This window comes from Anopheles ziemanni, chromosome 2 (assembly GCF_943734765.1).
Source record: "Anopheles ziemanni chromosome 2, idAnoZiCoDA_A2_x.2, whole genome shotgun sequence".
NCBI classification, from domain to species: Eukaryota; Metazoa; Arthropoda; class Insecta; order Diptera; family Culicidae; genus Anopheles; species Anopheles ziemanni.
This window is the reverse complement of record NC_080705.1, coordinates 46619284-46763462: the sequence shown is the minus strand read 5'-3', so window position 1 is coordinate 46763462 and position 144179 is coordinate 46619284. Positions and strand designations below refer to the sequence as shown.

The 144179-nt window shown below is 40.4% G+C and overlaps 12 protein-coding genes across 13 annotated transcripts; 5 read left to right on the top strand and 7 right to left on the bottom strand.

Moving 5' to 3' along the window:
* Positions 1 to 9332: 9332 nt before the first annotated feature.
* On the bottom strand, positions 9333 to 16592 carry LOC131285349 (condensin-2 complex subunit D3). Its single transcript, XM_058314206.1, has 7 exons — positions 14479 to 16592; positions 14254 to 14404; positions 11406 to 11817; positions 11153 to 11339; positions 10797 to 11085; positions 10303 to 10704; positions 9333 to 9777 (listed from the first exon to the last, which is right to left on the bottom strand). The coding sequence occupies exons 1-7, from the start codon at positions 16590 to 16592 to the stop codon at positions 9424 to 9426; spliced, it is 3909 nt and encodes a 1302-aa protein (XP_058170189.1). The 3' UTR covers positions 9333 to 9423.
* Positions 16593 to 20596: 4004 nt separating this feature from the next.
* Positions 20597 to 21999, top strand: LOC131282319 (F-box/WD repeat-containing protein 4). The gene is made up of 2 exons (XM_058311745.1): positions 20597 to 21471; positions 21533 to 21999. Exons 1-2 carry the CDS (start codon positions 20654 to 20656, stop codon positions 21951 to 21953), a joined length of 1239 nt encoding a protein of 412 aa, XP_058167728.1. The 5' UTR covers positions 20597 to 20653; the 3' UTR covers positions 21954 to 21999.
* Positions 22000 to 22011: 12 nt separating this feature from the next.
* Positions 22012 to 23419, bottom strand: LOC131293667 (vacuolar protein-sorting-associated protein 36). Its single transcript, XM_058321742.1, has 2 exons — positions 23285 to 23419; positions 22012 to 23088 (listed from the first exon to the last, which is right to left on the bottom strand). Exons 1-2 carry the CDS (start codon positions 23378 to 23380, stop codon positions 22012 to 22014), a joined length of 1173 nt encoding a protein of 390 aa, XP_058177725.1. The 5' UTR covers positions 23381 to 23419.
* A 3526-nt stretch (positions 23420 to 26945) lies between these two features.
* Positions 26946 to 27637, top strand: LOC131281599 (vacuolar ATPase assembly integral membrane protein VMA21 homolog). Its single transcript, XM_058310941.1, has 2 exons — positions 26946 to 27001; positions 27079 to 27637. The coding sequence occupies exons 1-2, from the start codon at positions 26960 to 26962 to the stop codon at positions 27355 to 27357; spliced, it is 321 nt and encodes a 106-aa protein (XP_058166924.1). The 5' UTR covers positions 26946 to 26959; the 3' UTR covers positions 27358 to 27637.
* Positions 27638 to 28620: 983 nt separating this feature from the next.
* LOC131285706 (proteasomal ubiquitin receptor ADRM1 homolog) lies at positions 28621 to 30355 on the bottom strand. Its single transcript, XM_058314564.1, has 3 exons — positions 30237 to 30355; positions 29520 to 30102; positions 28621 to 29428 (listed from the first exon to the last, which is right to left on the bottom strand). The coding sequence occupies exons 2-3, from the start codon at positions 30065 to 30067 to the stop codon at positions 28636 to 28638; spliced, it is 1341 nt and encodes a 446-aa protein (XP_058170547.1). The 5' UTR covers positions 30068 to 30102; positions 30237 to 30355; the 3' UTR covers positions 28621 to 28635.
* Positions 30356 to 49313: 18958 nt separating this feature from the next.
* LOC131281515 (oligoribonuclease, mitochondrial) lies at positions 49314 to 49906 on the top strand. The gene has a single exon (XM_058310849.1). It carries the CDS (start codon positions 49331 to 49333, stop codon positions 49886 to 49888), a length of 558 nt encoding a protein of 185 aa, XP_058166832.1. The 5' UTR covers positions 49314 to 49330; the 3' UTR covers positions 49889 to 49906.
* A 33607-nt stretch (positions 49907 to 83513) lies between these two features.
* Positions 83514 to 87912, bottom strand: LOC131293665 (uncharacterized). Its single transcript, XM_058321741.1, has 5 exons — positions 87810 to 87912; positions 84819 to 84821; positions 84595 to 84744; positions 84263 to 84535; positions 83514 to 84199 (listed from the first exon to the last, which is right to left on the bottom strand). The coding sequence occupies exons 1-5, from the start codon at positions 87910 to 87912 to the stop codon at positions 83514 to 83516; spliced, it is 1215 nt and encodes a 404-aa protein (XP_058177724.1).
* A 5363-nt stretch (positions 87913 to 93275) lies between these two features.
* Positions 93276 to 113196, top strand: LOC131281219 (uncharacterized). 2 transcript variants are annotated; one of them, XM_058310484.1, is made up of 6 exons: positions 93276 to 93417; positions 109731 to 109848; positions 109945 to 110135; positions 110221 to 110334; positions 110771 to 110950; positions 111036 to 113196. In XM_058310484.1, the coding sequence occupies exons 1-6, from the start codon at positions 93395 to 93397 to the stop codon at positions 113032 to 113034; spliced, it is 2625 nt and encodes an 874-aa protein (XP_058166467.1). In that variant the 5' UTR covers positions 93276 to 93394; the 3' UTR covers positions 113035 to 113196. The 2 variants fall into 2 exon arrangements, with proteins under 2 accessions (XP_058166467.1, XP_058166466.1); XM_058310483.1 differs by having other exon boundaries at positions 109942 to 110135.
* A 1891-nt stretch (positions 113197 to 115087) lies between these two features.
* Positions 115088 to 116404, top strand: LOC131281222 (alpha-tocopherol transfer protein-like). The gene is made up of 3 exons (XM_058310488.1): positions 115088 to 115389; positions 115468 to 115707; positions 115960 to 116404. Exons 1-3 carry the CDS (start codon positions 115088 to 115090, stop codon positions 116342 to 116344), a joined length of 927 nt encoding a protein of 308 aa, XP_058166471.1. The 3' UTR covers positions 116345 to 116404.
* An 871-nt stretch (positions 116405 to 117275) lies between these two features.
* Positions 117276 to 118359, bottom strand: LOC131281221 (alpha-tocopherol transfer protein-like). Its single transcript, XM_058310487.1, has 3 exons — positions 118058 to 118359; positions 117617 to 117992; positions 117276 to 117545 (listed from the first exon to the last, which is right to left on the bottom strand). The coding sequence occupies exons 1-3, from the start codon at positions 118357 to 118359 to the stop codon at positions 117276 to 117278; spliced, it is 948 nt and encodes a 315-aa protein (XP_058166470.1).
* A 770-nt stretch (positions 118360 to 119129) lies between these two features.
* Positions 119130 to 120620, bottom strand: LOC131281220 (zinc finger protein 551-like). Its single transcript, XM_058310485.1, has one exon. The coding sequence runs from the start codon at positions 120584 to 120586 to the stop codon at positions 119411 to 119413; it is 1176 nt and encodes a 391-aa protein (XP_058166468.1). The 5' UTR covers positions 120587 to 120620; the 3' UTR covers positions 119130 to 119410.
* A 6604-nt stretch (positions 120621 to 127224) lies between these two features.
* On the bottom strand, positions 127225 to 129626 carry LOC131282973 (ATP-dependent RNA helicase Ddx1). Its single transcript, XM_058312528.1, is given in 3 exon segments — positions 127225 to 127397; positions 127400 to 129439; positions 129497 to 129626. Coding segments are annotated over 3 exon segments (2181 nt in total). The 5' UTR covers positions 129513 to 129626; the 3' UTR covers positions 127225 to 127272.
* Between the last annotated feature and the right edge of the window lie 14553 nt (positions 129627 to 144179).

Here is a 144179-nt window from a genome sequence, read left to right as displayed (position 1 = left end):
ATTGACTCAACTCTTAGCTTCATACCACACACTCAATATCTCCAATCTTCCACCAAAAACAAACTACAGCTGTTCAAGTATCTAGGCTGCGGTAAAAAGCGAGCTTCTCGCGAAACCCTGCTGAAGATCATGAACGGCTGGCTTGTTCCGAAAATACTATTTGGCGCCGAACTCTACTCTAGAGGCGGCCCCAACATCCAAAACAAAGTAGAGAAAATATACAACCAGGCCCTGAGACAAATCTCAGGAGCTTTCCGCACCAGTCCCATACCTTCGTTAATCTGCGAATCCGGACAGCTCCCTTTCAGTCACATTTTACTCAATAGACTAGTATCAGCACAAGCACGACTCAACGAGAAAAATTTCCCAGCTCAGCCCCTCACCAACAGAACCAAAACCCTCTTCAAACAAATTACCACCAAAGAACTCTTAGAAATAGAAAAACTAAACAGACTCAAAGACAGACCCTGGAACGCAACAAAACCCAACATAGACTGGACAATGAAAGACATTAAAAAGGACAACTACAACCCCACCATTGCTCAACAACTCTTCCAGCAGCTCATCAATGGCAAGTACAAAACACATCACCACATCTACACAGACGGTTCCGTTCAAGCGAATGAAACCGAATGTGGAATATACTCGGAAACTACATCTAGCAGTCTTAAACTCAATAATAATTTATCGATCTTTTCCGCAGAAGCTTTAGCCCTCCTAATAGCAGCCGATGAGGCCACAATAGACAACAAAGCTAACGTTATATTTACAGATTCCGCAAGCGCACTTCAAGCAATAGAAAAAGGAACATCAAGACATCCCTACATACAATCCATAGACGAACACCTAGCCACTCGGAACATCACCCTTTGCTGGATACCGAGTCACATGGGAATCGCTGGAAACGAAGCCGCCGACCGATTGGCGAACGAAGGTCGAGCGAAACCGGACACCATCGAGACACCCTTCCCGAAGAGAGACCTCCTCCGCTGGGCCCAAGACGAAGTACGCTCATCTTGGGAACGCAAATGGAGATCGCTCATCGACGCCAAACTTCACAGCATCAAACCAACCACACTACCATGGAATGACACACCCAAACCACGCGACCAACGGATCCTCACCCGCATCAGAATAGGACACACCCGACTGACTCATAGCTACCTTTTCACGAAGAACAGCCCACCACCAATGTGCATCACCTGTGGATGCCAGCTCACCGTCAATCATATCATAGTTGAATGCAGAGCCCATACTACAGCCAGACAGCAATTCAACATCCCACTTAACATAGAATCCGCCCTCAGCAACGACCCCACAAGCGAAGACAACATCATACAATTTTTGAAAGAAATTAAAATATATAAAGAAATTTAACAGAAAGGAAAGAATAAATAAAAATGAAAAACAAACCTAATCTTAAATTTAAATTAAGGCAATATTGTTCCCCTCCCCACCCAATCCTTTCCTTAAACTATCCCATGATTCCAAACATTTCCCTAATATGAAACTTTAATTTAAGATAGAGATGAATGTCGCCGTTAAGGCGCAAAATCTCTTTAATAAAAAAAAAAAAAAAAAAATAATAATATTTTCACCAGGACACCTACGAGTAAAGTACCCGAAATTCTTTACTCCAAGCACCGAAAATCCGAAATACCCCGAAACCCTTCCAAGCTTACGCTAGATTCTGCTCTGTTCAGCGGCACGTCACGCTGCAGACCGGCTTCTCGTAAGAACCTTCCTAAAAAACTTAGAGAAAATTCCGAAGGCTTCTCTCCGATGTCGGCACGTCACGGCTCGGACGGAACTTTAGAAAATTCGACAAGTTTCCCGCTTTCTGCGTGGTCCTCTCCGTTGTCGGCACGTCACGACTCGGACCGGTCATACTAAGGCATCCCAATTCCTCGTCCAAAAAGAGTTAGGATAACTCGCGAAACACCTCTCCGTTCAGCGGCACGTCACGCTGCGGACCGGGTTCTCGATTTGCCCTAACTTCAGATCTCCGTATCACACGCTGTTTGCACCGTTGTTGGCACGTCACAACACGGGCCGAACACGTTGATACCGAAATCGAAGGACTTCCAAATCCGGCGAAAATTCTCGCGTGAGAAACGACGACGCACTCGGTCGGGTTCACCTTCGCGCCCGCTCGGACAACCGCCTCGTTACAACTTCTGTTACGGACGGACGATATGTTTCGTTCGTGATACCAACGGATAGGAAATTTCACCCCCGACCGCGAGTAAAGAAAAAAAACAATGTATAAGAAAGTAGAGAAAATGGGAAAAGACATAGGTCAACATTCTCCCGTCACAAGCCAAGAAAGGTTAGGACAAGAAGGTCATAACAAAGAAAGAAGATGCGAGAATGACGTAAGTAGGAAAACCCGAAATATTTGATGTTTTCCAGATGGAAAACTATGCGTACATAGCAAGTAGGAATACAATCGTGAGCATTGAAGCCGCGTGGGATCTTTTAGGAATAAGCGACAATGCATGATGTCGCAAGAGAACGAGCATGCATGAGCTCGAGAGACCAAAAAAGGTCAATTAGAAACCACAATGTTTCACACGATTGATAAACTTACGAACCCCAGCATAGCCACGTCAACGTGACGATAACCAGACGCCCCACGCGATGAAGGGTTAAAATCTTAGCGCGATCAACGTGATCGAGCAACGAAGCGTCACATGGGTTGATATCGATCGACGCTGCAACCCCTCGCTTTCTCATTAGGAGAAAGTGAGACGTTTAGGAAAAAAGGACGCGTGACAGGAGCAGAATACCGCGTAACTTTCTCACGATACGCAGGGGGCAATCTGGAATTACAGCGAGATCTTCTATCTTCTTTACACTTATTGATCAAATGTAACCGAAATAGTTTATAAGCGCTCGAAAATTTGAATAAACTAGTTATTTTCACCAGGACACCTACGAGTAAAGTACCGAAATTCTTGCTCAAGTTCTAAATCCGAAATACCCCGAAACCCTTCCAATCTTACGCTCGATTCTGCTCTGTTCAGCGGCACGTCACGCTGCAGACCGGCTTCTCGTAAGAACCTTCCTAAAAAACTTAGAGAAAATCCTGAAGGCTTCTCTCCGACGTCGGCAAGTCACGGCTCGGACGGAACTTTAGAAGATTCAATAAGTTTCCCGCTTCTGCGAGGTCCTCTCCGCTGCCGGCAAGTCACGGCTCGGACCGGTCACGCTGACAAGCATTCCCAACTCCTTGTCCGAAAAGAGTTAAGGACAATTCGCGGAACACCTCTCCGTTCAGCGGCACGTCACGCTGCGGACCGGGTTCTCGGTTTCCCTTAACTTTAGATCAAGGTATCACTCGCTGTTTGCACCGTTGTTGGCACGTCACAACACGGGCCGAACACGTTGATACCGAAATCGACGGACCTCCAAATCCGGTGAAGATTCTCGCGTTAGGAACGACGACGCACTCAGTTGAGTTTACCTTCGCGCTCGGCTGGACAATCCGCTTCGTTACAACTTCAATAGGGAAATTAGCAAGCATCAGGGTAATAGTAGGGAACTTTGGAAACTTCTTAAAAGCATGTTAAAACCCGACGAGAATACAGCTTCATGTGTGAAATTCGATAATTTCGAGTCCGATGAGGCGGTGATCGCAGCAGGGTTCAACAACTTTTTTGTGAATAGCGTCACACTTGTTAACAGCAACATTCCGACGGTAGACGAACCAGTCGAGCTGAGACAAGTTGATGCTCCCAGGCATAGATTTTCTTTTCAACCAATAGACATGAGCAAGCTTAGGCAGATATGTTTTGACCTGACCAAAACGGCAGGAATAGGGAATGTAAATGCAAAAACTTTGCAGGATTGCTTTCATGTAGCGGGGGAGACGCCCCTGGATTTGATTAACCAATCGATGGAGAGGGGTGTTTTTCCGGAGACATGGAAGGAGTCATTGGTTGTACCTATTCCAAAGCTGACTGGAGCTATCAAAGCGGAAGAGTTCCGCCCCATCAACATGCTTCACACTGTCGAAAAGGTCCTGGAGGTTGTTATCAAAGACCAATTGGTGCAATACCTGGACCAGACCGGCCTGCTGGCCCGGGAGCAGTCGGGATATCGGGAAGGACATTCCTGTGAAACTGCGCTGAACCTGGTGCGTGCGAAGTGGAAGGGGTTGATGGACAGTGGACAGCCGGTGCTTGCAGTTTTCTTGGATCTAAAGCGGGCATTTGAAACAATATCGAGACCCTTGTTGCTCACAACACTTCCACGATTCGGTATTGAGGGGAAGGAACTCAGTTGGTTCAGCGATTATCTGACAGGTAGAACCCAGAGGACAATTTTCAAAAAATCTGTTTCAGATCCCATTGAAAACACCCTTGAGGTTCCACAAGGAAGTGTTCTTGGACCAATTTTGTTTATCATGTATATAAATGACATGAAGCAGGTCTTACGTTCCTGCGAGATAAATCTTTTTGCTGATGACACAGTAATATTTATATCGCGAAAGGACGTGAAACAGGCAGAGTCCCTTTTAAATGCAGACTTGGTGGCTCTGGATGGCTGGTTGAAATACAAGAAACTCACATTAAACATTAGTAAAACACACTACATGGTGATATCGAGGAGGGAGTGGATCGGATCCATTGCCATCAACACGGAACCAATTGACCGAGTCTCCCAGGTGAAATATTTGGGAGTCATTCTTGACGACGGACTTACATTCAGTGCACATATTGATGGGGTCATCGCTAAGGTGGCAAAGAAGTGTGGGGTGATAAGTAGACTGGGGAACAACCTAAATTTTTTTGGGAAAGTTCACCTCTACAAATCAATTATCTCACCACGTTTTGATTTTTGTCCATCAATATTGTTCCTCGGCAATCGGACACAGCTCAAAAGGTTGCAAAAAGTGCAAAATAGGGTAATGAGGTTAGTGTTGTGTTGTAGTCGGTACACGCCGTCTGCTGTTATGCTGGATGTCCTGCAATGGATGTCGGTAGAGCAGCGGATAGTGTATCACACTATGATACTAATATTCAAACTCCTGAGGGGCTTGTTACCGGGGTACCTTGGAGAAAGAGTAGTTAGGGGTTCTGACGTTCACCGGTACAACACTCGAAGGGCTCATGATCCTAGAACGTCGAACTTTTCAACAGTATTTGCTAGAAATTCTTTGTTTTGTAAAGGTATACAATGGTATAACAGCATGCCTAGAGAGATTGCCGAGGCTGCAAACGTTCGCGAGTTCAAGCGCTTGTGTGCCGTATACGTTAAGCAGGTTGTTAAGTAGCACCCAGTAGAATGTGTAATGTCTCGTAGTTGTCTATTGTGAAAATTTAATGTTTGTAAGCATCGCACTTGTCATCACGATCTCACAGATGATGATGATGAGATTTTTGTTTTGCAAATTTAAATGTAAATAAAAAAAAAATGGAACAACATATCTTTGAGACACGCGCGCGTAAAAGTGGAAATTTGAAGTTGATCTTTCTGTAGGAACTGCATCAGTCGCTCTTGTGCAATCACGTGGCAGGCGCCTCGAATTCATCCATTGATGATATTTTCGACGTGACCAACTGTTTCACGGATAAGGTTTGCTTAATTTGCCAATCCTGGAAAGTGGTAACTCCCCTCCATATGTTGGATAAGGGAGATACCGGCTACACGAATAGGAGAGAGCATTTTTTGGGCGTGCACTCCGGAGAGCGGTTCCACGACTCCTGTCTTATGGAAGTTGTGCTAACCGCTGTACGCAAGGAAAAGAGAGCTGACTGGTCTTTTTCGTGAAGGGTCACTTTGATCCCACCACTTCGTGACTTGCCTTGGATATTGCTTACAAATATCTTATGATAACTCCGCCATTCTCAAACCTGTGTTGGGGTAAGAGGTGGGACTCATCATCATCATCATCATCATCATGGACAAACGGGAATACCCATGAAGAGAAAAATAGTCAAACGGCCGACTTAAAAATGGAAGGTACAAACGGAATGGTGTTCGATATCAAGGGGTTGCGAAGCGTGGACGAACTCGACCTCCCGCTTCAAACTGTAGACGCGAATATGTTAGCAAAGAGATATGCACATTTAACACTAGAATCCAAATTGGGGTCATTTCACTAGAATCCAAATTGGAATTCAATTTTGGGGTTAGAATCCAAATTGGGGGCAATGTATTCTAGTGTTAAGAGGGATAAAGCTCGAGAGCTACAAGAATGCACTACCTACGGTGCTTCTTGGACTGCCGCACTCCCATCTCATACGCGGAACTAGCCACCGAGAGGGAAAGCCTTACGAGCCGATTGCACAAGAAACCCGACTAGGATGGGTAGTGTTTGGGGGAGATCAGAGTTTTAAATCAAAGACCAACTTGTTTATGGTCCAAGAAAAGGAGAAACTAAAAGAAAATTATTTAAATCAGCTTACGTGGGGACACTTTTCGACAGAAGAGTTCAGAATGAACCCTACTCCGAACAAATCCCCGAAACAGAAAGAAAGAGCTCGCGCCACAGTGAACTACCTCAAGGATCAAGAAATCTCTTTCAAGCACATTTTTTCAAGCGTTTCATTTGAAGACGTAAAATCGACTAAAAAGGACGAAGTTGTCACGTCAAAAGAGACCAAGCCAGTGCACACTACGAAGACACTAGAAAAAACTGACTGGAGTGTCATCAACACCGACTGGTGTTCAAATTGGAATCGACTGAAACGATCACTAGCCATAGGACTAAAATACATCGAATGGCTAAAGGCAAAAGCCACAGGTACCGCATTTTCTACAGTAATCCGTATCAGAGCTGGACAGGGCCGAAATGCTTCTCCTAAAGAAGGCCCAGTGGGAAAAGTATACAACCGAAATGACTCAGCTTTCCTTAGGAAACGCGATCAATAGCCGCAGTTCCATTCGCAGGCTCAATCCCATAATAGACGAAAAAGGGGTACTTAGATCCAAACGCAGACAGGAACGCATAGAGTTTCTGAAGTACGATGCAAAAATGCCGATCATACTTCCAAAAATGCACCATGTAACTAACCTTATTTTGGCGAGAAAACCGTGGAAACGGTGGGTAACTGAATATCTACCGAAACTCTCCGAACGAGAGAAACGGGGCAGCCCATCAAAACCACTAACAGTAGGTAAAGATGTTACCTTCCCGGACGAACAGAAAAAGGGGAAGTGGGTCAAGGGAATAGTCTGCGAAGTATTCCCTGGGAAAGACAGACAGATTAGATCCGCACGCATTAGAGTTGGAGACCTAGAGGTTACGAAGCCTACAGTAAAATTAGCCATCCTAGACGTTCAAAGGGGTGAAGAAGAAAACAAAACAACGCAAGAAAACAATAATACTAAAGATAGGGAAAACAAGACATTTCCACATTGGGGAAGAAAACGTCGTATAGACATACAAGCCATTAAAGATAGAGCTGCCGAACTTGAAGCTATCGTCCCCAAAAAGAAACCCAGAAAATCAATTCGGGCAGCAAAATGGAAAAATTATTGTTACTTGTCTCCTCCGGATAAATAGAGTAGAAATCAGCCTAACGTATAGCATCAAAAGCGAAGTCTTCAGAACGAATTTCAAATCTCAGGCCTACCTGTCTAATCTAATACAAAAGCAAACCGAAAACACTAAAGGCATTTCGAAGATAGTAATAATATCAGTGACCTCGGCTATGATCGGCGCTGTACTTATAACGACAATGATAATAATTAAATTAAAAGCACGAGCCAAGCGCACCTTAAAACCACCACCCTTTAGAGCCCCCGAAGAATACGAATTGTAACTCCTCTACGCGGATTTACGGGGGTGGGGATGTCGCCAACGGAAGCAAAACCATCGACGAGGCGCATCGCCAGTAGGTCAGCCAGTAGGGTCTGAAAAGGCGGTTTCGCCGACGGACGCGAAACCGCCGACGAGGCGCATCGCCAGTAGGACGGTCGATAGGAGCCGGACAAAATGCCGACCAAGTAAATCAGTAAACCGGGCAAAAAACCAACTGTAACTAGGTTATGAATGACTATATAAGCTTAAACAGATGACCAATAAAGTGAGTATTCGATAAACGACAACTCGCCTATTAGCTCCTTCGTCGGTAAAAGTGCCACCCGTCGAGGGAAACGCGTCAAGCGTAACACCGAACCTTTAACACGTTGACTGCCACGCTTATTTTGGTCGTGTTTACCTGCAGGTCAAACTTTTTCTTCATGCAATATCGCTCACTATCATTTTTGATAGCCATGGCCTGCTGGGAAGTGCACAGGTGCTCGAAGCGCACACACACAGCTCGGCAATTGATATTTTTCTGGTGTTTTGCCTTTAAAACCATATTGTTTATTTCTATTAACGTTATTATTAAATATATAGCGCCTCAAGATTTCTCCAATAACCGGCTTACGTTTTAGCAGCGCGACTGCATCCGTCTCATTCACCCAATAGACACGCAATGACATTTAGCTAAAGAGACAAAGCGATTCACATGTGATTCAATAAACAAAAACCTTCCACTAAAACAGCTTGTAACTTTTTTGATACCACAGTTATTTTAAAATCAACCACAAATTAAGCTAGACAGGAGATGAAACTATGTAACTACCAAAGGATTTGTAGGTAAGAGTTGTCATTTCAAAGATATAGTACTTCAAAAATCATGGTAGGTGGCTATCAAAACTGATAGCCATGGCCCCCAGGAAACATCATTGGCTATCAAAAATGATAGCCATGGCAGTCAACGTGTTAAACCACCAAACCTCCACAACCTTGTTTGGTCATGCCTGCCCCGTTAAGGGCTTACGAAACTTTTTACCCTATGTGTACGTGGATAGTCAGTCCTCTCGTACAGGGGAGGGTCCGGTCTCGGTTGGGATTCGAAACCACGCCGTCGAGGTGGTGAGCCCCGGCGCTACCGCTCGGCTGTCGCGGACCCCCATTCCCGAAAGATCCCGCGGGTACATTACGCGTAATGTATCGTGAATTGAAACGTGAGCTTTTCAAATATTGAAAAATTGACTACATATATGCGAGTGTTCCTGCAAATCTGTTCAGAGCCGTAAACGTTTTTTCTACAGGATAGCTAGGATTTAGAAAAGGACAAATTTCTCCTGCTATTTGCCAGATTTACAATTTTGGCTGCCTAATGCTAATGACTCCAGCTGGACCATTGTGCTCATACAAATTAATTGAGCATGTTGAAAATGAAAACGAAGCCGTGAAATTCAGTGGAATTTCAAAACATTCTTTGGACTTGCTTGATATACCGAGATTTACCTGATCTGCTTAAAGATGGTATTGTTATGTGTCGACATCATCATGCACCTATGAATCTATTGGGCTTCCTTGAGTTCCAATATTTTATTATTCCATTATTAGCGTATTATTAAAATGAGACGAAGCGAAGTTCGTTGGGTCAGCTTGTATGAAATAAATTTCCTGCCAATTTAAATGTCGTGTAGAATTTCAATACCGATATCATTTGCATCTTGCATATACTCTTCTTCATCGGAACCGAGGTTGTTTATTTCTGTGTTTAAACCTCTTTTTAAATCTTTTCTTTTACTCGAATTTTGTTTGAGATCTTGTTTATCATCCGTTGCTTTCATCAGTGCCCTCCAGAAATTCATTGGTTTGGCAAATTCTACCAAAGAACGAAAGTTTCTAGCAATTGCAGTAGCAAATTCATTTAATCGATGATTTGCAGCTTCTGTTTTGTCTGGTTCAACTTTTTGAATATAGTTAAGCACCTCTTGTTGGAAACTGTAATAAATGGCAATCATTTTCTCCGTAGTTGTCGCCTAGAAAATTAAAACAAAAAGCATTAGTAAATATTTCCAAACTAACTCATTTGAGATTATTTAAATATATAGAATTAGGTTTTATCATGTTTTATCACGTTTTATTAGGTTGCATGCACTTGAGACATAAATATTAGTTTGATAACTATTAGTGATCGGAATCGATCGAACTCCGTGCTGAGGCTTTCAGAGTATAAAATTTACATACATCCCAGATCATATACTAAAGTTATGCTCTGTCTTTGCTCTTGATTGAACACATAAAATCGTGTCTATGATAGTAATTTGTGCAGTAACACAACTTGCGGTAACATACATTTATATACAGAACTGTTTCTACGACATTCCCACACATAATTAATTAAACGATGATAAATTTGTGTTAAAATCTACATAAACATTATTTAGGTAGTACGATCGCTCTTCATTTAATAATGAATGAACGATTGTTACTTATGCCATTCTTTAGCAATACCACATCATTAAAACATAGTAGAAGCAGTGATGACTATCCGCCATACTTACAATTTCTTTATCAATTTGAGCCTGGGCAGTTTTTAACTTTTTTGAAGCAGATGGTCCATCTTCTTGGTGTTCTATTGTATCTTCTTCGTTCCTCGTGTTTCCGATCTTTGACATTTTTAATTTGTCACGTTCATAGGCTTTACACATCATTGTGAATACATAAAGTAAATCAAGGAGCGTTGCAACACCTTGTGAACATTCAACATATTTTCCTTTTGATAGCTGGTGATGAATTTTATTCACATTCTTTAAAAGTTTAAGCAAACTGCTGTCATCTATATTTTCTGCGAAAAAATCGTAGATCGCACATCGTTTTCGTAATGAATCCTCCGAGCTGCCTGCTAAATCGCATGTTTCGCATGAGAATTCAGAAGCCGGAAACATGTCTCTTTCTGCATATTGCTTCAGAAACGGCAGTTAGAAGAAAGATATATAGAAAGTTTTTTTACTGTAAAACAAAATACTTTGCAGCAACATCTCAAAACAATACTTACCAAATAGTTATTGAAGGCGTATACACATTCCAGCAAGGAAACTTTCAACATATTTTCATTTTTTGAATGGACGTACTGCTGAATGACGTAGAGTGCTTGAGCGGCAATCTGTTCATCTTCATCAATAATTAATTTAAGTATGTTCAGTAACACACCACCACGCATTTTAACATAATCCTGTAGAATTAATTCATTTAGATTATTTAAGGCCACACTCCGCACGGTCAAATAACTAGAGCTTAACTGCCCAATGACCGTTTTAATTGACGAATCCACCAAAGATGTGTGCCTACAACGAATAAAAGTTGAATTATGAAAAGCGACATCCTTTGTCTCTTCGGAAACCGCAGTATTACCGCTTGCAAAGATCTGAGAAAGCTGTGATCAATGTGCATATAATGCTTTCATTTATATTTTTGAACAACAGTATCTTGTTGAAATCTGCAACAACTGTTGAAGCCACCGCTCCATCGCGTAAACCAAATCTAGCCAGCACGATTATTGTTACATTGATTTTCCTATTTTGATCAGTCTGCATGGACACTGCAACGCAGAACGAAACAAATGTATCAAAAATAATGCAAACTATGGTTTAATATGTTTACTTACACAACTTTTCATTTGATGCAATTAGTGATAGATATTTCTGCAATATGTTTAATATGTTTTGATCTGGTTTATCATTAAGGTCTGTTGATGATTCCGTGTAAACAAGTAAACTAATAAGATAACGCTCATTTGTCATGTGCATACTGGCGTAATGCGAATGATAGTGTAGAAGATATTCTGCGCTACTGTCACGTATGCTAGTAATCCAATTTTCGCTGACAGTACCATCTGATTTCTCTTTGATCATGCAACACAAGCTGTATATGTCACTAACTAAAGAAATGTTGGTGCTTCCAGTTCGCAGTAAATCACTTAAAATTTTAAATAAATGGTTTAACCCAGCACGAGTAAAATCAGTCAGCCAAGATTTTATAACAGAAAGTATGTATTGTAGGCATATTGGAGAATTGTACTGAAAGGAAAAGAGAATATTAACGTAAGAGCACTAGAAAGGTGAACGGGCTAATTCTGTGATCCAATCTAGCGATACAGTGTAGGGGAAAAATCTACAAGCATTTGCATTACTCGGGGTCCACACTGCAGCGCGACGTCCCGTTTCAAAAGTAGCCCAGTTTCGGCAGAACAATCGCGCAAGCCAAGCGCGACAGAGGTAGGGGAGTATGTGGAAATATGTATCAAATTGGGGCGCAAACTCGGCTAAAATATTTTGTTGAATTTTGAGATAGTAATGAATGATATTTCTTTAGCTACGTATTTTATGCACCCTGAGTGAGTTTGGCACTTCTACATATGAAATTCACTGAGAAAACCACCTAAAACAACCATCGACGATATTTTGCCCCGCCGTAGGAGGTATATATTTCTCCGGCATCTCCTACTTATTGAGAGCAGTTTTTTTACGTTTCGGCACCTGAAAACACTTTGGTAAAATTATCAATAAAACCTGAGTTTCATAACTGAATTACATTTGTGAAGCCTAGAAATAAGTAGTACAACGAAAAATCCGATGTTTCGTGGAGAATATTGCTTCTTCTTCTTCTTTCGCTATGCGAGTCGGGGTATATCCTCCTACGCTAAGTCGAACGTTTGTTCCCTTACTCGTAATCAGAGGCGTACCGACTCTGTCCGAACTCCTATGAAGGGGCTCGTCCTTTAGGACCGGCTAATAATAGCCATATGTCCACCCGCCGGCCACGGGAGGGATAATTCCTTCCGTTGTCAGGACACAAGAACTCGTGGTCCGCTTGATTGACTCAAACAGAACGAGATGTGCGGCAGCTAGGATTTTTCTGACCTGAGCTCCAGCTCGGCGTGACCACGCGGTCGTGCCGTAACCTTACTTTTCCGCTAACCCTTTCAGGAACTGCACTGCTAACCTCCGCTCTGATTCACTGCCGAACTGAAACTGGAGAATATTGCTCGTTTTGTTCGCGTTTGTGATTCGGTTTGTTTACGTTTTGTCCAGCTGTCGGCTTGTTTTCGTTTCGAATTGACATTTGACAAGGGCTAGCGCGACGTCGCGTTTTTCGCTGTTTCTACACTAGCGTGAATTGTGCGACTTTTTTTTGTATGGAGTTCTACCGCCTGTCAGGTGACGTCGCGTTTTGTGACGGGACGTCGCGCTGTAGTGTGGACCCCGAGTTACACGGTTTTGCATGGAGTTCAGCGCCTGTCAGGCGACGTCGCGTTACGCGACGGTGCAGTCTGGAAAGCGTGATACTCGGGGTCCACACTACAGCGCGACGTCCCGTCACGAACCGTGACGTCGCCTGACAGGCGCCCGAACTCCATACAAAAAAAATGTCGCACAAATCGCGCTAGTGTAGAAACAGCGAAAAACGCGGCGTCGCGCTAGCTCTTGTCAAATGTCAATTCGAAACGTAAACAAACCGACAGCTGGACAAAACGTAAACAAACCGAATCACAAACGCCAGTTCCAGTTCGGTAGTGAATCAGAGCGGGGGTTAGCAGTGTACAAGTTTCCTGAAAGGGTTAGCGGAAAAGTAAGGTTACGGCACGACCGCGTGGTCACGCCGAGCTGGAGCTCAGGTCAGACAAATCCTAGCTGCCGCACATCTCGTGCTGTTTGAGTAAATCAAGCGGACCACGAGTTCTTGTGTCCTGACAACGGAAGGAATTATCCCTCCCGTGGACGGCGGGTAGACATATGGCTTTTACAGCCGGTCCTAAAGGACAAGCCCCTTCATAGGAGTTCGGACAGAGTCGGTACGCCTCTGATTACGAGTAAGGGAACAAACGTTCGACTTAGCGTAGGAGGATATACCCCGACTCGCATAGCGAAAGAAGAAGAAGAAGAATCACAAACGCGTACAAAACGAGCAATATTCTTCACGAAACATCGGAGTTTTCGTTGTACTACTTATTTTTATCCTTCACAAATGTAATTCAGTTATCAAACACCGTTTTAATTGATATTTTTACCAAAGTTTTTTCGGGTGCCGAAACGTAAACAAACTGCTCTTCAACAAGTAGGAGATGATGTAGAAATATATACTTCCTACGGCGGGCCAAAATATCGTCGTTGTTTTTTTAATTTTGTTTTCTCAATGAATTTTAAATATAGAAGCGCCAAACTCACTCAGGGTGCATAAAATACGTAGCTAAGCAAATATCATGCATTACTACCTCAAAATTCAATACAAAATTTTAGCCGAGTTTGCGCCCCAATGTGATACATATTTCCACATACTCTCCTACCTCTGTCGCGCTTGGCTTGCGCGATTGTTCTGCCGAAATTGGGCTACTTTTGAAACGGGACGTCACGGTGCAGTGTGGACCCCGAGTTAGACTCGTTGTATACTGAGGGCACGGTCGCACTGATATCTATTTTAAGCTCTTAACATAGCGATAAATTGTGAACGTTTACCGTATCTTGCTGCAGAATATCGCACATTGTTTTTATAACCACGTCTGGATTGCGAGATTTCATTTTGCAAGCAATAATGGATAGTATTATCCATGCTTCGCTGCAGTTTACCGTGAAGATGTGTGATTCTATGATGCTTAAATTTGTTGGCCTAAAATGGCAAAAATTAAATATTTGAGATTATAATCTATTCCCAGTATCAATTTATTTGACGACGACACTTACGTGAGTATTGATTTCTGTATCCAGGATTCGACAGCAGCTTTGAGCACATTTATCTTTCCAAGAACAAGTATTGCTCTCACAATCATCCATGGCGTAAAAATTTTCCCAGTGGATGAGTCTTCGAAACGGCACATGTTGTCAAACACATTTGTTTTCAAACTTTCCATAGCGGATTCCTTGAGTTTTTGATCTACGTCGTCCATAAAAAACAACAGGCATTTGGACCACAATTTGATAAGAGGAAGGTAATTTGGATACAGGCCTATCAATTTATTCAATACATTTAAAGTTGTGCGTCGCATCAGCATGACGGGATCTTTCGCCAGCTTTATAATGATGCTCTCGAACACGGGATCATCTATTCTATTTCGATCTAGCTCCAAAATGCACTCCAAACAAGACAGAGCTACTCGTCGGATGGCAGACATGGGAGAAAGTGTTGCTTCATGTATTATGTTAGGCAATAATTTAAGAATGTCATTAATAATTTCTAAACCTTCAATATGCGAAGCGGCTGCTATAGGAACTTGCAAAGTTCTGCTTGTATTAGCCACTTTATTAGATGTAGTGTTGTTAGTGGACTGTTTTTTAAATTTTAGTACATTTCTCGATATCCCTAATTCAAGTTCTGCTGTTTGATACAATTCTTCCACGTCATTTAATATTAGATAGTTTATTTCGTCTTCATCCGCATTTGGTCGATAGAAAGCACTGTGAAAAATTTCCTTGATGATTTTGTTGCCATTTTGTAACATTCGTAGCAGACATTGAAAGGCTTTTTGCTTTACCGTGTTTGACTTTTCAAGAAGTTTGTTATACAAAATTCGAATCATCTCAATTTCACGCGGCACTTTTGATATCTCTGACTGAAATAGTTCCCAGTCAACAATGCAATCCACCGTAGCTAGCCTGCTGACCAGTTCTATAATATTTATTCGAGTACTGCTCTCGACATTTGTCTCAATCGCTTTCAAATAATCCACTATCGAAACATTGCATTTACTAAATATTGCCAATTCATATTTTACCGCGATATCCAAAAGGTAAGCAAAACTATCAGGACGCTGAAACACTTTGGGCGTGTTTGTTAGGACGGATTTAATAAAGTTGGTCAACACCTCAGCCGTATCTTTGGGGTATTGTTCAAGCAATCGTATGAAGAAATTGTACACCTGAAATGCTTCAGGGGCGCATTTAAACTCTACTGTGTACAATACAGCTGTTTTATTCAGAATCATGCTTATGTTGGTGGAACAATTGTCATGAGCATCATGCTCTGGAAGACACATTACACTCATCGTTGAATAAATTTTATCTACCAACTGCTCAGCCTCTACACGATTCCACGCATGTTTAGCACAGAAAGTAATTAGACTTGTCATTGACTTAATCATTTGAATTTTGGTGGATTCACAATTTTTTAGAGTCATGCAACGAAGTAGCAATTGTACATCGTCTAACAGCGGTATGTAATCCAAAAGCAACCGATTTTCCTCAGCTGTGGAAAATGCGCGTACATTGAATTTTTCCGAATATTTTGGATCGCGAAGCTGTCTGATCACTTGAAAAACATCGAAGGTTTTCGACAGCACGTATTCATTAAATGCTATTGTTTGTTTTTGACCTGGTGTACTCAGAAGCACAATATAAAGTCTTGCAGCACTTAAAGCTAGCCTACGATGGGTAACTTTGGTAGGATCATATTCTGCAAGGCTTACTAATCCGTAGATAAACGCAAGGAACTGATCCATGTCTAGTTTTTTTGTTAGGTACTGCCAATTGTCGTACTGATCAAAAATGCCAGCTCTGATGCGCAAATTTTCCACTTCTCGAATAATATCGTGCATTAAGTCAAGTAAATCAGGTGCTTGTGTGGATTTTTGAATCATAGGCATATCCATAAAATTCCGTCCGGATACAGTTTGTTGGTGGCTTTCGTTGCTATTTTCTTCATCATCACTTTCATTGTTGCTCCGGACTAAAGCGCTTACACCTTGAGCTTTTCCCGATTCCTTCAGTTTGTTACAAAGATGATCAACGAGTTCAATCGATGTTGACGAATCAAAATAAGTCGGTAATTGATCCAACAGCATGTGCACGTGCGGTGGTGCCATTGTGATTTCACGAGTAAATATGACTGAACATCAAAACACTAAATGCACATCAAGGTTAAAGGTTTGTCGAAATAAACTATGTTAACACCTAGCCATCTTGAAAGTATATTGAGCACAAGGCTAGGTTACTCTCAAGGTTGGTTCATATGGAGCAATTTGACAGCTCAGCACAGCGCCATCTTGGAATCAAGATAAATACACACTATATAAGGTAGCGGAATGTAGAGCATTTTGACGTCTACACTGCAAAAACTCGAAAAATAGCTTTTGACAGTATGCTGATACTCAAATTTGGCGGGAATCGTCCTTAGAAGATAAACAAACAACAACGCTCGAGGACCAATCAAACCGATTCTTCAATTGCTTTCGTTTTGTTCGCATGGAAAATATTTAAGAAGCCGTCGGCCGTAGTGGGTCACCGTTGTTTCGACGAAATGTATCGAAGTTTCAACTCACGTACCTTCTCTTTACTCGCATAGTTGTTTACATTTTATGCTGTTTATCACCATGCTGTCAAAAGCCACGGTCGCCATTTTCTAAAAATATACCTCCTAAAAAGTCACCTATTCAGTATTTAATCATCTTGCTTGGAATTTACAGAGAAGGGTCAACCCCTGGTCACAGCTTTGCGCCACCGCATGCGGTTGCGTTTTTTTCCCATGGGAGAGATAGGAGCTGTCATGGGCTGTCACCGCAGACGCAAGACCTTGCGGTTTCTGTACTTAAAAATCAAACGAGTTTGATTCTTGCCACAGACTCTCGCGTTTTTATATGTCAACAGTAAATATTGTTCCTAGTAGACTTTAATGAGATTGTATGCTCATATAAGTGGTACAGTTGGTCCCCGCAGTACGCGAATGTTTGGGACCGAACGCAATCGCGTATATCGAATTTTCACGTATTGCGGATTTCCTCTGTCATATCGTTTATACTTCATAATAAAGAGTTAAAACATAAACATGGTAGAAGAAATTATGTAAACAGCTCAAGCTAGGTGTTCTTTTCACACGTATAGTGCCCAATCGTAATTATAAATCAAAATACGTACATACAATAAAAAATGTAAACTAAATATGCATTGAAATAATAATTCATACCTAATCTATTATATTTGCTTCACAAATGTTGCATGATGTGTTGAAAACTTACAATTTTTTTATAAAACTATCCATTGATAATTGTTTTTTGATGGTTTTCTTCTCATTAAAACTTTTCCTAACTTCTAAATTTGGTATGGGCGAAATCGAGGTGACACCAAATTAGGAGTTTGCATGCAAGTTTTTGCCTAGTGGGAGATATTCGTCATGGGACAGTCAAAGATAAACAAAATGGCGGCTAGCAATAGCCCTTTATCGAACCAAACTAAACTGTTCTTGGTCTACATGGTGTCTGACAATCATCTGTCAGAATAATGAGTCACAACCGGTTGACAGAAATTGACATTGTTGCTGGTACTATGTAGTTCGAGCAAGAGTCCCAGCAATCTGCCATGGAAAAACTTGCTGGTACTACATGACAGCTGCAAAAAATTTGAATTTTTGTCAACCGGGCAGCAATTTCTTGTCAGTTCCAAACCAGATTTCCTTGCATTTTTTTTGGCCCACTTTTGCATAGAAATTAAAATTATTTCTCGTACTCCAAAAATTCAAGTAACGTTTTGATGATTCCTAAAAACACTCTTCTTCTTCTTCTTCTTCTTCGTCGAGGATTTACACCAGTAGGGCTATTGAATCCAGCTTCCTGGGCGTTCGCAAGCTAATCTGGTGACATAGACCTCTATTAATGTTAAAGGACCGGCTGCTAAGGCCATATATCTTTTTTTTCTGTGTGGTAACTTATTATGTTTGTGCTCATCCATAGAATGTCACTTGTGGCTTATCATTTTGTTAACTTCACCTTCTAATTTATACACCTTGATATTCATCACTGTTTGTGTTTTCTGTTTATACTATCTGTCTGTAGGGTCGACTACCTTTTCTGTTGGTTGTTGGCTTACCAGCTTTTTCATTCTGGTAACGGGGTTTATCACCCAACCCGGTTGACGACAAATGTCAGTTCACCCTGATTTTGGGTCCCCGCATCCAAAAATCTGTACTTCTCCCCCCCTCAACTCTATGATTAGAAATGAGAATGTGTGCGTTGGTTGTTTTCTTGGGGAGAGAAAAGGTGCGAATGCGTCCTATGTATATTCTATCCTTTGCAACCATGCAACACCAAACTATCGCCAAATGCTTACTGTGTCATATACCGTGTGTCCTTCTTCTTAAAACTTGCTTCAAATTTATCTTCACTTATGCCATCTTTTTGTCGGTCAATTTTAAATTTTTTGCAATGAAATACCATATGTCGAGCTGTCTTTGGAGTTTCACATATATCACAGTTTCCGTCTTCCACTATTTTCATTATGTTGAGCCAAAAGTTGCTATGTTCATGGCCTGCTAATAGTCTATTTAAAACTCTGATCTCGCTTGCTTTTAGGAATGTGTTATGGTGCCACATTTTCTTTTCTAGTACTTGTTGAAATATATAAAATTCCTAAAAACACTTAAAGCTTTAAAAAAACAATACTTCAGAATTTTTTACGCAGAGGTTCCTTATATCTCAAGGTGGGCGAACTATCTGCTGACAGCATGATTTTTTGAAAAAGCGACAGCTTCGTAGTTTTAAGCGATTTTCTCGAAAAATATTGATGCTTCGCCTCCAAATTTGGTATTTAACAAGAATAAATTGACCTCACCACTAAAAAAAATGTTAGGGGGCATTTTTATTTGAAATCATGGAAATAATTGATCTACTTTCTAGTGGGCCAAAATTACATACGTGGGCCAAAATACCCTCACTCAGCCTAATTGAGCTCTTTTCTAGTGGGCGAAAATTACATACATCCCTCTTCTTCTTCTTCTTCACTTCGTCGAGGATTTACTCCAGTACGGCTATTGAATCCAGCTTCCTGGGCCTTCGCAAGCTAACCTGGAGACATAGACCTCTTTAGGTTAAGGACTGGCAACTAAAGGCCATATGTCCTGATTTTCTGTGGTTTTCGATTTTCTGTAGGCGTCGCCTTTTGACTGCCACCATGCGGCCAGGAGCACTGCTAGCCAACCACGCTAGTGAGCAGTCAAAATGCGGCTGTTCACCCGCCGTAACGAAAGGAATATTTCCTTCCGTTTGTCAGATCGCACGAAACTCGTGATCCGCTTGATTACTCAAACAGCACGAGATGTGCGTCGGCTAGGATTTCTCTGACTTGAGCTCCAGCTCGGCGACACCACGCGGCCGTGCCTAAGATAACCTTACTTTTCAGCTAACCCTTTCAGGAACCTCGTGCACTGCTAACCATCCGCTCTGATGTGACGCCGAACTGGAACTGTTACATACATCCCAGTCTAAAATTTTCAGCCAGTGCCCGAATCTCTCGCTCTAATCTCGCATTCGCTCTTGCTTCCACCATTTTTTATCTTTTTTCAAAGTGTTGTTTACCTTTTGTATGGGACCGCGGCGAGGAATCTGACAGTTCGTGTCGTTTCGGTCCTCCCAATTGAAATACCCTCAATAGTTAATGAAAAGTAAGGTTATCTCCGCCGCATGGTGACGCCGAGCTGGAGCTCAAGTCAGCCCGGTTCTAAAGGTAGAGCCCCTTCATAGGAGTTCGGACAGAACGCCTCTGATTACGAGCAAGGGATCAAATTGTTCGAATTAGCGTAGGAAGATATACCCCGACTCGTATAACGAAAGAAGCCGAAGAAGAAGGAATGAACCCACCTATTACCTATTTCGCTTGAGAGTTTTTTGCTCCCATATACTACCAGAATATTTGTAAACACTTTTTCAACCAACTGTCACAACAATGGCGGAGCGGAAAATAGATTTGACCCGACCTCTCTTTTTACTGATCTTCCTATTACCACAGCCTCCGATTTGCCGGTCTTGATGGTCTTGAAACTTATGTCAAAATTTAAGAAAAGTAAACAAAGCGTTTTCTACACAGTTTTTTCTCACGTACGTATCGCTCGTAATAAACGGCTAACGAAGTATAGCAACATATCATTATTGGAACGATAATGTGTGTTGTCACTGAAGCCATCCCTGTGTTTCTAAGTACCACGCTCTGCGATTTAGATGAATATTCCTTGGGACACGTGTTTTTATATCTTGCCGTTCCTGATCTTGATAACTGTATGCTGGTGTGCCGGAAATTTAAGCGGATTATTCAGCAATTTGTTCTCCCTAAAAAATGCATTCATGCGCTTGTAGCTGGCAATGGCAATGGAATAAATTTAAGTCCTAATAGATACACACCTCGAAAGCGTGTGAAAATAGACGAAAATTGGTGCAATGGACGTTATGAAGAGCGCACATACTTTCATCACAATATCATGTATATATCCCAGATGACAATTGATAAGGATTGGCTCTACATGACCCATGGGGGCCGTCTACAGGCTCATCGAAGAACTAAAGACCGATATTTGATAGATACCAGAAGCAGCTGGGTGATTGGTGATATCCGCGATTCGGATATTTCCAGTTTGGCAAGAGAAAATAGTTCTTTTTTCGCTGGCCGTATGGATGGCAACGTTGTGGTTTATGATCGTTCAACCCAGCATCATGTGATTCAACGAATATCGAATGATATCATAACGGCGGTAGACTTACATGGAAATGTCTACGCTGTTACCACGAAAAACCAATCTACCTACATACTACGTTGTTCCAATGAAAAGCTGGATATACTCGATGATGGTGAAGGCCCCTTGCTACAACTCAACTACTCTTACGCGGAACCGTATGAAACAATTAAACTAAACAGTGACCGGTTAGCGGCTGGAAAATTTCACAGTAGTAAACATGAAGCACTACAGTTAATAGATCTATGCAGGTAATCGGAAAATTTTAAGCATTAAACTTGTATACATGGTTGTTTTTATTCTTTATTATAGCTGCACGATTACAAAGTTGAACTCAAAAACGATGGCAGTTTATGATGTGCTATGGAAGGACGACAATTGTATTCTCTCTGGAAACTTCGACACTACTTTACGCCTCATTGATACGCGAACAGGGAATGATGAAGCCTGCTGGTCAGATCCATATAATGCATCGATTTACTGTTTAAATTATAATGGATCGTATGCAGTTCACTGTGGTTTGAAATATCACTACCGTACAAATCTTTATGATTTGCGCGTTCCAAAACGCTGCATTCAAATGTATTTTCCTTCAAAGAAAAATAGGAATTACTCACCAGTTTATAGCATTGCTGCTGATTGCAGTCTGCTGTTCATCGTCACCGATCATAATTTGCGGATACTCAATTTTGATGCAGACTGGGCGATTGCAAAAGACTATGCTGCTATTTAGCAGCAACGTTAAGTGTTTCGAGATGTAATCTTTGAAATAAAGGTGCAAAGAAGAGTGATTAATAAAAAAATTTATTAGAGTAAAAACGTAATCCAGCAATCGAGTCATCACGACATAATTTTCCTAATGCCTCCGCAGTTAGTAAACGCTCCCGCGCTAGAATTAGTGATATACTTTCCAAACGAGCTAATTCATCGGCACTAAGAGAAATTTGCATTTCAACCAATTGTAATGTTCGTTGCGCTATCAATTCGTCATCATGGGACTCAAGTTGCAAAACTATCGCACCGCTAGGAAAACATCGAAGAGTTATGGGTGCTGAGAGCAGTTTGCAAGCTTCCAATAAATCTTCTGGGGAAAGCAGCTCCAACCCACGTGCCCGATTTACGCGGCAGTAAACATCAGCCAGAGACATCATTCCGCCGGCTTCCGTAATAGGATCTAAAAGCATCTCACATAGCTGCTGTGAAAGCTTTAGGAAGTATTCCGAGTTGCTTCTTGTGCTATCTCTCGTTACAGGGTCGTTTATTCCTAGACTCATCAAATATGTCTTAAACCGCACTGTTTCATCTTCCGAAATTTCGCCATTTCGCTCACGAATCTTGATACTGACCATCTTCGTGACAGCGACTATATCTTTGGCCATTATCATCAGTTTGCTGAGGTCTTGAAAGGCAAGGGAGATGCTTTCATCGGTTTGCTTTTGCTTTTCGGCCAAATTTCGTTCGATTCCCATTATTCCAGTGCGTAATTTACGACGAGTCGGATCTGTACTAGGAGCTTCCGATGTTCCTGCTTGGTTAGATTGTATCCCAGCTTCCCAAATTCGAGTGTTGATGGTCGCGTGAAGTGCTTGAACGAAAGCAGGGCTTACACCATTACGTCCAGAAATTTTGACAAAAGATGCACTACTATGATCCATTGGACCTGGTTTCTTATCGGGCGCATTCGGGCTCAACCGTAAGATCGTTCTCTTTTTCTTTCCGAACAACATCGAACTAGCTTCTTCTTCATTCACAGAGCTCACATAGCTCAGTTTTAGCGCTAAAGCATTTCCCCCGCGGGCAATATCTCCATTGCGACCCCAAAGCATTCTGTGGCTGGTTAAAACAATCTCTCCATCCTCGAAGTTTGTCTGAAAAAAGAAACGCAAGAGTTGTAAACAGAATTTTGCCCTTTTCACTTCCATTAAGTTCTACGTTAAAGATTTTATGTACTTTTTAACCATACCAGGCCAAGTTCAATCATACATCCAAATATTGTATACATGGATTATTAGGTTTAACTTATCATTCACATAGATATTTCAAGGATAATTTTAAGGTGCTTACTTTTTCGTCGCCATCATATAATTTTATATTGCGATCTTTTGCAACGAAAGTTTCATCTTCGGTTAGTCGAGCCTGGCAATATTCAAAACGATTCATTTTCGAAGGATTATGGGTCAGACTAGAAATCAATGAAAATCTAATTGTAAAGAACACTAGGTCAATGGCGTCTTTTGGTTTTGACCAAGATAAATACACACTATATAAGGTAGCGGAATGTAGAGCTTTTTGACGTCTACACTGCCAAAAATCGAAAAATAGCTTTTGACAGTATGCTGATACTCAAATTTGGCGGGAATCGTCCTTAGAAGATAAACAAACAACAACGCTCGAGGACCAAACAAACCGATTCTTCAATTGCTTTCGTTTTGTTCGCATGGAAAATATTTAAGAAGCCGTCGGCCGTAGTGGGTCACCGTTGTTTCGACGAAATGTATCGAAGTTTCAACTCACGTACCTTCTCTTTACTCGCATAGTTGTTTACATTTTATGCTGTTTATCACCATGCTGTCAAAAGCCACGGTCGCCCAAGGTGGGTCCTAAGGGAGGTGAGCTCAAAGACCGTGGCAGCCATTTTGAAATTAATTTTTGACAATCGTTCCTGGTTTTGTTTTGTTTCCAGTTGATACGGTTACCGGAAGACTCTGCCCTCATTAGCCACAACTTTACTGAGGAAACAGTTCCATCTACGATATATTGCAAAGTCATCTTGTAAATGAGGTTGGACGAGATGGGTAATGCGGTTAGGTCGTCCAAAGGCACATATGTTAACACTTTGTTGTTACAATGCTACACGAAACGTGTTTGTTAAAACGACAATATCTTCATTATATCGCATTTTTTCCCATTCCATGAGTTATTTTTGCAAAAAACAGCTGAACAGGATAAATACGGTATTCTTACGCTATCGGAAAGAACTTTGGAAACAACACCTGACAAATTGGAAACATAAACAAAACCCGGAACGATTGTCAAATTTTTCCTTTATTTTTCTAAAAAAATCAATGCGATTTGTTCGGGATGAACCCACCTGGATAGCAATCACTTTGCGGTCGCCAATTTCTAAAAGAATGCCTCCTAAAAAGTCACCTATTCAGTATTTAATGATCTTGGTTTTGACAGTCAAGATTACCCAGCGAACGGAAGAAGATACCCGGTTGACGACAAATGTCAGTTCACCCTGATTTTGGGTCCCCGCATCCAAAAATCTGTGTTTCTCCCCCCCTTAGCTCTATGATTAGAAATGAGAATGTGTGCGTTGGTCGTTTTCTTAGGGTGACCCCGCGTCCACACGGCATCGTAGCGTAGCGATTTTGACACTCCGTCGTAGTCTCAACTATTTTTTATGGCCGTGGCTAAAGCCTCTCGACCAACATTTTCACTACGACGGAGTGTCAAAATCGCTACGCTACTATGCCGTGTGGACGCGGGGTGAGAAAAGGTGCGAATGCGTCCTATGCATATTCTATCCTTTGCAACCATGCAACACCAAACTATCGCCAAATGCTTACTGTGTCGTTATACGCGTATACGCACGTACTTACGTACGAATAGTATTTGAGATATGTGAGTGTGTTTCTTGTTGGAGTGACCAGAGCATCATGTATTTGCGCATTCTGGCCATAGCAATCTCAGAGTGCAGGCGCAAGACCATTGAGCATCAAGTGTTATGATCGTGCCATTAATACTGTTGAGGTAAGAACAAACTAATAAACTTATGAAAATGATGGAAATCTAGGTAATTTAAATCAGTAACATTCTAACTTTTTTTACTTTTAGGAATGAAAAGCAAAGCTAAAGAATGCGTCGAATGGTGCATGAGCTGGATCGCATATGCAGTTAAGAATTGGATCTTTCTGGGACGGCAAGTCCACTGCAGAAGCCGGAAGTCTACACTGGTAAGTCAGAAAACAGTGTGATCGCAAATATCCGAAAAATAAACATCCGATGACTCAATTCTCAAAAAACAAATGTTTTGATTTCACCGCAGCATTCTGCGGGTAGCAGAAAATATCACATTCGTAGAATATACCATATACACACACACACCTACACGCGAGCTAGTCTCACCCACACCACCAAGCAAACCAATGCAAATGTGTGCGGCAATACATGGGCGATCCATCAAATTTTGACTTGCTGGGAGGTTGCTGGGACTCTTGCTGGAAGTACATGACAGCAGCAGAAAATTTGAATTTCCGTCAACCGGGACGTAGAACGCGTTGATGTTCACTTGAAGCCGCTTCTTCCTCCTTGTCGAGACACTGAAATGTGTGAAAAGCGCGGAAAAATCATCATCAGTAAGAACTCTGCTGTGGGTTCTTATACACGTACTTACTGTCTGGTGCGAGTTAACCCGGCCCCGGTTAACCACCCCGAGTCGGTCGATCCAAGCGATCCATCGAACACTGGCCAGCGATACTATGTTACACCCGATAACAACGGCTATAAGAAAAATCTAACAACTAATGAAACAACGAATACGCTGGTAAAAACACGGTCGAATGCTTGCTAGTTGGCCAGACTTGCAAAGTAAACAGTAAACAAACAAAGATTTGACAGCCAGTACCTCTTTCCACTGCGGTGCCTCCCAAAAAAAATTATTGGTAGGTTATGAGGAGTCCATGCCTACCAAAAATACATTTGGCAAGGTTCTTTTTGGTAGGCATGTATACCTTTGGTAGGAAAGTGCAGCAAGGTTCTCCTTGGGTTGTCCATTCGTTTTCTTCAGCAATATTTATGCAAAGTACTCATTGTATACCTACAAATAAATGTGTATTTTTTGAAAAAAAATATATGCTCGGTATTCGCCCTGCATAGAAAAAAAACTAGGTGAGGCTATCATTTTGGGCGCAGTGTAGTGGAGTTTAAAAATGCAACATAACTACAATTACTTTGTTTAATCCCTAGTTTTTGACTTGAGACAAACCCAAATGCTTTAGAGACATAGCCAGATGAGTTAGAGACGCAATGAAATGAGTTAGAGACAACAGTCGATGAGCTATTTCAATACCACACCCGGTTGACAAAAATTCTAATTTTTTGCAGCTGTCATGTAGTACCAGCAAGTTTTTCCATGGCAGATTGCTGGGACTCTTGCTGGAACTACATAGTACCAGCAACAATGTCAATTTCTGTCAACCGGGCATGCTTTAGAGACAACACTTGAAGAGCTATTTTAAAATAACGTGCGTTAGAGACAAAATCACCCGCTTTCGAGACAAAGTTGGCTGGCAACGTCTGTAATGAGATTGTATACTCAGATAAGTGGTATTTTCAAAACTTAAAGTATTTTTTGGAGAAGAAAACTGTGTTCGTTTGTCATTTCAAAAACGCAAACGCAAGACCTGGCGTAAAGCTGTGACCAGGGGTTAACAAGGTTAGTTCAAGTTATCTTGGGTACACCTCAAAAAAGAACTCTTTTGACAACGTGACTGTGCGTTTATAACACATGCGTGGCAAAAAATGTTCGCTCATCCGCTGTAGGTGGGATTCGAGTCTTTTGAATCCGTCTAGGGAATCTTCGAATCTTCCGAACCCGATTTGACCAACACTACTTGCCATGGCCATTGCAGTACCGACGGTCACGAGTACAGTTTAGATTATAACATTTATCACAAGTTTTTGTGAACTATCTCTATTTTCTGCTAAAACACAGTTTTGGTACAGTTTATAACTATGTCTAAATCAAAACAGAATAAACACACAATTTCAAAGGAGGTAAAGCATTAAATCAGCTACTAATCCAAGTGTTACCAGTGCAGTAAATTATTAAATATACTTTATCTTTGTATCAGGAACAACGAGCTGAGTATCGCACCTTCAAGACTGTATTCTTTTATTGCATTCTAATAATCGTGGTCCCAGTGTTAACATTTTTCGCCTCCAAACAATGGCTCTTTGATGGATTACTACAACTTTCAAACGTGACCAGCAACATTTACTCCGCAGTGAGCGCTGTGGTTGCCCTGCATGTCGCGTTATTTCTGTTTATTTATAAAGCTTATTTCACTGTTAGCGTTGAAAGCGTTGTAAGCAGTAGTAGAGGTGTAAAAATTGCATTAAAAGAAGACTAGCGTCCTCAATGTAGCTTTAAGGATTGCCTAAACATCATACATTTCCGTAAATTTATGCTGTCATCATGATAATAAACCTGTGTGAATTTGAAAAAGTATGTATGAACTTAAATTTGGGCAGACATTGTTATTATGAAAGGAAGATCGTTAGATTTTAATATTTCTAGGTACGAGCCATACGCATACTGATCAGGTCGTCGATTAACACTGAACAGTGTGACGAATATTCCGACTTTTGTGAATGCTACGTATTAGAAGGCAACGAACCAATCCTAGAACGAACACCTAAAATCTGTTGATTTTGGTTATTCTTTCAAGCTGACACCTCAAATTGGCCAATGTATTTGCCTAACACGTTGTAATATAACAAAGCATTTAAATACCTACAAATTCTTTACAAGAATGGATTGTATCCGAAATGTAAAGTACATTTATCAACTGTACTTTGATTCCATTCCATAAGGGGGTTCCTTGCATATGAAAATCAGCCTTGGACAACATTAATTTCTTGAAGTGAACCTTCTCTAGGATTTTCGCGACGAAGAAAAATGCACAACATTAAGTTTCATGAGAAACATTGAAAGGAATGTGTAAGGTTTGGTTGTTTTATCTATGTTGCAAGATTTGGTAAATATGTTGCTTCAAAGAAAGAACTAATGTAATATTTAGAAATCCAATTCGACGTTATTTGATAACTAATGTTCATTAGCTGTTCCATCGTATGGATAAGGTATTGATGGACGATCTGATACAATAAAAAGAATTATCAGTTCAAATATGGTTCATTACATTTATAGTGTGCTACAAACACCAAAAAATTAATAATTTGTTTACTCAATTGTGGTTGTGGGGGTTCGCGTCTACCGGGATCGCGGCTCACCATATCGGCGGCGTGGGATCGAAATCAACCGAGACCGGACCCTCCAATGTACGAAAGGACTGACTATCCACGTACACAAAGGGAAACAGTCTGGTAAGCCCTTAAAAAGAGGTTTGGCATGATCAAGACACCTATTAAGCTAACGGGCAGGCAGGCCTGACGATGGTCGTTACGCCAAGAAGTTGATTGTGATTATATGCAAAGTGATTTACTTCAAACTTCAAAATGCCAAAACAACAGAACATCTTATGTCCATCAGCCTAAGTAATCAAACTCATCGCGACATATTTATTTCCGATTTCATTAGTAGATAGTTTGAAAAAGATTAAAACACGAAAATGGTTAAAAGATGAGTAAAGCAATCGCCTGTTTTCTGTTCGCCTGTAGACAGACCATTTTTATCCTGCCATCTCATCGTCTTGGTCTTTCTTATCTCCCTTGCGATGCCCGTTTTCTTCCTTCGTTTTCTGTTGTTCACCACCAGTTGCGGTCGGTACAGCAGATTGCTTACCACTTACAGAGCCTGTGCTCTCGGACTGAACTCTATCAATGTTTTCCAATGCTTTCACAAACTGTTCCAAATCCCCTGCATTTGCTGCAGCCACAGCTTCTTCGTTAAGCTTAAATTGCGAAACGACAGGTCCCAGCTGCCCGGATTGTAGAGCATTAGAAAACATGGATAACGCCTGATGGAATTGCGGTGATGATATTGTTTCCTTCAGTTGTTCCTTTTTGTCATCGTCACCCTCCAGTTGAGGTAGGTGTTCCACTAACGCATCTACCTTTTCTTGGTCGGCAATGATCGAGGTGAGCGTGTCTGTGTTCACGGCAGAAGCAAGATCGATATTACGATGCTGACCAGCTCCAGCAATACCAGAAGTGTTGATGCCAGATAAGTAGTTTTGTAGATCAGACAGCAAAATTCTGGCACCACCGTCTGTAGCTGATGAATCGGTACTTCCAGTAGCACGTGAATTTGGAGTGCTCGATGAAGAGCCAGTGGACGCGGTTGTAGCACTCGTTTTCGAGCTGCTGGAGGTTTTTTTCGGAGCGCGTGGCGTAGAAGGTGCATTAAGTGCCGCGTTTGGAGTAGAGGTTGAACCGCCGGTATTGTTAGCTCCCGATAGATTACTGCGATTCGATGGAGAAGCGGCGCTGGTTCGGCTGCTTGAATTACCGGAAGATGATCGACTAAAATAAAACAAAAACATTACAATACTTGAATGTGACGTAAAATGCTTTGCGCAACATCCGCAACTCTAAATTTGAAGTTTTCACTTACGTCATTGATCCAAGAAGACTGCTCAATCCGCCCATCTGACCAACACCGCCGAACAATTGCATTATCTGCTGCTGTGACATGTTGTTCAACATATACTGCAAGTCTCCATTGTCACTGCTTCCGTTTCTACCTCCAGAACCGATGGTGTTGCCCGAAGGTGGATTATTGATCACCTCATTGATTCGACGGCACCATTCCTCGTCGCGATCTGTTTTAGGTTCTTGCATCCAGAAAAACAGCTTGCGGCTGGATGATTTGAATTTCAACACAAACACTCGTCCATTCTTCACATATTCGAGTTTTTTAAACTCGCAGTCGTCCGGGAAGAGGATCAAATCATCTTCAACTGTTCCAGTTGTACGATCTTTCCAGCAGAAGTGTATCAAACCGTCCTCCGCTTGATACACATAGACCAATCCTTTGCGATTATCAGGATGCACCATCTTGTTAACCATATTCATCCGACCAGCACGGAACTCCACGAGATGTCTGTTCCCACCGGAACTACCACCGACCGTGTTGCCGCTTCCAAAAATGGGACCACTCATTTTGCCGTTAACGATGATACTCGCACAGTATGACACTGGACAATTTTGTGGCAACCAGGTAAAAAGAAATGATTCATATTATTCATATGCTGTTGCTCCAGCTTTCATCATAACCATCTACGAAGGCAAACGAAGAATGCTACGCAACAATATAATACAACACACTTACCAGTTTATTTCGGGGATGCTTTCCTCTGTTGTGATCCCAGAACACTAAAGACCAGGCGATGGATGGAAGTTACGAATTTCAAGTTCTACCCTTAATAATAGACAAACCGATGCGTAACTAACTTTCTTCGTAGCATACGCGACACTTTGTTCCATCAAATGGTGAATTATTGCTCAGTCATCTAAAATAGTGATGCAAAGTCGGAGCGGGATTGATCGTTTTATCGGAAGTCTACTGGGAGCTTTTCAATCATATTCCGGAACAGGATTTTATCGCGGGTCGTTTGCGAATTGATGGATTTCAAACTTGCATGATGCTTGCTATCAAAGCCATCAACAAAGTTACACCAATCCACAAAACTAAGCAACGCTGATGAACGCCATCGCAGGAGCAGCTTCCGTAATTACATCTTCCGATTGTGCTGGCTATATGTGCAATACTTATACATCACAAAATGTATAAGAAATGATCCAGTTATGGATTAATTTTGCACCAAGCACAATGTACAAATTTCTCCTTCAATTGTGCTATCTCGTTCACTCTTGTTGGACCTGTGTTTGCTTGTCATGTGCTCTTATTTTTTTATGTTCTTGCCAAGGCTGATTGCTGAACAATGTAGAGGAGCTAAGTTTATAAACTTAGCTTCTCAAAGGATTTATATAAAATATTACTACAATTTTTAAGGTTAAATTTCTTTTGCTTATGGAATAAAAACTTTTTAGAACTAATAACAGATCAACAGTCAAAGTGTTAAGGTGCCAATAGTAAATATTCTTCCAAGTACAATTTAATGAGATTGTATACTCATATAAACGGGATTTTTACAAGTTAAAGTTTTATTTGGGGCAGAAAACTGTGTTAATTTGACAGATGAAAAACGCCAAGATATGCGTATGCGTAAATAATGCGTAAATAATAATAATGTAATGTATGCGTATGTGGCTCTTTTGGCAGTAAAATTCTGCCCGGTTGTCAGAAATTTAAATTGTTGCTGGTACTATGTAGTTCCAGCAAGAGTCCCAGCAATCTGCCATGGAAAAACTTGCTGGTACTACATGACAGCTGCAAAAAATTTGAGTTTTTGTCAACCGGGTGGGGAATGATGACACTACAGTCTGTTCCCGAGTTACGCGGATTATGGGGACCAGAGAAATCCGCGTATCTCGAATTTCCGCGTATCTCGAATATTGCTTGACACATAGTTTATACTAGGAGTTAAGAGATCGAGCTCTTGTGTACATGTATCATAGAATATTCAAAAATTTTCTTTGTTCATTAATATGAATGCAATGCAAGCGTATTCAAACAACATAAATTACAACAAACGAAATAAAAAGCGTAAGTTATGCAAATGTGTAATTTACATATTTATTCGTGTGGTTGTACATCTCAGGAATTTAAATCGATGTAATAAACCCAATCTACTGTCAAACTTTGAAAACCGCGTATCTCCGAATCCGCGTAAGTCGAGAACCGCGTAACTCGAGAACAGACTGTATAAGCCCTCGTTTACCAAGGGTATTTCTGGGATGGGATTCGAATCTTAGGAATCAGTCTAGGGATCGAATTTTCGAGTTTTCCGAATCTCGATTCACCCAACACTACAGATGGTGTTAACTTTCCGTATCACATGTCAGGTGACACTTGTCGAGACATTTTCAACGTTATTTTGGCCTGTTTGGTAAGTTGGAAAATCGTAAAATGAAAAGTTACACAAAATGTAAATGGTGTTTGCCATGACTGCTTCTTAGAATACTGCCAGTTTTTGTTTGAATAAGCTTTAATGTGAAATTAATACAACATCCAAACCAAGGTGGGTTCTAAGGGTAGTAATCACTTTGATCCAAGATGAATAAATGCTGAATAGGTGACTTTTTAGGAGGTATTTTTTTAGAAAATGGCGACCGTGATTTTTGACAACATGGTGATAAACAGCATAGAATGTAAACAACTATGCAAGTAACCAGAAGGTACGTGAGGTGAAACTTCGACACATTTGGTCGAAAAATCGGTAAACCACCATCGGCGAACAAAATGAAAGCAATTGAAGAATCGGTTTGTTTGGTTCTCAAGCGTTGTTTGTTTATCTTCTAAGGACGATTCCCGCCAAATTTGAGTATCAGCATACTGCCAAAAGCTATTTTTCAATTTTTTTCCAGTGTAGGCGTCAAAATGCTCTACATTCCGCTACCTTATATAGTGTGTTTTAGTGTGTGTAGTGTGTTTATCTTGCTTTGATTCCAACGAGCCTTTGACAGCTTATTCCGCTAAGTTCGGCTTTGTGTTTATGGAACGCTTGCCATCCGTGCAGTATTGTGTCTGTTGTTCATAACCCGGTTGACAAAAATTCAAATTTTTTGCAGCTGTCATGTTTTTCCATGGCAGATTGCTGGGACTCTTGCTGGAACTACATACAGTCTGTTCCCGAGTTACGCGGATAATGGGGACCAGGGAAATCCGCGTATCTCGAATATTTGAGGGTATTTTAATTGGGAGCGCAGAAACGATACGAATTGTCAGATTTCTCGTCGCGGTCCCATACAAAAGGTAAACAACACCTTTGAAAAAAGCGAAAAAATGGCTAGCCGCGTCGTTTCGTTTCCGCGCATCGTCTCGACACGTAGGTGGCGTCGTTTTGGATCGTCGAGACGGCCAGCCATTTTTTCGCTTTTTTCAAAGTGTTGTTTACCTTTTGTATGGGGCAGTGTCGAGAAGTGTATCGTTTCCGCGCTCCCAATTGTAATACCCTCAATTGCTTGACACATAGTTTATACTAGGAGTTAAGAGATCGAGCTCTTGTGTACATGTATCATAGAATATTCAAAATTTTTCTTTGTTCATTAATATGAATGCAATGCAAGCGTATTCAAACAACATAAATTACAACAAACGAAATAAAAAGCGTAAGTTATGCAAATGTGTAATTTACATATTTATTCGTGTGGTTGTACATCTCAGGAATTTAAATCTATGTAATAAACCCAATCTACTGTCAAATTTTGAAAACCGCGTATCTCCGAATCCGCGTAAGTCGAGAACCGCGTAACTCGAGAGCAGACTGTACAGTCTGCTGCAAGTAAAATCGGACACTCGAAAAATGAGACGATCTGCTGTCTTTCCACAAGCCTACAGCATTCCCGGAACCGAATGTTGACCTTCAACGTATACATTTCTTTTCATCAACTCTTCCTCTATGTAAGAAAATTGAAAACGGAATCAAAATCTATTGTTTTACTGAGATACGGCCCAAAATGTGGGCGAAGACCCGAAAAGCGGACACGCAAGTAAAATCGGACAGGTAATTTTCTTTGCCGTTTGGTGCACTTTAAGTGGCCGCATGTCGTGCTAGCAGCACATTTATGAGTTGGCCACTATTGTTCTTTGTATTTATTTTATAGGTACCAACATTATCATTAAAAAACCACGCAGAAAATAACAATAAGTTGGTGTGTGTGAAAATGAAAAATGTTACTATTTCAGTGTGAAGTATTTGCAATGTTTTTGTTTAAACTTAACTGACAATAATTGTTTATCATAATTTACTGACACAATTTACTTTATGTAATGTAAATAATCTAAACAGGTGATTAAAATTCAATCTTTTCTTTAGTTTTCACTTGTAGCGATAAAAACTTGTACCCGTTTTGGCTCGCTTCCGACTTAATTTTGGTAATTTTCTTTACATAAACTCTACAGTTCATGTCTTTAAATTTTCTCAAGAAGTTTTAAATTGGTTTGTAGTCATACAACCAACAGCACAAGTTCCTACAACTGCTTTGTTACCCACAAGCGTATTGTTATTAGATAGCGGTATTGAGCAGTTTGGGTAGTTCAATAATACCCATAATCTAGCATCCAGTAATGCGTGTTTTGAATTATAATCTTGATAGAATACAAAAAATTACCTCAAATGTTAGTTATTAGGTTCTAGGTTTTGACTTAATTTTGAGAATATTGATATAATACACCTTGTTCATGATGCCGTGTATGACTGCTGCTTCCCAGGGACTTCGACGGAGTTAGAATACCATATGATTGATTAATCATGTGCAAACTTCAAAAAATTTTTTACTGATATGAAAGCTAATGGATAATACCTTTGACTATGTAAATATGTTTGATGAATTTTCTTCATTTAATCGTTGTTTTCTTACTTTATTGACTCTTCTTTTCATGTTTCCAAGCGGGTTACTGGGCTATGGTTCATTAATTTGGTTAAACCAAGGGCTTCAGTAATGAAATTAACAAACTTTCATTTCACAAGATTATCCAATTCTATTCTGCGTTCATCGCAGCTAGTTTACCTTCATGTTTGGGCCATATTACTGATCATAATCTGGGCATAAGCCCATTTGATACTAACAAGTTTAGGTTCGTTGCTTCTGGTTCAAATTTGAGTATTTTGTTTCATGATTTTGTTGTCTACCTTGCAACTAGAAAGAACAATAGAGGCCAACTCATAAATGTGGTGCTAGAACGACATGCGGCCACTTAAAGTGCACCAAACGGCAAAGAAAATTACCTGTCCAATTTTACTTGCGTGTCCGCTTTTCGGGTCTTCGCCCACATTTTGGGCCGTATCTCAGTAAAACAATAGATTTTGATTCCGTTTTCAATTTTCTTACATAGAGGAAGAGTTGATGAAAAGAAATGTATACGTTGAAGGTCAATATTCGGTTCCGGGAATGCTGTAGGCTTGCGGTAAGACAGCAGATCGTCTCATTTTTCGAGTGTCCGATTTTACTTGCAGCAGACTGTACCCTGCGAACGGTTTTGCTCGAATCAGTTCATTTTACAGGCGAGGGGTAGGGAGAATATCACCTCCGCGACCCTCTACTGTGGACAAGAACAAGATAGCTGCTATTGATGCTATGCCCTGACTCTTTCTTCCTCATTGGGTCATGCATTTGTGGTTAACGCGGAATAAAAACCGGTTGATGGTGTGCGTGAAGCGGAAGGCATATGCATTGTATGCGTGTTGCGGGTTCTCTTTCAATGCTTTCTGCTATGTGCAAAAAGAGCATGCCTCAAATGTGCTATCTCCTTCATTCTTATTGGACCTATATAAAAAGGTAATCGGATGTAAATCGGAATATACAGCTTGGAAACACGTGGACCTTTCCGTAGCAAGCGCACAACTTTATTGAATACTAAAAAAAGGATACACGAGAAAAGGACTTCTGACATTCGAGTGTCAAAGTGACACTTCCCACCTCGATGCAGGGGTTGCCTACTCTAACACCCCCACTCAACCGCTGCACTTTGCCAAACCTATGGCTGAACAGTTTCGCCGAAACTCAGAAGTCGGCAACCCTTTCGTCAACATGTCCGCCTGTTGCTCCGCTGTAGGGATGTATTCAAGGACAATCCGTTTGTCTCTAACCAAGTCCTTCAGAAAGAACAGCTTCACGTCAACATGTTTTAGCCTTCCAAGACCCTTGGAGTCTTCCACGATGCTGATTGTTGACTGATTATCCTCGAAATAAGTCACCGGATAATTCACCTTGCACCCAAGGTCACAAAGTAGTCGCGACATCCAAACACCATGGCAAACCGCAACACACAAAGCCGTCAGTTCAGCTTCCGTCGAAGATAGCGCCACACTCTGCTGCTTCCGAGTGATCCATGCCACAGTAGACCCAAACGTTTTGAAAACGCTTCCGCTTACCGACCGTCTATCGTTGGGGTCACCAGCCCAGTCCGCATCCGAGTACACCTCTAGCGCTGTTCCTTTACCTCTGCGGTAAACAAGGCCCACATCTAGAGAACCTTGTATGTAGCGAAGGATTCTCTTCAGATGTGTCCAATGCTCATCCGTTGGACAACTCTGATACTGGCTGAATAAGTTCACTGCTGCTGCCAGATCAGGTCTTGTTGTTTGAGCTGCGTACATCAAACAACCCACCAATTCGCGATATGGTTGCACCGTACGGTTTTCCTCTGTGCCTCTTAACAGTTTCAGCCGATTCTCGATTGGTGTCGAACAAGGTTTGCACGTCTCCATTTTGAATCGCCGCAAAACATCCTGGAGATAATTTCGCTGATGAATCTGCATCACGCCTTGTTCCATGTCGTAGCTGATATTCATTCCGAGAAAACACTTAATTTCGCCTATGTCTTTCATCTCAAATTCGTTCGAAAGGCATTCTTTCACACGCTCTACAGCCTCTAACGTCGATCCTACGATCACAAGATCATCTACGTACAGCACGATAATAGCTTTATCATTCTTCGTTGATCGTGTATACAGGCACTGATCAGTTAGGCTTCGCTGAAAACCCAGACGATCATGAATGAAGCTATCAAACCGATCGTTCCATGCCTTTGACGCCTGCTTCAGGCCGTACAGAGACTTCCGCAAACGGCACACAAGATTTCCATCCCTCTGGAACCCTTCAGGCTGCGTCATGAAAATCTCCTCCGTTATCGTGCCATTCAAAAATGCGGTGCGCACATCCATTTGATGCACGATCATTTTCTTTTCATTCGCGTATGCTAAGACCGTTCTGAGAGTGTCCAATCTAGCAACTGGAGAATAAGTTTCGTTATAGTCAAAACCATAGCGCTGACTAAATCCTCTAGCCACCAAGCGGGCTTTATAACGGCAAGGCTGACCGTCCATGCCGCGCTTCACTGCAAACACCCACTTACAGGTAATAGGTGTTCTACCCTCCGGTAGCTTTACCAACTCCCAGGTCTTGTTTCGGGATAAAGATTGCATTTCTTCGTCTACCGCAACCTTCCATTCACTCCAATCATCACGCTGACGAGCTTCACCCAGTGAGGTTGGAAGATTTTCCACATAACTCGTGGCATTTAACGCAAACGCTGCATATCCCATCGCATAATCCTTATGCCACTCAGGAGGCTTACGCTGCCGCTTCGACGTTTCATCATCATCAATCGCTTCAATTCCCACATCGGAACTCAAGCTAGGAGCAGTTTCATATTCACCAGATTCGTTGTCAAGATCCGTGTCTCTCACCTCGTCTTCCAACTCAGCATCAGCTGATTCATGCGCCGAACCATCGTCAGCTACAGTCGTTGAGAAGAAATCATCCGGAGACACATCTTCAACTCCTTCTGTACTAGTATGACATCCTTCCAGGAACACCACATCGCGTGCATGGACTATTTCCCTCTGCTTCGGATTCCATACTCGATAGCCATTCACAGAGTAGCCGACTAAAACCCCTTTCCATGCTTTGGCATCAAGCTTACCACGTTGTTCCTTCGGAATGTGAACGTAAACACCACATCCAAAAATACGAAGCTTTGCCAAATCGGGTTTCTTGCCTTCCCAACGTTCGTATGGAGTCTTCTTGCCTTCAATCGCGTTCGTAGGGCTACGATTGAGGAGATATGCAGCTGTCTGAACAGCTTGCCCCCAAAACCGCTTGTCAATTCCGGAATCCTGCAGCATGGTCCTGGCCTTGTCTATTAAGGTACGGTTCATCCTCTCGCTTACCCCATTCTGCTGAGGCGTATGCGGAACCGTCCATTCCACCACGACACCCTTCTGCTTTAGGTACTGGTCGAACTGCTTGCTTCGGTATTCACCGCCATTGTCACAGCGCAAGCGACTGATCCGTTGTCCAAACTTCGCCGTAACAATAGCCTCATATTCGCGGAAACGATCAAATACCTCATTCTTGGACTGAATCAGGAAAACCATACAGAAATGGCTCCAATCATCCACAAAAGACACGAAGTATTTAGCGCCATTCACACCGATCGAGGTAATCGGACCGCATACATCCGAATGTATGAGTTCTAACACGCGCGACGATCGTTTCTCTTTACGCGACGGAAACGGATTCCGTGTTTGTTTACCGACCAAACAAGATTCGCAAACTACCACACTCTTATCTGAACATTTCACTTTCAGTCCGGAAACCATTTCATCGACAATTAATTGCTTTATACTGCGCACGTTCAAATGTCCGAGCCGCTTATGCCACAATTCAAGTTCTTTTGACACTCGACCCGACGTCAACATAGAATTTTCTCCGCGCCGTACACAGCAAAAATCAAGCTTATACAGCTTTCCGACCCGTGAACCACACGCGACAATTTCGGCACCGCGACGAATTTGTACTTTGCCTTTTTCGTACACCACTGTCATTCCAGCAGCATCGACACGAATAACCGAAAAAAGATTACAACGCAAATCCGGTACATATAAAACATTACGTACCACGCATTCAATTTTCTTTCCACTTACGACTCGCAAAACTTTAACGTTGCCCGCGTATTCCGCACAAATTGTCACGCCATCCTTTGCTATTGCAATTTCTATAGGTTCATCTAACCGCCACATTTCGTCGAAAAACGTTTTATCGTTCACCAAGTGATCAGAACAGCCCGAATCTATATACCACTCCATTTTGTCCTGTTCTGCATTCACTCCGACAAAACTCACACTCGCATCACTTACATGCGCTTTCGATGCATTAGTGTTTCCTTTTCTTTTGTTCGGGCATTCCGACACTTTATGCCCCACCATTTTGCAGCCAAAACACTTAACCTTATCTTTCTGCTGCCAACGCGACCTAGAGCCAGAAAAAGCAGCTTCATTCCTCGGCTCACTCAAAACTGCACCTTTCCGCTTCGTTTCCTCGTCAAGCAACCGGCATTTGACGAATTCCAAGGAAAGTTGCTCCTCCGGCATCGTTTCGATCGCCGTTACTACGGCTGAATACGACGAATCCAGCGTCAACAGAAGATGGCATACAATGTCAAGCTCATCCAATTCCGCACCGGTCGCTCGATATTCACGCACAAGCTTGTCAAACACCAAGAAATGTTGCTGAAGGCTTCCACCATCGAACCGCAGGGAGAGCATTTTCCGCTTAAGGTGCATTCTACTCGCGATGCTCTTACGTTCGAAAACCTTTTGCAACGCATCCCACACATCCTTCGGCGACTTTTTATCTTGGATGTATTCCAGCTGAGAGTCATGAATCCGCGACACCAGCAGCGACTTGCATTTTCTGTCCATCTTTGCCCGCTTCTCCCGTTCCAGCTCCTTCCTCCTCTTGACTTCGGCCGTGTCTCCTGCCTTTTCCTTAAGCTCGTCCATCTCGCTGGCGTTGTTGCAAACACATTCTAAAAGTTCGTGCTCCTCCAGCAGGATCGTCATCCGGAACTTCCAGGCGGAGTAGTTGTTGCCGTCAAAGAGAGGCAGAAACAATTTTTCCGATTTATCCTCCATCGCTCGGACAAGATTAAAGCAGTGTGTTGATAAGCAATGCTAAGTGTCCTGGGCCCATAACCTTAAAAAGGTAATCGGATGTAAATCGGAATATACAGCTTGGAAACACGTGGACCTTTCCGTAGCAAGCGCACAACTTTATTGAATACTAAAAAAAGGATACACGAGAAAAGGACTTCTGACATTCGAGTGTCAAAGTGACACTTCCCACCTCGATGCAGGGGTTGCCTACTCTAACACTATATTTGTTTATCATGTGCTCTGAGTTTTCTATGTTATTGGCACAGCTGATTGCTGAGCAATGTAGAGGTCTCCAGATTTAAATTCGATTTCAAATATCAAGTTTGAAATTAGTAGCAATCGCTGTACGGTTCTGTTTGTTTCAATAATGTGAATGGCGAAAATTAACGCAAAGGCTCTGGCTCATTTCCATGAACCAAAATCCAATGGACCTTTACTCATGCTGACACGTGCATAGAGCGATTAACGGCATTATTGCGGTGGTTGCGTTAATGTGAAGACGCATTACTACCGTATTTCAGCCCATAGCAATTCATTATTTTTAATCGTTGTTTTAATGTTGTTATTTCATTTATTCAATTCTATAGTGAAAAGTACGGAAAACAAAATAGAAGAGGAAGTTAAACGACAAATAAAGAAATTACTTAGTTTCATGTATGCAATTGCATTCCATTAGCTTCACGCAATTTCATTCCGCAATCAAAACAATACCCCATGCATGCATCGAACACATACACCATTCATATCATTAACGTCGAACAGCTGTAAGCGAAACCATCCGTGCGAAACCAGAGCGGAGCAAAGTCGTGCGCCGTGATGGGAGAGAGAATGGAACGTCATGGAAACCGATGTCCATTCCTCGTAGGTTAATATTGGATGTTAAACCTCGGGCATCGGCAACTGACAAATAGCCCAGAGCAATTATAGCACTGACTTATCCTATCGAGACAACATGACGACTAAATAGTAGAAAAAGACGCATTGGTGAGAATTGAAGACGAGCTGGGAGAAAGAGTGGGGCTGGAGATGGTAGAGAGCTGAATACGAGAGCAACTATGTTTTTGCTCTCTTTTTTTTGGCGCGCTTGGTGTGCGTGTCACCTCTGACTCAACGTTGTGTTCGTGTAATCCGACCCCCCGTTAAGCGGATATCGGGGGGTCCGAATAAAAAGGCAAAAACCTGCTCGATATTCAGTGTACCGCCGTTCGCTGGGTAGTACCAGCAACAATGTCAATTTCTGTCAACCGGGAAGTTTTATCGCGAGACTACATTAAACCTGTGGTCACTGCTTTCCGCAACCGCATGCGGTTGCGTTTTTGATCTGTCAAACGAGCACAGCTTTTCACCAAAAATAATACTTTAATGTTTGAATATACCACTTATATGAGCATACAATCTCATTAAAGTCTACTAGGAACAATATTTACTGTTGACATATAAAAACGCAAGAGTCTGCGGCAAGAATCAAACTCATTTGATTTTTTGGTACAGAAACCGCAAGGTCTTGCGTCTGCGGTGACAGCCCATGACAGCTCCTATCTCTCCCATGGGAAAAAACGCAACCGCATGCGGTTGCGCAAAGCTATGACCAGGGGTTAACCCCTTCACAGTCCAGCCAAGTTGAGAAAATGGCTCAAAAAATTGTCACACTGTTTTTTTGCGTTTTTGTATAGTTTTGATCTAGAAACGAAGAAAAAATTATATTTTCCGAAAAGTTTTGGAAATTTTTTGATTAAATGATGGTCTGTTTGCATTATTTGTTATTGTGATCAGCAAAAAAACTACCGATAATAAACATAAATTGGGTTCAATTGCATCGATTAGTGTCAAATAAATGAATAAACGTGTACAATCACGAAAGAACATGTTTTCGAAGCAGGTGCACACGAAAAAAAAACCGCGCAACGAACGTAGGCACAAAACGAGCGAAAAAGAACTGCCCGAGCCAGGCTCGGGCAAAGCAGTACAAATTCCACTCGCTTGCCCGAGCCAGGCATGGGCAAAACTGTGAAGGGGTTCTTCTTCTTCTTCTTGGCGTAACGACCTCTTGGTCATGCCTGCCCGTTAAGGGCTTACGAGACTTGTTTCCCTGTTGTACGTGGATAGTCAGTCCTCTCGTACAGGGGAGGGTCCGGTCTCGGTTGGGATTCGAACCCACGCCGTCGAGGTGGTGAGCCCCGGCGCTCATGGGCCGATTTTCTAACCGGCGCTACCGCTCGGCTGTCGCGGACCCCCCCGCGGTGAAGGGGTTAAGCGTGCCATAGCAAACATTTGGTACGGTCTAGCTACAGCGTACAGTCTGTTCTCGAGTTACGCGGTTCTCGACTTACGCGGATTCGGAGATACGCGGTTTTCAAAATTTGACAGTAGATTAGGTTTATTACATCGATTTAAATTCCTGAGATGTACAACCACACGAATAAATATGTAAATTATGCATTTGCATAACTTACGCTGTTTATTTCGATTGTTGCAATTTATGTTGTTTGAATACGCTTGCATTGCATTCATATTAATGGACAAAGAAAAAAATTTTATATCCTATGATACATGTACACAAGAGCTGGATCTCTTACCTCCTAGTATAAACTATGTGTCAAGCAATATTCGAGATACGCGGAAATTCGAGATACGCGGATTTCTCTGGTCCCCATTATCCGCGTAAGTCGGATACTGACTGTACCATATGGTACCATCCCGGCTGCACAAAGTTGCATCGATTTCTGTCACCCCCGCGATACAAACGGTGGCTTAAACTGCGGCTTAAACTGTTGCTTAAAGAGAATAAGTTTTAGCTGCTGTTTTGAGTGCTGGTGCTCATTGTGAGTGGTTTTGTGAGTTAATTTCCTGCATCTCGTACCCCTCCCTCTCCCGTATCCCTCCAATATCCCCATATATACATACAGCCGTTGCCAGCCAACTTTGCCTCAAAAGCAGGTGATTTTGCCTCTAACGCACGTTATTTTGAAATAGCTCATCAACTGTTGTCTCTAAAGCAACTGGTATAGAAATAGCTCATTGACAGTTTTCTCTAACGCATCTCATTTTGTCTATAACTCATCTGACTATGCCTCTAGCGCAGGCAAGGATAAAAATAAGGAAAAACCCAAGTAATTGTGGTTATGATACATTGTAAGACTCCTGGAACAATAAACATTATTATTTTGATATACTTTAAAGCTATTCTTATGTATTTGTAAATAGTTTTGCGTTTAATTTTTATACGTGCCTGCATACGTATCAACTAAGAAGCCTGCATTGCGGTGTTCAACTCGGCGGCATAAACGTACTTGCTTGGATTAATGTATGTCACTTGACAGCTATTGCCTAGTGGATCCATTCCTCCTAGGTTAATATTGGATGTTAAACCTCGCCCACTAGGCAAAAACTTGCATGCTAACTCCTAATTTTGTGTCACCTCGATTTTGCTCATATAAAATTGAGGAGTTATGAGGAGTTTTGAGTTTTGAGTGTTGGTGCGAACCATGGAATGTATGTATGTAGTAGTGATAAATGGTTTCTTTCGCTTGATTTCGTAAAATAAAAATGTCAGGCTCAAATTGGAAAAATTATGAAATATTTATTTAACTCTCAAAAAACACTTTTCAAATACTCACGTATAATACTCTAGGAAGTAGAAGAATTCACGGGAACTGTTTATCGTTTCGGGTGTATGAAACATCCGGACACAATAAGCCATCGTAAACAAGCACTCGTCTATCGATCGATTTGGTTGTAATTGTCTAAAACTGGAGTGAGATTTCATTACGCTGCAACTGGTACGAAATGAATATCGGCATGCTTGTGCTTACCCTTTTTAACAAGGTCAGGATTGGCGACACCGATTGCGTCGGAACTTCCGACTCCGACTTTGCTGCCTCGGATGTAGTTTCCCCGGTCGCTTTGTCGGCTTCCTGAGATGCTGCTTTCCTTACTTTTTACAGTTGAGTGTCTCCATCGAACTGAAGATAAAAATGTTCTGGAATCACTAAAAGAAATTACAGATCCGCAGAAACTAAAACAATTACCACGATTAGCTTTGCTTTTGCGTGTGTTCAACTCACTTCTTGTTGTGATACAGATCCGGCTTCTCGAACTTGTCATTTTCTCTTCCCATGTACGGTTCCACTAACACAGACAAATTTTTGAATCGCTGTGGCCAAACACGGGAAGTTACGTTTACACCACCCGGGTTGGATCCAACAGAACGTTGAATTATACAGATGAGCGGGACAGACGATGACGAGCTACATGCTAAAAAAAGATGGCATACTCGACATCTTGTGTGCAAAGACCAAAGTATGGGCCAAGAGGGGTCGGGGGTGGGAAAACTTGTATGGTAACGGCTAAATTGACTAGTGGGCGGGCATCGCCAACTGACCAATAGCCCAGAGTGATTATTGCACTGACTTATCCTATCGAGACAACATGAAGACGAAATAGTAGAAAAAGACGCATTGGTGAGAATTGAAGACGAGCTGGGAGAAAGAGTGGGACTGGGCATAGTAGAGAGCGGAATACGAGACCAACTATGTTTTTGCTCTTTTTTTGCCTGGCGTGTTTAGTGTGCGTGCCACCTCTGACTCAACGTTGTGTGCGTGTAATCCGACCCCCCGTTAAGCGGAAATTGGGGGGTCTGAAAGAAAAAGGCACGTGGTCCTTTTTGACGCATCGATCCTGTCATCTCCAACTATCGCCTGAATCGAGCAGTTGCCCGCTAGGCAGCTCGAAATATCGTACAAAAAGTGCTACTTTTTTGTATGGGGGTGAAACAAATGCAGGACGTTTTCGAGCAGTCGTCCTACTTCGTTCTACTTCATTTTCATTCATTTTTTTTCCTGTGTTTATAAAAATGCGCCTACGCAATCATCCTGTGTAGTATGAGAGGGACTCTCGAGCCCCACGACAGTCGAGCGGTTGTGCCGGATAAAAAATCGGGCCATGAACGCCGGGGCTCACCACCTCAACGGCGTGGGTTCGAATCCCAACGGAGACTGGACCCTTCCCTATACGAGAAGACTGATTATCCATGTACACAAAGGGTAAAAGTCTTGTAAAAAATGGTAAAAGTCTTGCCCCTGATAAAAAGGGCAGGCATGGTTAACGCGATCGTTACTTCAAGAAGAAGAAGAAGAATATAATAAATTGGAGGTGCTCATGGCGTAGGAGCCACGCTACACGAGCCGCAAACTCAAAAACTTTGCGGCGCAAAGAGGGGAACAGCCGAAAAGTTTACGTCAGAAACATTTCAGCTCCGTGAGCTGAAAACTGCACCCGCAAAGTTTTTGGCAGCTAACCGCAAACTCAAATGCGCCAGAAGAAGAAGATGAAGAAGAAATAAATGTAAATATAACAAATCTCAAAAACAAAATAAACGAACATGTGGTGATAAATTTACGTGTTTATTTTGCAGCTACAGTAATATTTTGTCATTTTATAGCTAGAATATCAATTATAAATTCACCATAGATCAGGGGTCGGCAAAGTCCGGCCCACCAACTGATTTTATTCAAAAGTTTCAAAAAGTTTAATGATAAAGATTAAAATATTTTATCCTACCACTTTTTACGTAACTTGAGAACATCAAAATCTTCCTTCTTCATGCGAAGAAAGTTAATTATACAGGCTGGCCCCGGTTTTCGCCGACCCCGGTTTTCGTCGTTTGACAAACCGTTCGAAGCTGGTTTATAGTAGCGTGCTTTGTTCTTAACTCATACGATTCAATGCATTTTGTATGACAGAAGATCCGAACATGGACTCATAAACGAGTGATGCAGGTTTTCTGCTTCAGACTGCTTTGCTCAAGCAAAAATATCTTCCAATTGAAGCACTGAATGTATTATTGTAAACCTACGCGGCATGGAAACCAAGAAAGTTAAACGTAGTATAAAACGATTGATGGCCATTGATTTGGTGATAAAACACACAAACTTTGTTATAGTTTGAAGAACACCTTCATAACAACCACTGAAAATTCAGACGAGAAGAATGTACATAAGTAACGTTTGTTTTGTGTTAGTCAAGTTTTGAGTAGGTATTATAAACGTAAGAAATTTAGTCCGCTAGCCCCGGTTTTCGTCGCTGTCAAAGTACCGTTTGGTGACGAACACCGGGGCCAGCCTGTAGTTTCATTTGCTTGCTCTGCTACAGTATTGTCCAGCAAACGGTTGCCATCTTCTTGCCTACGCACAATACGCCTGTTGCGTTGCCTGTTGCGTTGTTGCAAGTTTTGGGTACTCAACTCGATGACCCGCGATAGGGTAATTAGCCACACTTCACTCATCAACAGATTATCCATCTTTTACTTTTTGTGTGCATTGAAATAAGATCTTGTTTGCTTTGAAGGAAGATTTTTGAGTTAACTGAAAAATCAAAAACAAAAACCTCTTTTTGTTGGCGCTGCCAAGTTTTTGAGTTTGCGGCTCGTGTAGCGTGGCTCACAGAATTGGTACCGCAAAACGCGGCTACACGAACCGCAAAGATTTTGACGTAAACTTATACGGTTTTTGAGTTTGCGGTTGGAGTTTGCGGCTCGTGTAGCAGGCCGGTAGCAGTCCCCGGTGTACATAAACTTGCATGCAATCACTGAACGCCATACATTAGAATTACTGAACCCCATATACTTGAATCACTGAACGCCAAGCGATAGGAGTCTTTTTGATATATGGCGTTCAGTAATTCGACAAATGAGGGGAAGGAACTCACTCCCCTTCTGTTATGTGTTACCCCTCCTCGTTCCTCCCTTCCCTAATTTTTCCCCAAACCCTCCGGGTCACCCAATGCCCACGAGGGAAATGTCATCCGAAAATGTAAACAACTATTTTGGAATTTATCTTTAGGTTATGTTACAGTTTTATCAATTTAATTTCTCTTTTTACACTTCACTGGCACTACTCCTAGGTCAACTTCTGGCAAAACCTGCAAAAGAAGAAAGACTATATCACTTATTAGAGCATTGAGTGCAAGAGCATTGACAATACTGAAGCACGACCAATTTTCATCTGCTTTACATGTTTAAATGAACGCACACACTTTATTAATCAATCTTATCCGTGTAATGAGCTTGGTAAGATTGAAAACAACTATTTTTCACACTTATATTTTCACTGCACTCGACGCACGCCAAGTGCTGCTGGCAGCTATCAACACTGAACTAGAGCTGGAACGTCGGAGCTGGATCGTATGAATTCATTTGCTCCCTATTGGAAATTTTTTAATCCGACCGTAAATTCAGTTTTATTGGCACCTCATATTGCATTATGAAGATTCATTGTGCATAAAGATTGACCCACTCGTTGGTAAGTGGCAATTGACTAGCATGCAGACAATTTTATGAAAGCTGTTCGCTCCGGAGCAATCATTTACCTGTAACAAATTGTTTGAAAGCTTGTAATTACAGAAGCTGTGAAATAATATAGCCACCTAATTACCAGCTCCTTGCTCACACGGGACAGGCATCAATCACTTGCCAATTTCAGGCCTTACTGCGTACTTGCCTGAGCAATCAAGTTATCTTTCCGACGCACGAGTCAACTATAAAAAGTAGTATCTGATCGAGCAGCGAATATAATTCTAATATTCGTTTTGTCCGTGACTTAATCAGTTGCATAAAATAATGAATAAATGAATAAAGATTAGGGTGTTATAATACCATATTTTTTTTATCTATGAAAGGACTCGCTCCTTTGCTGGATCGGATGCGAAGATGTCATTCTTTTCTGGAGCTATCCCACCACTACACTGATTTGTCTTTAGACAGCAGGAATGCTGACGGCTACTCTGGAAAAATACGATGGTCAAAAATAAATCTAATTGGTGAGCAAAAAACGTGTTTGCGAAGAAATAACCCATAAAAAAATATGTTTGATTGGATACTATTTACAGTCTACTCTCGATAATTAGAAGTTGGAGGGACCCAGAAAAAAGTTCGATTTATCGAGAGTTCGAATTATCAAGAGTGGTAGGAAATAAGCAGCTACGGTTGTTGAGTTATGAACTGGAAATAAGTATGCGTGTATTGATTTACCCACCGTTTTCGCTAACTGTTTTTTCTTCAATTTTCTTTGTGCACCTTCCTACAAAGCGGTTGTGGCCCAAATATGTCCGTCCGCCCGTCTACACCATGTAGCCTAATTCGGACGAAAATCTTCGTCCGCGTTCAACAGAGTGTTACTCGGGGTCCACACTACAGCGCGACGTCGCCTGACAGGCGCTGAACTCCATGCAAAAAAAATCTAGCGCGACTCGCGGGAGATCGCGCAAGGTTTTTTTTTATATGGAGTTCAGCTCCTGTCAGGCGAAGTCGCGCTGTAGTGTGGACCCCGAGTTACAGGGCACCCGCAATGTATCGCGTTCTATTACGTTTCAACTTGCTCAGAACTTCGAATTGTTGGGAGTTGAGTGGATACAGCTTCGAATTATCGCGTGAAGAGAGCAACCTAGCTTCGAATTTTACTTCGCTTTATCGAGTGTACCAAATTGTATTGTTTTTATTCGAAATAGTGAGAGTTTTCCAAGGGACTACTGATATACTTCGAATTTTAGAGAGTTTCAAATTATCAAACGTTTGAATTATCGAGAGTCGACTGTATTTGTTAGTGCGTCCGGTTGTATATATTAATCAATCGCACTAAAAATCGGCAGTAACATTGTAGAAAATATCCGGAATAAAATTTTGACCAGATGTAAATCAAACCTTCCTACTGTGTCAAATGTAGTTAGGATTCGAGGGGAGTGAGAGATATTTGAACCATAGCTGCCATAGGGGGTGAAGCAGGAAGACGGTGGGTGAGCAGTAGTGATGAGCGGGTCGACCCGAACCTATCGGGTCGTGCGATCCGTAACCGACCCGGAGCGCTCCGGGTCGAACTCTCGATTCCAACGACTCCGGGTCGACCCGTGGGTGCAACGAGTTCGGGTCGACCGGTAGGTGCAGCTGCCCATATGCGAGTTCGACCCGTTGGTTCGGGTCGTCCCGTAGGTGCAACGAGTTTGGGTCGACCAATAGGTGCAGCTGCCCATATGCGAGTTCGAACCTTTGGTTCGGGTCGACCCGTAGGTGCAACGAGTTCGGGTCGACCCGTGGGTGCAACGATTCCGGGTCGACCAGTAGGTGCAGCTGTCCATATGCGAGTTCGACCCGTTGGTTCGGGTCGACCCGAACTCGTTGCACCTACGGGTCAGAATCGATTCTTCTAGGGACGGACTCGATTCCGGGTCGATCCGTGAAAAGAATCGTAAGACTCATCACTAGTGAGCAGTTGTGTGCAAGCAGTAGTTTGTTGGGTAGGGTGGGTAAAACAGTCAGTGAAACGGATGGAAATTGTGTGCAAGCACTCATTTTGTACCGCGGGGGTAGCGCGAGGGAACACCACGCCATAGTCTGTCTAGTCTGGCACACCCTGATGTTTCGAACACGCTTTCCAGACTGCACCGTCGCGTAACGCGACGTCGCCTGACAGGTGCTGAACTCCATGCAAAAAAAACCTAGCGCGATTCGCGCGACATCGCGCAAGGTTTTTTTTATATCGAGTTCAGCTCCTATCAGGCGACGTCGCGCTGTAGTGTGGACCCCGAGGAACAACCATCGATCTATAATGTACTGTCTATCGGCCACAGCATAACTCTCTTCCGAGAGAATGCCTAGTCCCAGTAGGGAATGTTTTTCCACTTAAAAAAGTATTTAAGAAATTGCGATTATAAATGTTTCAACACTTGTTTCTTGTTTCTTCATTTTTGTATAGTATGCTAATTTAATAGTTCTAAGCTATTCAAATTGTAAAACCAGTTGTTAAATGTTTTTTTAATGTTCGGTTTTTCCCATTCTGTTACAGTTATGCTTCGAATTATTCGCAGGAACATGTCAGCTTTAATCAACGCGAACAACATTATTTGGATCGATTTAGAAATGACTGGTTTAAACGTAGAAGAAGATCGAATTCTGGAGATGGCCTGTATCATCACCGATGGCGATTTGAACATTGTGGCGAAAGGACCTAATTTAGTTGTTCACGAGTCAGATGCAGTTTTGGCAAACATGAATGATTGGTGCAAAGAACATCATGCGAAGACACAACTTATAGATGCAGTGAGAAAATCTACGTACTCAGTGCAACAAGTTGAAAAGGAAATGCTAAATTTCATAAAGCAGTACTGTCCGGAGCGTAGTTGCCCGATAGCCGGTAACAGCATTTATATGGATCGGTTATTTCTCAAAAAATATATGCCAGGTCTTGATGAATACGCACATTATCGTGTGATCGATATAAGCACCATCAAAGAACTATGCAAGCGTTGGAATAAGTTGGCTTATGAATCAGCCCCGCCAAAACAATTTGTTCATCGGTCTTTAAATGATATTGAGGAGAGCATCGGTGAATTGAAGTATTATAGAGAAACATTTATGAAGACAAAATAAATACCATCAATTGGAAGCACGATGCACACGAACAATATTTTTTTCATTTTTTTAGCCTTAAAATAATTGTTTGAGATTTTCAAGTTGAAATACATTCGACATATAGATATGATAGCGACTACCCAACGAGAAATTTTGGTGTTATTCAGGTGTAAAAGAATTCTCTGCAGAACTGCCTGCTCTTCTTTTCAGAATTCTTCTTCTTCTTCTTCTCTTCGGCGAGGATTTTCTCCAGTACGGCCATTGAATCCAGCTTCCTAGGCCTTCGAAAAATTTTCAGTGAAGATACTTGAGGGTATTTTCCAAAATATTATACAGTTTTTATAATTTTAAGAATTCATAAAGTACATTAATTTGAGGTTCCAACAAAAATCACCTTTCAGATCTACAACCATTTATCTGTGTAGTTCATGCTTTTTACATAGAAGTTTGCCTTTTATGTAGTTTAGTACTGATACCTTTGCACTAAGATTCTCAACTATTCAAATTTTTTTGTAAAGTTACAAAAAATATTTTAAAAATTAATAAACTTTCAGTCGCTTCATGCTTCAACTGAAAACACATTTTTCCGTTATTTTATTCTTTTTTGGAATGTTGCTCCTAGTAATTCTGGTATGTGTCTGTTCTGTTTTATCTATTCTAAGGGTTGCAACGTCCGACCAATATCATATATGATATGTACCCGGTTGGCAGAAATTGACATTGTTGCTGGTACTATGCAAGGTGTATAAATTAGAAGGTGAAGTCGTCCAGTGTAAAATGACATTTCATGACTTGACATAACACTTCTGGGGTATTCATATGGATTTTGAGGGGGGTATCGGAAAAGGATTGGGCTTTTGACATAACTCCTCTCAAATATGGCACCCCTTCTAAAGCGACATAAAGTCACCTTCTATATTTATACACCTTGGGTACTATGTACTTCCAGCAAGAGTCCCAGCAATCTGCCATGGAAAAACTTGCTGATACTACATGACAGCTGCAAAAAATTAGAATTTTTGTCAACCGGGTATGAAACCCTATAAGGTTCATCCAGACGACAGCAATGTTTCTCGGCAATGTTGACGTTTATCGTATTCGTACACGACTTCGTTGACTGTATGTGTGTGCCAAGCAACATTGACGAACGAATTGACGAGCTATCCATGGGTCGATGGATCAGCTAGAAACATTGACTAGCAATGTTGACAGCGATCCGTTTGGCATTCAACAAGGTAACGAAGCTATGCTATATCCTGTACGAACCTTAAGTAAATTATTAATTAGAACGAGTCAGTTTCATTTGGGCAAGTGTTGGTTCACTTTTTCTATCATGCCACTAATTAAATTCACTTTTGTGATGTTAACTAGTTACCATTTGTTGTTACTTTCTCATGATACATATTTTACCAAGATAACTATATACCATGAAAAATATTTAGAAACCTTGAACATTGTTGGTAACATTGATGAACATTGATTGCCATCGTATGGACAGAATACACCATTTTTGCACATGGCTGACAACCATGTTTGAATGTGTGCGATAGATTGACGGAAAGATTGCCATCGTCTGGATGAACCTATAGGGTTCTTGTGGGTTGTCTGACATCTGTTATGACGGTGGCTGCGACCACCAACTGTCATGGACATGTCATGCAGGTGGCTGCGTCCGTCACTAGCTGTGAAACTGTCAACCGAACTGTGATATCCCGTGGAACACATTGATACACCAGGGTTAAACACGTCCGTTCTTTATTCCCGTTTTCCAACGACTGACCCCAACTCAGCTCTCTCCACTTGATACCTGTTCCGCTCTCATCACCTAATATCTAGGTATAATACCTAATACCTAGTAGCTACTATACCACATCCTCCCCCTGCACTATGGAGCGAAAAGAGCAAATTGCCGGGATAAAATTGGGAACCAAATGTTTTGCAATTTTTTCATTGTAATATCGTGTAATACTATTATATTACACGAAATTATGATGTTTCTGGACAATCCCGCCAGGTGGCGCAGCAAAAACCACACATTTTTGGACTTTTCTATGGGTGCATTATTTTATCAATCTTTTTTTATATTAACTTAAAGATTTTTTTAGTTTTATGTAAAACAAACAAATTTACAACAAAATTTTCGTTCAAAATATTGTCATCTGGAAAATAATTGATATTTAAAGCATCTAACGTGGACATAACGTCTCCTAACGAAGAGAAAACTATCTGAATATTAGGAACTTGTACCATCATCTACTTGGTTTTGAATTGGCAAGGGTCTGTTATTATTTGAGGAGCTGTAATCTACGAAGAATGTTTTAACTGCGTCTGGGTATGGGATTTGTTTTATATTTTTCATCGATTTAGCCAGGGATATTGTTGAAATGTATGGATCGGATGATTCTAATGCTCTCATAAAAATGTCTTTAATATTTCTACATTTTACGGGCGTGTTCCCTTCTATTCCTTCTGTATATTTTATTTCTACCTTCTGCTGCTTCCTCTTCTTAGGATTCCAATGGAGCTTTTTTTTAATTTTATTTCACCTACATGCGCAAGAACTTTATGGGCAGTAGAAGGCATTTTGTACCAATTGTAATGATGTTTGTAAAACATGTATGTGTCTTTGCAATATAGACTAATAGTTTTTGGATTTAAAGGCTGTGAACATTTGATGGCTATTAAAATATTTTGAAACCTTTCTATAAGTTCTGTTTCTATTTGCAAAATATCACTCAATTTTTCTATGCTTGAAAAAGCCCGACGAGAAACATTTCCCGTCTTACTATTTCCACCCATTTGCTTTGGCTCATCTAATTTAACACCAAATTTTTGTACATCTTTTCCAATACAATTTTTTTCGATCATTGTACTTGTTTTTATAATTTTTAGTAACCTTCCATTTTTTAAATTCAATTCTGTACGAAATGTGAAGCAAGCATTCGAAAAATATCACTCAACAGTGCAGTGGTGATATTCCATAAGATAAATTCTCAGGATTTGGTATAAATCCATTTTCTAAGTGCTCTACACTGTTCATTTCTGTTGGTTTTGCACCACATATACAACATGTTTGCATAGACAGAGTGTTGGTTAACTATACCAAATTTTTTCCATCAATTAAACTCATGTAATCGGCCCATGAGCGCTGGGGCTCACCACCTCGACGGCGTGGGTTCGAATCCCAACCGAGAACGGACCCTCCCCTGTACGAGAGGACTGACTATCCACGTACAACAAGGAAACAAGTCTCGTAAGCCCTTAACGGGCAGGCATGACCAAGAGGTCGTTACGCCAAGAAGAAGAGAAGAAACTCATAAAATATGAATAGTTTACTGCCGCATAATTTGTTTCATTAAGCTGAATTGTGTAAGGGACCAACCTGGTTATTTGGCTTTTGATTTCGTCTACTGTTTGTATAACTTTATCTTTTGATAACAAACTTTTACAAACTCGATAACAATTGGCCTGCAAATCCTAACACTTTGGTGCATCAAGTTTATCCAGTTGATATCTGAATTGTCACCAATGAACGAAAGGCGGATAGGCGTTAATGCCGATACTAGTAAATCTGTCTGATGCAGTATTCTCGCCGGAACCATGAAACGGTTGATTGTAAATGCTGTGTCCACTAGATCCGTCACTGCCCCACGAGCACAATAATACGACGCTTAGTGAATCACCCAAAGAAGATGAAAGGTGCCGCAAGATTTCTGCTTTTTGCATTTCAATTATTCCACACGCAGTGTGATTGATGCTTACGGTTTGATGCTTACTTTACTTTCAATGAACTCTAACGCATACCTAATGTTTTGCAAAACGTTTATGATATCAAAACGTATATGATGTGTAAGGTGTAAGGTGTACAAACAGAATAAAGTGTAAGTGTAGGGTACATTATTCTGTGGAATTTTGGGTATAAAAAGATGGGTTTGTGAGCTGTAGAACAAGTAAAAGCGACCTGATACATTCAAAGCAAACCAAACCAAATTTCATTCTTTGCCAGTGACTTGGCTTGTCTTTCCCCTTTTACGTGATGTTCAACCAATACCCTGCTTCACATTTTTCATTGAATGAGAATTTCAAATATTTCTTACCACACATGATGCTGCATATGGCATGATGGAGACGCCTAGTAGGTGATAAACTATAAACCTCACATACGAAATTTAAAAAAACAGGTAAAGTTCGCGCGTATATGCAAAAAAACCATCACTTATTGTTACAAAACATTCTGAACTATGTTTATGTTTATGTTTATTGTGGGGGACAGTCCGGCCATCCTGTGGCTAAGACATATCAAATAAATAGTTTTTACAAAATAGTTTATACAACAAAGTTTTTACAAAATAGGGGAATGACGCGAGGGGCAAGTTGAAGTCGAACAGGTCGCCTGCTTCGTTGACCGCGGCACACATAGCATTCATTGGCTCGTTTTGTCCAGACTGCGTACGGGCATAGCTAGTGGCTAACAGTGCTCGGGGACGAAGAGAGCGTGAAGGCGCGTGGAAATTTACAGTCTCAAGGAGTACGGGGGCATCAATAGACCCATTTAAAAGCTTAAAAACAAACATCCGCTGGGCGTTAACTCTCCTATTGGCGAGTGGCTCCAACCCGAGCAGCAGGCAGCGCGTGGCATACGGGGGTAACGAGTCCCGATCGGCCCAAGGTAGCATTCCAACTGCAACTCGCGTCATTTTCCGCTGGATGGCTTCCAGGCGATTTATCCACACCTGCGCGGTCGGTTGCCAAACAACTGCGCCGTATTCTAGTATTGACCGCACTAGTGCACAGAATAACGTCTTAGTGCAGACCGGATCCCGGAGCTCCTTTGTTATTCTCAATACTAAATTGAGCATCTGTTTGCCCCTTTCAATAATGCTATTATATTGCGCAATGAAGTCCAGGCGACGGTCAAGCAGTACCCCAAGATCACGGATGACTTGGACTCGTTCTAGTGGGATATTGCCGATGGAGTAAGGGAAGCTTATTGGATTGCGTGCTCTTGTGAAGGTGATTGCCTGGCATTTGCAGATGCTCAACGATAGGCCGTTATTGATACATCAACTATTGATGCTATCAACGTGCTGCTGTAGCTGATCACAATCGCTTGTAGATTGGACGCCCGCGAATAATTTGATGTCGTCCGCGTACATCAAGTGCCTACATACCGGAATCACTGCGGTCACATCGTTAATAAAAAGCAAAAAGAGTAGCGGACCGAGATTACTGCCCTGTGGCAGGCCAGATGTACTAATCACTGTGCGAGAGGTTTGTGCTTCTACCTTTATGTTATACTTCCGCTCAGAGATGTAGGATTGCAGCCGTTCCGTTACTGTAATTCTACCTGCACCCGTAATTTCCATTACCTCATGTAGCGACTCTTTATACACAGCTTCCGTCTTACTGCCGTTTTCTCTCATCACTAAAACGGTATCTCCTTTAGTTATACTTAACGGTTTAGCCCCTCGTTTTACATCTTCTCTCCTATTCCATTGAAATTTCACAAGCTTATCCCTATCACGAAGCTCCTCGTCATCTACCTGTCTAACATTTACTTTCGGGTTCGGTAGCCTGTACCTTAATGCTCTTCCAAACATTAGCTCCGCTGGCGGAATCTTTGTTGTATGATGTGGCCATGAGTTATAGTCCGCCACATATTCCGTCAGTGCCTCGCTCCAACTTTTCTTCTCTAAACGCGCTATTATCACAACTTTATTTATGCTTTGCATTCCACGTTCGTCTAATCCATTTTCTGTAGGGTTTAAGGGCGTGCTTTGGGTTAGTTTAATTCCCCAAACATTTCCACATACAGTTCTTTTTGAAACGCTTGATACCTTTCTATCTGGTTCGGCCATCCATTCTCCTTTGGTAACCAATCTATAACCATTTTTAGAGTAGCATCCTTTTGAATTTCTATTCTAACCTGATCTGAGTTTAGCGCCAACAACTGGTCATTGATTCCATCCAAACATGCACTAACACAACAAAGTTCATGCAGTTCTTCACCAGACTCAAACTGAGGATCCCCTGTCGATCTATGTACACTAATTGTAGCGCCGATGCCGTTTGGAAACTCAGTAATGACAACTCGGCACCTTTTATGACAAAAAATGTACCCCACGTTTTGTTCTTGTTACTCTCTCCTATAGATATCATTGCCTTGAACGAGCATTCTACGTCTACTACCGTCGAACTTCCATAACTACGTAATGTCGTTTCTGGATGCGGTTGCCAGTCACGCACACTAGACTGCGAGTGCGCTCTGATGTCCCATCAGGTCTTTGGTATGACTGTGTTGACTGACGCTCCGGTGTCCACCAAAAAATCCACCTCCACTGCTCCAATCTTGCATATGATCCTGAGTGGATCGCTTACCATCAGCTTCGGGGTTGGTTTGTTTAGCAACCGAGAACGAAATTTAAAACAAAATAGGAAATAGCAATATCGTTAATACACTAGTTAGCACACGTCAACCACATTATGAATCTGCTATGCAGTTTTTTTTTTTTAATTATTTGCCTTTGATACCCTTCTTCTACGTTGCAACAAGCAGCAAAATGTCCAATGGCACCAAAACGGAAACATACTGTCCTAGCCGCGCCGCACTTTCCCCATGAGTGCATTTTATCACACCTTTGACACTTGTAAACACCTTCATTCTTCCATTTATTGGAACTGCCACCTCGTCCCCACGATAAATTGTTCCTCTGATTTCTTTCCCTGAACGAAACATATCTTTCTCTTTCGGGCATTCTTGAAGTTACCGCCGCTACGTAGTTTTCATTTTCAGTAATGCTCTTGGAATTACTTGTTGCTATACGGGTTTCCACTTCTTTCTTTTCCATTCTCACGAAATCCAAGTGTTTTCCGTGTTTTATGAGCTTGTCCAAATCATTACCTAATAAATCAGACACTTCAAAAAGCTTTTCTGAGATTTGCGGTATGGACCGCCTGCACTAACTCCTCTGTTTTATTCTCATACGAAAGTGCCCAAAATTTCGTTTGCGCTTCCAATCTTACTATCCAATCCGAAAATGTTTCTCCCGTTCCCATTTTCATTTCTCGTAACTTCATTCTCTCTTTGCCCTCATCACACATGCCCCTGAAAAATTCATCCCCACCTTTTAATGTTTCTTCATAAACGCAACCACTATTTCTGACTCGATTTTCCTACATTTCTATAATGTTCAGCAAATAGCTTCCCGCAAACACTTTCAGGCCTATCAATTTCTTCTCGGAGTCCACTTCACCTTTACAATTTACAATTCTTTCATATTGTCCTATAAAACGTGCCCACTCGGCTTTCCTCTCTTGTATCGGCAAGTCTTCCACAAACGGTTTTAGGGGCCAAGCCCCGGCCAGAAAATCACTTTTTCCTTGTTTTTCGCACCTTTCCATCCCACTATCGTTTCCAACTTCCCAGTCTGCACTGTCCTCCTATCGTCCAACCACCCATTTCTTCCTTTAGCTCCATCGTCGCACGAAATTCTCGTCAAACTCTCCGCGATGTTATTCCTTCACTACTTCAGCGACTACTGAAACTGATTATCTAATTCTGACCCGAACCTCCTTCCGACTTGTCGTATCACGTTTTGCTCCATATTGCACCAGCATTATACTGGTCTATTCCAGCGAATTGCCACGTGTGAGTCCTCCTTTTTGCGCCGTTGTTCGTGCCTGGTACGTTACCTGTTGTCTGCAGACTATACGTATCGTACTATACCGTCTCGACAAAAACGAGTGGGCTGCGCACGATTCCGTAGAATTTGGGCGATCGCTTCCGCTCGTACCATACTGCAGAACCAATTCGAACGTGTCGTCTATGCGCGTGCTTCATCGGAATGTGCGAAACCCATTCTTCGAACCTTATACACCAACTTACCTCACCTTGCCGAGGGACATGAGCTGAACTCGGTTACCATCTCGGTTTTTTTTTTTTTTTTTGCGAGGGACCATGAGCTACACTCGGTTACCAACTCGACTTACACGTTGCACGAGGGACCATGAGCTAAACTCGGTTACCAACTCGTCTTGCACGTTGCACGAGGGACCATGTGCTAAACTCGGTTACCATCTCGATATTTTTTTTGTTTTGCGAGGGACCATGAGCTACACTCGGTTACCAACTCGACTTACACGTTGCACGAGGGACCATGAGCTACACTCGGTTACCAACTCGTCTTGGACGTTGCACGAGGGACCATGAGCTAAACTCGGATACCAACTCGGCTTATATTTTTTTTTCCACATTACTATCCTCGGTATTTGTCACGTTTCTTTCACTCTCAAGAATCCTTCACGATTCTCCACCCGGACTTTCAGATCTCCTGGCAGGATCGCCAATGTGATATCCCGTGGAACACATTGATACACCAGGGTTAAACACGTCCATTCTTTATTCCCGTTCTCCAACGACTGACCCCAACTCAGCTCTCTCCACTTGATACCTGTTCCGCTCTCATCACCTAATACCTAGGTATAATACCTAATACCTAGTAGCTACTATACCACACGAACGTCGAGGAATAAACCACGAGGCTCACTCTCTTTCGGAGCCGACCGTCGAACTGAGCAGACGAGTCGTGTATGTATCTTCGGTCCTTACCCGAGTAACAAGAATATCCATGTTGCGCTATGAAAAGGGCGTTTTTCATGGTATCATCAGGATCCTGATGGAACCTGCGAAATATGTAGGTTGCGTGACAAAAACGACGTGACGCGATGTTTTTTATACAATGCGCGATGTTTTAATGGAGGCGATGTTTTCAATATATAGTCATCATATAAAAAGGAAAATTCCCGAGTCGTAATTTTCTATTAAATGAACATTTTTTATTCAAATATATTTATAAACCACGTTACACACCGCTTATTCGCCAGGAGCAGCCGGCTTTACTGCAAAAATCAGCCATCCCCGCACGGAACTTGCATTCCACCGCGTGAAGACACCGCGGTTGGGCTTCTGGTGCCGCTGCTGCTTGCGTTGAACTTTGGAAGAGAAAATGCATAAAAATTAGCACAGTTTTGGATTCTTTCTGATTATCATTTATCACAATAACGTTTACTTACCGAATATTAACGAAAACTGCCGCTATATTACTATATTCTTCGCATTTTTGGTAAACTGCAATTTCACTCTGCAAGCGGTGGCAAAATCCAAACAACTCTGCTGACAGCAGGCAAAACTGCCCAAGGCTCATAGAGCTGTAGGTTGGTTTACTTTGGCTTGTTGACATTTGGTTCGAATTCATAATTAATTGTCAAAATAATATATTATTTTTTCTTCATTGCTTGGTAATTATGAGCAGTGTTTGAAGTGATCATTGATATCAAACTGAACACATTGATTCTATTTTGCGCAATATTTGGATCTGGTTCACTTATTTCGCTTTCAGTCACTTAAAAAAGTGTTTTTTGATTATCCACTACACTTCTACGACTGAAAGTAATAGCTCGATAGAAGACCCATGTTTTTGACATAATATTTTGTTTCTTTACATTATGAATCATGATGAATCATGGTATGAGTGATGTATAGCGATTGTTTTGGTTTTTCGCATTCGCTGTAATCAATTAAGCCGTAGACAAAGAACATAATAGCGTTACGTTGTCGATAGGCGGCTGTGCGAGCGATCGTTCTTACTCTCGCAACTGCTCAAGATAAAACAAGTGCAGTGCCAATTTTCAACCTATTGATCGAGTATATTTACTGAAGCAAGAAGTTCAAGAACTTCCTGCGAAGTTTGATTTCGCCTGAGATGCGCGAGAGAAAGTCCCTTACTGCGTTTAACGCAGCAATACATAGAAAATACTGACAGTTAAGAAAACTGATTTCACTGGTATTTAATATAACTCATTTTTTAAGAGCCTTCATCGTAGCCATGGTTAAATTTTGATATGAATCAATTCTCCGATTCAACTTCAGGGTTTTTATGGTTTGAAATGTTTAACGACATTTACCAAACCTACCCTGTTTAATGCGCCTTGGTCCGAACCTGTCCGTGTTGCAGTTCTATCTGCAAGTATGGGTCCATCAGGGGTGGGATGGGGAAATTCCTCCTGATGCATCGCTTCGTCGCGGTGTTTTGTTCGCGATGTTGTGCTACCGCTTGCAAGTATAGACTCGCGGAGAGGAGCACTGGGGTAGCACTTTCATCGCCCGGGCGTTTTGTATGGAAAAAGTTGCACCTAAACCCGCCGTCGCGCAACTTTGTTCGTTGGGTAGTGTGTATCATTCCGAAATGGATTGACTTTAGTTTTATCCGTAAACGTCACCATGCAGTTGTTCCTGATTCTTCCTGACTATGGTGTGGTGCAAGCCCTTCACCGGACCTCTACAAGATTAACTTTTCCATAACTCTCACTTATACTTGGCTTTTGTTGTACCTCGAATCACATACATAGTCGAACGATGTGAAGGTGCAATGCATTTCGTTTTGCCAAAATTTGAAGCAGTGTCGGATCCTGTCTGTAGACTAAATTACTAACCACTAACTACTTGCATCCGATCAATACTCGTTAAAACGAAAGTAGCTTTTAGTGTAAGTTCATCAAGTTACCACTAAGCTTGACCGTACTACTGTACCATGGATGCACTCTAAGTTAAACAAAACGAATGTTTTTAAAGACAACAACAACAGTTCTGATGATGATGTTATTGAAAATATTGAGTCAATGCCAAGTAGAACACAGAAGTCCTTGGAGGATGTTTGCAAACCTCACCCAGCCAGCCAAAATGAACGCAATTCACCCGCATACACCCATAAAACGAAGTATCTATAAGAATTGCTATAGCAGTTGCACTAGCCTTTGCTATACACATCCGGTGTTCATGAAAATTCATCGGGAATTCATTCCAGCAAAACATGAACCCCGCTTCCCCCTTGGTGGCCCTAACTCTTCTCTCGCACTTACGCCGCCGCATGGTCTTCGTGCTAGCTATCTGCATGCTCCTCGCTGTGTCTGCGCTCCTGGTAGTTCCTTTTCGCTTGGGTCTTCAGATGTTTGTGGCTGGAGTCGAACACTAACTGGCGGCCATCGGTGAATACTGAAAGTATAATACACGATACACGCGTGGCCAAAGCCCGCGCCTGGATTGCATGGATTGTAATAGACTTTTTATCTACAGGAGTGCTGACGCCCAAAACGATTAAAAGTCTTTACTATCACCGGAGTTGTTGGACAGGAGTTGGTGCGTGATGGATGCGCTAGAGCCCCATCAGTTTTAAATAATGGTTAAAAAAATTATGGTCGGTTTTGAAATTCTTAATTTATTGTAACATATTTTTGACGGGGCCCGAGTATACTAGGGCTAGCTTGACTTAACGTTATAACGGCAAGACAAACATGTTCACCATGTCAATCAACTTAATTTTGTTCATAACGCATTGCCTAACATTTCTACTTGATGTCGTTAAAAACATACAGCGAGTTATACCAAATATGCTAGCAATTATCAAATATCGAATTTCAGTGCAACAAATGCCAGCCAGCTACTCTTGCAACGCATGAACCGGATTTAGCCACTCCGCACCATGAACACTTGTCTGGACAAAATTATAAAACTCAATTTCTTATTCGCTTTTGACAAAAAATGTTTGCTTGTTATACAGAAAGAAATATACAAATATGCCTTTTTAGTTGGGCACAAATGTGTCACTACAAAATGTTCAACTTTGATTCAAATGTGGAACATTTTATATCAATTGTTATTCGCGGCATATTGCATTCTGTCCGTCATGGTGCCCAAAGTGCGGGTCGGCGCATGCGTGGGACGGCGTGGGTTCATGAACGTCGGTCGGCGCATGCGCCGAATTAGCCACTCCACACCATGAACACTTGTCTGGACAAAATTATAAAACTCAATTTCTTATTCGCGTTTGACAAAAAATGTTAGCTTTTTATGCAGAAAGACACATACAAATATGCCATTTTAGTTGTGCACAAATGTGTCACTACAAAATGTTTAACTTTGATTCAAATGCGGAACATTTCATATCAATTATTATTCGCGGCACATTGCATTCTGTCCGTCATGGTGCCCAAAGTGCGGGTCGGCGCATGCGTGGAACGGCGTGGGTTCATGAACTTCGGTCGGCGCATGAACGATTGGATTTACGCAGTGAACGTCCGGTCTTACAGACCCCACCAACATTTCGCTATGGAAAATGACCGCTGCTTTTCTGTGAAGTGTTCGGCTACTTTTCCTATTAAAGCAGCTCCGTTCATTTCTGATGCAGCACCGGAGTTCATGAAATAATTGAAGCGTATGAAATAATTAATGAAATAATTCAACAAATTTAAGCATTGTTTTGAACCTTTGCAAAAAAATGTGAAAAAATTCAAAAAACATTTCACAACTCTTGTTCCGTTTGTTTCTCTTTCTTCTGTTCTGTTCTGCCTTTCTCGTTCTGCTGCCTCGCTCCCCTCTGCGGTCCTCTTGTAACCTCCTGATGTGTTCTGCTCGCCTGGTAGCAGGTGTTCCGCCGTTCCTTCGGCTTTGGGAGTTGATATGTTGCCTGAGGGTGAAAGATGTATATATTTGTCTTTGTTATTAAAGTTTTTACTTACCATTTGATTCTGCCAGTCCGAAGCGTGTGGGGTATTAATCTCGAATTGTTCCAGTAGTCCACCGAGATTCTTGTACACCCTCGGGTTTAACTAGGGTTTTCTTTGACCGCTTTGGTGTTTGCGTGACAGTACACGGACGCGTCGCTTGATACACACATGTGTATAACGCACGCGCGTTGACCTTGTAAATAGAACCGCTAACAAGAACCAGCTGATTCTTGTTTTGCCACACTCGTGTGGCGACAACCGATCGCACCGTATGATTATTTTTGTTATATTTTCGCGCAGCATTAAATATACATATGCGCATGGAATTTCTTTGTGTTATCATTACAGTTGTTCGTCACATTTTTAACATGTAATAAAAGGTACTAAAATATGACCGCAAAATGTTTGATTTAAATTTCAATACAAACTGACGCTAGGCCCAGTGTACTGCCGGCGTCATTAACAGTGACCAAGCGCTTAAGTTGCATGTTTTTTATGTAACATGTGCTTTATACGTTAAGAACATGCAAACCAAAAGTGGATGCGGAGCAAGAACAGTACGAATGATGAAAGATGTACTTTTTCCTCTACGAGGAACTTTGCTTCATGCTTGATCGCAAAATACGAGGAACTTTTTCCTCTACGAGGAACTTTGCTTCATATCTAGCTTGAAATATATTACAGATAAGAAATTACTTTTACAAAGATAGGCCATGCCAAAATCTGGTTAAAAACTAACTGCACAGCTTACCTACATCCACTACATCCAACTGCAAGTTGTAATGATTTTTTTTTTCAGATTTCGATGTCGCCTCGCATTTTTCATTGCTTAGCATTTGATTGTTTCATGAGATTACGTCTTTTGGAAACTAGTAAAGATCTACACATAAATCTATAAACCAATTGGAGACAGCATTCGGAAGTAACGGATAAAAATCTAGTTCTTATCAAAAGCTACTTTTGTGTGCAAAATGCGCTCCAACATCTTCTTCTGCCGGAGACATAATCGTTTCCCAGCATAAGGTGAAATCATGTATTGACAGTTTAAAAGAGAGCAGGTTGATGGCACTCCTTAGTCAAAATGCATTCGTTTTTTTAATGCTGGTAACCCTAATATAAATACATAAACTCGTGTAGCAACTGCTCAGCTGGATAGAAAATTAACCACTACCGGACAAAGATTACCGTTACTTTGTAATTAACCTTTGAACTGAGAAACACGGCCTTAACGTTTGCATAAAAAAATAGACAAATTTCGTCGACGATAAGAAAAAAGTCAACCCAGTATATTGAATAAAGTAAATTTTATTGTAAGATTAAGATTTTAGTACTTTCAAAATAACTTCCGACGGCCAGTTGGCCTTGGCCGAAACTTTGGCATAGCCAACCAAACCAACCATGTAGGAATGTTTTCAGTTGTTGTAAATGTTTTTTTTTCGATTGGTTGTAGTTGATAGGGATATTTCAATTATATTTGACCCCTTCAACTCCTCCGATCCTCTTTACGCATGATTTACTGTGGCTATGTATGTCCAAACCACTGAATTGTCGTTATCGTGTTTTCTGATAAAGTGGATTTATTCCGGAAGACACTGCACACTATAACTTCTCCATACGCCGGAAGTCTTGACAGGAAGAACAGCGACTTTGGGCAAATCCTTCTCGCTGATTTTCAGCCACGATATGCCGTTCTATGGGAGTTTAGCGACCACAAAACACTTTTAATATACTGTAACAAGCTTCAAAAGTAATATAAAATGCTAGGCTTTTTTACCACTTGTCGCCATCCGGATTTAAATAATCGTTTGTCACGTGGTCCGCTATTAAGCTGGATGTTTAACACACAATCAAACGTAGATGGTTGTTGTCAGACTTGTTTTAAATTTAAACGAAATGCTACTCTTTAATTTGCTTTTAACAGAAAGTAGCTAACGTGTTCCGTTTTTTCATGAAAAGTGGTTAAAATTTGTCTCATATTTTAAATGCCAACGTTATTGTAATATTCCCGAAATGCAAACGTTCGTCACTAATCAAGATTTAATCGGTATAAGGACAGTCTATGTCGATTATTTTAAAAATAAAACGCCCCACTGTTGGACCTCTTTCACGCCCGAAGATAAAACTCGAAAAAGAATTCTATATTTCAAATATCAAATTGCGAACATGAATCTTTAACATCAAACACCTAGCAATAGTTGGCGTTCGAGATCATTGATTCAAATGATCAATGTATCGCTGGGATATATTTTTGATGTTTTGAATATAATGGACACACTTTGTGAATAGCCGATCATATGTTAGTTTGATATGCATTCGTTTATTCACAGGTGTAAAACGTGCAGCGGTAGCAATGGTAGCAACTGCGGGAGAAGAGTAAAAATTGATTGCGGGAGAAAAAAATATCGCATCCACCCTCCTTAGAACATAACTTAAGCCAGCAACTAGCAAACTCGTAATATGTTTTTGTAGCGCAGGAATTGCTGATATGCATGTGCATGTGCATGCACAAACAGATCGTTCCGAGCTAACAGATAAATATCATCAATAAATTGAATAATATTTGTCTATTTTCTCGTTGTCATTATAGGTATGTAACACTTATACGATTTTGTAATAACGTAAATGAAAACATACCCACATATAGAAATTATGTAGAAGGATTCTTTATTCTATCGAGTGTTGCTTTGAAGAGACCGCACGAGAATGCTTCGAATGCTTTTGAAATCATACATTTTGGACTAAAACACAATTATTTCTGAGGCGATTGAGATTATATAAATATTATTGCATAGGTATTTAGTGGAACTATCTTTTGTCTGAATGATGCACTTGGCTAGGAATAACCATTAAGGAGCAATTTTGTTTTATTTCTTCTCTTTTTTGTGCATCGATAATAGATTTGAAAGCGTCAATGTTGTTTACATTGGAAAATGTTCTACCGTTGGTGGCAGCGCTGGTGCCGGTAAATAAACTTTCCGTTCAAACTGTAACGGTTTATGCTTTCCATCCGTCGCTTTATTTCATTTTTCATGCAAAGTTTCACTCAACAGCGGGTTGAAAAATTTCGGCACTGCAGCGCGAATGCGACAGAGCATAAGTCAGTCGCTGCGTCTCGCTCCGATCCACGGGGATAGGCCTGAGTTCATTCAAAATTGGTAGTAGGGCAATACATCCAAAGATCGAGCGATTTTGATGAATTTGAGGGTAAATCATGAATTTTTCTATTCATTTGGCTGGCTGGGCAGACCCATCCAACACAAAATGAACATTTCTCCATACAAAATGGGTCCCGGTTTTGTCAACGGTTCTTTCAACGATCGTCCAGTTAAACCGGGATAATTCATTCGGAGCAAAGCCGGCAAAAACGAAAAAGAGGAGAGCCCTGATGGGCCCCCTTCTCTCTTCTGCCTTCTACAACACTCTCATGCCTCGAGCACACAGCGGGATTCGAACCCAACCTCTCCAACTCCGGTCTGTGTACGCTAACCACTAGACCGGCGCTCTTGCTTGAGAATGGCGCGCTAAATGTACAATATATATCTAGCTACATGCGTTTGCATGCATCGTTAGCGATCGCTAGCGTCCCATCCAACACAAAATGAACATTTCTCCATACAAAATGGGTCCCGGTTTTGTCAACGGTTCTTTCAACGATCGTCCAGTTAAACCGGGATAATTCATTCGGAGCAAAGCCGGCAAAAACGAAAAAGAGGAGAGCCCTGATGGGCCCCCTTCTCTCTTCTGCCTTCTACAACACTCTCATGCCTCGAGCACACAGCGGGATTCGAACCCAACCTCTCCAACTCCGGTCTGTGTACGCTAACCACTAGACCGGCGCTCTTGCTTGAGAATGGCGCGCTAAATGTACAATATATATCTAGCTACATGCGTTTGCATGCATCGTTAGCGATCGCTAGCGTAGGCCTCAACCAAGAGCAGGCCATTTAAGGCTCTCGCGGGGTCTTCGCGTACACTCTCTGCACTGCCGTACGGTGGAGAGCGTGTAATTGTATGGAGCGAATTGCGCTCTTTGAGGGCTTCGCACTTGTTTGTATCCACGCGTGCTCAGACTTCATACAAGTTTTGCTCACTCTTCATATAAGTTACGCTCGCGGGCGGGTCGAAAATTGTCGGCCCTGCAGCGCGAATGCGACGGAGCATAAGTCAGTCGCTGCGTCTCGCTCCGATCCACGGGGATAGGCCTGAGTTCATTCAAAATTGGTAGTAGGGGAAGCGCGCCATAATAAACAAAAATGAACAGAACAGTTTAGAAGAAGAACAATTACAGTTTGGAAGAAGTGACTGCATTGAAAAGCGCAAAAAAAGCACGACAGTGCTTTGTTGAAAGTTGTCTTATATTGCTGTAAGTAATAGTAAATAGAATATTGTTAGAAACACTTTTGTTTCTAACGCCAGTTGTCAATCCGGCCAAAACACAGTGCCCGGTGAAAGTGATAAGCGAAAAAACTTGAACTCGTTTGCGATCTTGCTTGATATGCATGTCGTTGGGCATACTATAATTCCATTACGCTCTTCATTCTTTTTACTTTAACTATTCCTTATTATTATTATTATTATTAGGTTCTTTATTCAAGATTCAACAGGTGAATTACCCCAATGAATCATCAGTTTTAATACAGTATACAAAACAATCTTCACTTAACATTTATAACTAATTACTACGCCAACATTGAACAAGTGATTCCTTAACAGTAACAGAGGTTCGGTTAAAGTCTATTATATTGCTAAACTTATTCACAGAACGACACATTGCGAGTATCGGAGCATTTTCAGCGTACCTCGTTGTAGTTGGATTCACATATAGGAACTCATTATTACGCGTGGAATACACAGGAACACGAACAGGACATTGACTCAAAATATATGGTGCATCTATTTCACCAGTCAGCAATTTGAACATAAACATGGCTTGAGCCACACCTCTCCTATGTTCAAGGGGCTGCAGACCGAGAAGCAAGCAACGAGTCTGGTAATCAGGCAGAGGGCCGCTAGTCCACCAAGGAAGCCTACGTAAGGCGACGCGAGTAAATTTACGTTGAATGGACTCTATCCTCTGGTTATCTTTCTGTTACCCTTTACTCGATCCCTACATCTTTCCTCTTTTCTACTCTCCTTACTGAGACTCTGAGGTGTCTCTAACGTCCATCACATATGTTATTTAAAGCTCTGATTTGTTTTAGTTAGTACAATATTGAATCCTTGAACCTTGCTGGGACGCGGACGTTTCTTTGGGGTTTATTATGTGTAGCATGATCTGATCTTGATTCTACTTCTGTATGTTCCGCCCCGTCTTCCGATGCTACGCTGTATTCTCGGCAACTTTACGTTTTACGTCGTTTATGCTCCTAGTCAACCTATTGCCCGCCTCATTTACGATCACAACCTTCGCACCCTCTCTTGTTAGAACCTAGAAAATTTTGGGTCGGTCTTCCTTTTCCGAGGGATAGCTACCACCACTCTATCTCCGACTGTAATGTCGCTTCCTTTGGCTCCCCGATGTTTATCGGCGAACTTTTTGATTGTAGTTTTGCTGCTGTGTCGTCCTCGCGGTCTAGAGCTGTGTTGTCGTTCCACAAGCTTGGAAACGTTCCACGATAACGTCATCCCACGAGTAGCTCAAAGGGTGTAACACCTAGCCGGGAATGATGCTTACGCGTGTTGTGGACGTACTCATCCGTAGCTTCGTATGCCTTCAGTGGTCTATCCGACACATCCTTCGTCACCAGCTCTGTTTTTGATAACGCTTTTCTTTTCATATTGAAATGCTGTTCTCTGGAACAATTGGCATATCCGTAGGTTTTTTATGGGCCCTCCTCCCACTACTGCACCTGGTATATCCTAGAATCGAGAATAAGTAATTATTATTGTAAATAATAATAACGCCGTTTTTGATAACGCATATAGAAATGCTTTTCTCTGGTACAATATGCGTATCCGTAGGTCCTATTTCGCCCTTAACCACTACACCAATTTGGCGAATAACTGCGTACTTCCCGATATATACCGCAATTCAAAGTGTATGGAGTTTGGTTTTTTTTCCTACCGTTTCTGCTGTTAACTTTGTCCTCCTTATAACAATCACTACGGTGCACCTGCTATTGCCCGTTCATCTAAAAGTAGTTTCTCCAAAACCGGCCGACAAGAACTATTCCACGAATCACCGCATCCGCTTTGTCCGCTGTTCCATTTCTCAACTTCTGATAACTCCACTGGCTACGATACATATAAGCACATATGTGTACCTCCTTAGAACCAGTAGCATGAGAATAAACTACTTGTGATCCACAATTAGACTTCCAGACGGAACACACTACCGTTTCTCTGGAAAAAACGCATGATAGCTCCAAGTATCGCGATCGGTAAAAAATCAGTATTTGTGAACCAAATTTACGCGTTCCACAACTTTTCAAAACGTTCCACCTGCCATACTCCCGTCTTCTTGGAAAGTATGAGCATCCACCTGCACTTCCAGACCGAACACACCACCGTTTCTCTGGGAAAAACGCATGATAGCTCCAAGTATCGCGATCGGTAAAAATCAGTATGCTTGGACCAACTTTACGCGTTCCGTAACTTCTCAAACGTTCCCCTTGCAATACTTCTCAAGTACGAGCGTCCACCTGCACTTCCAGACAGAACACACTCCCGTTGCTGCGTTCAACCACTTTTCAAAACGTTCCACCTGCAATACTCTCAACAGAAATAACATTCACTTGCTACCTCTTCCATTGTCCTACCTCTTCCATATGTCTCAACTTCTGGTACCCTCACGGGGGACTTATTTAACCCTCACAGGGGGCTTCTTTTACCCTGCAGGGGACTTATTTTACCCTTCCAGGGGACTTCTTTTACCCTCCCAGGGGACTTCTTTTACCCTCACAGGGGGCTTCTTTTACCCTCACCGGGGACTTCTTTTACCCTCACAGGGGACTTTTCTTTTACACTCACAGGGGACTTATTTTACACTCACAGGGGACTTCTTTTACCCTCACAGGGGACTTATTTGACCCTCACAGGGGACTTCTTTTACCCTCACAGGGGACTTCTTTTACCCTCACAGGGGACTTATGACTTTTAATTGTTCACTTACCGACATGCGCCATTGTCGTGATCGCTTGCCATTATTTCTTTCATTTTAACTCTTTATCTCTTCCTTTTTTTGCTTTTGCACAACTGTACTCTTCAAAGCTACCCCGCTGACAGAAGTCCATATAAAAAAACGGCTTTAACTCGGCTTTTACTTGGCTTGTATACAGTCAAAGTATAAGCCAGAAGAGAATGCACGCTGTGACGTCATCGCTCTCTGTGCTTCCTCGCTCACGCTTCGCTTGCTCTCTGCTGTTTCTTCTCCCACCCCATTTCTTTCTTGTCAAATAAAAGCATGTGTTTTTGGTATCTTATAAAATCGCGAGGATGACAATTTATTAAAACAATCAAATACAATACAATATTAATATTTTACTGCTGAAGTTGTTTAAATACTTATCCGTTAGTTTTACCACGATCGCCATTCCATCCCTGGTGGTGCAGAAAGGCCTTCATTCTGCTTCGAAGCCTCATCTTCGCCGTGGTCCAATTCATACATCAGCTGCTGTTTGTGCCGCCTGACAATCACTTCTTTCACACTTCACTACTTGAATAAACTTTTAACAATACAAAACACTACCTTTGAAGATGTGGAATAACTAAATTTGTTGAAGAACAACATCGGATAACATTTCCCGTGTTGTTTACAATCCTGGCTGCTTTTACAGATTCGCTCAAAGTTGACTTGCAACCGAGAGTGCACTTGGTGTACTAGAGCAAAACTGATCGTGTCCAAAAACTAACACCCAGAAAAGGGAGAAAGACAATTTTTTTTCGAGTGTTGGAAAGGGATGACGTGATGAAATCGAGAGAGCGTAAGAGACTCTGTCAACGGGGTGACGAGCCCAAGTTGGGCTCGCGTGTTCCTAATCTCTCTCTTTCTTTTTCACTTCTCTCGCTAATTCGCCTGATTCGTATTTTCTGTCACCCTGCTTTTCGCCTGATTTCGTTTGCGATCTTGCCTGATATGCCTGATATCCATTACGCTCTTCTTTCTTTTTACTTTAACTATTCCTTATCTTTCTGTTACCCTATGTTCGATTCCTACAGTATCCCGGCCTAAAATTTTCGGCCACTGGCTCGGATCTCTCGCTCTAATCTCGCATTCCCTCTTGCTTCCACTCGTACGTGGGTAGACATGAGAGTGTGTGCGGTGCACGGCGAGCTGAGAGCGTGTGCGTTTCAACGCGTAGAACTTGCACCGCGCCACACACACACACGCTGCGTCCCCACGCACCGCGTCCATAAGCGTATGTTATTTTCTATTCTTCATGCACCTCTGGATGTCCATCATTTAGGTTTTGCTCTAATTTGTTATCTTTTTGCTACTTGTAATTCTGTTGCAGATCGATGAACATAAATCCATAATATATAACATGCTCGGATATTTGAATTTTAGTTAGTTACACATTTTAACTTTTGAGCGGATTCAAGGTGGAAAGAACGGGCTTAGAGCCAACCTGTACGAGTAAAAAACTTTCGTATTGTTTCGAACTAACATTTTGTGGAAGACAGCAAGATCGTTCCAGCTACCGTTCGTGTGTAAGGACCTTAAATCATCTTCATAAGGTCCCAGATGAGCCATCGGCTTCAGAAAGTTACGAGATGATGCGCAAACGATTTTTCAAATAAAAATATGTCGGTCAAAAAAAACCCTATTTTGTGGAAAAATGTATGATCCTCAATTCATAGTGGTCAAAATACATTAAAGAATGAACGTTCTTCATTCGCAATGCGTTCACGAAGCGAACGGCACGTCACATAGCATCGATTCATATTTGATTTATAACGTGTCCGTTTTCGAGGCAAGGAATAGCCCAGACATTACCGACTATTTACTTTCAGATCCCAGGCATGGCATCCCTACTAGCAAAAATGAGTGACTTTCCTATTGGATTCTCACTCTCTCCAATAAGAATGAAGCAAATCTTCGAACGCGGCAGACCGTTCGAAGAGTTTTTCCCGAATGGTCGCCGAGCGCAGCTTCGGCGCCGATCGCCCGGCGTTCGGCAACCGGAGCAAAAAAAAAAGTGATTCGCAGGAGGCTTTTGGCTTTTGCTCTACCCGCTACTTCCCGCAGGCCTTCTTCTTTTTTCTACCTGGTTCACGGTTGAGCTTGTTGTTCTCGCTCCCCACACCGTCTCTGGTCGATTCGGGCTGTTTAGTTGCCTGGTTGATATTTTTTATGAATGTGATTTTTTGTTAGGGCTGCAAATGTGAGAATGATTCATAATTTTTATTGATACTTACACAAAGCTGTCTCGATCCCGAGGTGTCCCCGTTAGAGCTTCTTGCACACTACCATGAGGCCATCGCGTGGTTGGAAAAAGTGCCACTTACAAGCTGTCCAGTATCGTTCGATGACAATTTGGAACAGACAAATTTTTTGAAGCAGCGAAGTGTACGCGTGTGCTTCTGCTTTTTTTTGGTTGTGCATCCAATTGTCTAGTGATCGCTTTTGCACTCTTTTGTTCGTGTCGCTGCTGCAAACGATTCCGCAGGCGATTTAAAAAGCTCTTTGTTTTCATACTACGGATAGTGTGCAAGGGAATAATGAATAGCTGTTTCATTTGGAGGTTGTTTAGAATTAAAAAGACCATCGACGTCGTTGGCGCCGGGTTGGCTTTTAATTTTTGACCTTTATTTTGGGTATGGTGATGTATGTTTATAATTCACATCTTTACAGACATGCTATTATGTTACAAATAATGCACTGCGGATCATCGGGTTCATATCGTCGTCCATTCCTCGGGATCATTGCATTCCATCGCAATCATTCAGCTGACTTTTCCATTCCCAGGGAAGCAAGTTTTTTTGCAGGTCACGCCCAAAATAAATTATGATTATTACGATATCAAACTTTAAAAATGATTACAGACATAAACGCGAAATGTGCTTGTTGTATAATATTTGAAATTTTTTAATTGATTAGTACGTCGTATAAGAAGCATCTAAGTTTGGAAATGCTTGACGTATATTTAAAAAAATATATCACACAATAGACCGACTATACAGACAGGGTCAATTAAAAACAAGATGCCATAAAGAGTGTGAGTAAAAAAAACTAAATAGTCAAGTTGTTATTTCTCGTTTTGGTCGGTTTCTAAAATTACCTTACCTTCAGCCTAACTCATTTCGCCTATCTCAATTTGCATAGTTAAAAATTCTGAATTCTGATTATGACATATTATTTTACTACATACAAAACATACTCTAGTTTCGACGAGATCTTAATTTCACTTATATTTATTTAGATCTTTATTTCACTTTACTTTCAGAAAAGTATTTTTTTTAATATTTTTCAAATCATATTTAAGATAAAGAAGCATCGCACGAAAAGATAAGTTTGAACTGACAAGAATACAAAATTGGTAATTCGTTTTTATTCCAAAACCTCTGCAATTTAAACGCAACAAAAGTAAATGAACAATTTAGTATTTAGAAAAATTGTTTGTCTTATAAGTGATATTTATGTTCGCCAATCAAGTGTTCGAAAAGGCGCAGAATGGTTATTCAAACAAAGGCCAAAAAATGTATGTGGGTTTACAAATTGTGGAAAAAGGCCGAAGCAAAGAGGCCGAAGCTGCATCCTTGGATCTTTTTTATAACTTAAAAATCTTTACTGTCGCGGTTCGAGCAGCCTCATTGAATCAAAGCGTTAGCAAATAAAGTTAACTATTCTATGTTAAATTTTATTTTGGGAAAGTTCGTTCAATCCGTGCAAACTTTCCGGTTCCTCGAGCGTTAAGTAAACGTTCCCATGGTCTTGACCTAATTTCATTCTTCAGACAATTTTCATTATCAACTGATTTCCTGAAAAAAAACAAAGAAGCAACACGCAGCGAATTGATAAAAAAAAGTGTGTTGGTTACCGTGAAAAGGTATCGAGAACAACAAAAGTCGCACGAACGAATCATGCTAGGGCGGGGTCGGAAGTGCGGATCAATGGGGCGAAGGTAAATCGACAACGAACAGCCGACGACAATCTCTTCGATAGGCGCGGGATAGGGACGAAACGGTAGAGGGGCAAAACGCATAACAGTTCGGTTTGACGAACGATTCATTCTAGGGTGGGGTAGGAAGTGCAGATCAATGGGGCGAAGATGAATCGACGACGAACAGCCGACGCCAATCTCATCGATAGGCGCGGGATAGGAAGGAAACGTAGGGGGGCAAGAACTTTTCATAGATCGGGTCAATTGATGGACGAGGGAGATGAGTTGCGGTAGCGACGGTAGGTAGCGCTGTAGGCTCGACCGTGAGCTGGAGTGAGACGGAAACACATTTGCCACTCAAAATTGCTACTAGGGATTGAACGGAACATCGAGACTAGAGTCGAGTCGTTGGATCCAACAGCGCACCACAAGCACGACGCATGATTCTAGAGTGGAAGGAGAGCACGTCTATTCCCTAGCAATGCAGAGTCATGACTGTCGGAAGAGAAGCAAAAATACGTGTAACTCGGGGTTCACACTGCAGCGCGACGTCCCGTTTCAAAAGTAACCCACCCAACTGGCGGATTTTATCTTGTTAACATATTTTTACCATGTTGTTAGTTAATTTTTTTGATGGATAACAAGACAAAGTGTTGCACCAAAAAAGGGGGTGGGGTGCAACATTCAATCGGTTATTTTATGGTGGTGTTAGTGTCAAACAGGGGGTTATGAAGGTGTGCGTGTTATTTCACCATATTGGCATCCACACATTTATATAATGCGTTTCGGATATCAAATGAGAAAACAGTGTTGTGTTCTGCGCAATCCGTCGACGCGGAAATGTATATTCTTTATTAAATTTGGATTCTTCTTCTACACTCTTCTCTCCCGGAACACTAAGGGCGGCTTCTTCCTCCGTTGTTATTTCTGTTGAACGAAACAAACAAAGGAAATGAATTAACGAATCGCTGTTTTAACGGTCATGATGTTGCTCTATCACACTGTTTACTTACCGATTCCAAGATCCTTCCAAACGATCAAACTTCTGATCCGTTTTACGGACCAGATCTTCCATGAGCTGACGCCGTCGCGGACTTGTTGATGGATGCGCTTTTCTCCTTTAAGTTTCCCATTGGGCACCATGAACTTTGGAAAAACACTTTACACTTTTCAACACGCCTGTTCTGGCGCTAGATGTTTTGAAGACTGAAAAGTTCACCGCGTCGCGATTGACAGTCGGTGCGTGATGGCATTCATACAAACGCCCTTTTTTATTCTGTACATGATTGACCGACATGAAGTGCACCAACACACACACGGATTACTGTGCAGTATTGGAATGCTACACGATCGGTTCCGCTATTGTAATGTGTCAGACTGAAAGGGAAGATGTGAAAGGACAGATGTGACTTTCCCCTTAGCACATCGGTTCATCATTAGAACGAGTGGGAAGATAAAGTGTGCAAGAGAAAGCTGACAGTACTGGACTTAAGGGGGTTGAAATGTGGGGACACGGGGCAATGTTGCATGTCACCGTCAGTTGGGCAGTTTCGTTTACTTTACTTTCAATGAACTCTAACGCATACCTAATGTTTTCCTTGCAAGAAACACTGTTTTTCAAAATGTTTATGATATCAAAACGTATATGATGTGTAAGAGTACAAATAGAATGAAGAGTTAGTGTAGGGTACATTATTCCGAGGAATTTTGGGTATAAAAAGATGGGTTTGTGAGCTGTAGAACAAGTAAAAGCGACTTGATACATTCAAAGCAAACCAAACCAAATTTCATTCTTTGCCAGTGACTTGGCTTGTCTTTCCCCTTTTACGTGATGTTCAACCACTACCCTGCTTCACATTTTTCATTGAATGAGAAATTCAAATATTTCTCACCACACATGATGCAGCATATGGCATGATGGAGACGCCTAGTAGGTGATAAACTATAAGCTTCACATACGAAGTTCAAAAAAACAGGTAAAGTTCGCGCGTATATGCAAAAAAAACCATCATTTATTGTAACAAAACATTCTAGACTATGAGTGGGTATGAAACATATTACAATCTTTTACAATCCTTAGCGATGGCGGAAGGTTAAAAACAGAAAATTGAAAAATTTTCTAAGAGTTTTACGAAACAATTCTTAATATTTTGTGACATTCAATTCCAATTTACTTAAACTGTCATCAATTTTAAAGCAGGATAATATACCTTTCCAAAACCGTGCTTGAAATTTGGTTCCGGCCATTATTATAGGAGTTATAGACCTTCAAAGTTGATGGATTTTTTTCAATTTTTCACGCAATATTTTCACAAATCTTGACTTTGACAGGCTGTTTCTCAGAATCTGGAAGAATAAAGGCTCTAGTTTTTGGGTCATTTCTTAGTTTCATCTTGTAGTTTAAGAAAACATATTTCATTTTTCTGAAATCCAAAAATGAATTTTTGATTTTTATCCCGGCTTCGCTCCATCGTGCGTAGGAAGTATAGATTTCCACATCATCTCCTACTTGTTGAAGAGCAGTTTGTTTACGTTTCGGCACCCGAAAACCCTTTGGTAAAAATATCAATTAAAACGGAGTTTGATACCTGAATTACATTTGTGAAGGCTAGAAATAAGTAGTACAACGAAAAATCCGATGTTTCGTGGAGAATCTTGCTCGTTGTTTTTGCGTTTGTATTTCGGTTTGTTTATGTTTTATCCAGCTATCGGCTTGTTTTCGTTTCGAATTGACATTTGACAAGAGCTAGCGCGACGTCGCGTTTTTCGCTGTTTCTACCAGTGTTGAGAACGGTGATGTTCATTGACATTCAATTGCTGACATTCATTCTGCTTGAAGCTCTACATTCAAATTTCGTTCATTCACTTGACCGTCACGTCAAAAAATGTCATTTGATACGACGACATTTTCTTGGTGAAATCCTATGACACTAATTTTTCAGGGATTCAAATGATCAAGTTAGCATACGAATACCATCCAACATTCAGTAAAACCTGTCACACGATTGTTTTGGTCTCATTCTTTGTGCGTTTCCAGCGATAGTGTTAAAGGTTTTCTTTTTGAAATAGAAAAATATGTGTGTTGTGATTAACACGTTAACCGCGCAGCGGTAAAACGAAATGAAGTGGACAGAAAGAAATGAAGAGAGTGCATGAAAATGAAGCACACTGGTGGACTGACACTGGCGGACCGACACTGGCAGACCGACACTGATGGACCGACGTGACGGACGTGGCGTGAACGGAAACTTCACTGTCAGTCCCCAGGGGCTGACATGGCGGTTAACGTGTTAAAAACCGTTTTTATAAGTTATTTTTATATGTAACGGTTGTTTGACTCTACGAAATTAAATTTGACTATCGATAAAAGTGATTTGCATTGCATACGAAAAATTGACATTCACAAGACATTCATTTGAACGAGGATTCGATGGCGGTAACTACAGCAAATGAATGTCGTATCATTGAATGTCGTTGACATTCATATGCTACTACGGTGATAGTCTTAGACGATTCATGTCACAAATCCATAATTCGTTTCATGATCAAATTCACTGTCGTTCATAAACAATGATTTCGACAAGTAGGCTACAGCGAATATAAAAAAAAATGTCGACAGTTTACAACACTGGTTTCTACACTAGCGCGATTTGTGCGACATTTTTTTTGTATGGAGTTCGGCCGCCTGTCAGGCGACGTCGCGTTTTGTGACGGGACGTCGCGCTGTAGTGTGGACCCTGAGTAACGGAGAAATAATACGCGAGGCAAACACAAAGAGCGAGCAACCCACACGTAAAAGTGGCAACGTTGCCGTACGGTAGTCAAAGAGAATCAATTTTTTGGCTTCTAATAAGAACTTTTTCAAAGGGACACGCCGAAGCGCTTGAAAACCGACACCTTTCTCGGCCGCCAACGCCGGTTTTTTCGGCCGCCGAGTTTTTAATAAAACCCGGCCGCCGAGTTTTTAATGAAACCCGGCCGACAAGCTTATCGAAAAAGCACGTGTTCGGGAGACTGGGCGTATACAAAACGTATAGGTTCATCCAGACGATGGCAATCTTTTCGTCAATCTTTCGCACACATTCAAACATGGTTGTCAGCCATGTGCAAAAATGGCGGATTCTGTCCAGACGATGGCAATCAATGTTCATCAATGTTTCCAACAATGTTCAAGGTTTCTAAACATTTTTCATGGCATATAGTTACAGGTGAACGTCGATTATCCGGGGGTGTCGGGACCGGGAGATCCACGGATAATCGAATTCCACGGATAATCGAACATATACGTAAAATTCGTTAATACCTGGTTTGAGTCTCGGCTAGTTCACTTTTAACCAGTTCCAGTTAGTGGATTAATCATAAAAAATGGTTGAATTATTTTTCTATGGTAGTTTTTATTGCTATTTTGATCCGACAAATTTTATTTGACACATTATTGCTAAAACATTTTGTGAACAAACCTGAAATTCATGGAAATATTTCAACCCGGTTGTGCAGTTGTCAGTTGCAAGACACCCGGATAATCCGCCCCCCGGTTAATCCGGCCCCGGATAATCGACGTCCGACTGTATCTTGTAAAATATGTATCAATAGAAAGTAACAACATATGGTAACTAGTTAACATCACAAAAGTGAATTTAATTAGTGGCATGATAGTAAAACTGAACCAACACTTGCCCAAATTAAACTGACTCGTTCTAATTAATAATTTACTTAAGGTTCGTACAGGATATAGCTTAGCTTCGTTACCTTGTTGAATGCCAAACGGATCGCTGTCAACATTGCTCGTCAATGTTTCCAGCTTATCCATCGACCCATGGATAGCTCGTCAATTCGTTCGGCAATGTTGCTTGGCACACACATACAGTCAACGAAATCGTGTACGAATACGGTAAACGTCAACATTGCCGAGAAACATTGCTGTCGTCTGGATGAACCTTATGGCTTATGCCCTTATTAGACGAGGATTTTATCTGTCATCTTTGCCCAGACTTTTACTTTCAACGTAGGCTCTGGCAGGGCGTTTGACATAAAAATGATGTCCGCTCGTGTAACAACGCAAAGTTCTACCAATTTAGTGTTTCCGCGTGACTACATTAGGCGTACCATACCAAAAAACTGGTACGCTCCTAGTGTCAAAAACCGATTTTTCTGTCAGAATCGAGCGATGCAAGTGTAGTCACGAAACCTCTCACTCCAACTCTATACTTTGTCCTGCTCACCTTATGTATTCAAACTGAATCCAGCAGTTTACGGTTACAGATAGTAATTACAGGCAAATAAAAACAATAAGATTCGTTTTACCATATTGTTTCACGACTTAGAAAACATGAGAATATTTTTATCAACGTATTGAATGCTGCATAACTTCTTTCAAAACAAAATAGTTGTTGGATTAAGAACTATGACCAACAGTGCGGGTTGAAGTTTTAAGCAAATACATCGTATCAATTATTATAAAAAAAAAAAACGATGAAAAGAGAGCGAGTATTTTTGTTTGTTAACGCCTGGTTGGAACGACAGTTGCAGCGCATTATTTTCATCCATGGAGTAAAGTTATCGTGTTTCAACAATATTATGGTACGGAAAAATAATAATAACAGTTTTAAACTCCATTATGATTCTAAAATATGCTATTTTTTTTCTATCAATTAACTTTTTGGAGATGCTCTTCACAAATTAACTGATAATTGCTCGACAAGTTCTTACCAATATGAAAAGGCGAGCACTTCATCGAGCTCTTTCGAGCACACCATCGTCAGCCAACCCAGAAGTGCTGGGTTGCATTTGGTATGGTACGCTGGAGCTCGACCGTACCAAGTTTTTGGTATGGTAAGGGGTGTGCACACGTCGTCTGCGCGTTCTTCGGGCGCGGCTAACGCGCAGACGAGGTGTGCGGATTAGCTTCGGCAAAATGCGAAAAAAACTACTGCAGCGAGAGTGAGCAGCAATATACTGCTTTCCTTTGCGTACAGGAGGCAAGGTAAATTTGGAATATTTACGCATACTACCTTATGAGTAACGTACATCCCTAGATGCACATCTTTGGTTTTTCTTCAATTGTTTGACCATGAAGGATATTTAATCATTTTGGTTGCTGTTTTCTCATGAAGAACTACAATGTTGGACACAAGTTGTACACCACATCCATTTCTCATTTTTGAGCCTCTGTATTTCCCATTGCACGGCTTATAGTGCATATTTCATTAAATTTCGTCAAAGCCGCTTAGCTAAAGGTAAAGGTAAAGGTCCTACACTCTAACCCGTAAAGCAGTCCTAGATCATGATATACAAACTGTGCCGACGGATAGCTCAAATCGTAGGTCATATAGCTTGTTCCGGAGCTGTCTCACATATGTCATACCTTGAGTTCATCACTGAACAGCACATTTCGCTAATGGACTACACCTTAGTGAGCAAATTCAAGCCGAGCCTGGCAATGCTGCCCGCTGAGCTTCGACTGTTGCTAGAAGAAGGCTGCTTGATTCGGTAACCTCTGACCGATGTTCTCAGTGACGGACAACTGCAGTTCCATTAAGACTCGCGCAGCTGAGGAATATGGTTCCGTTCTATGATGAATGCTGTCTTCTGAGTATTATAAGCAACACTGCGTAGGGATTCAAGAAATATAAATTTTATGTCATGTAAATCTTTTGTCTAAAACTGTTGCAGTCTTAAGAACAAACGTTTTGTAGCTAGGACATTTTAAAGAGCTAACGAAAATAGGCGCTCTTCTAAACTCATAGAAGCAAAATAATAGCCGCGGTGCTATAACACAACGGTTCCAACACATCACGTGCCAACTGCAAAGTCGCACTTCGAATTAAGACCCCTTGGGGTACGAAAGGCCGACTACGGTATCTTTTTAATGAACTTTCTAAGAAAGGGACATACTAGGAGGCCCATAATTTAGCGACATATCATGAGAAACAATTATAATACTCTTTCCTTTCCTGCTCCTCCAACAGTAACAGAAAAAAACTGGCAGCAGCGGGAATGGGAACTCCGAAAACCCGAACATTTTCTTATCCTGTCGCTCTTCTGGTAGGCAATGAATAACACGAAGGTTGCCGAAACCGGCGCGAAAGGTTCCGAGCAATTTTTTTCACTACCACTGCTTTGATTTGTGTACGTACATGAAATGCCGAAATCGTTACTTCTCTCTTTATCCAATGCAATTTTTGTTCTTCCATCTTCCTCCGATGTATGTTCGGCACATGCAAAAAGAACGAAGTACTGAGAAAAATGCCGATGAAACAGTTTCGAGAGAGAAGAAAGAACAAAAATGATTATATGAAAAAGGGGGACGCAATGAGTTCGGTGTTTCGTGTACGTACACAAATCAAAGCAGTGGTAGTGAAAAAAATTGTTCGGAACCTTTCGGGCCGGTTTCGGTAACCTTCGTCTTTTCCATTGCTTCCTCACTTCCGCTGCAGGCAAGATTTTCTGTTACTGTTGGAGGACCCGGAAAGGAATGAGTATTACAATTGTTTCTTTTTTGGCGCTAAAGTTGCTGTTTGCTGTTGTAATCTGACGGTGTATGCAAACTTTTGAATGGCCTCTCGTACTCCCGTGGGTCTCAAGTTGCAAGTCTGCCTTATTTTGACATGACCTTCAGAGGACTTTTTGTATGAGTACGAAACGGCTCACACCAAACTAGACTAACGCTAGAGCAAAATGCCTCAGTTTTGTATCAGCCGCTAGGTCATACAGAACGATATAATTGGTAAAAATAGCGCTATCTTGCGATGTAGGATAACCAAAACAAACATTCGTAATAAACTTATAAATTCCGTTCATTAACGAGAAAACAATAGAATCAGGGAATAAAACACATTTATATTGATTTACAGTTACCGACCATACAATTTCTGTATCGGAAAACCTGTTTGATTGGTATTCTAATGAATACTTTTATCTGTGTATCTATATCAACTTCAAAATTTATTCATTTTTGTACCCACTATCATCTAAGTAATATACATGAAAAGCTGAGGCGATCCAACTTGTAGTTCCAGTAATGTAGGCCAGCCGTTTCGGGCTCATACAAAAAGTCCTCTGAAAGTGATATGAAAACAGGGCATTTGAGAAGATTGGTTGCACGAATGTCTGAAGGGCTCAACCTCTCGGTATTGTCCTCCAACCATAATGTCATGAGCCCAATTATTTTTATTTTACTGCAATGAACTCATGACAGTGCTTATGTTTTTCGATAACGCTTTCAAATGCCCTTTTCTTAAAATGTTTTTCATTGGTCTGTTGGCTCTACAAGAAATAACAGCTACCAAAATAATTAAAATTTCACCATGGCTAACCGACTAGAGAAAACCCAAAGCTGCGCATCTAGGGATGTAAGGCGTTTTTAAGAGTCCCGCTACACGACCCGCAAACTCAAAAACTTTGCGGCGCGAAGAGGGGAACAACCGAAAAGTTTGCGTCAGAAACTTTTCAGCTCCGTGAGCTGAAAACTGCACCCGCGAAGTTTTTGGCAGCTAACCGCAAAGAAATAAATGTAAACATAACAAATCTCAAAAACAAAATAAACGAACATATGATGATAAATTTACGTGTTTCTTTTGTAGTTAAGGGTAATATTTTGTCATTTTATAGCTAGAATATCAATTATAAATTCACTATCGATCAGGGTTCGGCAATGTCCGGCCCACCAACTGATTTTATCCAAAAGTTTCAAAAAGTTTAATGATAAAGATTAAAATATTTTATCCTACCACTTTTTATGTAACTTGAGAACATCAAAATCTTCCTTCTTCATGCGAAGAAAGTTAATTATAGTTTCATTTGCTTGCTCTGCTACAGTATTGTCCAGCAAACGGTTGCCATCTTCTTGCCTCCGCACAATACGCCTGTTGCGTTGTTGCAAGTTTTGGGTACTCAACTCGATGACCCGCGATAGGGTAGTTAGCCACACTTCACTCATCAACAGATTATCCATCTTTTACTTTTTGTGTGAATTGAAATAAGATCTTGTTTGCTTTGAAGGAAGATTTTTGTGTTAACTGAAAAATCAAAAACAAAAACCTCTTTGCGCCGCAAAGTTTTTGAGTTTGCGGCTCGTGTAGCGTGGCTCACAGAATTGGTACCACAAAACGCGGCTACACGAACCGCAAAGATTTTGACGTAAACTTATACGGTTTTTGAGTTCGCGGTTGGAGTTTGCGGTTCGTGTAGCGGCCCGGTAAGATTGTGTGCGTAAACATCCTAAAATCCGGAGTGCAGCTCAGATTTTACGTTGCTTCCTGTACGGTTGCAAAGGAATGCAGTATATTGCTGCTCACTCTCGCTGCAGGAGTTTTTTTCGGGGAGGAGTTTCGCTAACCCGCGCACTTCGTCTGCGCGTTCTTCGGACCCGAAGAACGCGCACACGTCGTCTGCACCCCCGGGTACGCCTAATGTGGTCACGCGGTTACAGTTATTTCATCGTTATAATGTTTGAATTTAGCGTATTGTTCAAATTGGAGTAACGAACAAAATCTGTTGCAACCTATAGAGCAAAAAGTGAGCAATTCGCCACCTTGACCTAAAAATTTCAGTCGAAAGAAAATCGGAACCGGTCGTGCCCGGTTACGATTTTGAGGAAGGAATGCATCTGCCAAACGCGTTTGGCAGTAAAATTCTGGACAAAGATGATGGATAACGTCCTTGTCTAATAAGGGTATTATCCGGGTAGGCAGTTGCAGATTTAAAGGGTGTGTAAATCGAAAAATGCTGTAAAACAGAACTTAAAATAACAATAAAATAAAATAATTTTGGTTTTCGGCAGAACGATAGAAAACATGTTGCTTGAGGCATTCCGGGAATTTCGATTCGATGTGACAGTTTAGTTTGAAGTATTTGCTAAACAGAAGGGCAAAACATACCCGTTTGGGCGATTGTAGACCTGAGGGTTGAAACACCTTCACTTGTATAAGTTTGTCAAAATTCCCTCTTGGTCGCAAATGTTGTTTCAAAGAGATATATTGAAATTGAAAAGTCAGTCACATTGCAAAACTATTTGTTTATTCATCGTGTTTTGTTTTGATTCAAAGCGCTAGTATATTAATTGCATTTACTTCATCCGGGATATTTCTGACGACTGCCTTGAAGCTGTCTACGCTACAGCAATATGTGAAACCTTTAGAAAATGTATCAAATGCCGCGCTATACCAACCATATTGCCGGCAAATATCAGGACATAGAAACTCATCAGACTGCATTGAAGTTCGATATGGATCGTTGCTTGTAATAAATGCGACTGCAGCATTCGACAAAGGAGACTTTATGATCTTCCATGACCATTTGGGAACTGCTATCCCATTGGGACTTAGTGTAATAGGCACCTGAGAGCCGTTGATGTGAGGCAGGGTTAAAATACCATGTGTTCCGGTGTAAACTATTATATCCTGCTGCAATAGTTCAGCGATGGATCGAGCATACTTTTCAATGGTCAACCAATTTCCACCATTTACTTTCTGCCACTGTGGTGCAGCATTGACGTAAAAATAAGTAGCCCATTGCCATGTTCTGAAAATACCATCGGCATCCGGAGTCATGTGCCCGCGAGCCAGGTACGAGGCACTGTTGATATAATTTGCTGCTTGCGTGGCTGACCCAAGTAATTCCGTAAGGCGTGCCAGCTGTGATTTCGATGTGTATGAACTATCAACCGTCACAATACTTGGTACACCAGCAACTTTAAAAGATGGTCTGTAAGACTCTACAATGCCAGCTGTAATGATGAAACCGTTTATTATCGTGCTAATTCTTAAGGTGAGTTCTGTATAGTACTCACCAGCAATTGAATCTCCGTAAATAGTGTGACTTGTATAAATAACTGAAGCGGTAGACGCATTATAACAAATGATGAAATGTGGAATAAATCCAATACCACTGATATCGAAACCAATTTGACGCACGGTTCCGGCGTCGCCACATTTTTGATCAGTGAATAAATGATCTCCTGTTACAACCTTAGAACAAACTACGCTTGATATATTAACTGGAAGGCCATTCAGCAGATATTGATTGCCAGAGATACAGGTTAGCATTGCAGTTTCTGATATTGCTGTGAATAAAACCAGTAATTAATCAAAATGATGAAGATATCATTCTCCATGAACCTACTGTTTTTAATAGTTGTCTTGGGACACGCTATAACGTTCGATTCGGCTGCAGCCCACTTTAGTTGGCCTTGTTGAGGAAGCCAGAGTTTATTGTTCCTTATAAAAACCGGCTCTGGATAAGCTAGATCAGTTTTAATGTTGATCGTACATTCTGTTTTTCCAAACAATCAGAGATGTAGCTTGCTATAAATCGATCGAAAATTACTGTAGCATAGCTGTACTTACGTCCTGCAATGGAGCCACAGATTGTTAGAAGTGCTATCAAAATTGAAATCATCTCGAATTAAATTGGAGGTCTAGAAAGAAGTAACGCTAAAATTAGTTACATGGCTGGCTTATAAACCTTATCGACTATTTTCCCGAATAATTGAAAAAAAGTTTTATGAATGCATATTATTGTCTATAACTTTATTTGAAAACAAACCCTGCCTTGTCCGTTTGATAATGTCTGGAAACATTCATACGTCATAGAAAATGTGTTTTTGTGTGGCCAACGGCACACGTGAAAGATTCGAACTCATGTTTTTGAAAGAGTGTCATTGTGTTTATTAAATGTAGTTGATTACATCGATCGATGTATAATGGTCAAACTGTGGTATTAAGCAAGCCGGAGACGTAGCGAACTTGTACGCGCGAACAATTTGACAACCATGCACTGCCTATGTTAAGGAAAGGAAAGGAAGATATCCTCTTATATCTTCCTTTCCTTTCGTAAACATAGGCAATGCCTGGTTGTCAAATTGTTCGCGCGAACAAGTTCGCAACGTTCGAATTCTTTATTTTATACTTTTGACAAAGACCAAAAACAGTCAATATTTGGTCTAAGTAATTCCATGTTTCTAACTGTCTGTGTAACGAAGTGGAATTGTCCGATCAAGCGCGAAGGTACTTAGCGTCAGTCGTCTCCAACGCGAACACCTTTCACTCTGCACTTTACTCCTTTGGTTTTAGTATCAACCACTATCCGCAAACCGAGCGTTTTTTGGGGCAGAATAGCGGTCGTGCACTACCCACTGCTACAAAATCTCACTGGTGAAAGCTTTCTCACCATAGTGAAAAAGTGGCCTTTTAGCTGGCCCCATATTGGTTTCACCTTCTTGCCTTGTAGGAATTGGCAAAGCTTCGGAAAAAAGCTCGGAGCGTACCCAAGCGCCACAAGCATCGGGTTGAGGCTGGAAATCAATGGGCAAGAGCGAGATGGTGATATCCTTGTCTCTTTTACACCAACGCAGAAATTTCCCCGTCCCGCCACCGCCAGAAATCTCTCCTTACCGCACCCATCTGCTGCCGCGGCAGCCGATCCGAACTGAAAAATCGAGGTTTGTGATTGGCTAGCCGAACCCTCATGTGTGAAGTCATCAAGTGCGCATGCGCCCCAAGCGCCACAAGCTTCGGGTCGAGATAGGGAATTCAATGGGCAAGAGCGAGATGGTGATATTCTTGTCTCTTTTACACCAACGCAGAAATTCCCCCGTCCCGCCACTGCCAGAAATCTCTCCTTACCACGCCCATCTGTTGCCGCGGCAGCCGATCCGAACTGAAAAATCGAGGTTTGTGCATCAAAGTGCGCATGCGCAATGCAATACGGAGTACGAAGTTTAAATGCCCTGCGCGATCGGGTCTTCGAAGACCCAGCGCGAGCGATCGAAAACCCAGCGCGAGCAATCGTAGACCAGTCGAATACCCAGCGCGGTCGAATACGGACGTACGGGTATACCCAGCGCGAGCGGTCATTCATGCATACGTACGCAGCGCAAGCGATCGCTAAATGAAGAGCAAAAACCGAAACGCGGTGGCCATATGAATTCGCTCCGCGAGAGGTTTAAATGGCTAGAGCGGGTTGAGCGTATACCGATGCATTCCCATACAGTCCATACAAATGGCTACGCAGTAGATATATATTGGGCCTTTAGCACACCGTTCTCAACAAAGAGCGACGGTCTTGCGGAAGGTGCGCAGAGACCGGAGTGGAAACAACGCGGTTCAATTCCGCGTAACAGCTCGAGACATGAGAATGTGTAGAAGGAAGAGAAGAGAAAAAGAGCGAGAGCCCCGAAAGGGGCCTCCATTTTTCGTTTTTGTCGTGGCAACTTCGGTTTTTATCTTCGTGGTTCGCTGCATATTCCCCGCTCATGCATACGAGTATGCGGTGAATATGCAGCGGCAGCCCCGAAGCGCAGTGTTCCAGGGGCGGTTGACCGTCGGAATCGTTGGTGCAAAAATGAATTGAAATCCCCTAAAGGTTCAAATCGTCCATGAGTTGATTAATTAAAAAAGTGCTTGTATAGAAGTCTTCATAGAAAATTTTCAATAAAAGGAGAAAATAATTTGTAAATTTGGAAACTAGATAAAAACACTTCTTTGCGAAAACGATTTCCATGTCTAGGTAGGGGAAGGTGGGGCAAGACGCGCCGGTGGGGCAAGATGCCCCGGCCTGTTTTACGCTGAATTAAGCCATTTAAAAATAATTTAAGTAATAGAATATGTTCATCAACGTATCTACTACAGCCTATGTAAATTTCACTGCACGAAATAACCATTTCAAAAAGAAAACGAGAAAAAACCAAATTGACTCTAAATGATCTAATATTTTGCCACTTTTATGTAAGGTATGGCATGCTTTGATATTATATTTTTTAAACACCGAGGCCTTCTTTTACTACCTGATAATGGTATTTAACGAATACCGAAGAGAAACTGTTTTAAAATTCTCAAAGTTTTGAATAAATTACATAAAACGGACGATCCTCAGAGTGGGGCAAGATGCGCCGGCCTAGGTGGGGCAAGACGCCCTAGCATTCCAAATGAAAACAATGGGGCAGGACGCACCATTAAAACAAGAGCAAGTCGCACGGTGCCTCCATTATCAACGCATTGTTGATTTAAATAAGTCTAATATTAAACATGCCATGTGAGTTTCATAAGAAACGAATAGTTTTTAGTTCTTCATATGAAATTTGTGTTAATTTTTTATGATGTTCAACTGTGTTTTCAAACCACAGATCAACTGGATTACAAAACGTCAAATTTTGACTCTGTCAGAAGTGCTACCTGCAAGGTTGATGTAATTGTAAAAGTTGTACTAAGGCGGTTTGTATAAAAGGCCAAAAACAGATCCGTGAAAATATTCAATAATTGTTCGGAATTCAGCAACGAATTTATACCCAAACTGTCTTTTGAATGGTACACCACAAAATTCAATCCAATGTGGGTTACCTGGGCTCAGTATCGGACTGTTTACTAGTGTCTCTGCATAGACTAACCTTTCAACAAGCAACCTTGGTCCATCTCCTGTCTGTTTTAGGCCATCTTGCCCCATGTTTACGTAGTGGCGCGTCCTGCCCCACCGGCTGGGCCATCTTGCCCCACTATTGTCAACGTAGCTAAAAATTGAAAGGCCCTTCGAAAATCTTATTTAATATGAAATTGATTAGTTTGATATAGTGTTTGATATTTTTCATACATAAACAAGATGTTTATTTATCTAACTATGAAAATTAGAGACTTTTTAATGAAAGGAATGGAAGAAAATAATGTTTTTCGCTTAAGGGGCGCGTCCTGCCCCACCTTACCTTACAGTTCTTAAAATAAATACTTTATTAAATGCTGGTTACTATACTTAACCAAGTATGGTTCAATCAACATGTAGGGTAACTGTACCAATAGTGGTGCACTTAGTACTGTAAATACCAATTAGGTGTAATTTATGAGTGTTAAGAACACAATATTCTACATATTTGACTCAATTATGATCGAAACATGACTTGCTTCTGGAAAACATCAATTTTCACCGTAAACCATACAAAATACACGAAAAAAAGCGTATTTTTCTTCCTAGTCGGTTGCTCCTATTATGGTGGTATGGTTCCTATAGTTGTGGTATCGTGTTCCTATAGTGGTGGTAGTACGAAAAACTTGAATATATTTTGACTATGACTTATTTTTGAAGGATATTGCAAACAGAACGGTAAAATACTCCTTGACCAATGCGTTGTCATTGACAAGACTGTATTGTTTTACCGAAATATGTCCAATTTTAATTCATAAAAAATGCTCTGAATATTACAGCTAAAACTATAGTACGAGCTCGTATATACTTTATAGTACTTTTATATACTTTTTTCTTTTCTCTGCTTCTTCTGCTGAGCCTTCTCTCCAGTTCCGCTTTGTTTATTTTGTAGAAACAAAATAAAATCACTAAATTTACCTGATTATATTGGCCAAACCCGGAATAAAACTAAAATATACTTGTTAAAAAATCTATGGCTACTATAGGAACAACTTGGGTTTTTGTGCCTATAGTGGCACTGTAGTAAAAACTATAAAAATATAATAAAATTATGCTAAAATGCACTAAGTTCGTATAAATCAATAATATTGGATTTTGTAGTGATTATAGCCTTAAGGAAATCATGATATTGGTTATAGATTCTTAAGGAATGCAGCATGTTGGGACAACCTGTTTAGAAAATATGAATTTTGGAGCTTATATATTACGGAATGAGATGGTTCATCTTTTTAACACTCTCGAGCTAGGATTTTATTCCACTACAACCACTATTGGTACTAGCTCCACTATGGGTGCTGTTAAAGACAAATTGTCTTTAACGGTGCTCTAGGTGGTTCGAAGATAAAAAAAGAAAGCAACCAGCTTGCCTATGTGAAACTTTATTAAAGCTACAAAAGCCAAAAAATCGTCTGGCTTTTCCGTCTTCCGTAGTGAAAAAGAGATCAAAGGCGCATCCTTCGATATTTTTTATATTTTCCAAAATCTAAGCATGAAACTAGTGGAGCTCTATTTTTATTTAAACGGTCAAGCATATCAAACGTAGAATTCCAGCGCGTGTGACAATCTTGTTTTAATTTCAAAATAGGACAATTTAAATTAGTTTGCATTTCAAGCAGCATCTGAGCTGCTTTAGAACTTTTTTTGAAAAGAATTACCACATTCTTGGCATTATCTATAATACTTTTGATAGATTTTTCGTGTGCCTGTTGTACGACTAAATTCAATGTATGTGCCCCACAAGATAGATACACAATGTTTATATATTAGAAGCATGATAAGTAACCAATGCGAATATTTTGTCAGTTATATTAACCCTTTCACGACCAAGGGAAATATTTTTCCCATCTACAAAACTCGTTACTGTTTGTTCAACTAGTATCAAAACGATACTTTTGGTTTTTGGGAAACATTGAGGAATTCGAAAGTACCTATGACAGATTAATAGAGAAGATGATTCCACTTCAGCCTCAGTCAGAAAACACAATTGTAGAAGAAATCGAATTATTAGATAGTGATGATGATATTTGGGAACCTTTAATACGAAAAGTAAAAAGAGGAACCCCAAGGTGTAGTCCTATGATTCTTGCAGCTAATGAATTAGATCGATACATAGCAGAAAATAATTTAAAATTAAATGAAGATGCCCTTCATTGGTGGAATGAGCGAAAATCAACATATCACATTTTGTACACTTTCGCCAAACAGTATATAAGCATTCCAGCAACATCGGCTCTATGCGAACGCATTTTTTGAAAATCCGGTAACATAATGACTGAAAAACGAAACTCGGGATCCACACTACAGCGCGACGTCGCCAGACAGGAGCTGAACTCCATATAAAAAAAACCTTGCGCGATGTCGCGCGAATCGCGCTAATCAACGCGAAAATCAACATATCACATTTTGTACACTTTCGCCAAACAGTATATAAGCATTCCAGCAACATCGGCTCTATGCGAACGCATTTTTTGAAAATCCGGTAACATAATGACTGAAAAACGAAACTCGGGATCCACACTACAGCGCGACGTCGCCAGACAGGAGCTGAACTCCATATAAAAAAAACCTTGCGCGATGTCGCGCGAATCGCGCTAGGTTTTTTTTTGCATGGAGTTCTGCGCCTGTCAGGCGACGTCGCGTTACGCGACGGTGCCGTCTGGGAAGCGTGAAACAGGCTTACGTCTGAATCACACACACAATCACACTTAACATTATAGCAGCTTGATGCGGACGAACTGGCCCTGAAAACAGTGTATCAGGAACCATAGACGCCCCGTTCATTTTAAGCAAAATCAACCTTCTAGCTCCAAGTAGACAGTTACGACCCAGACAACTATTACGAGTAGAATACAGATCCACAGTACATAGCACTAGTGACCCTTTCACACAAATGATGGAGGCATATAATTCTATAAGTAATCTAGTTGATATTAATATTACGGTTAACCAGGTTGGCAATTGTTAAAGACAAGTTGTTTGACGATCCCTAGGTTTACTTTACCACGTTTTATTTATATTTATGTTTTGTTATGAAGGCAAACTACGCCAGATAACGCGAACCAATCTTCTTCTTCTTGGCGTAACGACCTTGTTGGTCATGCCTGCCCCGTTAAGGGCTTACAAGACTTGTTTCCCTGTTGTACGTGGATAGTCAGTCCTCTCGGGGGGGAGGGGAGGGTCCGGTCTCGGTTGGGATTCGAACCCACGCCGTCGAAGTGGTGAGCCCCGGCGCTAATGGGCCGATTTTCTAACCGGCGCTACCGCTCGGCTGTCGCGGACCCCCAACGCGAACCAATAATAAATAAATAAAAAAAAAGTTTTCGCAAAGAAGTGTTTTTTTCTAGTTTTCAAATTTACAAATTATTTTCTCCTTTTATTGAAAAGTTTCTATGAAGACTTCTACACAAGCACTTTTTTAATTAATCAACTTATGGACGATTTGAACCTTTAGGGGATTTCAATTCATTTTTGCACCAACGATTCCGATGGTCAGCCGGCTTCGACGATTCCGGACGATACCGACGGTTCCGGACGGTGCAATACTCCGAGCTCGGAACCGCCCGGAGCCGTCCGGAACCGTCGGAGCCGTCCGGAGCCGCTAGTCGGCAGCCGGAACCGTCCGGAGCCGTCCGAGCCGTCGGAGCCGTCGGAGCTGTCCGGAGCCGTCCGGAGTCAATCGGAGCCGTCCGGAGCCGTCCGGAGCCGCTAGTCGGCAGCCGGAACTGTCCGGAACCGTCGGAGCCGTCCGGAGCCGTCCGGAGCCGGCCGGAGCCGGCTCCGTACGGAACCGTGTGTTTTACTAAGCCGGAATCGGAGCCGGTTTATAGATGCTCGGAAGCGGTTCCGAGTGGTGGGTGCGGTTCCGAGAACTCATCACTACCAGTAACTATGTCAATTTCTGTCAACCGGGATATATATATATATATATATATATATATACCTTGGAATACCTGTATACACACCACGCAGACCATCAACCGGTTTTTATTCCGCGTTAAGCTGGCCGTAAACGTTGCGAACTTGTTCGTGCGAACAATTTGACAACCAGGCATTGGCTATGTTAAGGAAAGGAAAGGAAGATATAAGAGGATATCTTCCTTTCCTTTCCTTAACATAGGCAATGCCTGGTTGTCAAATTGTTCGCGCGAACAAGTTCGCAACGTTTACGGCCAGCTTTAACCGCAAATGCACGACCCAATGAGGAAGAAAAAGTCAGGGCATAGCATCTATAGCAGCTATCTTCTTCTTGCCCGTAGTAGGTCGCGGAGGTAGGATTCTCCCTACCCCTCGCCTGTAAAATGAACTGATTCGAGCAAAACCGTTCACAGGGTAATAACCTCAATTTTTGCTCATATCGACTCTAGTCGCTGAGCCCATAGTAGAGAGCTCTGAGAGCGGTTTTATTCACAGGTTCAGGTTTGAATTACCCACCACTAGCGCATTGCATGAAACGACGCTCTTTTTCGCTGCTTTGGCGATGTCTCTCTCAAAACTCAGGCGAAATCCGCTATTAAACCTGAAACGGTTAATTGACTCTAAGCGGCATCGCGGGCTGTTCGAATAGAGGTCATCGAAACGGTAAGAGGGTTTCTCATTTTTCTCAGAGTAACGGTAAAAGCTCGGGTCAGCGCTTTTACGTTTGTGCTGGCGCTACGCAGTCATTGCGCAGTGTTTTATTTGCGCATGTCGAACGTTGCGTTAGCTGCTGCAAAGAGAAAGTCAGTCTATAGATCTACCATCAGCTGTGTATCGATAAAGTGTGGTGAACGTAAGAAGATTTATACTTCGTACAATTTCAAATAAAGCATCTGAGTGTTCTTAAACACCACATTATCATATGCTATCTGGTTCTTACAATTGGTGTTAAACATAATGAATGTGGAGGAACAGTGAATTATTTTTTAATTAAGTGAAAAGTTAAGAAATCGTACATTTTCTTATGTTTTCAAAATAAATGCATCGGTCGTGGACCGCGGAGGATACTCCATGGATGAGCTGCCTGGAAATGGAAATGGTGTTGAAGCACATAGCTATTCCATCGATGGATTAAAACCGTTATGTGAAGCAACGAAGTGGAGTGGTGAGGCTTTGAATGAGGCCATCGGTGGTTTGGTTCGTTAAATTTTTGCCGACGTATTTTGCCGTGGGCTTATTTTAAGAGCCTGCGGATGGACTTTGTGAGACGGAAGTTAGTTTCCAAGTGAACGTGTGTGCAATTGTATAGTTTTCCGGTATAATGTATTCCAAAACTAACCTTCGTGTCCATTTTTTATTGCTTTCGTCAAAAGTCAGGCCTTCCCGGTTGAATACTATTTGCTAAGCTCTAGTGATTTTGCGTTTCACACAATTGTGTGGACAATTATGTTGCTTTTTTTCTTCTAACATAGATATTCATAAAACTAACAACGGTAGTTGTTATTCTTAATCATTGAGCCTAGAAAGCAGCTATATAATTAAAAGAGGATGAACCACCTTACATCAATTTGAACCTTTACCTACGCATACCATAAAGATGCAAGTTGGCAGCAAAACAAGGTAAGTTATATAGGTAGCAGGGTTTTTTTTATTTCATGTTTTTTGTTTCAGCCTAAGTACCTTCTATACATAGTTATAAATAAAACGTTTCAGCTTAATGAGTTTTCATTAACAATTTAATTACGAAATTAAGAACAACTGAACCGACCGAATGTTATTATAATATTTTCTCTAATTTTAATTCAAAACAAAAACCTGCAATTTTGTTTTTTACACTTCAGAACGTATTTTCCAAGCGATTTTTGAACTGTGCTTGATGAAGCTACGGCTTTCTAACATTAAGAAGTTTAGATAAATAGAAATCTACCGACTTTTACACCTCCAGCCTTTTTACCGATATTACTCTATCAATGTGTTGTGATCGGGAAAAGCGATACGTTAAATTAATTTAAAGGATTGTTAACAATGGTAGAAGAGAGCTGGGTCTAAATTTGAATAATTAATGAAAGGGTGTACCAGTTAACCGACCAGATGTGTACTAGAAAGGCCAATTTTCACCCCTACTGCGGATTTCGAATTGAAGGGTAAAACTACATTATTTTGCATCAGGTTGATTTTTTGCCATACGTTGCTATACATAGATCAAAGCCTGTTTTGGAAATGCTTCAAAGAGAAATGAACTCCGCAACATGTTGACGTGAAACGCACTCGAGCAATGGCTTTAACCACCGCGAATTGCAACCAATTGCTGGCGGTTCATTAGGGAAAGTGTTTCCTACATGGTTAACTGTTATGAGAGAAGGTATTGGCTTGTACGATTTTTTTCAAAAATAAGCATCAATAACTCATCGTACAATTGATACGGTCTTGTAAGGTACGTATCTATTCTTGATGCTATTTCTAATGCTTATTTTGTTTTCATTTTATTTTTCATTCTTCATGTGCAATTTTTTTATACTATGTCTACTTTAGACAGCGAAAAGTAAAAAACTAAATAAACAGAAGCTATAGGAAGAGGAAGACAAACAAACAAAGGGAATGCACTATGCGCCTTTTCTCCTATGATGAAGGTATTTTCTTATGCTTCCGCACAAAGTGAAGGGAACAGATAGGTATGCATTGTTGCAAGTTGGTACAGTAGCCATACTCTCGTTTTCAAAACGATTACATTGGCGTACAGACGCTCGTTGGATACATCGGCACAATTCGAATATTTTCATGGGAATATTAGAAGAAAATGATAGAAGCTTAACTAACTTATTGTCCAGTAAAAAAGGGAAATGAAAAAAAGATCTACCATGAGTATAAATTGTTATGATAAAAATGGAAATTGTAGTGAAGCGAAAAACGTTTTGTGAACGAGATGGGGACCAAAATCAAATTCAAATCATTTAAATATTATTCATAAACGTTTATGCTTATTCTGCATTTTTGATATTTCTCCCTATATTGTAAGAGAGTAAAATAATCAAATAATTAAATCACGCTTTGTACCTGTGCACCACGCAACATAGTCTAAAAATATTTTTTTATCGCCCAAGTTTTTTCATGCCTTTTCTATTGTATAAATAACACATGACAGTTTCCATGGTAATAACATGTGCTCACGGCTGCTTTGAAAATCTTTATAAAAATTCACATAAAACGTGTCCCTGAGATTTTGTTGGAATTAAGGATTCTACGTGGAAGCAAAATAAATATGAAAAAAGATATACCCTTTCAAGCAAACTTACTTAGGTTCTAGTATAGTTGAACAACTATTTGATAAGGTTGATTAAACTTATTTTCAGTGTTGAGAAGAACTAGAAACTTATTGAGAAGAACTAGAAACAAACAGGTTCTTCCAAACCAAAGTTCCAAAACAAAGCTGGTATGGATATATCTTGAATAGAGAATTGTGGTGTTTGAAGAAAAACAGGATTGTGGATTGTGGTTGGGGCAGATGAAGATCAGTTGAACAGAGTCAACCTCATATGGATACCAAGAGCCGCTTCCGGATTCGATGAATGAGTAGTCCACATTTAGGTGAAGTATGTAGGTTCCGTTATGTTATGAACCGCTTCCTTTGGGAAGGTAGGAAGTAGGAGAAATTTAATGTCCTCTAGAAGATTGCTGCATATTGCTAATAAGATAGGAGTGTAACATGTTATATACATTTACTAACTAGCTACTCAAATAGGTCCCCGTAGTTGGGTTTTGAATTAAACTATTGTTTAAATAGCTTCATTGTCGATCATACACCTTAATGTAATTTTTCAATTTTGATTATAGTATTAGTATATTTATTTATTTGTATTTTCGATTTTTTACCAAGCATAAGTAATGCTGAATATTATATTAACGGCTGTGAATTGTGCATGGAAAACAGTGGGATGATAAGCAATCTCTTGAAGCTTGAAACTTGACCGCGATTTATGTTCAATATTAACAAGGAAATTTTTATTTTTTATATTTAACAATAAAGATTGGAAGTGTGAAAGTCATGCATAAACATTTGGTAGAATTGTTCAACATTAAAAAATAAATCTGATTAAAAAGGTACCTGACCAGTAAACATGACTGGTCCGGTAGTTCTAGTGTTAAGAAATCTAAATAAAAAAAAACTAACATGGTGTTCACAAGTGGATGGTTCATATTTAATGAATCTTTGTAATCTTAAAATTTTCTGCAGTTAGTAATGTGTACCTAACGTGTTTTAAAACGCACTGATACATCATTTTTAATGGAATGAAATTCCCCAAAGAGTCAAGCATACAAAAATTCAACCACCCCTTTTTTGCGCATTCAAAAAGACTAAACTGCAGGAATCAAGGTTACGGTACGCTCACATGTAAGTTGTGTGAAGTTGCGATCTCGATAGAGGAAACACAATAGTGGGAAAAGAATATTAATGATAAGATCGCGTATAAAGCAGAACTACTTTACAGCAATTTATTATCTTAGAATGGACAGCCGAGCGTAGAACTGTTACTCAGCGAACCATGTCCGATAGGTCTAAAACAACACAATTATGCTTCCTACCGGAAGCTGGGACTTTTGTTTCACACCGTCAGAATAATCTTTGTTGGAACATGTACTGGAATATCGTTTGAGTCGCTGAATGGGAATTTTCAATTCCAATCAAATACTTACGTCGTACGCTGATTATTCATACGCTGCCGTACGGTAATTAACGTGTTTTTTGATTTGTTTGCTACGCGTTGATTCAACTTCAACAATCCCGTAAGAGGAATAGTTGTCTTTATGCGGTAGCTAGGTCAATCACCTCTTTTGAACAGGATGGCAAATATTCGAATAAAAAATAAAAAACGATTTTTTGGTAAACAGATGAAACCAATTGAAAAGCATGCACCGCTAGATACACTGCTAGATATTGTAAATTTGTGTTGATTTTTTAGTGTACCAAAAATGAGCAACTCGCTATTGACTGGTTCATTGCAGTGATCGATCGAAAGCGTTCATCTTTTAGCGTTCGCGATATCAAATATCCAAACGCGAACAAATTTGTCCAGCAGTTGCTATATCGATAGACAGGAAACCTTGGGTGCAATATATGATTTATTTCCAGTTTGAATACGTACATTAAACTGCTTTAGAATATTTGTATAGAAACCATGCGTGTTTACAATTTATCATTTTTTCATCTAAGTTTCTCACTGTTCATTGAAGATCGATGGGACTTGATCATGATTATTATTGATTTGAATTCTTCTTCTTGGCTTAATTACCTTGTTTGTTGGTCATGCCTGCCCGTTAAAGGATTACGAGACTTTTTCCCCATGTGTACGTGGGGCGTGGATAGTCAATTCTCTCGTGGGTGGATGGTTCTTGGTTGGGATTCGAACCCATGCCGTCGAGATGATGAGCCCCGGCGCTCATGGGCCGATTTTCTAACTGGCGCTACCGCTCGGCTGTCGCGGACTCTCGGATTTGAATTAAATAAGTTAATAAAAACACTATTCACCCTCATTAGCAGCCTGATCCATGTCGCTATATGTTCATGACAATTTAATTTAATTTCGCCAGCCATAATCTGTTACTAATAAACATTCTGTTTAGATGCGCTAACGATCAAATACGCAACACATTCTACAGACTTTCTTCAATTCATCATTCAACGAGAAAAATAGTTGCTTTGTTCAGATGCAAAACATCAAGTGAAAGTTTTGTAAGTGGGTTAGAAAGAATCTAAACATGTATCGTAAGAGCGAACGATGTAACATAAGATACACATGAAAGACCACTAATGATGAGCTTATACAGCGTTTTACATCTCATCTAGAAATCCCGGCAGGGTATGTAGAACATCAAAAATGCTAGCCAGAAAGTGATGAATTGTCTACTTACCCATTTGTGTTGCCATATGGAGGTTCGACGATTCAACATCAAATACTTTACAGTAGGCTAGCATTTTTGATGTTCTACGCTGTAAAACGCTGTAATATTGCTCTATTGCTTCCTGTTTGAAGAATGATTTTTATATGCTTACTAGATACTTACCCAAATGACAGGAAACTGCCAAGCGATTGTGTGTGAGGAAGTTAGTCGCAAAAAAGGAAGAAAGATGTATTTTTAAGTCGAAATAATAAGTTTTATTCAAAACTTGATGACTTTTCTATCGTGCTCAGTAGAACTTCTTTATATTTTTTTCTGTAAACCTAGTTACAACTGTCTGAAGAAAATCATACAACAAATTTTAATTATGATTTAAACAAAGTTAGCTAAACAAGTTTTCAGTCTTGGAGACTCTAAAACATGAAACTAAACTGTCGGTTCGAAAAATCGATTTTGATAAAAGAAATGGCTATACACAGTTAATTACGAGAGAAACCAGAACACGTAATGCATGTTATCGTTGTGTACAACGCTTAAAACATAATTCAAAATAATCAAAAAGTTTCTGCAAGGTTGCCTTTATTGAATGATGTTTTTCAAGAGAGTTAAAATTAATTTAAAGAGAAAAATCTACAGCTGTAAACCGCCGTTTAAACACGCCTGGAATTCCAGGTGGCGGGAACGGGAAAAAGTAGCCCAGATTCGACAGAATATCCAGCGGGAACGAGCTTATTCGCCCGATCTGTCAAAGTGAAGCTTTGTTTACGTTTTAGTTTGTTTACGTGATCTAAATTGGCGGCAGGTAAAAGTGGAATTGTGAGTCATTATCAAATATAAAGTTTATGAATGGTGTTGTTGAGTTCCTCCTCCAAAATTTTGCGTCGAAGACTACTCGCATTTTGGTTTCTCTCCAACAACATCGGCCGCATCCATATACGTTGCCCATACCGACGTTGTTGTAGCAAGCGAATGAAACTTTTCATGAAACGTTTCAATTAAGCAAATGCGTCCGTTCCCGCCGGGTCGTAGTTTCGCGTTTTTTAAACATAGCGGGAACGAAATCCGTTTTTTTCATATGGAGTTTCCCGTCGTCCAGCGCGATTCCCGCGGGACGGCGGGAATATTCGTGCGAATACCGCTGTGTCTAGCCGTCGCTTAAGAGAATAACTCGCACAAACATCTCTTGCGGTACGAGCTTTAATAACCAGTATCGCTTTTTCTCATTATACTTTTTTTTTGTTTCACATGCTACCATTGCGCACAGCGAGTAATGGTGAGTCGCTTAACACTTTCGAAAGCACAACAATAGTTTCTCTACACCGCTATACCGTAGATGTACCATATTTGGAGCAGTTAAGGAAATTCTGCATAAAAAGTTGAATAACAAAATGAATGTTCGGTCAAATCATACCATTTTTTGCACAGTGCTAGCCTAACTACCATAAAATATAAGAATAATAAGCTAGAAACTCTTAAATTAATATTTCTTCAAGTTTCAGAAACTCTTTGTGTGGCACAATGTGTTCCTAACTTGGCGCATGGGTTTTGCAGTGTTCCTTACTTGGCGCGATGTGTTCCTAACTAGGCGCACTTAAAACAAATTGGATGCAGTTCATGAATTTCAACAGTTTTATTCAAAAGTCAACTTAAAATAATAGAAACATTTTTCAACAGCAATTAAAAAGACAATCTCGCTTTTTTTGCAGCGGACTTTGGCTTCTCTCGTGGAAATAAAACTATCTCATCGCGAACTTTTATAATCTCATTCATCAAAGCCTTCTTTGATTCAAAAATATCTAGCAGCGCAAACATTCATAGTCTCCACGGTGAATAATTAGGAGGGACACTGTGAGCCAAACTTGGCGCAAAATATTTTCGCTTCAAATTAGCATAAATATCTCAAAAAGCGCCGAATCTAACCACGATTCATTGGAAATACTTACATTTTAACAGTTTCGGTTAAAAAAAACATTAAAAACATTTGTTTTGCCTTTACATTATTGGAAAAAGTTGAACCCACTCCTTAGCAGCGTTGCTATCGCGGGTAAAAAATGGCGCACTTGTGGGATGGAATTTTTCATTTAATTATATATACATTCAATAACAAAAAACCAATAACATGTTTTGATGCGGATCTATTGTACAAACATAAACAAATATTTGACTGCATATTTTAGGCTGAAATGTTTTGGAAATAGTCTAATATCGAAGAAAATATTTAAAAGTGCGCCAAGTTTGGACCTGCGCCAACTATGGTGCTTCTACGGTACCTCGTTTTTGCATTGCATAACCGGTTTACTTGCAATACGTTCAAAAGATGTGTACAGTAATCATACATGAGTTTTTCTCCTACGGCTCGATATCGATAAGATCACCATCGAGGGTTTTTGGTAAATGAAGTTGAGAAATTATTGGATTGTTTGTTTTTGGCTGGTGGTGGATGCGATTTGTGTAACGAAGTCACTTGACTTTTGGTTTCTATGAAATCAAAGCATTTTTTGAAAGGCATCAGACAAACTTACAACAAGCATCTGTGATTAAATGAATGGGAGCGATAGTATTATAAGCAAAACTATGCTCTTTTATTGAATTTCACAGGAATAAAAAATACAACAATTATGGATAAGCTCTATTGTTTACCCAAGAGCTTTGGTATTTGTATTATGTTTTTAGGCACTTGTTCGATCTAATACACCGATCCCACATTAAAACATCTATATCCTTTTCAGTTTGTAAAATGTGGAAATTTAGCATGGTTTCAGAGCCCATGTATCTCATTTTCTCAGTAAAAGTAACTCATACGATTGATGCATAATGCTACTAAACCCAAGTGTGTGCCTTTTTCCCTACTGTTAAATATTGCTCCACTTTCCCCATAAATGCGTTGGTTTGCGTATGACCGGTGTTCCGCGTGTGTGCGTTTTGTCTTTCTTTTACAGGAAAGGGGGAAAGGGAAGAAATTCTTGACTAATGGTCAGTAATCAGCAACAATGCGAGCAACTAACGGTTTTTGGGGACTAACGGATGGCTTATGCCGGGTTGATTCAACCGTAGTTTTCCATTTGGGCGGAAGATTGTGTTGCCATGATGCAGGGTGCGAGGCAAAGGAATTACCGTTCCTTTTAAATTCCTCCTACTTGTGTTGTGATCAGAGGCGGATCTACCTATGAGCGGACTGAGCGGCCGCGGGGGGCCCCGAGCTTAAGGGGGCCCCGTGATGAAAACCCCAGACCGCAAAAGTAACTACCAATTTTATTTATTCTCGCAGCGGTACACATACTTGATCAAAGTTAGTACAGATGTATTTTGATATTGCTTAACCATTGTTAATTTTCATATAAAACCTTGCCAGAATATGTTTTCATGAATCTTCTTTCTCATCTAATAATGTCCGTTTGACTTCAAATGCTCTCAATTTACGGTCCACCAGCAAAAAAATAATTTAAAATGTATTCGTCATCGCTGTTAAAATTGATAAAAAGATTTGATAATTTGAGAGCGATTTAAAAACCCTTTAAATTAAAAAAATAAAAATTTAATTCAGAGTGATTATTTTCAGATAATGAAGATCTAATGTCTGATTTCATAAAATAAGCAAATATGCGTCCTTTACGTGTATAAAGGATTGCTAAAAATATGTATAAAGGATTGCTATCTGTTGTAAAAAATAAGTCCAATTTTGGCCATAAGTATAGAAACACTTAGAGCAATGGAAATGTCTGGAGGGCCCCGTTTATCCAACCGCTTGGGGCCCCCGAACGGATTGATCCGCTTCTGGTTGTGATCAATGAAGCAATAGTATAATCATTTGCTTAAAATTATTTCAAATGTTTAAAAAAATTTAATTCTAAATAGGACTTCACATTTTAGTGATTCATTATAATTCCACGTGTGCAACGATGCAATAAATTTGAACTTTGAATCGTTGCGTATCAAAAACCAAATCAACCCACACTACACGAAGTCGTAGAAAGTTGTACGAATATAATTTCAAATCAGTATGTTTCGAATCGGAATCGCATTATGCATAGACAATGTACGAGCAATGTATATTCTTTGTTGCATATGATGCCGATTAAGAATGTAATACAATTTGCTTTATGCATACGTATAAATGAACAAGCAATGTACGGCTAATGTATATCGTAAGTCCTATATGATGCCGACTTAGAAACATATACGACTAAACATAAAGTTGTTTTTGGATTAACATACAAAATGTGTTGTGTGGGAATGTTTATGCAAAGCCCCAATGTGCATGTAAAGAAGGATGTGCAGTAAATTTTTAAAATTCAGTGTTGTATATCTTCTTCTTCTTCTTGGCGTAACGACCACTTGGTCATGCCTGCCCCGTTAAGGGCTTACGAGACTTGTTTCCCTGTTGTACGTGGATAGTCAGTCCTCTCGTACAGGGGAGGGTCCGGTCTCGGTTGGGATTCGAACCCACGCCGTCGAGGTGGTGAGCCCCGGCGCTCATGGGCCGATTTTCTAACCGGCGCTACCGCTCGGTTGTCGCGGACCCCCAGTGTGGTATATACACAACGTTATTGCTGGCCAGTCTTCGATTTGTTACATATAGGTACAGATTAAAAGAAATGTTTGTGGGCATAATGTCAACAGTGTCCGTTCACATTCCCCAGGCCGATATCCGGGAAAAGACTTTCCCATGAAATGCTAATGCACAGCACAATTATTTTAAGTGTGGACGTTATTTCTAGCATTAGCTGCATCTATGTCTGTGGTCACTTATCTTCAACAGCCTTTGTAGGCCAAACATTATGTGAAACGTTTGTATAGTGCACGACCAAGCCAAGGAAAAATTTAAGTAAAATCCCAAAGACAACAGAAACATACACTTTTGGTGTCAAACCAGCAGAACTCTGTATTTTGTATTCGCAATGTATGTCTACAAAATAGGCCTATGCATCGACTACGGACGTTGAAAATAGTGCGAAAAATGCAATGAAGGATATCATTTCCATTTTAAATGCTTTTCTATTTGTTAAGTAAAAATGTGCCAAAAAATTTGATTTGTGGAAAAAACTTCCTATACTTTTCACATATAGTTTTAACACAACAAAATGTGGCATAATCAAGAAAAAAGGTAACGATTATACTAGGAACGTTGTTTACACGTAACGCTATAATTGACAGCAAACCAAAAGAAAAGATTTCTTACAAATCCACTATCACTCAAATGGAATGAAACCCCACACCAGTGAAGCAATATTCATAATGATAATTATTTCTCGAAATCGAACCGAAGGTTTCTCCTCGCAAATGCAATGCAGCTGTAATCGAATGATAATTAACCAACGTTGCACACTACGAACCAATTTATGTTTTTCTCTTATTTTCTTTCACTTTGAAATTACGTATAGTGTATCAGTGGATTGGTAGGAGACGCTTTGATAGTTCCCTTCTCATTGTAGAAAGAAAAAGCATGAAGTTATTATTTTTTGGTCTTAAAAACGATAATTTTCAATTCGATTGGTTGTGGAATTGTGTTTCAAATCTGTTTGCCTCTCATTTAGATAACCATGTCGCTTATGTAAAATCTATGCTTCACGATGTGAATGACGATAAAAGTTACGGCCCCAATAGCCTTACCAACCAAAGAAACTACTGCTTCTGGTAATTGGCATAACAAATTGAAATCGCCACCAATGAGCCGTGCCTTAAGATATTTGAAAAATTATAGGCTAAAATATTAATAGATTGTCATCTCAAGATGAATGATTCTTCTTGACGTTATGAACAATACTTTTCAATGGTCAGCAAATTGTGAGAGAACAGTTGAAGGTCATTAGTATTTGGGTTTTAAAATACAATAACAAACAACTCCCAGCGGGGCGAGGCTAGTTTTATGTGTTTTTTTAATTGCATATCGAAGATATTTTGTGAAAATAATTATTTTTTAACTTTTGTCGAGTATGCTATTTTATAGCTACAGAATAATACAGAACATTGTTAGCATTATTTTCATCATCAACGTTTCTGTTTTTGAAAGGCCATTTGTATTGGGTCATACACAAATTTCTCCCATAAAACTCTTGCACACCTTAGCAATGCCTGCTAAGGTAATACCAAAGCAATACTTGACAACCTCTGTTTTTCTGTCAGAATAGCTTACCTTGGCATTGCTCATTTGTGAAGTATCAGCGCAAGTTGTCGACAAGTTGGCGACGACAACATTGTTTTAAATTTCATTCTATACCCGTTTTTACATTAAAAATAAACAACACCAGTTGTGTTTGAATGCGAATGGTTGTTTACGCTTGGTGTACTGGTTTGTTTACCATTTCTGTACTAGGTAATATTGAATTGTCAAACATTGGCGAGGTTGCAACCAAAATTTTTTGGTTGAGCAAGATTTGGTTGCAAACTTTTCCGACAGATGGCGATACCATAGAATCTGCATATTGGCAGTGAAAGTTGGCGCCAACATTGGCAATGTGTGCAAGAACTTATAGACTTTTTGTCGACTTGAAACATTTGAGGTCATCATGATTGGAAGGACCGAAAACATCGGTACCTTTCAGTTTTCTCGACGCTGCCCTAAGCAAAAGGTAAACAACACTTTGGAAAAAAAACGAAAAAATGGTTAGCCGCGTCGTTTCGTTTCCGCGCATCGTCTCGACGCGTAAGGCCGCGTCCACACGGCATCGTAGCGTAGCGATTTTGACACTCCGTCGTAGTGTCAACTATTTTTTATGGCCGTGACTAAGGCCTCTCGACCAACATTTACACTACGACGGAGTGTCAAAATCGCTACGCTACTATGCCGTGTGGACGCGGGGTAAAAGCTCTTGCATATATGAACAATGTTGGCGCCAACTTTCACTGCGAATATGCAGATTCTATGGTATTGCCATCTGTCGGAAAAATTTGCAACCAAATCTTGCTCAACCAAAAATTTTTGGTTGCAACCTCGCCAACATTTGACAATTCAATATTTTCTAGTACAGAAAAGGTAAACAAACCAGTCTACTAAGCGTAAACAACCATTCGCATTCAAACACAACTGGTGTTGTTTATTTTTAATGAAAAAATGAGTATAGAATAAAATTTAAAACAATGTTGTCGTCGACAACTTGCGGTGATACTTCACACATCAGCAATGCCAAGGCAAGCTATTTTGGCAGAAAAACAGAGGTTGTCAAGTATTGCTTTGGTATTACCTTGGCAGGCATTGCTCATATCATACTCACAAGATAGTTATTGCTATAAGGACTTTAAGTGGCGTCGTTTTGGATCGCCGAGAAGATATCGACATTGCCAGCCAATTTTTCGCTTTTTACAAAGTTTTGTTTACCTTTTTTACAGGACAGCGTCGAGAAAACTGACAGGTACCGTCGTTTTCATCTCAGCAATCATGATGACCTCAATTGTTGAATTTGAAGCGAAATGCGTTTTCTTTCGTCAACCTTCAATGAAGGAATCTCTGTTCTGGCTTAAATAGAGCTTGCCATTTATTCACCATTAGAGCGTTAAAATTGGACTGTATTTTGAGTATATAACCCTTAAAGTGTTCTATGGCTTCATCGTTAATAAATATTTGCGTTGCCGTTTTTACGTGAAATTTAATATAGGTAGCAAATATAAGCCAAAATAAGTTGATAAATTTCAAATATAGTATAAAGCTAGAAAATTGAAAAACAAATAGTTTTTTTTTCTTGTCATTGTCTTTAAAATCTATTACAATATGTTATGAAAAGGCACTTTTCATAAAATAAAACTGTGAAAATTGTGATGTACTTGCTTTGAAATGTAGTTGCTTGGAACTTGATATAAAGTATCAACCCATTTTTTGACCATGTTTAAAATTTCTTTAAATGCAAAAATGTTACAACAGTATTTAAATATTGAAGAATTCGTGAGAAACGTATTTAATTTTGTCAAGTAGAATAATAAAATATGAAGCAAAGTAACATTTATTTAAAAAATATTGATATTATTTTAAAATACACGTAGTTTAACACAATTGAAATACATGCTGTACATGCTGTACATCTACATGTACAAATGGTAATTGCTTGCAGTTTTGCTTGAAAGTGGGGTGCTCTTAAAGGTTTGCGCCAAGAGGTGCGGTTCAGTGCGATGCTGGACCAGTTTAGATGTGAAATGCTTTTTTAATTCAAAGATTCATTCTGAAGAAAAACCCAATTTGATCGATTTGCTGGTTGTGTAATGTGTGCAAACAATATGCAAAAGAGAGAGTGTAGAACGGCCATGTGCTTATTATTGAGGTTAACGTATATGAGAAACAATGATTTCTAACATTGCCCAAAGAGGGATCGTAGGTGAATTCAGTTCAACAGTGACCGACGGCTTCTTAGCAGTTACACATCGCTTTGTTGTTCCAGACATTTGCTTGGCCAATTGAAGAAATGTATCACCAACATTGTGCTGTTCAATGTGTTTATACCGGAACCTCAAAATACATTGGCTATAAGATGTTTAAGCAGTTGAAAACCATTTCACGAGCTGAAATCCGGAAAGTGTGAGTTTAGTAGAAAGTTTATCTGAATTCTACGTACCAGGGTGATAAATCCTACGTTCTATTGACTTCAGTGTGTAATGATGATATGTTGGGCGATTAAATGTTGATGATGAAATAAAATCAGTAAATCAGTGGAAGAATCCAAAAGAAAATTGTATGAGAAATATGTTTTCAAGTTTACTAGATTTTTTCTTTAATGTAAATAATGTTTTCTTGACAAACACGTGTTTCGAATAAGGTAGTAACTTTTCTCGAGTGGATAGCTATGAGGTTGTGCCTCCTAAAACCGGAACATTGGTGTCGGCCAGGACCTACCATCATGAAACTATCGGCTGATCACCCCGTTTCAGTAGAAATTAACAAAAACATATATTTTTTCCAAGGAAAGGTTCTGAGCATTTGTTAATAAAGTGATGAAATATGATAATAATAAGTTCTAAGATAATGAGTTCTTAATCTTATTAAACTCTCTAAATGCTTTTATGAAAGAATCCCCCGATGATGACTGCGTAACACGTTGCCATCATTTTAAAAGGCTTAACATTTTAATACGCTGCTCCGTAGATCCAATTTTTCATACAAAATTGCATTTCCTATTTATTTATTATGCGATAAGGGACTGCATTTCCTGCATGCATAATTGAATTTCCTAGTTTGAATTATTTATTCCTTCAATTTGATAAATTCCTAGTTTTCCAACTTCTTCTTCTTCTAGGCGTAATGACCTTGTTGGTCATGCCTTTTTACCCTATGTGTACGTCGATAGTCAGTCCTCTCGTACAGGGGAGGGAGGGTCCGGTCTCGGTTGGGATTTGAACCCACGCCATCGAGGTGGTGATATTAGTATAACCTCGTAGAATTGACGGTCCTCAGATTTTTATGAATTCAATGACTTAATTTGTCGGTTCAAATGCTAATTTTTATAGTATAGTATAGTTTGTTGCTAGGCATCTAACATGGAACGGGTTTACTTCGTATAAGAAATCTACTGCATATGTACAGACATAACAGCATATGTACAGTTACAGTTTCTTGATGTACTGTAACGTTAATTTCCTTGCGTATGAATAAGTTGTTGAAAATAAGTAAAGTTTGTACAGTATTTCTGAAGAAAAGCATAAAAACTGTGGAACCTGTCGGTCATATTTGAAAATGCTTCGCGACAAGTGCAGACGTTTAGCAAAGTTATGATAAAAAAAAATTTAGTTTCACTTCGTAGCTTCCGGTTGTAGAAAGCCAACATAAATATGTAGGAAGTTCTCAAGTCTATCGCCATTTTCTCACAGAAACTTGGCAAGTTCACAGCATCTATATCCAATTTAGCTTTAATAATATTTAACAAGTCCATAGCGAACCTCTGGCTTTTCGGTTTTCGTCATCAATCATTCCTCACAGTCTCTTACAATAAAAATAGGACAACTTGAATTTCAATCGTAAATGCATTCTTTGTTTAAGGCATTGTCAATGTTTCTAGTTGGTGGGTCAACGGTTTTAAGATTTCCCGAGTACCTAAGTTTGTACATATTTTAGTTAAAAAATTTACGGGTAGAGCAAATTGAAGCACTGTATTTTTTGGAGAATTAATTACCTTCTTCGAGAAAAAGAACCTTGTGTTATTTGTTACGAATATTATTACTTCCTTGCTGAAAAGGTATAAATAAAAATATTGTTATTAGTATACTTGACTTATATCTTGAATTACTATAAAAATTACATTCGGATGTATATTATTAATGTGTAAAGCACAAGTTTTGTTGATCTGAAGAAAAATTAATATACCGTTATAATAAGTATCAAATTTTCCTGCCGCAGTTTAAAATATTTTACGTATAATTCTCGAACTGAATTTTCAACATTAGACAACACAAGTGTGAATGACATCGACTGTATTGGTGGCTGAGACAGACGATCAGCTCCAATATATACCTACCATAAATACATCCAAAGCTTGAAATCGTTGTGGTATGGCACACGAAAACGCGATGATTGTAAGATTTTGTGTGGTGCCGACACTCATTTCCGTTGGAGGCCATTGGCACCAACCAAGAAAATTTGCTCCAAATAACGAACGGGAAATCGGAAATAAAATCCAACACACGCAGGTGTTGTACTGCCAACTCTAGGTATGTTTAAAGTTGGTGTTCTATAGGTAATTGGATGGTATACCTTTGATACCATAACAAATTTTACTGGAGTATCTACTTAAATTTTGGTAATTGCTTTTTTAATGTGCTTTCGCATAGACGATTGGTGTGCTATTTTTACTAACGTTAGAAGAGTATAGATTCCTTGACCGGAAAACGTTTATTTCTCACAAAAATTCAGTATCAACTAGTGTCAAATATGTTCAGTATCAACTAGTACCGCAAAGCGCAAAGTTTCTGACAGTCTATGCATGCGTCAGTCTCTGCTGTTTTTATTTTTGTTATCAGTTAACTCAAAAAGCTTCCTTCGAAGCAACCAAGATCTCATCTTCAGTTCACACAAAAAGTAAAATATGCATCCATCACATTATCGCCTTATGCATTTGCACCGGGTGCCACATTGCCGAAAAAAAACTGCCTAGTAGCCTTAAAATCCAACGGAAATGTAATTTAGTTTCATCACAGGCAGAGACGAATGACCGAGGTCTAAGTTTCTGAAATAAAAAAAAAGTTTCATCACAGGGAAATAAATGTCAAATTAAAAATTCTAGCTATAAAATGACAAAATATTACCGTAACTACAAAAGAAACACGTAAACTTATCACCGTATGTCCGTTTATTTTGTTTTTGAGATTTGTTATGTTTACATTTATTTCTTTTTCGTCTTCTTCTTCTGGCGCATTTGAGTTTGCGGTTAGCTGCCAAAAACTTTGCGGGTGCAGTTTTCAGCTCACAGAGCTGAAAAGTTTTTTACGTAATCTTTTCGGCTCTTCCCCTCTTTGCGCCGAAAACTTTTTGAGTTTGCGGCTCGTGTAGCGGGGTTCTTAGGAACAGTTTTCATTCCTAACGCCAGCTGTCATTCGGCTCAGAAAAGATAACCCGAGCAGATGATGACAACACCGAAAAAGGGAACTCCGATCGATCGGGAAGGGATCGGTGACCCTTGAGGTCGGCCATCGCCTCCGGGTCGAATTTATAAATAAGGGAAGTCGGGGCAAAAATCGTCAGTAGCGATAAAGCATTAATGGAAATAAAGGCAACATTTTTGGGTTCGCTCCAGTAAGCGTACCTACAAATCCTTTTCGATTCCTTTTTTATCCGCGCTCATTAGGACCTAGTCCTAACAATTACTATAGGTTCCACGTTGCATTTTCATCTATTTATTTATGGGTCAAAAACTTTTTAGAACTAACTGATGCTGTCACCCACTTTTGGATGACGTGGCGGTGAACGTTTAATATTGATTTTTTAATATTTTTAAATTCACTATTTGAAAAAAACGTATTTGCATTTCACAACAAATTTTTAACTTTGTAACTTTCCTCGCTAACATACTTTTTTGTTATTTTATTTTCTACATGGATTGATCGTTGACACGTTATGGCAACAGTGATTCTTCGTATTCTTTGTATCAAATGACTCCAAACGGTAGTAAAAATCCACTTAGTTCGCAGCTTGGGTCACAGGACGTTAACGATGCGCCTATGAGCTGGACTTCAAATGTCAAGGTAAATCTATATAAATTAGTATTACAAATACATGCCAAACTTGAAACAGGAGTATCATTGGTATTGAAATGTTTTGTTTATTTTATTTGTCAGCAGGAAAATCAGCGTCCTCCTGTGTTTAATCCGGAGGACTACGTTATATCACTCAAAAAGTACGGTCGACGGGGATCAAACGGGAATTTTAAATCAATTTACGATACATTAAGTAGCGAGGACTCGGGGAGTTACGAAAAATTAGCTGACAATGATCGATCACAAACCTTGCCCTCTAAAAACTCGGATTACCGGTAAGAGATGAACCTTCGAATAAGCCCCAGGCGTACCAGTCAAAGATAATGTTAATTAAAATTTTCTGTCTTCAATTGCCTATAGTTTGCCTATACCTACGCTGCCGGAAATGGACGGTGAAATGACACTCCGTCAGTTCGGCTCTGTGACCGATTTACTGACGAAATTGCGGGCAGATCTTCGAGCCTCGTTCCCTAGGTACGTATCAACGGCGGAATCATGACATATTTCTTCAATATATCTTAGCAAATCAGTTTCCCAAACAGGGCAGTTTCCCAATTCCTCTGGTTGGTTTTTCAGATTTCTTAGATTCGATATCACTGAAGGTTACCCTGCAACAAGCGCGTACACGTTTTTGTATGACTTGCGTTCATTTGCATGATATAAATATGTATACCATTAAACGAAAGCATGAAGGTGAATCAACAGATTTTACGATATTGACCTGTTTCTTTAGTAGATTCAATTTTTAAGGCCATCAGTGGTGGGAAAAATATCTCTTGCTTTTGTTAAAGAATTCGAGACCTCTTAACGGTTTTAGGTGAAATTTCTTCCGTAGCCGAAATTTGATCATGCCACACGACATTGTACAAATCCTTTTCATACAGTTTTTCTTTCATCAAACTTCTTACAGCTTTGTGCAAGAATTTGTGTCAAGCCCACTGGATGGTGTCAGTTTACTGTTGGAAGTGCTGAGAGCAGTTCAGCTCAGTCAAAGTGCTCCGATGAATGGTACGACAACGCTTCATGGGGGATTAGTCCGGAATAATCAGTCCTACCAACGTCGCGCTCTGCTGGATGAACTAGCTTGCTTGTACGTTTCGTCATTGATTTGACATTGCTCTTTTTGCCCGTAATATTATAATGGTAATAATGATCGTCTGTCCTTTCTTCCACAGACAATGCCTAAGCATCTGCTGTCTGAGAAGCCCTGAAGCAGGAGTACGATTGGGTACCACACCGATCGGACTGCTTCCATTAGCTGCCGCAGCCACTGGAACGGGCATACGTTCGCGTATTGTCGCTCTACAGTTGCTAACGATTGCTTGCGACAAATCGACAGTATGCGACGGCACACAACGTAGCCAGATGCAAGGCCACACGGCGGTTTCGGAAGCGCTCTCAACACTGCGGCTGCGTTGCGCCGAGCCTGTTCGATTTCGATTGCTCGTGGGTATGCTCAACAGTGGTGGTGGCTCCGGTGAGCTACAGGCAATTGGGATGCGATTCATCAACACATTCCTCGAGAGCGCAGAGAGCACCCAAACGAGGCTCTATCTGCAGGCCGAATTATTTCAAGCAGGACTAGATGCATCGCAGATGTGTAAGACCATATCGTCATCTTCGCCTTGGATGGAGCTGCTTCGTGGCGAGGTGAAACGTTGGGATTCCATACGCATCGACATCGAGCAGCTACAGCAACAGGCTCAATCTGCTGAACAAGTGCGTAGTCGATTAGTTATTCTGGAACGCCGTGTACAAATTTTACACGAAGAGAAAACAGTTCTAACTACGATTGAGCGACGATTGCAGGAGCGATGTGCGGAGTTACAGAGAGAAGTTCTCCGCCTGAAAGGTGTCGGTGCTAAGTCTAGCAACGTCAGTGGTTGCTCTAACAGGCTCGAACTATCGAGTGTTTGCAATCTAGAAAACCGACCAGTGGCCTTGCCTCGTCAGGTCCCCCCACAGGAGAAACTAAATAATACCTCAGAGAACGACGACGAAGGGATAAGCAGTTCGGAGACTGGACAGTCGTCTACACCGGAGCCACCGCGCTTATTCCCGGCCAAGGACGATGATTCAAATGCGAGCTCACACAAGTTCAGTATCGCATTGACGCAGAAAAACGCAGCTCCCATGCATGAGCATAGTGGAGGAGTGGCCGAAGATGACACAAACGCGACGATTGAGGACGTAATCGAAGAGTTGCAGAACATTGTAAATGACGCGGAGCGTGAAATTTCCGATCAAAACGAAATTCTCTTCCGACAGTTGGATAATAAACCCGATCAAATGCTGTTCAGCTTAGAGATCACAAACGAGCATGAAATAGTGCCGGTGAACTTGCTTCCGCAGCCACCTCGGAAGACGCGATCGTTAGCTCACCTGATCTCGAACTCCTCCGAAGGTGAAAGATCTGCCTATGATCTGATGGTTGTAAATGGGGGGTTAAAAGGCGATTTCTTTGAAGATGAAGAGAACGCAAGAACCAACGAGCGCCTTCCACCATTTGCCAACAACGGGTCACCCAGTGGTGTAATTGCAGGGAATTCTGAGCAAACTATCCTTCCCGGTCCGGACGTCATTAATTCGACTTCGCGGGAAGCAACCGCCCATCACATGGCACATCCATGCCTAACACCGACAAAAGACTCCAACCGGGCCATACTTAACGTCATTATGGACGCGCGGGACATGGAGACACGTTTTTTACGGGTTCAATCGTTGGAATTCGAAAGGCAACCTCCTCAACCCACTGCTCCGCAACAATTTAATGGAGTTTTTTTCATGACCGACATGAACGGTACAGGAAAGTATCCCAAGCCAGACATCACTGCGGCATTGGAGGCTAAACAAGTCACAAAAAATTTGGATCGCATGGGTACATATGGTGTTGATTCAATGATAGATATTGTGATGACTAATGAACAACGTTTAATCAAAGCTAATGCGTACGCGAAATCGCGCATCGCCGCAACAACAGGGCCTCCGAATCCCGCAAGCAGTGCCGTCGTCAGCAAACTCTCCGGAAACTATAACTTTAAGCTACGTCCTAACACAGGCGTAACACCGATGTCCTGCAACACGCACGCTACTGGAATAACACGCGAAACAAACCGTTGTCAAAGCAATATTGGAGGCTCGAAAGTAACTGACTTGCCTTCAGGATTGTACTGATCCTAGCTTGTAGTTGTATTAATTAATAATGTTGTGCAATATTCATTAGTTAAGACATGTTACTTTTCCATTTCCTGATAATATTAGACGTTCTCAGTCAATCGATGATGATTAAAATCAAGAAACAGTTATGGGTAGTGGAGGAAAGACATCACTTTTCCTAGGCGAAAGTCTAGAAATAATAGGTTATCACAAAATAAGAGAATGAGGTGGTTTCTATTTTATTTGAACTGATTATTAAATGGAGTTTTGTTTTGTGTTTACTGAAACATTTCAACGTAAAATTGTTGTACACAAGGTTCTTAGTTTTAGGAGCAAATAATTACTCTATAAGAATCTTTTATCTTACCTAATAAAGACATCCTGAAAAAAGGTTTCTTTCAGCTGTAATTGGTTTTAATTCAAAAATTTAATACTAGGGGAATATGAGCTCTTTGGAGAATTAGATAAGCAATCGAAACCATCAAAAAAATTGTTGTTAGATAGATTAACTATTCTCCTGCTTATTTTCCTTTCTATTACTCACAATCAAAACTCTTAGCAATTATATTTACAGATATGATATACACTCTGAAAACGATTTACACTAGAATCATCTTCTGCTTTTAACACGAGGCTTCAAACTTACGTCTTGTAAGTATTATTAAAGGGATTCGCGACTAATGGGCAAACACGACCAAAGCCGGTCGTTTCAACAAACAAAAATTGAATTAACCGCTTTTACCGGTTATCCATTTTCAATTCATTCACTGAACACAGGACATACAACACCCCAACACCAAACCGGTACTTATCATCCAGCGTCAATACACCATGACGTGGCCTGTTATCTTACTATAGTTTCGTCTAGCACCCTGAGCTCCGGTTGTTTTACTGTTCAGCAGCGCTGATAATAACCATTTGAAGAAGTGTTACTTGCTGTGTCACGCCCGTATTCAAAATGGAGAGATAACGATTTGAACGTATATTGAGGAGTTGCGTCGAATTAGGTTCATTTTTCACTCAGTCCAACAGTTTCGTGCAGACCGTTGCCATTATCGTACGTGTACATAACCTTTCGTGTGTATACACGTTCATACATACTGGAAGTTAGCTCATGTTGATATCGCAAAATTCACTTGGTGGTAAGTGGGGCTTTTTAGTAACCTCTTGGATCATTGAAATGGTGGATAAAAGATTTGCTCAGTGCCAACGTTGTTAGCGGTACAATCGATCATCCATGGACAAAGTTTGTAGAGCTTGACTAAAGAATTCAATAGAAGTTGCATCTACAAAACTGTAAAACAAGAACACTTAGGGGTATGATTCAAAACACCCTGGCTAAAAATTAGCTCTCATTGTAATAACATATTTGCATGCTATTACAATACACAAGGCAAAAGAAATATTTGCGTTCTTCTTAGTTGGGTATACAACTGACTTACCGTTATGAAGATCTATTATTGTATTTTAACCTTCACTGTTGGTGGTTTTCGTGTTTAAGGAGAGAAGGATTCTGCAATATGCTCCTACTTAGTCATGTCGAGTGATAAAAAGCATTTAAATGTACATGAGGCGGTCGCCATTGCATAAATTTATAAATTGCCTATTGCTGATGCTTCTTCATTGTTTGACCAATATTAACGATAGCATTTAACTATTGCTTTGGGAAAAAATACCTTTTGCTGAAGTCACGCGTACCTTTGTTCATATAGTATTTGTCGTAAAGGGTTTATTAGAATACTAAGGTTACAGAGTTCAAGACCAGTAACTCGTAATATCGTTTGTGAATGTGTATGTATGCTAGCATGTAGCAGGAAAAAATGATCATTACAGATATATGATAAGGTATCTTAAGCGGGTGCCATTATCGCAGTGCTGCCTCTTCTTATCATATGCACCTGCTTAGGAGCAGTTAGACATTGCTAAGTTTTCTCACCCTCGTATGATAAGCTACAAACAGCTGCTTTTGCAGTCGAAAGGCTGTCACCAAGCAACATGTGTCTTACTGTTTCATCGTTTTTGCTGGATTAGATCACTCGCTACATACTTGCAAGATAGGAAAACAGAAAAAATGACTGCATTGAGACCACTGGCACCCGAGCTGGCAGAAAAGGCAAGATTTGAGCTGAACGAGGTGCCACACCGCATGGTAGATGATCTGGCAGCATTGAGATCCTGGATAGCCAAACAACCTCATCTTAATCCTCGTACCGATGACCAGTTCTTGGTAAATTTCTTACGAGGATGTAAGTATAGTCTCGAGAAGACGAAGGAAAAACTTGACAATTATTACACAGTAAAAACAGCCATACCAGAGTTTTTCGACAATCGAGACCCGATAAACGAAACGCTACGGAATTACATGTCCTTCGGGTGAGTACAAATCTTTACCATCCTACCATCTAATCATACCCATTGCTATAATTTTACATTTTGTTGCTTTTATATCAGTGTTAACCTTCCTCTACCACACACATTGGATGCTGATGGGCCGAGACTTATGTTAGTGCGGATGGGTGCATACGACGCTTCAAAGCATTCCATTATAGATGTGATGAAAGTATGCTACATGATCACCGATGTATTGCTCGTAAATGACGACACTTCCATCATTGCTGGCCACATGGTGTTGGTCGACTTAAGAGGTCTAACTTTTGCCTGCATGTCACAGTTCAGTCCGACATTTATTAAGTACGTATTGAAAGTTTGTGCAGAGGAGAAAATGAATAGAAATAATATGATGTAATCTTTGGCATAATATTTGTTACCAATGTTTCTTATCTACTCAAAGCATCAAATACTATACTATCGTACAACTATGTCCATTAGAATCAGATATCTAATAGCGGTCGCTTTGTAACTGATCTAATGTTTTGCGATCTCTTAGGAAAACAGATATATTTTTTTAAACTCGATTTTCACTGCTAATCTTTCCTTTTTCAGAAAAATGACCTCTGTTATTGAGGCTTTCCCAATCCGCACGAAAGGCATACATTTCATAAACCCATCGTCTGGCTTCGACGCTCTCTACAAACTTTTCCATGGATTTTTGAGCAAAAAAATTCAGGACCGCATTCAAGTGCACGAATCATTCGAAGCCCTGCACAAATTCGTTCCGAAGAAATATCTTCCCGAAGAATATGGTGGTAGTGGTGGACGACTTGAAGACATCATTGCAGACTGGAGTAAAACGCTAATTATTAACCGCGACTTTTTCGCCGAAGACGCGAAATTCCGAAACGACGAACGTAAACGACCTGGTAAACCCAAAAATGCAAGCACATTGTTTGGGGTGGATGGTTCGTTCCGCACGCTTGAATTTGATTAGAATTCAACACATGTTGCCCAATGAAGAGAACGTACGCACTTAATAATCATACCGAATATTGGTTTTTACAGTTTCGGGCACAAAGCAAAACCAAAAGTATAATTCAAACTTATCTCGTCCAACTACCGGAAACTGCCAATTTTTGCATAGTGAGGTTCTGTTTGAGAAAATATGACACTTGTGTTAAAAAAAATTACAATATCATACACGCAATAATTTAAAAAACTTAATTTCCTAGACTTATCCAAATTGTAATATTTTTTCTCTAACCTCTTTTTTTATCTAGAGACAAATATTAAATAAAGCTAAATGAAGCGATACCGGCTATATTATCCTCGATCAAATCGTTTTAATCTTTCGAGCAATAAATACACACATTGTGCTTGGAATAAACAGGTTTGAATGTTCATTTTTTAACGATAATGACAGTGACGGGTACCTTTTTAAACATGCCTAAATGCAGTGTCCAACATTTTCAAGCGCAACTTTATTCAAACAAGCAACTGCTTTGTCTGCCAACCAACAGAGGCCTCTGGTAATACTTAAAAACCTGAACAAAATTAAAATATGTATGATAAAAAAAACACTAATTAGATTAGCTTGTTGGAACTATTACCTTAAAGTATAGTCACATTTTTTCTGGATTCATGCACAACTAGTAAGAGAGACCAGGGAAGCCTGGGTCCCGCTGAACTTCAAACTGCTTGGAATATTAATCGCTAAGCTAGTTTAAAGAATCAAATCTGGTAAAGAAAAATCAACAAAGGATAGTAGAGTAGTTTCCGCTTTGAGGCATGGACAGCATGCGACATTTTCTTTTAAATCATAAGATTGAATGAACAAAGTCCTTGAATTACTATGTTTGTTGTAAGTTTATTTTCAGGTTTCTAGTATTTCATTTGCAATGTTAGAATAGGGAAAATGTTTGTATTCAGTCAAAACTAAGCTTCCTAAAGCTTCCGTCAGTTCCAAAAGAATCTTCCATGGAGCAATTGATCGCAGTTGTACCAGAAGATGATGAAACTTTTTTTGAGCTCATTGCAGCCATTTCCAGCAGATATAAACGATTATCTTTCAGCTTATTCTCCCACTGCTTTACAATATTGTCAATTGACTCTAGATTACCTCCATATTCTTTTGGAAGCAGTTCAGGCGAAAAATGCTGATGTAATGACTTAAGGCCGTTGTCATGAGAAAAAATCTGTAAGAAAAGATATATGAGAGACGATATGAGAATAATGTTAAAGCGCTACAAATGCTGCTAACACTTACTCTTTTATGGCGATTTTTTTCCGAAAGAAGCCCGTTAAAGATATTTAATGCAATATTAGCCCCTGTTGGTGGGTTCAGTATGTGAATTCCCTGCATTCGAAGCGGTGAAGCATCTTGGTTCAGAATGGCGATTTTTCGTAAAAGTTCTATTTCTAATTGCATCAAGTGACCAGCAGAGACCCCTTTGAGATCTATTACAAGGGTCATGCCGCAAATTACCATCTGGTCGTCTTCACGCATCAGAATATCGTTGATCATAGTTCCGACTTTCATAACGTCTGCAAAACTGCATTGCTCGGTGTTGAAATGTCCAACTCGAATGATAAACAGCTTTGGATCGGTGGGCTTTGTTGTGCTAGGGAGAGGCACAGCAACGCTGTAAATTAAAAATATAATAATAATCCTAAAAAGAGAGGTTGCGGAGTGGAGCCATATCCTCACCCCATACGTATAACTTTGATGGTCTTCTCATCCTCTGGGTCACGATTTTGAATTACTTGCGGTAACTGGTAACGGATCTCATGAAACAGAAGTATTTTTTTCTTCACCTTTTCTAAACTGAACTTGCACCCACGGAGGAAGGCTATCAAAAACTGATCATCAACTATTTCGCACTGTAGTCCACGTTCAGCAAGCCACGTTCGAATTACTGACAGATGACTCTCGATCTGAGATTCATCTTCGTTGAGTTCCCGTTCAGCTACTTCCTTCAATAGCGAGGACACGGGACGAATTTGAGACATTTTAGTAAGACGGTGTACGCAATCCGCCCAACGATACCCTAGGTCAGTCGAACTTCAAATAATACTTTCATAAGTGCCGAGCCATAAGCTCGTCGTTCAGCCCCAAACACCTACAAATACACCCTAATAAATAGATAACGTGCTCCCGAATAAACCGTCGCTATCGTTGATAGATCATTGATTGTGACGATTTCGATCATTCGTTGAAGGTGGCTAATAGGCTATTGTTCATGTAAGTCACCTGCACTGCAATATCTGGCTAATTTTGAACACGCTGTAAGAACGCCTAGGAGATGAAATAGATTGTACGACGACATAGAAGAATTTGATAAGCTGAGACATGCCCTTCTCTTATGAACTGCAGCACTGCGATGAGATGGATCTAGTACTAAATACATAATTTTAAATAACACCGACTCAGTCGATTCTTAAAGAACATTAGATCCTGCAACTTAAATTTGTGATTTCCCTTTATATTTGATTCGAGAGACAGCGTACAGGCAACCCAGCACTTCTCCGAGGAACTACATTACAGCGTACCATACCAAAAACTGGTACGGTCATGTGTCGAAAACCGTTTTTGGTATGGTACGCTGCTACCCAGAAGTTGTGGGTTGTATTTGGGATGGTACGCTGTCACTTGGCTGTATCAGTTTTTTTTTGTATGGTACGTGTAGTGCCGCGGTAATAAAACGATTTCAATTAACGATCGTCGAGTTTTTGTTTGGTCATTTATTACAAAAACATGTTCATCTTAACAAACGGATGTCCTTGGATTTCATAGCCTCACAGGTCTTTTAGCGCTCAGCTGAATTATTATACATTTTCACCCTGGTTGTACAATCCAGATTAGTAGACCCGAAGATATCCAGAAGATTAGGAAACCCGTTTTTCAGACGCAGCTTTTGTTTTTCCTCATAGAATTTTGAGCTTCTCTATGTTTTGTTAGGCTGTTTTATCGCAAGTATTGATGTGTATACGCACTTACGTGGGAAAGAATCGGTAGTCGATCGATGATTTACATGATGTTTTTTAAAATACTTCTTATTACTCATTCGATTGCTGAATTATGAACGTCTCGCATATGACGTGAATAAAATATCTTATGTTTGTATTTTTTGCCACATCCTTCATACGGACATTCAAAAACCTTCTTAGTATTGTGTGATAGCAAATGCTTCTGTGCCAATGATTTATAACGAAGCTGTCGTCCACATTCGCCGCATTCGTATATTTTTCCGCCAGTAGTATTGACTGGTAGGACAAAGTGTTTGTTTTGATGCATCAGACACTTATCCAAGGATTCGAATAAAAAGTTACAGTATGGGCAGCAGTGCCTTCCCTTCTTCGTTTGTTCATACTTTTCAGGGTGTTGCACAACAATATGATTTAGTAATTCGGAAGGGATCTCAAAAAACAGCGAGCAATGCCAACAACTGATCGGTTTTCGCAACAAACAACTATTTACTTTTTGTCTAACATTTCCATCGTTATGATTTGTTAGGTGACGCACAAGATTGCGATTGCGTTTAAAAGAACACCCACAAATATTACAAACATACGGTCGTTCTGGTTTGTGAACCAAGGAGTGATCGTTCAGGATCGACTTTAAGGGAAATTTGGCAAGACATATGGTGCAAGCAAATTTTCTTTCTTCATGCTGCAGAACGTAATGCTGTTTTAACTCGGATAAACTATAATATGAACGTTCACAATGTTCACAATTGAATGATTTTACTGCCGAGTGTCTAATTTCATGCAAACGCAATGATGAACGATCTGAGAAGCTTCGGGTACAGTGGCGACAGTTATAATTTTTGATGTTAAAGTGTAGCTTCAAGTGCTTCCGGAGTGTGTTTCTTCCACGATACGTTTTGTTACAAAATGTACACTCTACAACGGGAATCCTTCGTACGCCACGATGAACCCAGTCTTTGATCTTGGCATTAGCTGCTGTGAGAAACATTTGCTTTTGTTCATCGGATAAATGCTCTACTGATTCTGCATGTTCGTTTACGAGAAGTAAGATATTTTCACTTTCGTCGATTTCTCCTTTGTTACGGTCATTCGATATGATTTCCTTCTCTAGTTCTTGGTACAATTCATTGTCCTCCTCATCGTCCTCATACATCTCTAGATGTTGAACTTCATCTTCATGATCAACGATGCAATTCTCCCCAGTTTCCAACTGTTCATCTTGTCTTTCGTTTTCAGATTCCTCCAACATTTCGGTGCCTTGCTCATTAACTCTGCTATTGTTTTGTGCTAAAATGAATAATTCATTCAATTAAATCCAGGAAATATTTTCTTGCTATTGATACAGTTTTTTAATAGCATTATCCATACCTTCGATTAGTTCCACTGAAAAATGCTCATCATTCGAGATATGTTCAGAAATTGAGCAGGAATCTGCTTCCATCAATATTTCCAAAGACTCTTCTTCATCTTTACCTTTTCCATATAATAGCACAAAGACTTGTTCCAAAATTTCGTAAGATTTACTACATTTTACTTCAAAACTAATGTAACTCTCGATGCACTTCAAACAGCTACTGCAGATGTTGTTTGGAAGCCCGTCACTTTCGTCAACCTTTGACGCTATGATATCAAAACCACACTGTAATTTATCGTTGAAGATGTTATCTGATAGAAATATTGGTAAGCAGCCTTTGTCTGAAAGACAAAATCGACAGATAATATGGTATTTCTCCGCAAATGTAGCTAGAGATAATTCCATTTTAAGTCGCAGTAAAAACCCAAAACAATAACACTGGACTTGAATGTGCGCACGACACATGCATTTGAAAGGTAAATTATTTTACCTGACTGACATTTCTGTTGGAATTATGTCAAGATCGGTAAAAACAAAACAAGCAGTTTTGGATACGGGAAGTAGGACAAACCCTGCGAACGGTTTTGCTCGAATCAGTTCATTTTACAGGCGAGGGGTAGGGAGAATCCCATCGCCACGACCCTCTACTGTAAACAAGATCGAGATAGCTGCTATTGATGCTATGCCCTGACTCTGTCTTCCTCATTGGGTCATGCATTTGTGGTTAACGCGGAATAAAAACCGGTTGATGGTGTGCGTGAAGCGGAAGGCATATGCATTGTATGCGTGTTTAGGATTCTCTTTCAATGCTTTCTGCTGTGTGCAAAAAGAGCATGCCTCAAATGTGCTATCTCCTTCATTCTTATTGGACCTATAGGGCCTATTACGAGACTCGAACGTTCGAGAATTTCCGTCTCGAACGGAACATTTGCATTATGCCTCATCTTCGAGTTTCCGTTCGGCTCCCGTTCGAGAACTGTTTTGTCGATCAAAGTAATCTGTCGAACAATTTGGGAAAAATTGCATTACGGTTCTCGAACGGGATCTCGAATACGACAAATTTTTATCCGTAGTGGTCTAGTGCTACGGAAAGTGCCAAAAAGTTCAATCGAAGAGACCTCACGGGAGTTCCAATAGTAAATTACGATACATAAGATACACTTGAAGTAAAATATGGCGTTTTCATAATGCGAAGGTATCTTTTCGCTTTCGAGTCTCGTAATAGGCCCATGTGCTCTGAGTTTTCTATGTTATTGGCACAGCTGATTGCTGAGCAATGTAGAGGTCTCCAGATTTAAATTCGGTTTCAAATATCAAGTTTGAAATTAGTAGCAATCGCTGTACGGTTCTGTTTGTTTCAATAATGTGAATGCCGAAAATTAACGCAAAGGCTCTGGCTCATTTCCATGAACCGAAATCCAATGGACCTTTACTCATGCTGACACGTGCATAGAGCGATTAACGACATTATTGCGGTGGTTGCGTTAATGTGAAGACGCATTACTACCGTATTTCAGCCCATAGCAATTCATTATTTTTAATCGTTGTTTTAATGTTGTTCTTTTATTTATTCAATTCTATAGCAAAAAGTACGAAAAACAAAGTAGAAGAAGTTAAACGACAAATAAAGAAATTACTTACCCGGTTGACAAAAATTCAAATTTTTTGCAGCTGTCATGTAGTACCAGCAAGTTTTTCCATGGCAGATTGCTGGGACTCTTGCTGGAACTACATAGTACCCAAGGTGTATAAATTAGAAGGTGAAGTCGTCCAGTGTAAAATGACATTTCATGACTTGACATAACACTTCTGGTGTATTCATATGGGTTTTGAGGGGGGGTATCGGAAAAGGATTGGGCTTTTGACATAACTCTTCTCAAATATGGCACCCCTTCCAAAGCGACATAAAGTCACCTTCTATATTTATCACCTTGATAGTACCAGCAACAATGTCAATTTCTGTCAACCGGGAAATAAGAACCTCCTAAACCAGATTGAAATTTACACGAAATGCACTTAAATCCCGCTTGATTGTATGTAGTATGTAACTACCCAAGAGGAAAAAACCCTGCTATTTGAGGTGTTTGTGACCTCTAAGTTGAATTCGAACTAATGGTCACAACCCACTCGAGCAGCAGCGCTTATTCGAACTGCCCGCTGTCAAAATTTTTGATCGTCTCTGGCAGCACTGTATGAAAAAAAAAAAAAAAGAATTGCCAGCTCCAACTACGCACTTTTTTCCATCGTATGTTACCGTCGGTTATTATCAGATGTGCTGTGATTTACAAATGTGTGTGTTACTACTGGTAAGTGGTATATGTTAGTTATTACTCAAATGTTTATTTACATGAAAGTGTTTCGTACTTACCGGAGCAGGATTAGAACCCATTACTGCAGGCTGCATTGTGATCAGTTGAACCGTCGTGTTTTCGTAAGTAGCTAGGCCGACTTCGCTGACGGGCTACATTAAAACTGTGTTTTTTGTTTCAAACTGTGCCATGGATCAATTGCCCCACAAACGAGTTTTATCTGAAGTAAACGTTTAGCAATGCCGATCGCAAGGAATTACAGTTTCGGATTCTTCAAAACCAAGTAGTAATTCGAAGCGTTAAATACAACATACAAGAAGAATGTGTGCAAGTGATTATATTAATTTTTATTTAAGGTTCCTCAACATCATCGGCGATGAAACCACCAGTTGCACCAAAACCTGCATTCGTGATCAAGCCAAGCCAATTGCGTCTACTGAATTTCACGGGTCATCCAGCAGCAAATGGTAACTGGAAGCATTAAAAGTATTATTGAACTAGAATGTGTGCAAGTAATTATAATAATTTTTCATTCAAGGCTCGTCTTTGCCAGCTACGCTGTAACCACCCGTTGCTCCTAAACCTACAACCGTGGTCAACAAAAGCGATCCAGTAGTTTATACGGAAGGTACAATAGCGAAAGGTTAGTGGAAATTCATCTTTAAATTTTATTGAAACACAAGTATTCTACAGGGTTGATTTGATAAGGATATAATACTTTTTTAGCACAATTGGAAACCGAGCCACAATACCATAAGAACCACTGTTGTATCGACTTCCAACGCCGCTCATCGAAAAAATGGTAAAACATTGAGAATATTTGTATGATATTGTAGATTGAACTGTTGGTTAACTATTTCAGAAACTTATGAGCACAACGAAGAAAATGACCCATTGGATCGACTAGAAGCTAAACTAGATAAAATTTTAACAGCATTTGACGGTTTTGCAATAGTAATCCGTGACATTCAGCGGACTCTAAAACGCCAGGAAACACAAATAAAGCTTCTAGTAGATATGGTGAAACCGGGTGCAGGGATACAACGGCGACCAAACTTCGATTTTAAAATAATTAAGTCTTCCGAATATCTGCATGAAAGAGAAAAATTACTAGAAAATGAAAATTACCTCAACAAAGTGATCGAATGGTTAGAAGCTAATTTAACTACAACGGATAGAGTCAACTTAATGCACGAGACTATAGATTTAATTTTTGATAGAGAGTTTCTCCCTTTAGTAAGTTGGACTGGATTAACAAAAACAGGACCCAACAAAATAGAACTATGAGTTTTTAAAAACATAATAGAATTATTTAGAAGGATCTAGGCATCTGAACTAGTAGCGATTCAAAAAGAATATGTAACAAAATTCTTCCTAAAAAATTACGTTATGCTAGTAAGAGGGTTCATATGAAGGACATAAGAAAATCATCGTGTCGTAATCGTAAAAGTTTGCTTTGAAATTATGTTATAAGAAGTCTCCAATAATTCACTTTCGCTAATAATTAAACCATTATATTATAAGTATCTGGTTGACTTTATTTTTCTTAATCTGTTGCATTCAATTTACAAGTGTATGGAGTAATGGGATAAATGTACATTTGTTTTCGTCATGACCAGTAGCTATACAAATCAGTTTACTCTCTGTAGCTTCGCATATTTCTTCAGGGACTGAAACATGTAACAAAAAAGTTTATGAACAAATTGCGCTTTCATATTATCATATATTTGAGATTCAGCTAAATCTTTGGCTTACCTATCATTTGTGGCCCTTCGTATACAGAAGCTGCTTCGTTTTCAACACATCTTATTTGCCTTCACGTCGATTTACTAACCGGTACAATGCTCCGGTTTGTTTCAAACGACGAAAATATTAAGGCATCATGATTTCTTAACCTTCAGATCTACAACCGCCTACCTGGGTAAGTTTTGCCCTTTTATTTTGCAATTACTTCGAATTGAACAGTTATATCGACTCGAAATTCCTGGAATGCCTCAAGCAACATGTTCTCTATCATTCTGCCGAAAACCGACTTTTTATTTTTATTCTAAGTATTTTTTTACACCATTTTTCTATTTATACCCCTTAAATCTACAACCGCCTACCCGGGTAAGTCATACGTTTTGTACGAGAGTTTATATTTTTCTGTACCAAGACAAACCACCAGTAGGTGAAAGGAGGTGCCCCTCGGGTTTTTCTTTTTATATTTATATTGAAAACAATCCAAATTTATCTAAGACACACTATGAAAGACTGTTTTACTCCTCGAACTCCTCGAACAATTAGTAATGAGATAAACTCGAAGACGATGTACAAATATGCAAATTATGCTACATTTTGGACCACACAGCGGCAACGAAAGCATTCTAGGTGAACTTTCATAATTTGCTACACAAAATAATAATTTATTAATTGCAAGAAAATCATGATGCAACGGGTTGAATTAAATACAAAAGAAACTGTTATCGTTTGAAACAAAACGATCGAATTTATGTATATGAGCTAAGTTTTAAAATGTTAAGGCTTAAATATCAGTTGTAACAATGTATAATGAAGAATTTCCTCCAGATATGCCACTGAATTTACTGAGGAACATGAACATTTCCAAAACGTAAAATTTAATAGAAAAATATTTCTACATCGTTGAAATTTCAATTTATAAGCAAAAATGTTGAAGGCACCAAGAAGTTACTTCACCAGAAACTTAAGAAGTATAAACAAACACAATAACTTATTGAAAATGTATGGTTTACAGAGTTGGCGATTGTAGATCTATGGGTTAAAATATATTTGAATGAAAAAATTACTTACTTATTGAATTTTTAATAATATTATTTGAATGGGATGTGTTAGAAAACATTCTTAAGTATCATTACTGAAAATTTCAACTCACTACGGCATCTAGAACAAAAGATATTAGCTTTGAAGCACAGCAAAATGCAAACCCCCATACAAAACGTATGGCCTACCCGGGTAGGCGGTCGTATGTTAACGTAGGTATTTTTGGTCGTAGACCTGAAGGTTAATTTGATGCAGTAAACAAATAGAAAATTTCGAGTCGTCGAAAGAAGCAAAGCACTTGTTCACAACAGTCCACTATTCAAAGTTTCCGCCATTTGTTAGACCTAGCTCAAGATAGAACAGTCGAGAATGAGAAATAGAAAGAGATGATAGACTATGCTTTGGTGTTTCGATTTGAAACCGGATTGACGAAAATATTTCAAACTGACGTCTTCCATTAGATTGCATGTAAGTTGAACTCAAACCATACAATGTAAATGCATTTGACAACTCGAACTAGAGATATTTTTCTTCTTGGGTACACGGACACAAGCAGAAGCCAAGTGCAGTAAAAACCATTCAAACTCCTCAACCCTGTATTGTAAATTGAGTCAATCGGTCTTTAAAGCCAGACCTTGCCGCGTGACTACATTAGGCGTACCATACCAAAAAACTGGTACGCTTCAAGTGTCAAACCAGCCAACCCAGATGTGCTGGGTTGCATTTGGTATGGTACGCTGGAGCTCGACCGTACCAAGTTTTTGGTATGGTACGCTTAATGTGGTCACGCGGTTGCAGATTGAGTAGATATAAACAAATAAAAGCATTGATCAGTAGCCCGATACCACGAAACCCCGACTTTGTGAGTAGTTTAGATATGTCTGGATATGTGTGGTCCTGAAAAAGTTCGCATCCAGGCAACTAAAAGTTCACTACAGCGACTTCAAATTAACACTCAACATTCTATTCCAGATTTCCATGCGCTACGGAAGTCATTACGAAAAAGAAAATGGATTATCCAAATCAATATTCTCAATACTGCGATAGAAACGTCATTGATTGGGTACAAGAAGCCAACGCTATCATAAAGGACATAGCAATGCATGTTAAAGAAGCTTTTGTCTCGCATGTGCTGCAACCATCAGCCTCAGAGTCTTTCTTTAATATCACTACTCTAGGAGGCCAGCGCTTATGCGTGAAGGTATTTTCGGGAGGTTTACAGATAGTCGGAGATGAATACGATGATAAAAATAAAGAAAACACGAAAACCGGGTGCTATGAAACACCATACGCAATGTTGTCCCAAGTTTGCCCACTTTATGTAAACTCATTTGGGAACGCGTTAGCGTATGCATTGAGCAGAGTGGATACAAAATCGTCTGAATCCCCGTAACAGTCTGAATCTCCACTCTCAGAAAGGATGATAAATTTAAGATGAAAGGCACAGTTTTCAATAAATTTGTATTTATTTAAATGCATTGGAACTTGTGATTACAAAATCATTTTCTTTAGATACAATTTTTGTGCTTCGCGTTCTAGCAGTGCTAAATCTCTTACTACCGGACCAAGTTGATCAACATGGTCTTTGTAACCGCTTCCTGTATTCACACGTTTTCACCGTAAGTGACTTTCCCATCGAACTCATTCAACGGTACCTTCATATCTTTGTCTATTTGCGGGATAGTAACGGTCAAATGGTCCTCGATTTCAGCAAGATACATTTTTTCGTCATACCACATACAGCATCCTTTGACGTCAGTAAGGTCTGTATTCCTGCAGTTTTTACCACGAGAAGGACACCACTGTCCATGGTACCATACTTTCTCCGGTACCGAGGAAACTAATGAAAACGCTAGGCCCATTCGTTCGGCACGCCCCACACGTCCGATACGGTGAACGTAGTTAGACTTTTCGTCCGGCAACGTGATGTTAATGATAAACGGTAATCCTGAAACATCTAATCCTCTGGCAGCCACATCTGTGCAGATAAGAAATTTTACTTCCTTGTTTTTGAATTTCTCCAAGTTGACTTTTCGTTCCTTAGGAACACGATCACTATGTAAGCAAACGCAAGAGTACTTTTGGCCTCCAACTTGACGTAAATAGCGCTCCATATTGTCACAGTCCAGCTTAGTACGGCAGAAAATTATTGCTCGATCCATATTGTGTTCCTCAATCGCTTTCAAAGCATATTCACCTTTAAGCATTTTGACGGCCTCCGAAAGTGTTTCTGCAGTATTTGAACCAGGTCGAACGTTATCAGCAGCATGAACACCATCTGTTTGAATGTGACTTCGCATCGTCTGCCAACTGGTGTCCTTTTGAGGGTCAACTACGCATACAACATGATGCACAGTATCTGGAACAGAATCCTCCCCCTTCAGATCGACCCATGTCGGAAAATGCATCAGTTTTTCAGCCATCTTTTTCACCTCGAATGAGTGCAGTGTTGCACTACAGACCACCATTTGCAACCGTCTGCCATCCGCTGTTATTTTTGGTATTTGCTTATGAAGGCGATCAATCATATCAGAGTAACCCTGCTTCAATAGTCCATCTGCTTCGTCCAAAACGAAAAATCGGCAACTGTTGAGAAGCACATAGCCACCGCCTATTAGGTCCTCAAGCCTTCCTGGAGTGGCCACGATTATGTCCACTCCACGTTGCAAGGTCTCCATTTGTTCACGAACATTTACACCGCCAATTAGCAGCAACTCACGAACCTCGGGATCTTTTAGGTACTTTTTAAACTTTTTTATTTGATTAAATGTCTGCTCCGCTAATTCACGCGATGGTTCTATGACGATGGCTTGGGGATCGTTTGGCTTCGGTTTGGCTGTATCACCAGCCGGACTACCCAACGGAGCAGTATTCGGATTGAACACCATTTTTTCTTTGGGCACCTTGCATATCGCTTGATAGTTCTCTGGAATCGGGTATTTGAACTCTGTTTGACCAAAATTGAACGCGATTTCAGCGTTTTTCAGTACCACCGCTGGATAAAAAGATGAATTCAAAATTTCACCCGGTATTTTGAATGCTGTACCAAGATAAACACCATTTTTTGTGAATCCTATTTCCCCGCCGTCCAAGTTAAGCATACAACCAATGACGTCCTGCTTTCCAAAAGCCTCACCGTAGTTATCAAACTGCTTGCAGTTGGACTTTTTGCCAGTCCCACCAAATCCGAAACCGAAACGGTCAGTTCCAAGATCAAGGCTTGCAAGCTCAGTTGACCAACCCATTCGGCATAGTCCTTCATCGGTGACTGTCGCTTCGTAATAGTACTTACCTTTTCCTTGAACTCCGGTAGTACATCGAGAGCCATGCCACTCTTTAAACTCGCGAGACTGGCATCGCAGACCATCCGGCGTAATGGCCATTGCGTTACCTCGATCGGAGTAAGAAAAGGTCCACGGTTGTCCTTTAGAAAATACCGCTTTTCCCACTTTGCCATCCTTTATGTCACGCAAAGTTTCCCAGACGATTTGCAGAATTGGTAAACAGAAAGCTCCAGTTTTACCGCTACCAGTTTCGGCTGCCATAAGAACGTCACCACCACCGAGGATCAACGGGATTGCTTCGGCTTGAACGTCGGTAGGAAGCATCCACTCCATTTCGTCGATTGCCTTGCCGATCTCTGGCATTACTCCAAATTCTGTGAACACATTGAAGCTTAGCTCAAGTATACAGGGGAGTTTAAATGAAAATTTACCTTCGAAAGCTGTCATTTCTGCGAGGTTATGGCTAGATAATGCCGCTTGCTTGATGATTAATTCTACATAAGCGATGATACCGATTGCACCTATGCAAAGCAACTCAAAGTGTGCAGGTTCCCAAAAACACAGTAAATTGACATACACTGCAGGCACTCGAATCGAGAAACCTTGGTAGGTACTCATTTTGGCCCACTTAGGGAAGGGTCACCACAAAATAAATCGTTGCGTTAATTGTACCGATCATATCATGATAAACTGGGCATGATAATGTAGATTAGCTATCTAAGCATGAATTAAAACTCATATTTTTGAGTTTATTTGATGTTTTCACTGAAAAATTATCAATTTCCGAACACACTTTTTGTCGCTATTTTGGCCCGCTTTGCTTGTATTTTGGCCCACCTGTGTATCAGTTTTAGCCCACCTGGAAAACTCCTTTTTTATGTGTTTTATGGTCTTAATAATCTTTATAATAATTTATAATCTGCTACAGTCTGTTCCCGAGTTACGCGGATAATGGGGACCAGGGAAATCCGCGTATCTCGAATTTCCGCGTATCTCGAATATTGCTTGACACATAGTTTATACTAGAAGTTAAGAGATCGAGCTCTTGTGTACATGTATCATAGAATATTCAAAATTTTTCTTTGATCATTAATATGTATGCAATGCAAGCGTATTCAAACAACATAAATTGCAACAAACGAAATAAAAAGCGTAAGTTATGCAAATGTGTAATTTACATATTTATTCGTGTGGTTGTACATCTCAGGAATTTAAATCGATGTAATAAACCCAATCTACTGTCAAATTTTGAAAACCGCGTATCTCCGAATCCGCGTAAGTCGAGAACCGCGTAACTCGAGAACAGACTGTATTTACTTTTACCCACCCCGCGGTACAAAATGAGTGCTTGCTCACAATTTCCACCCGTTTCACTGACTGTTTTACCCACCCTACCCCACAAACTGCTGCTTGCACACAACTGCTAGCTACTCTTCACCCACCGTCTTCCTGCTTCACCCCCTATGGCATCCATGGTTCAAATATCTCTCACTCCCCTCGAATCCTAACTACATTTGCCACAGTAGGAAGGTTTGATTAACATCTGGTCAAAGTTTTTTTCCGGATATTTTTTGACCATGTTACTGCCGATTTTTAGTGCGATTGATTAATATATACAACCGGACGCACTTACAAATAAATAGTATCCAATCAAAAATATTTTTTTATGGTTTATTTTTTCGCAAACACGTTTTTTGCTCACCAATTAGATTTATTTTTGACCATCGTATTTTTCCATAGTAGCCGTCAGCATTCCTGCTGTCTAATGGCCTTATCACACTGGTCACCAATGGTGGCATGGAAAAAGCACTGGATTGTCAAACGACCATCGAAAACGAATGACATTGGAGTGGCTGGGGGTCCGTTGGTGAATGGGCTTACCCGTATCACCGAGCTGTCATTGTGTGGATTTTGCTGTATCTGGCATGCTAAGCTTGATTTGAAAGTAATTCATGTTTTTTAATTTTATTAATAATCAATTATAAGCATAATAAGATTATAAAATTTCGGTATTTTAATCTTAAACTGCCGAAAACCGCATGAACCGAAAGAGAATTATATAAACTCCCACTCCCAGGTGGCCTGCCTTATCACACTACCAAGAGGCACCATTGTGTCAAACTGGATGCCAAAACTAAATTTTGACAGTTAGGTGGCTTTGCAAAGCCACCATTGGTGACCAGTGTGATAAGGCCATAAAGACAAATCAGTGTAGTGATGGGATAGCTCCAGAAAAGAATGACATCTTCGCATCCGATCCAGCACAGGAGCGAGTCCTTTGGTCGATAAAAAAAATATGGTATTATAACACCATAATCTTTATTCATTTATTCATTATTTTATGCTGCTTATTAAGTCACGGGCAAAACGAATATTAGAATTATATTCGCTGCTCGATCAAATACTACTTTTTATAGTTGGCTCGTGCGTCGGAAAGATAAATTGATCGCTCAGGCAAGTACGTATTAAGGCCTGAAATTGGCAATTGATTACTACTAGTCTACCTGTCCCGTGTGAGCAAGGAGCTGGTAATAAGGCGGCTATATTATTTCACAGCTTCTGTAATTACAAGCTTTCAAACAATTTGTTACCGGTAAATGATTGCTCCGGAGCGAACAGCTTTCATCAAATTGTCTGCATGCTAGTCAATTGCCACTTACCAACGAGTGGGTCAATCTTTATGCACAATGAATCTTCATAATGCAATATGAGGAGCCAATAAAACTAAATTTACGGTCGGATTAAAAAATTTCCAATAGGGAGCAAATGAATTCATACGATCCAGCTCCGACATTCCAACTCTAATTCAGTGTTGATAGCTGCCAGCAGCACTTGGCGTGCGTCGAGTGCAGTGAAAATATAAGTGTGAAAAATAGTTGTGTTTTCAATCTAACCAAGCTCGTTAATAGATAAGATTGGTTAATAAAGTGTTTGCTTTCATTTTAACATGTAAAGCAGATGAAAATCGATCGTGCTTCATTATTGTCAACGCTCTTCCACTTGATGCTGGCAATGGAAAGAAGATAAGTATTCCATCTTTATATTGTGCATAATTGTACATAATAAGTGATATAGTCTTTCTTCTTTTGCAGGTTTTGCCAGAAGTAGACCTAGGAGTAGTGCCAGTGAAGTGTAAAACGAGAAATTAAATTAATAAAACGGTAACATAACCTAAAGGTAAATTCCAAAATAGTTGTTGTTTACATTTTCGGATGACATTTCCCTCGTGGGCAATGGGTGACCCGGAGGGTATGGGGAAAAATGTGGGAAGGGAGAAACGAGGAGGGGTAACCCATAAAAGAAGGAGAGTGAGTTCTTTCCTCTCATTTTTCGAATTACTGAACGCCATATATCAAAAAGACTCCTATTGCTTGGCGTTCAGTAATTCAAGCATATGGCGTTCAGTAATTCTAATGTATGGCGTTCAGTGATTGCATACAAGTTTTTGTACACCGGGGGACTCGTATTGCTTGGCGTTCAGTAATTCAAGCGTATGGCGTTCAGTAATTCTAATGTATGGCGTTCAGTGATTGCATACAAGTTTTTGTACTCCGGGGATATATCAAAAAGACTCCTTTTGCTTGGCGTTCAGTGATTCAAGTATATGGCGTTCAGTAATTCTAATGTATGGCGTTCAGTAATTGCATGCAAGTTTTTGTACACCGGGGAACCTAAAGGTAAATTCCAAAATAGTTGTTGTTTACACATGTTTTTCGGATGACATTTCCCTCGTGGGCATTGGTAGACCCGGAGGGTATGGGGAAAAATGTGGGAAGGGAGGAACGAGGAGGGGTAACCCATAACAGAAGGGGAGTGAGTTTCTTCCCCTCATTTTTCGAATTACTGAACGCCATATATCAAAAAGACTTCTATTGCTTGGCGTTCAGTGATTCAAGTATATGGCGTTCAGTAATTCTAATGTATGGCGTTCAGTGATTGCATGCAAGTTTTTGTACACCGGGTCAACGAGAAATTTTGGCGTTATTTTGGGGTAAAAGAATTCTCTTCACAACTGCCCGCTCTTCTTTTCAGAATTCTTTTACCCCTTCTTTTGCAGCAGATTTCCTATGCAATCTAGGTGTAAAACGACTTCTGAAAAGAAGTGTAAATCAATTTTGTTTACACTTGCGATACGCCCCAAAAGAGAACGCTTTTGACCCCCGCCACACGAGCCGCAAACTCAAAAAGTTTTCGGCGCAAAGAGGGGAACAGCCGAAAAGTTTACGTCAAAAAAAAGCTTACGTCAAAATCTGTGAGCTGAAAACTGTACCCGCAAAGTTTTTGGCAGCTAACCGCCAACTCAAATGCGCCAGAAGAAGAAGACGAAAAAGAAATAAATGTAAATATAACAAATCTCAAAAACAAAATAAACGGACATACGGTGATAAATTTACTTGTATATTTTGTAGTTACGGTAATATTTTGTCATTTTATAGCTAGAATTTTTATTTTGAGATTTATTTCCCTGTGATGAAACTTTTTCTTTTTTATTTCAGAGACTTTGACCTCCTTGGTCATTCGTCTCTGCCTGTGATGAAACTAAATTACATTTCCGTTGGATTTAAAGGGTACTTGGCAGTTTTTTTTCGCCAATGTGGCACCCGGTGCAAATGCATAAGGCGATAATGTGATGGATGCATATTTTACTTTTTGTGTGAACTGAAGATGAGATCTTGTTTGCTTCGAAGGAAGCTTTTTAAGTTAACTGATAACAAAAACAAAAACAGCAGAGACTGACGCATGCATAGACTGTCAGAAACTTTGCGCTTGCATTGACTGGCGACAGGATTGGTACCGCAAAACGCGGATACACGAACCGCGAAGATTTTGACGTAAACTTATGAGGGTATCACGATTGGGAGCGCGGAAACGATAATCTTCTCGACGCTGGCCCATACAAAAGGTAAACAACACTTTGAAAAAAGCGAAAAAATGGCTGGCCGTCTCGACGATCCAAAACGACGCTACCTACGTGTCGAGTCGATGCGCGGACACGAAACGGCGCTCGTCGTTATCGTCAAGCAGTTTCAAGCACCTCCTGGTCGATGGATCTCTATAGACCGTATGTTTCCGAGGCATATGTGGCTTCTATAGATCTTGGTATTTACGAAGAACATGATAATTCAGGATGCACTTTTCATATTAACGTTGTATTTTGACAAGTCACTTCGATTTATTTAGCCATTTAGCCAAACTATAAATCACACCAATAACTCGATCGTTTTGAAAATTGATTAAAAATCAAAGTGCTCGAAAATTGTTAAAAACTATATATTTATTTACCTTGGAATACTTGTATAAATACCCAGGTTGCTATTCGAGCAAATATGCGGAAACTTTAGAGCAATAACGCGGAACCGGATCATAATACCCTCAATTGTTCATGTGTGCAAGAGTTTTTACCAAAGACAATTAACAGACAGGTCGAAGCATACCATGTAACGAGCCGAAAACCGTGGAAAAATTTTTGACAGTTGGTTAAAATTTTGTTTCCTTCTCACGAACAGCGAAGAAAATGGGGTAAAACTTCAAATTTGGTATGTTTCATCAACTGAACAACGAATTTAGGCGTTCGAAATATGTTCTGGAGGAAGGCTGCGTATAAGCCAGACCAACACACTTAATTTCGGCAATTACAGCGAGCAAAAGGATCTATATCACATGATTTCACACAGAAAAGCAGTTTCTATCCGCAAGACCATGGATACTGTGATCTAGAATTACCAACTACCTGTTTCGCGAAGATTTTGGCGGAGATCTCCCTCAAGTAAGCTGGAATTTTTTGAAAACACTTTTTTAACCAACTGTCACAACAATGGCGGAGCAAAAAACAGCTTTGACCCGACCTGTCTGTTAATTGTCTTTGGTTTTTACGTTCCAGTAACCTTGGCACCCAAGGTGTATAAATATAGAAGGTGACTTTATGTCGCTTTGGAAGGGGTGCCATATTTGAGAAGAGTTGTTTCAAAAGCCCAATCCTTTTCCGATGCCCCCCCTCAAAACCCTCGTGAATACCCCAGAAGTGTAATGTCAAGTCATGAAATGTCATTTAACACTGGACGACTTCACCTTCTATTTTATACACCTTGCTTGGCACCGTGATATCCGGCATCATTGATTGTCAAAATCTCTTCGTTTTGAGTTTACCACGTAAATGTATCCCTGTAGGTCACAGTATGCTTTGATCTACAAATTGGCATTGGTCTCACAGCTAGGAAAAACAGTTTCGTTCGTTAAGGAAAACAACGCGTCTCTTGATCTAATATTGGTGTTCGCAGGAAGTATACCCCAGCGTTCCAATTGTGTGTCTTCATTGTAAAGCTTAAGCTTTATTGGTTAAAATTACAATTAATATTAACTAGTGCGTGCTGTTTATGTTGCTGTGCAAAAGGTCTTAAAGTCGTCTTTTCGACATATGCTTACGTGTTTCTGCTCCGTACTTTGCTTGATTTGTGTGCTGTTATCTTCCCGGTCATAAGCGATTATTCAGTGTAATTTTTAGTCTGTTTGCTAGACTAAATGGGTGGTGCCAGTCGCGTAACTTAAAATTGGAACACCAATCCTATTCTGGATAAACTTTATTCCCTGCTAAGAAGATTTACCTCCTGCGTTGAAATTGAAACGAAAATCTTTGTGGAAACCGTAAGTACCGAAATACAGCTTTCTTTGAAATTCTTCGAACAGAACAGAATCACAAGTGAATATGAATTCAGCCTAATTTAAGGTTGTGTTACTCATGTTTTATATGGCTTTTCTTTGTTTTTTTAAATATCAAAAGATCGTGGTCGACGCAGCAGAAATACAACTAATGATAATCTGGGAAATTAATACACCCTCTTTTACACTGTTATTTTTGTCGCCACACGCTGACAAGCTGACGCTCCGGATAAGAATATCGATCGACAATGTTTTGCAATTTGGGACATGGCCTTTGGAACTAAATGAAAAGGAGTGGTGGCAGCGATCACATTGATTTATAGTTTAGCCGATTTCTACAACGAGTTTTGATTGGTAACTACATAGATTTTTAGAGTGGGCTTTATCTTGAAGGTTTTGCCCGTTATTAAAGATACTATACTAATATAGTTTCATGTTGGTTTTCGTTATTCATTGAGACGGTAGTTGTATTTCAAGAATTCTTGAAGTTTTGTCGGTCCAACTCAACTGACAGTCTTCTTCACGCACACACGTTCACTTTTTCAAGGTCAATACTATTGCTTTACGGTGCGATTTGGAGCGAGAGTGAAATGTCAGTATGTTTGGTGAAAATTGCAATACTAAAGCACAGTAAACGGAACTAGTAAGGATGTATCATTTCATATTGACCTCGTCATGTTAGGCAGCGTCCACACGGCATCGTAGCGTAGCGATTATGACACTCCGTCGTAGTGTAAATGTTGGTCGAGAGGCCTTAGCCACGGCCATAAAAAAAAGTTGACACTACGATGGAGTGTCAAAATCGACGCTACGATGCCGTGTGGACGGCCAGTTACAGTGAATTCATAACTATAAAATTTGGATAATAACACGTCGACTGCCAAGTGTTTTTAGCACACTTTATTAGTACAATCTTTTTTAATAAAATTTGCTTAAAACATTTATTAAACCAACGATTTTTGAAGGCTAAGCAAAAACTTAGCTTCTTAAAAAATTGATATTAAATATTACTAGAATTTTTATGTTGTATTTTCATTTATTTAGGGGTGATGATTTCTGCTGCCATCCAATTTTGGGTGACATGGCACTCAACGTGTTAGTTTGATAATGCCAAGTTAGTGGAGGACGTAATATTTCATTTTAGTAAGCCAGTAATTTGTGTTTAAGATGTGCCGATTACATCCAAAAAAACTTATTTGGATCGAAAAATAGTCAATCGATACAATACGGTTGCGAAGTTTTAGATCCACGATTAGTCAGCCTGCCAGTTAATCCAATACCAGATAATAAACGACCTACTGAAATTAAAAATCCGATGACACTTGTGTTAAACGAGTCAAGTATAAATTATTTAACACGTTAAGCACTATGCGCAAATTGCACTGCTTTCCTTTCTGCCAGCAATTCGTAGAAACACCGGCCTACCTAACGGGCTCTGTCGGTCCGAGCAGACCGACGTCGGCTTACGAGAGAGAACACTGTCGGCCCCACGGGACCGACGTAGTGCTTAACGTGTTAAACTCCACTGTTCAGAATTATTAGATATTGCATGAGGATTGATTAAGTTCTCTTTTCGCAAAAGATTAGTGGTAACTAGTGTTGGGTCAAGTAACACTTTTCAATGTGCCATACTGTGGTACCACACACAATTTACTGTGTTGTGCATTTGTGGTAGCACAGTAAAGTGTCATACAGTCATACAACGTCTCTATTTATTCAGCAACACCTTTAAGATTCAAAATGGTCAGTGTGGTCAAAATGTTCGATTCAAAAAGTGTGTACAGAGTGTTGTAACTCTGCGCGTAAAAACATCACAAAAGGATGCAAAAGTATCCCAGAGATGAACAATACAAAATTAGTACACAGTTTCTAAGGAACAACACGGATAAGGTGTATAATATAATCCATAAGCAATTAAAGCCAGTGTTTGAAATGTGTTCCTCATAAAAAATTATTAATTGTTAAAAGCTGATCTATTCGAAAATCCTGTTTTTGGAATTTTAGATTCTTTTCGTTTTTATTTCATGTATGTTTGTGCCTATCGCGCTTCAATTGTAGCCTTTTTCCGTATGGTGGCAGTTTTTTTATACAAATAATAATGTTTGGATTATGTAATAACGATGTTCAAAATTCCAAAGACTGGAAAACTTATTCCTATCTTATGTTAGTTATGGAATTGGTACACCAAGGAACCAAAGTACGGTTAATACAAATTATTGGTATAACGTTATGACTGTATTATTTGGTAAAACTTTACTGTGCTACCACAATTTTTTTCTGTGTCGTGTGTGTTGCCACACTTTACTGTGCTGTGTGTGTTGGGTAGCACAGTAGCACACGACCCAACACTAGTGGTAAGTGGTTTTCCAGTAGTTGAACTGTGTTAAACGGGAGGTGCTCATGTAGGCAGTAGCGCGAAGAAACACCACGCCAAAGGGGCGTGGGCTCAAATCTCGAGTCCGTTGGTCCCCCCTCCCCCCACCCCACCCTTTTATTTTGTCATTGTAATTCTATTCGGAGAGAGATACTGCAGAATTTATGGTATAGAAGATAGAAGATGTCGCGGGGGTCCGCGACAGCCGAGCGGTAGCGCCGGTTAGAAAATCGGCCCATGAGCTCCGAGGCTCACCACCTCGACGGCGTGGGTTCGAATGCCAACCGAGACCGGACCCTCCCCTGTACGAGAGGACTGACTATCCACGTACAACAGGGAAACAAATCTCGTAAGCCCTTAACGGGCAGGCATGACCAACAAGGTCGTTACGCCAAGAAGAAGATAGAAGATGTTTTTCGAATTACTATTGAAATAATAAAAAAACTACGAACATTTTCTCTACAATTTTACCCGTGCATGAGCATGCTCTATTAGGAAAAACTTGAAAGTATTTATCTTATCTATGTTTTGTGATTTCTTCGAAGTCTTGGTTTTAACTCGGATAACGAAAAAGATAAAGTTGCTTCTTGTTTTTGTTTTATATTGTATGTATGTATTGACTTAAAAAGTGTTTTAATGTGGTCGAGCATTCCGCACATTTCCCGACAGATATCGCTGCGTTGCGTTCCCAGCTTAGCTCGATGTAACGGTATAAGGCAATGATGTCAAACTCAGTTGACCTCACGGGCCGCATTACCTTCCAAAATAGGTTTGCGGGCCAAATCGTAATATAGGTTGATTTGGCCTCCAATAGGATACTGAATATCAGTGTGTTTTTAACTTAACAATCATGATTTACACTTTTATTTTTATAGGGAATTATATAAATAATAGTGCAGGAAAACAAAGCTGACGAACTACTAAAACATTCTAAATGAAATTACCGATCAGTTTTCTGTAGTAATTATTCACTTTTACTTATCTTAACTCACTAACAAGAAGCTCAATAGTGTTGAATAGCAAAATATATTTAAATAAACGTGGTATGATTTCGTCAGATTGTAGTAAATGATTGCATGTCTTCACTGCGCTTGCTGCTCACCGTTTCCAATCTATGAAAATACAAGTCTTACTCACCATTGATCCACATCACGCCGACAGATGTCGGTGGACATGAGATAATCTGATGAACTATGAGAGCTTTCCCAATGAAATTACAGACACAGGTTGGTAAACGAAGCTGTAAATTGTGACAATCAGCAATGTTTCAAAAACCTGAATTAATGAGATCAAGAGAATGTTTTTTGAATAGCCCAAACGTGACAATAAATTGCAAAAGCAAACAGAACAAATATATTTTGTCAAATAAAAGGGCCTTACGAGACTCGAACGTTCGAGAATTTCCGACTCGAACGTCACATTTGCATTATGCCTCATCTTCGAGTTTCCGTTCGGCTCCCGTTCGAGAACTTTTTTGTCGATCAAAGTAATCTGTCGAACAATTTTGGAAAAATTGCATTACGGTTCTCGAACGGGATCTCGAATTCGACAAATTTTTATCCGTAAGTCTAGTGCTACGGAAAGTGCCAAAAAGTTCAATCGAAGAGACCTCACGGCAGTTCCAATAGTAAATTCCGATACATAAAATATACTTGAAGTAAAATATGGCGTTTTCATAATGCGAAGGTATTCGCTTTAAAGACAGTTGCGATTGGAAAAAAATCGATGAAACTTTCATCGACTCGAACAAGTGACCATAAAGGGGACGGGAAACGAAGCGTAATCGCTAGCGTAATCGTGTTATTCTGCTGGTCCATCTGTCAAAAAGAATTTTGGCTCACCTACCCTATAATCGCATGCGTAATCTTGTCAGTACGTAAACAAACGAATCAATAGTTCATTCATCGTAATTATTTATCAAATTTATATGATTATTTAGCGTAGTTTTTGTATTTTTAACAATAAACAACAAAATAATAGCAGTAGCTTCAAGAAATGTTGCCATTTTTACCAAATTGCAAAACATAAACAAAGCAAAGATGACGCTTGGCCTGAATATCGACGATACACGAGAGACCAGCGATTACGCTTCGTTTACCGTGCCCTTAATGCAATTTGCTCTAAGGCAGCGTCCACTAGGCATCGTAGCGTAGCGATTTTGGCACTCCGTCGTAGTGTAAATGATGGTCGAGAGGCCTTAGCCACGGCCATAAAAAATAGTTGACACTACGATGGTATGTCAAAATCGCAACGCTACGATGTCGTGTGGACGGCCAGTAACGTTCGAGTCGGCGGTTTTCGTGTGATGAGAGAGTTGTTCGAGAATCGTAATAAGCCCTAATGTGTTTTAGCGCGCTGCGGAAAATGATTATTTTTCACCACTGTTGTAACGGAGAGTACTTACTTACTTATGTGGCGCTACAACCGCTAAGCGGTCTTGGCCTGACGAAGCTCCATCCGAAACTGCTCAAGATCGCTTGCTACACTGGTCCAATTCCGTATCCCGGCTTTACTGGCAACTTCGTCTACGCCATCCTTCTACCTCAATTTATGCCTACCACGCCTCCTCTATCCTTGGGGACAGTCTAATTCGCTGCATGACAGTGAGGTCTCCGTACAGCTCGTAGAGCTCGGCATTATATCGGCTCCTTCATTGTCCCTCCTCACATACGGGGCCAAAAATTCTCCTGAGCATCTTCCTCTCGAACACGGCTAAGAGGGTTCAGATTTGGACAAAATCCATGTCTCGGAGGCATATGGCTGGTGTCAGTGCTTTGTCGCACGAAATTTTATCGGAGATCAGGTCCGCCAATATTTCTGTAATTTTTCAAATTCTAAGAAGATTAAATGAATTTTATTATTTTTCTTAGATAAAAACCACGACTCCGAGTTTATAAAATCCAACTTTGGTGACAGATAAAATCGGATGCATCCATCAAACGATTTTGATTTTATCGTACGATAAAACCGTGCGACAGCTTGCAAATCCCATACATTTTCGCCTGTCAAAACCTGACGCGGAAAAGCATTGACGCCAGCCTATGTGACTATGTATGTCCGGTATACTGCCCATACTCGCATATGAGTCCCATTTGCAAAATCACCATTTTGAGAAAATAACATTGAACATTTTTACATTAGAAATTGTTTTGTTGTTATTAGTGATACAAAATACATAATTGGTTGATCACAACTATTGTATTGTAACATAAACATTTCGCAGAGAATGACAATTTATATAAAATTTACGTTTTTAATATTAAAATGGTGAAAATAAACTAGATGGGACACGATATGCAGGTACTTTCGAAGGCGAAAGCAAAAGTACTCGCATATCAGTCCCATCCTATAGCATACTTTGTTTACCTTGCTCGTCAAAACGTCGATGTTCGGGTTTTCATTCCATTCGGATATTTGCACTTCAACAGTGTATAATTCGTTAAAAACACTTGAATTACAACCATTTGTTGATTATTTTAATTACTTTATATTACACAATTGTTGCAGTTTCAATAACTAGGACCTTTCTTAAATTTAAGCAAAAGAATCATATTTGGGACTGTTATGCGGGTACTTTCAATATGGGACGCAGTCAATTGGGTATTTTTTTCACATTAGCACTAAATGGCCACTTTGAGATTTTTTTTGGAAAATACTACTGAGTCCAAAAAGTAAGGTGACTTTGGTACGCAAACTGTGCGCGTCCAAGGTATTGGCGGATTGTTATTTTTGAATTGTTGAAATATGTGTTTTTGACTTCTTCAGCAAATTTCATGTAAAAATATTCATCAGGATAGGAGATATGATTTTTTTTGTGGCCTACTACACGTATGACCCTCGTTGACCCGACCCTGGGCACATTTGGGGAGCAAAGAATTTACTTAAAATTTTGTATGCGTATCTAATTTTTAGCTGCGGATTCGTTGAAATAGCTTTTGGCGATGCAGTAATGTCAGTAAATGTTTAGTGAATTCCAAAATGGCCGCCATGGCCACAATGGCCAAAATGTCCACATCACACATCATCCTCAACGATTCGTCATTCGACAAAGCTCACGTTCAAAATTTTAAGGAATCAATGTTAAATAATCGTCGATTGATGATTAGAGACTTCACCGATGATATTGAAATATCGAAAGTATCAGTAAATACCATTTTAGAGGAGGTTTTGGGCCTGGAACTCGACTGGTACCAAAATCGTTGAATTTTTTTGAAAAAGGTGTTGCGTTGAAGTGGGTGAAACAGCGCTATCCGACTAAATTGACAAGACGAAGTGCATTATTACTGTAGACGAGACTTGTAACTATGCTCCAGACTGTAAAACAATCAATCAATCGAATAAATACCGTGCCACGAATAAGCCAGGACCAAAAAACTAGCCAAACGAGGGTCATACGTGTAGTAGGCTACAAAACAAATCATATCTCCTATCCTGATGAATATTTTTACATGAAATTTGCTGTAAAAATCAAAAACACATATAGCAACAATAAAAAAATAACAATCCACCAATACCTTTGACGCGCTCAGTTTGAGCACCAAAGTCACCTTACTTTTTGGACACAGTAGTATATTGAAAATGAACATTAGTCATGGGGCTAACTCAAAGGGAAAAAGTCTTGGACACCCTTCATGTGGCAGGCATGACCAAGAGGTCGTTACGCCAAGAAGAAGAATATGACCGGTTGGCTGCCAGCACCCTAGAGCGAATGTCATCTTCAATGTTGATGTCGGTGCTGACCTTTGACTCCACATAGGTGAAATTTTGGATGGTTTCAAAAGTGCGTTTACCTACTTGTACGTCACTCTCGCGTAGGCTATCGGCAGTTATTGGCAGGGCCGCTGATGGATGCTGGTGATGATGAGTCCCACCTCTTATCCCAACACAGGTTTGAGAATGGCGGAGTTATCATAAGATATTTATTATAAACTAAGCAAATCAGGAAGTGGTGGGATCAAAGTTACCATTCACGAAATAGACCAGTCAGCTCTCTTTTCCTTGCGTACAGCGGTTAGCATAACTTCCAAAAGATAGAAATCGTGGAACCACTCTCCGGAGTGCACGGCCTAAATATATTCTCTCCTATTCGTGTAGCCGGTATCTCCCTTGTTCAACATATGGAGGTGAGTTACCACTTTCCAGGATTTGCAAATTAAGCAAACCTTATCCGTGAAACAGTTGGTCGCGTCGAAAAAATCATCAATGGATGAATTCGAGGCGCCTGCCACGTGATTGCACAAGAGCGAATAATATAGTTCCTACAGAAAGATCAACTTCAAATTTCCACTTTTACGCTCGCGCGTCTCAAAGGTATGGTGTTCCATTTATTTTTTTATTTACATTTAAATTTGCAAAACAAAAATCTCATCATCATCATCTGTGAGATCGTGATGACAAGTGCAGTGCTTACAAATATTAAGTTTTGACGATACACAGGTACAAGACATTTCACATGCTACTGGGTTCTACTTAACAACCTGCTTAACGTACACGGCACACAGGCGCTTGAATTCGCGAACGTTTGCAGCCTCGTCATTCTCTCTTGGAATGCCGTTGTACCATTGCCATTGTACCATTCCTTTACAAAATAGTGAATTCCTGGCAAATACTGTAGAAAAGTTCGACATCCTGGGATCATGAGCCCTACGAGTGTTGTACCGGTGAACGTCAAAACCCCTAACTACTCTTTCTCCAAAGTACCCCGGTAACAAGTCCCTCAGGAGTTTGAATATTAGTATTGTTGAGGCTACTCAACGTGAGTTGCGAACGAAATATTTTAGAACTAAAACCGAATTTTAACAAGTCCAAATTGGTGAACAGAGGTTAAAAAAACCAGTCTTTTATTCGCTAATGATTGTTCGTAACTGGCTTATCAGTCCTTATCGCTTATCGCGTTCTCCTCGGATCAAACTCTCGGGCGCTAGGTATCCCTTTTTGTCGCTATTCCTCTCCTTTCCCCGCTCTGTATGTTTTGCCCGCCTCACATTGCCCGCTACAGGGTTCCGAACTACAATTCAGACCGGCGCACTATGGAGCGAAAAGAGCAAATTGCCGGGATAAAATTCGGAATCAAATGTTTTGCA

What these genes read in the sequence shown, in the direction of transcription:
- LOC131293665 (XM_058321741.1), bottom strand. Translation starts at nt 87,912, where the DNA reads ATGGGGCAAGATGGCCTAAAACAGACAGGAGATGGACCAAGGTTGCTT. An exon ending in CAAGACAACTATTAAAAACA is followed by an intron (nt 84,536 to 84,594) that starts GTAGGTTCATGG and finishes TTTTATTCACAG; the next exon opens with CAATATCAGAAACTGCAATG. An exon ending in TTACGGAGATTCAATTGCTG is followed by an intron (nt 84,200 to 84,262) that starts GTGAGTACTATA and finishes TCATCATTACAG; the next exon opens with CTGGCATTGTAGAGTCTTAC.
- LOC131281220 (XM_058310485.1), bottom strand. Translation starts at nt 120,586, where the DNA reads ATGTTGGAGGAATCTGAAAACGAAAGACAAGATGAACAGTTGGAAACT.
- LOC131285706 (XM_058314564.1), bottom strand. Translation starts at nt 30,067, where the DNA reads ATGAGTGGTCCCATTTTTGGAAGCGGCAACACGGTCGGTGGTAGTTCC. An exon ending in AGTCTTCTTGGATCAATGAC is followed by an intron (nt 29,429 to 29,519) that starts GTAAGTGAAAAC and finishes GTTTTATTTTAG; the next exon opens with TCGATCATCTTCCGGTAATT.
- LOC131281222 (XM_058310488.1), top strand. Translation starts at nt 115,088, where the DNA reads ATGACTGCATTGAGACCACTGGCACCCGAGCTGGCAGAAAAGGCAAGA. An exon ending in CGGAATTACATGTCCTTCGG is followed by an intron (nt 115,390 to 115,467) that starts GTGAGTACAAAT and finishes CTTTTATATCAG; the next exon opens with TGTTAACCTTCCTCTACCAC. An exon ending in TTCAGTCCGACATTTATTAA is followed by an intron (nt 115,708 to 115,959) that starts GTACGTATTGAA and finishes TTCCTTTTTCAG; the next exon opens with AAAAATGACCTCTGTTATTG.
- LOC131282319 (XM_058311745.1), top strand. Translation starts at nt 20,654, where the DNA reads ATGTGTGTTGTCACTGAAGCCATCCCTGTGTTTCTAAGTACCACGCTC. An exon ending in CAGTTAATAGATCTATGCAG is followed by an intron (nt 21,472 to 21,532) that starts GTAATCGGAAAA and finishes TCTTTATTATAG; the next exon opens with CTGCACGATTACAAAGTTGA.
- LOC131281219 (XM_058310483.1), top strand. Translation starts at nt 93,395, where the DNA reads ATGCAAGTTGGCAGCAAAACAAG. An exon ending in CAAGTTGGCAGCAAAACAAG is followed by an intron (nt 93,418 to 109,730) that starts GTAAGTTATATA and finishes TTATGGCAACAG; the next exon opens with TGATTCTTCGTATTCTTTGT. An exon ending in GCTGGACTTCAAATGTCAAG is followed by an intron (nt 109,849 to 109,941) that starts GTAAATCTATAT and finishes TTTATTTGTCAG; the next exon opens with CAGGAAAATCAGCGTCCTCC.
- LOC131281599 (XM_058310941.1), top strand. Translation starts at nt 26,960, where the DNA reads ATGTCTAAATCAAAACAGAATAAACACACAATTTCAAAGGAG. An exon ending in AACACACAATTTCAAAGGAG is followed by an intron (nt 27,002 to 27,078) that starts GTAAAGCATTAA and finishes TCTTTGTATCAG; the next exon opens with GAACAACGAGCTGAGTATCG.
- LOC131281221 (XM_058310487.1), bottom strand. Translation starts at nt 118,359, where the DNA reads ATGTCTCAAATTCGTCCCGTGTCCTCGCTATTGAAGGAAGTAGCTGAA. An exon ending in ATCAAAGTTATACGTATGGG is followed by an intron (nt 117,993 to 118,057) that starts GTGAGGATATGG and finishes TTTAATTTACAG; the next exon opens with CGTTGCTGTGCCTCTCCCTA. An exon ending in AAAAAAATCGCCATAAAAGA is followed by an intron (nt 117,546 to 117,616) that starts GTAAGTGTTAGC and finishes CTTTTCTTACAG; the next exon opens with ATTTTTTCTCATGACAACGG.
- LOC131281515 (XM_058310849.1), top strand. Translation starts at nt 49,331, where the DNA reads ATGTCAGCTTTAATCAACGCGAACAACATTATTTGGATCGATTTAGAA.
- LOC131293667 (XM_058321742.1), bottom strand. Translation starts at nt 23,380, where the DNA reads ATGAATCGTTTTGAATATTGCCAGGCTCGACTAACCGAAGATGAAACT. An exon ending in TATATGATGGCGACGAAAAA is followed by an intron (nt 23,089 to 23,284) that starts GTAAGCACCTTA and finishes TTCTTTTTTCAG; the next exon opens with ACAAACTTCGAGGATGGAGA.
- LOC131285349 (XM_058314206.1), bottom strand. Translation starts at nt 16,592, where the DNA reads ATGGCACCACCGCACGTGCACATGCTGTTGGATCAATTACCGACTTAT. An exon ending in ATACAGAAATCAATACTCAC is followed by an intron (nt 14,405 to 14,478) that starts GTAAGTGTCGTC and finishes TTGCCATTTTAG; the next exon opens with GCCAACAAATTTAAGCATCA. An exon ending in CTCAAATTGATAAAGAAATT is followed by an intron (nt 9,778 to 10,302) that starts GTAAGTATGGCG and finishes TTAATTTTCTAG; the next exon opens with GCGACAACTACGGAGAAAAT.